The 140395-nt window shown below is 36.5% G+C and overlaps 16 protein-coding genes and 1 long non-coding RNA gene across 27 annotated transcripts in view; 10 read left to right on the top strand and 7 right to left on the bottom strand.

Annotated features, from left to right (window-relative positions):
- Positions 1–1602: 1602 nt before the first annotated feature.
- LOC148578809 (uncharacterized) lies at positions 1603–2201 on the top strand. Its single transcript, XM_088501639.1, has 2 exons — positions 1603–1882; positions 2044–2201. Exons 1-2 carry the CDS (start codon positions 1603–1605, stop codon positions 2199–2201), a joined length of 438 nt encoding a protein of 145 aa, XP_088357765.1.
- An 821-nt stretch (positions 2202–3022) lies between these two features.
- On the bottom strand, positions 3023–4079 carry LOC107610903 (uncharacterized). Its single transcript, XM_088503219.1, has 3 exons — positions 4013–4079; positions 3551–3843; positions 3023–3466 (listed from the first exon to the last, which is right to left on the bottom strand). The coding sequence occupies exons 1-3, from the start codon at positions 4077–4079 to the stop codon at positions 3023–3025; spliced, it is 804 nt and encodes a 267-aa protein (XP_088359345.1).
- Positions 4080–22872: 18793 nt separating this feature from the next.
- On the top strand, positions 22873–24488 carry LOC148578808 (uncharacterized). Its single transcript, XM_088503218.1, has 3 exons — positions 22873–23404; positions 23671–23675; positions 24021–24488. Exons 1-3 carry the CDS (start codon positions 22873–22875, stop codon positions 24486–24488), a joined length of 1005 nt encoding a protein of 334 aa, XP_088359344.1.
- A 4709-nt stretch (positions 24489–29197) lies between these two features.
- LOC107639687 (uncharacterized) lies at positions 29198–32140 on the bottom strand. Its single transcript, XM_016343252.3, has 5 exons — positions 31920–32140; positions 31029–31285; positions 30073–30163; positions 29615–29681; positions 29198–29506 (listed from the first exon to the last, which is right to left on the bottom strand). The coding sequence occupies exons 1-5, from the start codon at positions 31964–31966 to the stop codon at positions 29453–29455; spliced, it is 516 nt and encodes a 171-aa protein (XP_016198738.1). The 5' UTR covers positions 31967–32140; the 3' UTR covers positions 29198–29452.
- A 1074-nt stretch (positions 32141–33214) lies between these two features.
- On the top strand, positions 33215–37849 carry LOC107639668 (uncharacterized). 4 transcript variants are annotated; one of them, XM_016343231.3, is made up of 9 exons: positions 33215–33365; positions 33451–33558; positions 34512–34575; positions 34697–34841; positions 34926–34999; positions 35086–35559; positions 35880–36287; positions 36381–36593; positions 36874–37849. In XM_016343231.3, exons 3-9 carry the CDS (start codon positions 34528–34530, stop codon positions 37441–37443), a joined length of 1932 nt encoding a protein of 643 aa, XP_016198717.1. In that variant the 5' UTR covers positions 33215–33365; positions 33451–33558; positions 34512–34527; the 3' UTR covers positions 37444–37849. The 4 variants fall into 4 exon arrangements, with proteins under 4 accessions (XP_016198717.1, XP_020961189.1, XP_016198708.1 ...); XM_021105530.2 differs by lacking the exon at positions 34512–34575 and having other exon boundaries at positions 33223–33365; XM_016343222.3 differs by having other exon boundaries at positions 33258–33558.
- A 3385-nt stretch (positions 37850–41234) lies between these two features.
- On the bottom strand, positions 41235–46685 carry LOC148578807 (protein MAINTENANCE OF MERISTEMS-like). 2 transcript variants are annotated; one of them, XM_088502108.1, is made up of 6 exons: positions 46279–46685; positions 45749–45863; positions 44240–44358; positions 43070–43813; positions 42875–42987; positions 41235–42800 (listed from the first exon to the last, which is right to left on the bottom strand). In XM_088502108.1, the coding sequence occupies exons 4-6, from the start codon at positions 43264–43266 to the stop codon at positions 42781–42783; spliced, it is 330 nt and encodes a 109-aa protein (XP_088358234.1). In that variant the 5' UTR covers positions 43267–43813; positions 44240–44358; positions 45749–45863; positions 46279–46685; the 3' UTR covers positions 41235–42780. The 2 variants fall into 2 exon arrangements, 1 of the variants encoding a protein (XP_088358234.1); XR_015902584.1 differs by lacking the exons at positions 41235–42800; positions 42875–42987; positions 43070–43813; positions 44240–44358 and adding an exon at positions 45273–45640.
- A 414-nt stretch (positions 46686–47099) lies between these two features.
- DRM3 (S-adenosyl-L-methionine-dependent methyltransferases superfamily protein) lies at positions 47100–52632 on the top strand. Of its 2 annotated transcripts, none has more exons than XM_016343208.3 (10): positions 47100–47361; positions 47587–47708; positions 47798–47894; positions 48037–48083; positions 48546–48644; positions 49012–49111; positions 50098–50228; positions 50494–50602; positions 50828–50907; positions 51027–52632. In XM_016343208.3, exons 2-10 carry the CDS (start codon positions 47592–47594, stop codon positions 52359–52361), a joined length of 2115 nt encoding a protein of 704 aa, XP_016198694.1. In that variant the 5' UTR covers positions 47100–47361; positions 47587–47591; the 3' UTR covers positions 52362–52632. The 2 variants fall into 2 exon arrangements, with proteins under 2 accessions (XP_016198694.1, XP_016198699.1); XM_016343213.3 differs by having other exon boundaries at positions 47127–47361; positions 50503–50602.
- Positions 52633–54837: 2205 nt separating this feature from the next.
- Positions 54838–100128, top strand: LOC107639630 (calcium-dependent lipid-binding family protein). 2 transcript variants are annotated; one of them, XM_088502104.1, is made up of 63 exons: positions 54838–55270; positions 55452–55533; positions 56301–56404; positions 58187–58282; positions 58359–58406; positions 59416–59457; positions 60569–60672; positions 60805–60922; positions 62075–62176; positions 62302–62502; positions 63065–63222; positions 63361–63519; positions 64132–64224; positions 64784–65135; positions 65239–65352; positions 65721–65816; positions 66169–66236; positions 66700–66820; positions 66925–67146; positions 67255–67479; positions 67581–67690; positions 70441–70537; positions 74610–74708; positions 74829–74966; positions 75805–75873; positions 76855–77334; positions 77710–78030; positions 78172–78303; positions 78459–78572; positions 78704–78888; positions 82957–83065; positions 83139–83282; positions 83729–84004; positions 84360–85034; positions 85189–85395; positions 85592–85695; positions 86124–86419; positions 86563–86647; positions 87409–88104; positions 88197–88515; positions 88689–88847; positions 88968–89131; positions 89276–89456; positions 89545–89814; positions 89919–90125; positions 90439–90493; positions 90639–90769; positions 90861–91367; positions 91465–92268; positions 92393–92469; positions 93462–93915; positions 94010–94096; positions 94233–94388; positions 94478–94662; positions 95157–95681; positions 95935–96112; positions 96224–96366; positions 96449–96575; positions 97552–97773; positions 98041–98397; positions 98832–98990; positions 99102–99389; positions 99495–100128. In XM_088502104.1, exons 1-63 carry the CDS (start codon positions 55256–55258, stop codon positions 99636–99638), a joined length of 12756 nt encoding a protein of 4251 aa, XP_088358230.1. In that variant the 5' UTR covers positions 54838–55255; the 3' UTR covers positions 99639–100128. The 2 variants fall into 2 exon arrangements, with proteins under 2 accessions (XP_088358230.1, XP_088358231.1); XM_088502105.1 differs by lacking the exons at positions 95157–95681; positions 95935–96112; positions 96224–96366; ... (4 more) ...; positions 99102–99389; positions 99495–100128 and having other exon boundaries at positions 94460–94598.
- Positions 100129–101192: 1064 nt separating this feature from the next.
- On the bottom strand, positions 101193–103442 carry LOC110263752 (uncharacterized). Its single transcript, XR_002349581.2, has 2 exons — positions 103093–103442; positions 101193–101594 (listed from the first exon to the last, which is right to left on the bottom strand). It is a non-coding gene; the product is annotated as an uncharacterized LOC110263752 (long non-coding RNA).
- On the top strand, positions 102664–107800 carry LOC107639603 (Galactosyltransferase family protein). 3 transcript variants are annotated; one of them, XM_088502102.1, is made up of 9 exons: positions 102751–102953; positions 103115–103132; positions 104244–105066; positions 105393–105625; positions 105717–105992; positions 106086–106214; positions 106314–106490; positions 106595–106702; positions 107401–107800. In XM_088502102.1, the coding sequence occupies exons 1-9, from the start codon at positions 102951–102953 to the stop codon at positions 107605–107607; spliced, it is 1974 nt and encodes a 657-aa protein (XP_088358228.1). In that variant the 5' UTR covers positions 102751–102950; the 3' UTR covers positions 107608–107800. The 3 variants fall into 3 exon arrangements, with proteins under 3 accessions (XP_088358229.1, XP_020961172.1, XP_088358228.1); XM_088502103.1 differs by lacking the exon at positions 103115–103132 and having other exon boundaries at positions 102664–102953; XM_021105513.2 differs by lacking the exons at positions 102751–102953; positions 103115–103132 and adding an exon at positions 102669–102729.
- Positions 107801–110453: 2653 nt separating this feature from the next.
- Positions 110454–112736, top strand: LOC107639594 (Protein phosphatase 2C family protein). The gene is made up of 2 exons (XM_016343143.3): positions 110454–110851; positions 111361–112736. The coding sequence occupies exons 1-2, from the start codon at positions 110696–110698 to the stop codon at positions 112348–112350; spliced, it is 1146 nt and encodes a 381-aa protein (XP_016198629.1). The 5' UTR covers positions 110454–110695; the 3' UTR covers positions 112351–112736.
- A 289-nt stretch (positions 112737–113025) lies between these two features.
- MTLPD2 (lipoamide dehydrogenase 2) lies at positions 113026–115833 on the top strand. 3 transcript variants are annotated; one of them, XM_088502100.1, is made up of 3 exons: positions 113026–113114; positions 113555–113899; positions 114326–115833. In XM_088502100.1, the coding sequence occupies exons 2-3, from the start codon at positions 113621–113623 to the stop codon at positions 115574–115576; spliced, it is 1530 nt and encodes a 509-aa protein (XP_088358226.1). In that variant the 5' UTR covers positions 113026–113114; positions 113555–113620; the 3' UTR covers positions 115577–115833. The 3 variants fall into 3 exon arrangements, with proteins under 3 accessions (XP_088358226.1, XP_088358227.1, XP_016198615.1); XM_088502101.1 differs by having other exon boundaries at positions 113029–113109; XM_016343129.3 differs by lacking the exon at positions 113026–113114 and having other exon boundaries at positions 113181–113899.
- A 215-nt stretch (positions 115834–116048) lies between these two features.
- Positions 116049–118542, bottom strand: LOC107639570 (uncharacterized). Its single transcript, XM_016343112.3, has 5 exons — positions 118366–118542; positions 117670–117741; positions 117412–117536; positions 117112–117297; positions 116049–116852 (listed from the first exon to the last, which is right to left on the bottom strand). The coding sequence occupies exons 1-5, from the start codon at positions 118376–118378 to the stop codon at positions 116484–116486; spliced, it is 765 nt and encodes a 254-aa protein (XP_016198598.1). The 5' UTR covers positions 118379–118542; the 3' UTR covers positions 116049–116483.
- A 1190-nt stretch (positions 118543–119732) lies between these two features.
- On the top strand, positions 119733–121188 carry LOC107639552 (transcription termination factor MTERF15, mitochondrial). Its single transcript, XM_016343090.3, has one exon. It carries the CDS (start codon positions 119859–119861, stop codon positions 120966–120968), a length of 1110 nt encoding a protein of 369 aa, XP_016198576.1. The 5' UTR covers positions 119733–119858; the 3' UTR covers positions 120969–121188.
- A 10542-nt stretch (positions 121189–131730) lies between these two features.
- Positions 131731–132351, bottom strand: LOC107615074 (uncharacterized). The gene has a single exon (XM_016317192.1). The coding sequence runs from the start codon at positions 132349–132351 to the stop codon at positions 131731–131733; it is 621 nt and encodes a 206-aa protein (XP_016172678.1).
- Positions 132352–137104: 4753 nt separating this feature from the next.
- On the top strand, positions 137105–138642 carry LOC107639561 (uncharacterized). The gene has a single exon (XM_016343102.3). The coding sequence runs from the start codon at positions 137246–137248 to the stop codon at positions 138353–138355; it is 1110 nt and encodes a 369-aa protein (XP_016198588.1). The 5' UTR covers positions 137105–137245; the 3' UTR covers positions 138356–138642.
- A 1217-nt stretch (positions 138643–139859) lies between these two features.
- Positions 139860–140395, bottom strand: part of HS1 (heat stable protein 1) — a 1592-nt gene continuing 1056 nt past the window's right edge. The window contains exon 2 of the mRNA XM_016343078.2: positions 139860–140249. Coding sequence (XP_016198564.1) covers positions 140060–140249 — 190 coding nt within the window. The 3' untranslated portion in view covers positions 139860–140059. The remainder of the gene's footprint in view (positions 140250–140395) is intronic.

The raw sequence follows: 140395 nt of genomic DNA, 5'->3' as shown, positions 1-140395 counted from the left end.
TGGCACCCAGAGACACATACGTTTCACCTTCCCATTGGTGAATGTGCTGTGACACTTGAAGATGTAGCTCTGATTCTTGGTCTTCCCACAGATGGTCTTCCAGTCACAGGGATGACAATGAGCAGTTTTGAAGCGTTGGAGGCGGAGTGTTTGATTCAATTTGGAGTTGCACCGCGTAAGTCGGATTGTAGAGGTAGTTGCATAAAACTTACCTGGCTGCGGGAAATAAAAGAAAATTTACAGTTGATTGATGATATCAGTATACAGAGGTATGTGAGGTGCCATATTATGTTGCTGATCGGGACGATCTTATTTGGGAATAAGTCTGGGGCAGGAGTGCATTGGAAATTTCTACCCTTGCTACGTGATTTTATTAGTATTGGTCAGTATAGTTGGGGAGCGGCGTGCCTAGCACATCTATACAGGGCTTTATGCCGGGCATCCCGTTTTAACTGCAAGGAAATAGATGGTCCACTAACACTTCTACTCTGTTGGGCTTGGATCAAGCTGCCATATCTATCGCCGCTGCCTAGGGAACCTCGAAGTTTTCTGCTAGCAAATAGGTAATAATTTGTTACAATGTACCCGTATCTTGATATTTAAGATTCAGTTAATGCTAGTTGAGGTAATTGAATATATCATATTAGGTGGCGGAACTGGGAGCGTGGTGACCGACGATATAGATATCTGAAGTTAGCTCACTTTAGGAAGGCATTTGACGAACTTCAGGAAGGGCGGGTGTGTTTTAATTAAAGTAGTATTAGTTTTCGGTTTAGGGTCCGAGACATAATTATACAGCATTGTTATTGCCATTTGGCATTGTGGACTGTGATCATGAGGTTCCTTTATTTTTTCCAGTTTGTTTGGGTTGCTTATGCTGTAGATCGCGTAGATCCGAACATCATTCCTCCTGAAATCTACATGCACTCGGTTGTTTGGAGCGCTACAGTTCCTTTGGTATCATTCGAATGTATCGAGTGGCATGCTACCGATAGGTTTAGGCGACAGTTTGGTTTCGTTCAAGGACTACCTAGTCAGGAGCGGAATCTAGAGAAGGCGCATGGAGAAACCCTGACTGGTCCTAAGAATCTTAATTGGGTCACGGAACCGAGTCATTCAAAGTGGGTGATGCATTGGTCAAACAGGTATAACTACGTTCTATCTGAACTTCCCATGCCTTCACATCATTTACTAGATAGTTACATGCATTGGTACCGATCAAAATATGGGGACCACTTAAACATGTCAAATCTTGTGGGTCAAGATAATGATGAAGGTGATCAAGATATGAATGAAGGTGATCAGGATTTGGATGAGGATAATCAGGATACCGATGAGGGTAGTCAGGATATGGATGATGATAATGAAGGACAAGAGCCACAGTCGCCACATATATTACCTCCAAACCCGATTCCAGAAGTACATCCTCAGTCCTCAAGCCAGTATGTACCTCAGACACAGTTCCCCCCATCAGTTCCAATAAGTCAACAATATTGGGGAACCTCACAGTTTGAAACAGGAGAATGAGGTTCTTTTAGCCAGTTGCTTGGGTTGATGTCTGCAGATCCTGGACTATCACAATATGGACATCAGCCTGAGTTCATGGCAGGTAGGTATTCATTGGATGCGAGGTATCCGGGCCATACCTCATCGGTTGCTTCTGGTGGGTTTGTGTCGGTTGACTCTAGTAGGAGTGACGGTGGATGCGGAGCTTTTTTTAGTCAGAACCCTAACCGTGTTTCCATGGGACTCATTGAGGAAAATGCTAACCCACTCGAGAAAGAGACCGATGCGTATCTAGTAGATAACCCGGATGACGAGGAGGATCATGAGGATGATGAAATAGAGGAGTTCGATGAGGATGAGGAATCTCGTAATGATGGTATTATGTTTTTGTATTTTACTTTACATCTTCGATTACGTATTTATTTTTTGTTCATAACTAGCATCTCTGTTTGACTCTGAGTAAATGATATGTGGTATATGTCTTGCTTTGATTACCTGATGCACTACATTTAATTATTTTTCAAATATTGTATACAGGTCAGGCACGCACTCCGGATGAAACCTCCAAAGGTTACAATCTGAGGATTGATCCACCACGTCGCAGCGCTAGTCGCTACACTCCATCTGTCTTCAAAAAGGCGGCCAAGAAATGCAAGAATTTTGTGAAGGATGTCAAGTGGGCCATGAGAAAGTAGTTGTGGTGTAAATTACTTATTTCAGTATTAATCACCTGGACTGTGTTTAGACTAATTTGTATGTATTGGACATTTTGAATTACTGAGATGGACTATGGTTAGATTTATATTGTATGTTTAGAATATTTATGCACCACGGACCCTATTCAGGTATTATTGATCTTGAGTACGTATTAAGGTTTCATAAATTCCGATTATATTGCTATAGATATCATGTCAACATAACTCAGTGCGACAATTGAGATCATATTACAACATGCTACATGTATCGTATATGCACTGATGTGAAAATTTGATTGGACCGGCCGGTTCATTCAGAAAAACTTTGAACCGAACATCCCGGTTCATCCCGGAAACCTGTTAAACAGACTGGCCGGTTCAATCAGGATAGCTTTTAACCGAACCGGCCTGTGAAATTGGAAAAGCTGTGGGTTCGGACCGGCCGGTTCAATTAGAAAAAATGTCAACCGGGCCGCCGATTCTTTCATAAAAACTGGTTGAACCGGACCGACCAGTTCAACCAGAAAACCAGATTACAAAACCGGTATGCTCAAACAGGATAACTGTGATGCCGACCTGCCTGTTCAACAAGTACGCAAATTACAATATATTTTGTGATACGTATCCGTATTATTTTTTAACACATGCATCTGGTGTACATTAAAATAAAAACAAATTAAAAAGGTTATAAAATAAAAACAGTTTTAAAATAAAAACAAATTAAAAACGTTATACAATGTTACACATATCAGGTCAAGTTACCTCAAAAGGACAACCCATGCCATACTAGTGATCATCTACACCTACCACATGTGAACCTACTAAGCATCTCCGTCGGCATTTGTACCAGTTGACCGACGGCATCTACTACGACTGTGTCCCTCAGCTCCACATAGCGTACATCGCCTAGGACGACGTAACATTCGCGTGTCCATCTCATTCAAGAAGCGCGTCATCCTGGGGCGCCCTTTCGAGACACGTCTCAGGTACGGATTCGGTACGAAGCGAGGACCGTTGTACGCTGGCAATGTCGTCGGGTTACCCAATGGCCTAAATCTTGCTCGGTACACCCGCCGAACTTGGTCCATTTTATACACATCATGCACATACAGTTTCCAATCCAGTCGCTGGTTGGCGCAACATGCGAAGACATGTCTGCAGGGGATCCGGTCCACCTGGAACTCACCACAGTCACATTGAAGGCCACGTAGATCAACTGCAAACTCCAGTCCGCTTGGCATCTCATGCACCTCGAAGACCTCATTCTGCCGGTCAAAGCAACTGACCTAAATGTTTCCTGATGCAAGTTGGTTTGCATGCAACTTCGAGGTCACGACTTCAGAGAACACATGGCCAGCATTAATCCGCGCTTCTGCTTCCGCTCTTTTTCTGGTGAAAAGCTCGTTTAGCCTGTAGAATGTTGCCTTGACAAGAGTAGTAATGGGAAGATTGCGTGCACCCTTCAACACTGAATTGATGCATTCCACTAGATTCGTTGTCATGTGACCCCATCGGTATCCACCATCAAACGCCAATGCGTACTGTTCGCGGGGAATTCGATTTAACCAGTTAGTATACGCTTCCCCCCGTTCCCGTAATCGCTGGTAACGCACTTCGTACTCCCGCACCGTCCTCGAATATCCTAGAGGATAGGAAAAAAAAAACAAGAATAATTATAGCTGTCGAAACAAATCTTGAAGGTTATTTTTCTTAATAAGTTACTTAAATTTAGTAAATGGTTACCTATGTTGACGACCAATTTTTGGAGGTACGGTGCCTTGAATTTTCGCAGAAAATTCGACTCTATATGCCTGATGCACTACATATGAAAAGCTCTAGGAGGGGACCAAGCTCCGTTACTCCGTTCCACAGCTGCATTGATGGATTCGTGTCGGTCGGATATTAGTCCTACACCATCTCGAGTGACAACATGTTGATGCAAGTTACTAAGGAAAAAGTGTCATGCATCAGAAGTCTCTCCCTCGACAATAGCAAACGCAATTGGGACGATATTGTTGTTGCCATCCTGTGAAACTGCGACTAGTAGACAACCCTTATACTTTCCATACAAGTGAGTCCCGTCCACCTGTACAACTGGCTTACAATGTTTGAATGTCCTGATGCAGGGGTAATAACTCCAAAATACCCTATGCAGTACACGAATATGACCGACCAAGTCATCGCCTTGATATGCAGGCATGGTTTCAAAATGGACAACAGCTGATGGCTCCTTATGACACATGGCCTCAAACCATATAGGCAACGCTTCGTACGATGCCTCCCAACCACCAAATATTTTTTCTACTGCCCTTTGCTTAGCCAACTATGCTTTCCGATAACTAACGGTATAGTTGAACTTCGATTGCACTTCTGCTATGACCGATTTTACCTTTAAGGAGGGGTCAGCTTCAACCAATGGCTTTATTGCCTCTGCAATTGTGATGGAGTCCAGCTTCGAATGATCCTGTGAAATGGTGGCTCTGGTACAAGTGTGACTACCATTATACCGTCTTATAACCCAACAATACTTCCTGCTGATCAGACTAACCCTGATAAGCCAATCACACCCTGACCCATACTGTGTACACTTGGCATAAAATGTCAAAGGCTCAGACTCATACACCCGGTAGTCTACGCTTCGTCGTATGGTATACTCTTTTATCGCCTTAATAACAGCTTCCCGGGAACTAAAATCCATCCCAACAGCAAATTCACCATCTGCGACAATAGGAACTTCTGCCAGGACAACCAGCATGGGAAAATTTTCAATAAATACATATATATTTCAAAACCGAGATAAATCAATATTCACTGCATCAAGTTTGATATAAATCCAACCCTAACATCATGTTACTATGTGACTTTTTTCACAAATACGGACATGAACGTCAGATGTAAAAAACTGGCCCGGACCGACCGGTTCGACTGTCAACCCCGATGAACCAAATACTATCCGGTCCGGTTCCCTAAGTCATATCTACAAACACACGTTAATTTTCTTTTGCATAATGTAGAGAATTTTATTATTATTTTCTAGCCAATACCTATAGTGTATAACATAAATAATAATAAAATATTAACTTCTATGTTCTATATTTGTTTAAAATAACGTTATATTTTTCAAATATTAGTAAACACATATTTTGACTTTTATTTTTTTAACTTTCTTACTATTTTTTTTTTACATAGGATCGGGTCAACCGGTTCAATGTCTAACACATAAATGACATCAACGCATGATAAAATAATGGTTAATAAATACTAATTCATTCATAAATAATTCAATAACTAAATAAAAAAATATTATTTTTTAATAACGAACCTGCAGTCATATATTCCGAAAACTCCGGAACATGCATGGCTTCCAAGTTCAGAACTCGCATGAATGAAGGCTCCCCAAACGGCATATCATTTGCGAGCGCATCTGCCACCTCTGTCACATCTGGATCCATAGTTCCGTCACCATGATCTTCATCTCCATCTGCACCAACACATTCGTAGTTGCTTTCGAACTCTTCTTCACTGTCACTATTATAATCTTCCCCTAGAATGTTTCGGTCAGCCTCAGATTGTTCAAACTCAACATATAACTCGATAAACGAGATCTGGGCCCGGTTTTCAATATACATTGAAAACATCTCCTGCATGCTCGCTTCATCCGTCACATATCTTGTTTGAAATTGGACGAACCCACCAAATACCGGTATGGGATATCTGTATAGAACACAGGATATTTTTTTGCCCTCTCAGAATCAATCTTCTCACAGATCAAACCTTTGAGTTCTTCAAAGAAAATAATAAAGGGAATAACAACATCTAGTGGATTTTCACAAATAAATTTTACTCCTTCAGACATTTGTAATAAAATCTGACCAAAATAATACACCTTTAGTAGTACTCTGTCACTCATTTCTCCTAATCACCAAAAAAAAAGAACATAACATTAACCACTGACTTCTGGGATTTAGAACAAGTTTGAAAGAAACCCAGAAATATGAAACAGATGAAGCGGCGCTGAAGAAGGGGAAGAAGAGGGTATCCTAACACTAACTCGTTGCACACTTTTATATAGACTCTATATTCAACTCGGACCATACGACTAGGTTAATTTCATTCAAAAATATATTTAACAACCAAATCGGACCATGCGTTTTTGTAAACCGATTCTGCCATCCCCAGCCAAAACGGACGGTCCGACTCCATTCATCTTCAACAACATACAACTCGGACCGTTCGAGTTGCCCCTCCACATCAAGGAAATCGGAGGGTCCGATTTGGCTTCAACAAAATTTTTTTCCTCCCCACCCCAAATCGGACCGTTCGTTTTCGAGGAAGGAAATTCACAAACGAAGAACTTGGACGGTCCGAGTTCTTCTCCATAAAGCTGCCAAAATTCTGCCCCACATTCATGTCTAGCCCCCTTGATTCCATATCCATGAAAAGCTCACATACATGCTCCATTTCCATAAAATTCAGCCAAAATTATTTCTCTGATTATTATAATTAACCAATAAAAGTGTACATTGGATTGCGTTTATTTTTAAGAATTGCACAGGACAAGACAATGAGAATAGGATAGGACAAGACACTAATGAATAGAGACACAAAATTTTGTGTTTTTGTATTTTGTTTGGTGATAAATTAGAACAAATTATGAAAATATAATTTATTCTCATTTTTTTATTTAAAAAATTTGAGATAAAAAATATAATAATAAAAAAAATAATTATGAAAAATTAACAAAAATAATAAAAAAAGAATGAAAAATAAGTTGTGTCCCTTGTTAGTGTCTTCGTGCCTTCTCTGTCAGGATAGACACAAAATATACTAATTTAGTGTTTCTAGATACACGCTGTCTCTGTCTATATCTCTTCTGTCAAATATGATTTTGTGTCTCAGTATTCATGTTTTAGTGTCCTGTCTCTATAAATAAATACAACTTTCTAGATATAGTTTTAATGAGATTTTTAAAATCAATAAAATTGAAAATGAGGCCAATGCTGACTCATATATGAATCTTATGGGCTATGAATCATGAAAGAGATGGAAAAGGTAAGGTTTGAAGTGTTTGTATTATTAATATTATGATATGATTCCCTTATTTCAAGATCAATTTGACAAGAGGGGTCTATGATTAATTTCATGAGTGCCAACAACTAACTACTATAACACGTAAATAATAGAAATATCGCAATATGGGGATGGAAAGAAAACACTCTCAAAATGTCCATATCCATTGTCATTGCCTCTCCACTTGCTTTTCTTATCGTTCTCTTCATATCTTTCAAGAAAAAGATTTTTTTTTTCTTTTTTTAATTCTTAAAAAATAAAAAATAAAAAACCTTTTGAAAAATGGTTCACTATGATAGGTTATGTTGGCAACTATATACTATTGTGCTTAGGAGAAAAGTAATAAAGAGTGAAATGTTTTTTAAAAATTAATTTACTATTAAAAACAAAAAAATAAAATATTTTAAATTTTAAATTATAAAGCTAAATCATTGATATAAATTATAATAAAAAAATAAATTTTGTTTAATTAAAATATACAATATTTCTTATTTAATAAGAAGTATTTAAACCTAAATTTATACTCAGGTACATGTAAATTATAGGGTTAAGCATGATTTTAGTCCTTAAGGTAGGGGTTAAAAATTTTTTTCGTCTCCAACCTTTTTTTGTTTACAAAATCGTCCCTAAACTTTAACTTAGTTTTAAAATCATCCTTCAAACTAAAATACCATTTCCCTTCTTCCACCAAATCAACTAGAAACAGAAGCAAAAGCAAAACCAAAAGCAGAAGCAGATGTAAAAGCAGAATCAGAAGCAGAAGCAAATGCAACAACAACAAAAGAACAACAACAACAATGAATAATGAAACTAGAAGAACAACAACAACAAAAGAAACAGAAGCAGAAGCAACCAGAAGCATCAACAAATCCACAAATAAAAAAAATTTAACAATATAATTAACAAAAGAAATAGAAGAATTAGAACTGTTGAGTCTCCAGCGGAATTTTAACTTCTAATAGATAGAAAGTAATATGAAATTGAACATTACTCACAATAATACACTCGCTATATAATTATTAAAGAAAAAAAAAGAAAGAAAATGAATAATTGCTATGGATGTGAATTCCTTTGATTTTAATTGGATTGAATACATTTTGATTTCACTCATTTATATAGTTTCCTAACTTCTATAAATAATAAGAGAGCATACTATAAAATAGTTTCCTATAAAATCTCTTTAACTATCCACCATTTTCTCTCTTCCATCCTTTGTCTGCCTCCCTTTGTTTTCGATCTGCCTTTCTTTTATTCTCACAATTCTCCACCTCGTTCACAATTTGAAATCTACTCAAATTTTGGACGATCAAAGTATAATATTCATATCTGGTTGCGTCAATTTTACAATGACTGTCTACGTACTCTTGTTCAGGATCAAACCAATCGTAGTTCCTCTATTTCTCCATGTAATGCCTAACATGATGCAATATTGAGCAATTCCAAACAGTGTTGGAACTTGTTTCCTGACACTACTTTAGTCAACATATCAGCAGGATTTTCATCTGTGTGTACTTTTATAAGAGAAATGTTACCTTTCTCTATAACATCGCGCACGAAGTGATATCTTACATCAATATGCTTGGTACGAGCATGATGAACCTGATTTTTAGCCAAATGAATTGCACTTTGACTATCACAACTCAGATTCACGCAATTTTGCTTCAACCCCAAATCATCTAGAAGACCCCTTAGCCACAATGCTTCTTTCACCCCTTCTGCTACTGCTATGTACTCAACTTCTGTAGTAGATAGTGCCACTGTAGCTTGTAACATCGATCGCCAATTAACTGGAGCACCTTGTATTTTATATACATAACCAGTCATAGAACGTCTTCTATCTAGATCACCAGCATAATCAGAATCAACAAAGCCGCTGATTTGACATGATTTTCCACTAAAGCATAAACCTGTGTCAATGGTACCCTTCAAGTATCTTAATATCCACTTGACTGCTTCCCAATGTGCCTTACTCGGGTTTGCCATGAACCTGCTAACAACACTGACTGCCTGTGAAATATCTGGGCGTGTACACACCATAGCATACCTTAGGCTACCGACTGCACTAGCATAAGGTACATTTTTCATGTAAGCCTTATCCTCTGCTGTTGTGGGAGATTGTTTACCAGAGAGCCTAAAATGTGGAGCCAACGGCGTTACCACCGATTTAGCATTTTTCATTTCAAACCTTTCAATGACGCGCTCAATGTATCCTCTTTGGCTCAAGAACAATTTTTGGCTTGATCTCTCTCTTTTAATTTCCATGCCTAATATTTTTCGTGCAGCACCCAAGTCTTTTGTTTCAAATTCTTTACCAAGTTGAACCTTTAACATATCTATCTCTACCTTGCTCTTAGTGGCAATAAGCATGTCATCCACATACAATAGAAGATAGATATAATCACCTCCAGGAAGCTTACGAATGTATACACAACAATCATAATTACTTCTGGAAAAACCTTGTTTTAACATAAAGGAGTCAAATCGCTTATACCATTGCCGAGGAGATTGTTTTAATCCATATAGCGATTTCCTCAAGCGACATACCTGACTTTCTTTACCCTCAACCTTGAAACCCTCAGGTTGATACATGTAGATTTCTTCCTCTAAGTCACCGTGCAAGAATGCAGTCTTCACGTCTAGTTGTTCCAACTCAAGATTACCATGAGTGACAAGACTTAAAAGCACTCGTATGGAAGTGTGTTTTATCACAGGAGAAAATATCTCATTGTAATCAACACCTTCTTTCTGTGCAAATCCCTTTGCTACTAACCTAGCTTTGAATCTTGTACCATCTGACTTAGTAGGATCTTCTTTTCTTTTATACACCCACTTACAACTAATTGTAGTTTTTTCCACGGGCAATGGGACCACATCCCATGTCTTGTTCTTATGAAGAGATTGCATCTCTTCCTCCATAGCGACAAACCAACTCTCTCTATCTTTGTCTTTGATAGCATGTTTGAAGGTGACCGGCTCATCATCCTCCAATGAGAGTACATAATCTACCAAGTTTACCTGCCCATAATGTCTCAAAGGCTTGTCTGACCCGAACTTCTGAACAAATTTATAATTCCTCTTTGGCCTAGTAGATGCCAAAGAATCCTACTGCTGCTGTTGTAATGCATGTGCATTTTCTCGCTGAATTTTCTCATGATCAAGTTCATCCTCTGCGTCATCTCGAGTAGCATTAAGATGCTCCACCTGAACATTATTAGAGTCTATTTGTTGGTATTTAGACTCTATCTCTACCATTTGAGTATTTGAAATTTTTCCAACATCACCATCATCTGGCACCATATCTTTAGACAAAGCTACCATAGATCGTTCATCAAAGGTAACATCCCTGCTAATTACAAACTTAGAATCATTTACACTCCAAAGGAGATAACCTTGAACCCCTCTTGGATACCCCCAAAAAGATTGCCTTCTTAGCTCTATCATCAAGCTTATTATCTTTGACATGATAATAGGCTGTGCATCCAAAGACTCTGAGTTTCTCGTAATCTGCATGTTCCCCTGACCATACCTTATAAGGTGTGTCTCCATCTAGAGAAGAATGTGGGGATCGATTCACTATGTAGCAAGCTGTAGCAACCGATTCTGCCCACCATTTTCTGCCTAACCCGGAATTAGAGCGCATACACCTTGCCTTCTCAAGTAGCGTACGATTCATTCGTTCGGCGACTCCATTCTGTTGTGGTGTTTCTCTAACTGTCCAGTGTCTTGCAATGCCTTCTTGGTCACAGAACTCCTTGAAAGCCCCATCTGTGTACTCTGTGCCATTATCAGATCGTAGAGTTTTCAGTTTTCTACCTGTCTGGTTTTCAACCATTGCTCTCCACCGCTTAAAAGTATCGAATATCTCATTCTTATATTTGAGGAAGTAAATCCAAACATACCTGGAATAATCATCAACAAAAGTAACAAAATACCTGGAACCACCCTTAGAAGTAACTTTAGCCGGGCCCCAAACATCAGTATACACGTAGTCTAACAACCCTCTGCTTTTATGCTTGCTTGTAGAAAACTTCACCCTATGTGCCTTTCCATACACACAATGCTCACAAAATTTCATTTGTGGTTTCTTCATATTCTTCAACAAATCTTGTCCACAAAGCAATGATAGACCTTTTTCTGACATATGTCCAAGCCGCATGTGCCATATTCTTGTGCAATTTGTTTGATCTCTACTTCCACCGATTCCAACTGCTTACTCACCTGTGACCGTTGTCCCCAAAAGAGAATAAAGATTATCGTGACTAACTCCCTTCATCACTACCAAAGAACCACGAACAACTTTTAGTACCCCATTTTTTGCAACTATTTTGCAGCCATTTTTCTCCAACAAACCTATGGAGATAAGATTTTTCCGCAAGTCTGGAATATGCCTCACATCCTTTAAGGTTCTTACTCCTCCATCATGCATCTTGATTCTTATAGTACCCAACCCCACAGTTTTACAAGCATGATCATTGCCCATTAAAACTGTGCCACCATTTATGCTTTCATAGGTAGTAAACCACTTCCTATTTGGACACATATGGTGAGAGGCTTCTGAATCAAGAATCCACTTACCGGAGATTTCATAAGATTGTTCTGTTACAGAGTAACAATCCTCCTCATCATTTGAGACGTAGCTTGCTTCTTGCTTTTCTTTTGGGTTGTCGTTGTTCTGTTTCTTGAAAGTTATCTTCTTATTTGGACAATTTGCTTTGAAATGTCCAGTCTCACCACATTTAAAGCATGTTCTCTCCGTGTGAGGTCTAGATTTTGGCCTAGACTTTCTACGCTTATTACCTTTTCCTCTTTCATTAGTCCTTCCTCTAGCCGCGAACAATCCTTGTGCTTGATCATTATACTCTCTTCCATTTGAAGATGACATTACACTTGTAGCAACCTTACGTAGATCATCCGCTAAAAGTGATGCCCTCGTCTCATCCATGGTCAGAGTGTCACCCACCAGCATCAATGTCTGCACCAGATTTTCATAGGACTTCGGTAATAAAAGTAACAATATGAGTGCCTGGTCTTCATCATCAACCTTCACATCTATATCCTTTAAGTTTGATATGATCCTATCAAACTTATTGATATATTCTCGGATTGAGGTGCCTTCCTCCATCTTGCATGTATACAATTTGGATTTTAAGTAGATCCTGTTAGTTAGAGTCTTTGTCATGAAGTTACTCTCTAACTTTAACCAGATGCCTGCGGCAGTTGCTTCTTCGTTCACCAAGAAAGCAACATCCCTCTCAAGGCATAAGATTATTGCAGCCCGTGCCTCAAGATCTAATTCTTCCAAATTCTCATCTTCCATTCCTTCCGGTTTTTTCTCTTTTCCCGCTAGTGCCTTGTGTAACTTTTGTGATATAAGCAGATTTTTCATCTGCATCCTCCAATAGGAAAAATCATTTTTTCCATTGAACTTCTTGATTTTATATTTGCCTACTTTGACATTACTACTAGTAGAAGCCATTATATTCAAAATTGAATTTTACCACTCAAATAATGAATAATATAACGTTGGCTCTTGATACCAATTGTTGAGTCTGCAGCGGAATTTTGACTTCTAATAGATAAAAAGTAATATGAAATTGAACATTACTCACAATAATACACTCGCTATATAATTATTAAAGAGAAAAAAAAGGAAAGAAAATGAATAATTGCTATGGATGTGAATTTCTTTGATTTTAATTGGATTGAATACATTTTGATTTCACTCATTTATATAGTATCTTAACTTCTATAAATAATAAGAGAGCATACTATAAAATAGTTTTCAATAAAAGCTCTTTAACTATCCACAATTTTCTCTCTTCCATCCTTTGTCTGCCTCCCTTTGTTTTCGATCTGCCTTTCTTGTATTCTCACAGGAATCCTAGGAAGCACAGCAGCGAGTGACCAGTGAAGAGGATGAGGAGCAGCAACGACCGGCGACCGAGCGAGGAGGAGGAGCAGAAACGGCGAGCGGTGCGCGACGTCCACCCTCGCGGAGCTGCTAGCGCCGACGTCGAGCGAGGAAGAGGAGCGGCGAGGACCGAACGACGAGCAACAGCGACAGGGGCGAAGAGCAGCTGCGACGGATTCCCTTACCCTTCTCTTCCCCACCTTCCCTTCTCCATCTTCTTCCCTGAACCCCCGCGTGATTCTCTTCCCTTTTTCCCTTTAACCCGATTTCTTTTTTTTTTAATTTTATATTTTTTTAGTTAAGGATAATTTGATAATAAAAATTAAAATTTTGGTAAAAATGACGATTTTAAAATCAAAATCTTAGAGACAATTTTGTAAACAAAAAGAAATTAGAGACGAAAAATTTTTTTGACCCTACTTTAAGGACCAAAAACGTACATGAATAAATAGTTTGAAATTAAAAATTATGTAAATATTTTAAATTGATTTTTGTTACTATACTAATACAATAAATATATATATATATATATATATATGGAATCAAATACTACTACTCAACATACTAAATTTACATTTAAATATCATAAATTGAATCGATTTACATAAAGATGTTTAGGACAAAATGTGTAACAAAAATTAATTTCGATTATTTACGTAATTTTTATCCTCAAATTATTTATTCATGTAAATTATCCTAAATTATAAGTCAAAATGCACTAACTTATTTAAATTAAGTAAATAAAAAATTAAATAAATATCACAAATCAACTTTTTTAAAGAGTTAATAATGTATAGTTGAACACGAAAGCATTCTCCTAGTCAATTGCATGATATGAGATATTTTTGTAGCCCATAGTGTCAATCAGTGAAAAGAGACCTTATCAACGGTATCATCATATATATGCTATTATTTTCAATGAAATTCAGCCCATAGTGTCATGATGCTCTGTTTCCTAATTCCTATAGTTTAATTTTACATGGAATGCACGAAATGAAATGATAGTCCACATACTAGTCACCTATCGCATTCTTGATTGCGCATTATCTAAATTTACAATTAATTGATCATAAGATCTTTTTTATTTTCTTTTTTTCCTTTTCTTTGTAAAACACGCAATTGGAATATCATTATGAATGTTGCATCATCGATGAATTAGAATCGGGTTAGACCATAAACCACGAAAACTAAACCATGCATATTATACACCAATAGGTATGGTCATAATTATTTATTTATTAACACACATAAATGATTAATAATACTATGTGTTTAAGTTGCGGCAATGGCCGGTTGAGAAAGCTAGCTAGCTAGTACAATATAATTTGTATGATATGGTATATGGGACTAGAAACATTGGACCTTCTTTTTTAACCATCTTGTCATGTTCCCACTTGCCTCCACCTATAATTAAGCCCTAGCTAGTAAAACAACTAAAAATAAATTAAAGGACCTAAGGTCCTGAATTTAATATATATAATTAACCTCCTTAGCTTGGAGGGCCTAATAACTACTAGGTCACAGCATCAATTAAATGAAATACATGCATATTATACACTCTACGTATATATCTAATAATAGTAGGGCTGGCAATGAGTAGAGTAGAGTTGAGTTTGGATCCTACCCTAACTCTATCCGCGAGTTAAAAATTTTATTAAAACTCTATCTTATCCTATCTGCGAGTTGAGAATCTCTCAACCCTAACCCTATCCGCACCCTAAAATTATAAACCCTACCCTACTCACAGAAATATCAAAATTTTCAAAGTAAATATAAAATTCAATCATTTCGAATTTTATATATATTAATAACATAAAAAAATAAAAAACTAATACTGTAAATTACTAAATTAACTAATTAATTTTAGTGGTTGTTCATTTATTGTAAGTCATTACATAAGGGTTGTTGTGGGTTCAACTTTCACTTCCTTCACTATATACTTAATTTTTATAAAATATGTGTTATATATGAGGTGCGGGTAGGGTAGGGTAGGATACACCCTAAACTCGTATACTACCCTATCCGCAGACATACCTGGACCGTATCCTACCCTATTCGCAGTGGGTTGAATAGCCTACCTTATTCGAACGGGTTGGACCAGATTGAATACCCGCAGATAGAGTATGAATTGACACAACCAAGTTGGGTTGGTCTAGTGGTTAGCTCACTAGTCCGCTTAAGCAAGTGTCGGGGGTTCGAATCCCGCCTTGTGCATGCAGCAACCCATTGGCCAGCGGCAAACCCTTAAATGGAGCTCAGTACCGCGGCGGATTAGTCCTTGACCTGCCGGGTTGGGGGATACCGTGGGAAACCAAAAAAAAAAAAAAAAGAGTATGAATTGACAACCCTAAATAATAGTATAGGAAAATGAATTAATACTTTGGGTATTTTTGAATGACACATTGACACTAATTAAGTGACAACTTTTGGAATTAAAAAAGGTAGCTGGACATACATGCCAGTCAGTCTCACACTCTCACTTATCTGTACAAGGGTTGTCCACCTTTGCTTGGTCCACAATTTTTGTTGTTGTTTTTTTCTTCTATCCTTTGATTTATTTTTTCCAAACAGGAATTTTAAGTAGTATATTGGATTTAATTCCTCAATTTGGATGACATCTAACTGGCATGTAATATAAGTGATCAACTTGATGTATGTAAGTGTATTATAATAATTGCAAATTTGTAATGGCGGATTAAATTAGATTCTGTGTATGAGACTTTATCATTGCCCTTTATTGGGACAACTTGGCCAATACTTGTCAACTTGCATGAACCATTGCCATGTGCTCATGATCTTAATAATCACTTACATTGAGTGTGTTGTTAACATAATAATATAGAAAACATTTCAAGTGCATCGAGGAGTATTAGTACACCAATTATTTTAACCGTTGATTTCAATTAATATATATTATATATATTTTTTATAATTTAGATTAACGGTTAAAATAATTGGAGCATCGGTACTCTCGGTGCACTTGAAATGTTTCCAATAATATATATAATCAGAATAGAGACAAAGCGATAAACTAAGTTGAGTTAGTCTAGTAGTTAGTTTACTAGTTCACTTAAGTAAGTATTGTGGTTCGAATTTCGTCTTGTGTATACAATAAACTCTTAAATGAAGTTTTGATTTATGAACAAAAATAAGATATTTCAAAAAAAAAAAAAAAAAAGAAAAACCAAGAATAGGGTCAAGTACTTACCGTTAGGTTAAAAGTTATAATTTTTAATGAAAATTGGAAACACATTTAATTTTTTGTTTAATAAACTAATTTCAATTACCATTAGCAAGTATATTATGATTTGATTTGGCTCTAATCACATACATATAATTCTTTCCTAGTTAGGGTGGCCCAAGGACAATACTTCTGAAGAGTGGACGCCTTATGTTTTTTTTTTTTTTTTTTTCCTCCATATTTTCAAAAAGGGATTAAATTCAAGGCTAGGAAAAGGTCTGTGTGTTCATGCCATTAAGAGTTCAGAAGGCAGAAGACCCAATTCATAGTAATGTCTTGATAGCCCCACTTTAATTAGAAAATCAGATAAGTGATTATATTTGAACCAACAATGAACCAAATTTTGGCATTATTGAATAAACAACTACCATATTTATATTTGAGGCAGTTGATATATATAATAATTCAGCTGCATGCATGTATTTGTTCCTTTTATGGGCTTGTGATATGAACTGATTGCACACCTACATTGGAAAATGTATTCTCAACACAAAATACCTTAAAAAATAAACGTATTATTCTATGACTTTTTAGAAAAGTAATTGTAAGATATTATTGAATGTTAATATGAAACTTTGTTAGAGTTATAATGCACAAAAATTAAAATCTAAAATAGAATGAAGGATGTAGTATGTGAGTTTGTAAACAAACTAATTACAATAAGATAAAAAAAATTGAGATTTTACGTAAAATTAAACAAATAATTAAATTAAATATATAAATACAAAATTGTCATGAAATTCAAATTATAAAATTGTTCGATTTAGTGAAAATTTACAAAATTGATTAATTCATTTAAAATTATAATATCAAAAAATTTTAAATAAAATCAAAGTTTTGATTATTATGCTCATAATTAAAAAGTAATTAATATATTTGTATGTTACAATAATATAATTAAATTGAATTAGTCTGCTTTGATTTATTATATATGTATCTTATACTATTAATAAATTAAAATAGTCTAATTCAATCTACATATAAATAACTAAAATTAAATTATCCTAATTCAATTTATATAAATGTATTTAAGATAAGACGTGTAACTAATTTTAATTTAAAATATCTACATATTTTAAACTATATTCATTCTATTAACATGAATCACCCAATTATGAATTATTAATAATAATAATAGTAAGAACAATAATGATAACAATGATATGAATTAGGGCAAATTAGTTGGAATATCCGAAATATATTCAGAATTTTAAGTGGTCAAAGATTCATCAGTTGACACTGATTTCTTCATTTGCGTTCTGAATCTTGGAGATGCACACATATATATGTCTCCACAACCTATTTTGAACTTTGGAAATTGAATATTCAACAAAAATAAGCGATGATATCAACAAATCGCTCCATATGAGAAGCTTCTATAGTTGGTCAGTCATGTTGGCACATCAGATAAGATACGTAGCACGTTCCCCTAGTAGATTATTACAGAGATTAAGAACCAGAAAATCTTGATCTTCACTCCTACGCATAAACCATTTTTTTTAATATTAAAAAAACAAAAAAAAATTTATAATTTATCTTATTTAATATTTATTCTATAATAATTAATAAATATTAAATAAAATAAATTTTAATTATTTTTAGTTTATTTTTTTATTATCAACTATTTTTTATTTTTTTAATACGATGATAATAATAACCACGCACCTTGTTTCGATGAAGGATGCATCTGAGTCATCAATTTAAATTTAGATTGTTCAACATAGTTCCAATTTTGGACTCCTCCTCCTATGACTGCCATAATGATAATAATAATCTTTTGAGGAATAGATAAGTATACTAGGATGATGGGAGTTTTGTTATGCCTCCCCGGCCAAGTTCGATCTTAGCCCTTTAGAATTTTTTTTTATTTTGTCAAATAGATTGGATAATTCTAATTCTAAATATTATCACAAATTTATATTTATTTGCACACATAATTATATGAATTCTTATATTTTATTATAGAATAAATTATTATTTGTATCCATAAATTTTATAACCGTTGACAAAAGTATCTATTAAATAAAGAAATTAACGTTGTATTTCTGAAAGATGAGTTTCGTATGACAAAAATATTAAAATTTTAATTTTTTTATTCATTTTTTAATAAAATTTCTAAATTACCCCGCTCTTTATCTTCTTTCCCAAATTCTAAACTTTCATAACTCTCACCACTACCAACATCTTTCCTAATTATCACTGTCTCTCCTCTCCCTCTCCACTGCCATCACCCACCAGCACCACCATCATCACATCTTACCACCATCATCCCTTTTTTTGGATCAATTAAGCACCCAGAACTAGATCTCAGAGTATTGAAAACCTCAAGATTCTCACAGGTAAGGAACCAGACAAGGGCACAATCATAATAGACAAAAATTGTTATACAAAATAAAACATCTAGTATTCAACTCTAAATTCATGAATATGTGCTTGATGTAAATTGTCTCAGAGGTGATTGTGACAAGATAAGCAAAAAATCAAAGAATAAGCGGTGAGGGTAAAAGCATAATTACCCCGGTGCCGACAAAGATAATGACGAGGGAGAAAAATGTGAGCTTGGAAGGACAAGGCTAGTGGTGGAAGAGCGCTTGGCAGTGTTGATAGTGAAGGGGTAGTGGTAGAGAAACCCTAATTTGTTGAGAAGATAGATGTCGAGAGCGGAAGTGGGGTACTGAAATGCGCTTAAGAGGCCGAGGTAGTTAAATTGGGTGATAACGTACTTGTTGATGATGGCAAAGAGATTGGACCAGAGTGCGTAATCGACCACAAAGAATGGAAATTCTGTGAAGAAGGAGAGGAGAGGCAGTAGTATTCAAGAAGGTATTAGTAGTGGTGAGAGTTGCGAAAGTTTAGAATTTAGAGAAGAAGAAAAAGGGTGGGGTAATTTGAGAATTTTATTAAAAAAATTAGGGTTTAGATACTTTTGTCACACGAAACTCATCTTTCCCGAGTACAACGTTATTTTTTTTTATGAATACTTTTATCAGCGTTCACAAAGTTTATCGGCAGGGACAGAGTTAGACTAACTATTTAGGGGGGCAGTGTTTAATAATTTACTAAAATATTTTATATTACTATTTCTAATGGTAAAATAAAAAAAAAACTAAATATATAATTTCAATTAAAGTAAGACAATAATATATAAAAATTACTACTTACAATTTTGTATCATGAAAAAGCTATTCAACTTTTTTTTTTTATTTTCAAAATCAACTATTATTGAATTTGTGTCAAAAATAGCTGCTAATTCTTTTTCTATATAGATGACCAAATTGTCTGCAAGAAATTCATCAGCCATCTTACTTCGAAGTCTTGTCTTAACAATTTTCATTGCTAAAAAAGCTCTTTCTGTTGTTGCTGTAGACACTGGTAGAGTCAAAACAAGACGTATTAATCTATCAACTATGTGATAAGTTCTTGATTTTTGCGTTTCTTGTAACTTGTTGCACAATTCAAAAAGTGTACCAACTCCTTTCAAATGACCATGCTGATAATGTTGCAACTGAGATTTCAGAATATTTAGCTCATTAGAAGGAAAGCCAATGGGATAAAATTTCGAGATAAGCCTCAATGTAGTCCCTGAAGTTGCACTCGAGCCTCAAAATAGTCCCAAAACTTAAAAATTCCTCAGAGTCATCCCCGAACTTGTACTCCGGGACTCAAAGTTGTCCTTCCGGCAATTTCTGGATAGCTGGCGTAACCGGAAAGCTTAGCTGGCAGCGTCGTTGACACGTGGGACTCACAAAAACGACGCCGTTTTGGCTGTGGCGCCAAAATGACATGAAACGACGTCGTTTCACACTGATTACGTCCCTCCCTCAACGTTTCAATAACGTATTGTCTCCCTCCTCTCTAAACACGAAACAAACACAACACAGAGTGAGGTTTCTTCTTCTCCCTCCCTCAATCTCCAATGGCGCATGTGCTCCTCCATTAACCGCACCGATTTCAGTGGAAGACGTTGGCTCTGGAGCATCGCTGTTTTACTCTCCTTCATACACAAAGTTGGGAAGCCTGGTTTCTCCGATAGAGGTAAGCCAAAAAATGAAACAAAAATGTGGTTCCTCTGTTTTTTGATGTTGTTGTTAATCTAATATTCACAAAAGTTCAGGCCATTTTTTTCGATTGTAATTGGTGGGTATGAACGCCTCTGTTCTGTTCTCTGTGCTAGGGTTTGATCACTACTGGCTTTCGTAGTGGTTTGGCCAAGAAAATTGTAGAGTAGGAGTGTTTCTTGTGTTTTGATGATATGAAAACGTGTTCTTTATGTGTTAGGGTTTACTTCTCTTAGTGGAGGAGTTTCCAAACTGTTAATGTGTTTCAAGACAATGACTCTGATCAATCAATTTGTTAAACAGAGTTTGCATGATCATAGTAGAAGTAAAGATCTTTTGGGAGTTGAAATTTTTTGTAACTCTGATAACGGATTCTGAATTTGACTGATTTACCTAATTGCCTTTCTTTGTGTTGGGTTGGTTTAGTTAAACTGAATGTATTATGTAATGCTGTTTAGTTAAACTGAATGTGTGATCATAATGGATTCTTGCATACATATGTTAGAATAATATAAAGTAAGTTTTGCAATTGCTAATGAAGTTAACTTAGCTATTGGAATAGTCAAGATGTTTGATGAATTTGGTCTGGACTAGTGGATTAGTTGTGGAAAAGGGTATGCAAATTTGAATGGTTTGATCCATGAAGATTGAAGTTAGTGTCTAGAGAACTGCTATCCTTAGTTAAACCAAAATAATGTTCTTGATTTCACACTTTCTCTGCATAGCTGGATGTGATTTCTTGATGTGACATCAGTAATGTTTATTCATTTTTTATTAGTGGACAATAATTGATTATTCTATACTTTCATATTTCCAATCTATTACTAGCAGTGATGTCTGATTTCAAACAATGGGTGTGATTAATGAATTTTTTTTGTAAATATTGGCAGATGGGTGATTCGTTAATTACCATTATATTTCACCATGGAGGGTCGTTTATCACAGAGGCTGATGGGAGTATGTCTTACAACGGTGGAGAGACTTGTGAGTTGCCGGACATTGATACAGACACGCTGGATGTATTCTTCGTCCGAGACTATCACAAGAAAATTGGGTATGACAAGGTTAGCCAAACTTGGTGGCTGGTGCCTAATCGGCCTATGCAAACTGGTTTAAGAGCAATAGCAGATGATAATGAGCTGATGGAAATGTGTTACCTGGCTCAGCAGAACAAGGGGGTTATTCATGTGTACTACGAACATGGAGTATCTGAGCCTGTGTATATTGAGGAAGCAGAACCAGTGATTTCTGGCAAGGAGCTGATGCTGATACCAACCATTATCCCCACCCCAAAACCCACCACCAATGCCACAGCTGAACCAATTTCCAGCACAACACCATGCAATCCAACTTCTGAACCAAAGAATATTACTGAATCCACAAAACCAAAGGAGCCACCTACCTCATTAGCTGCTGGTAACCGAAATAAAGCAGAAAAAAATTTCTCCCAACCCACTGCAAGTCTTGGACCTAAGCCCAATCCACCACCAAAAATAATGGCCCAACCCAGTAAAAGCAAGCCCAAAATTCCACAAAAAAATGCCCCAACCCATTGGAATTCCGAAACCTTGGTCCAAAGAAAAAGAAACCAAGAAGGCTAAAACAAAGAGAGGCTGTAAGTATGTAAAAATAGCAGCAGCAGCATGTGGAAGGAGGCCACTGACAAGAGCTGCTGCAACTGGAAATATTGCAAGAACAACTGGTAAAGGAAAACAGCCCAAGACAGCCTTTGTTGTTTTGTCTAGTTCAGAGGGATCCTCAGACAACCATGACAGTGATGATAGTGCAGAGGATGAAGCATATAGGCCTGGTGGTGATGAAGTGTCCAGTGAAGAAGACTTGCCTCCGGATAGGTCAGCAGCAAAGAGTAATGTGAAATTGAGAAGTGGGCCAGGGAAGAAACTTACAAAAGAAAAGAAGTCTGTTATGGTTGAAGATGATGGTCCTGTTTGTGCAGACTCAGATTCTGAGGATGATAAAATCATTTTTGGACCGATTCCTAAGTTTAGATCATCAGTTGCTCCTTATCATGATGTGCAGGATGATGCTTATAATGATTCTGATGGTGGAGACTCATGGCACTCGGAAGAAATGAAGACTCCTCTAAACTCTGAGAATGAGTTGGAGGAAGTTGATTCAGATGACGTATTCCCTGCATTTAGAGAAGGAGGGGGGTTTGGAGAGCTTAGGCTAGAGGTTGGAATGACTTTCACTACAAAAATGGAGTTCAAAGAGGCTGTACGTGAATATTGCATACAAGAGGGTAGAAGGATTTGGTTTAAGAAGAACGATAACGTGAGGATGAGAGCTGTGTGTAAGGATGCGAGCTGTGGCTGGCTTGTGTATGCCTCTAACAATACCGAGAACAACTGCTGGTAGATCAAGACATTCATGAATGACCACACCTGTGCAAGAGAGACCAAAAACAGACTAGCTAATAGGAAGTGGCTAGCCTGCAAATTGGTGAAGAAGCTAAGAAAATATCCGAATTTGAGACACTCTGAGGCTGCACAATATTTTAAGACTAAATGTGATTTGGAACTAAACAAGTCTTCACTGACCAGGGCCTTAGGAGATGCTAGATCTGTTGTGTACGGTTATGCAGCTGCCCAATATGGCATGGTGAGAGATTATGGGCTGACACTGCTGAAGAGCAATCCAGGACCCACTGTCACAGTTGGGGTTATACCTCAACCCAACCCTGATGATGATCCAATTTTTGAGAAGATGTATGTCTGTTTGGAGGGATGTAAAAAAGATTTTCTGGCTGGTTGTAGACCCCTCATAGGCTTGGATGGGACTTTTCTGAAGACCCGGCATGGTGGTCAGATATTGTCTGCAATTGGCCAAGATGCAAACAACTATATATATATGTTATTGCATATGCAATTGTCCCTATCGAGAACACTGAAAATTGGAGATGGTTCTTGGAATTACTTCATCAAGACCTGGGGGATTATAAAAAGAACAAGCTCTGTTTTATCTCAGATATGCAGAAAGTATGCAATATTTATAGGTTGTCACTTAAAATGATGTTTATACACTGGTTGTGACTTAATAGTTCTTAGTTATAACAAGTCATTGGTTGTTAGTTATTAGTTACCTATTGGGTGTGTTTCAACATGATGATTATACACTGGACTGCTGTCTATAGTTGCTGAATTAATCTATTATGACTTATTTATACAGTGGTTGTGATTTAAGAGTTCTAAGTTATTTAGTGTCAACCTATCTATTGTAGTTACCTATATGATGTTAATACATTGGGCTGTTGTCTATATATGCAGAATTAACCCTGGACTGATTATATGCTGCATAATATTCTGTCAATCTGTTGTTACTCATTTATCCTGTTCTACATGATGTTCTGTAATAGTGCTGTGTAGGGACTAGTTTGATGTCACTTACATAAGTGTAGGGACTAGTTTGATGTCACTTGAACAAGTCTATAGACTATTTTGATGTCACTTATATAAGTGTAGGGACAGATTTGCTGTCCGATAACAACTATCTGACCCCTTCTTTGGTATCTGAAACAGGGCCTTATAAATGCAGTTAAGGAGGTTTTTCTAGATGTCCATCACAGATTCTGTGTTTGGCATCTGTGGAAGAACTTCAACAAGCAATGGAAGGATCTCCAGCTTAGAGGGCTACTTTGGAATTGTGCAAGGTGTACTAGCCAAGATGGATTCCTTGATATCATCAAAAAGATTGAAAGGGTTAATAAGGAAGCCTGGGAGTATTTGAACAAGTGGCCTAGAGACTCTTGGAGCCGGGCATTCTTCAGTAATGCACCTAAAATAGATAACATCTACAACAATGCCTGTGAAGTCTTCAACTACTCCAGGATCAAAGATGCTAGAGCTAAGCCTATTATCACACTCTTGAAAGAAGTCAGAATGTATGCAATGAGGTCGGTAGCTAGGAACAAGGTGAAGCTGAATTCAAACATTGGAGTTCTACCTCCTATACAGCGCAGCAGGTTAGAAAAGATACGGAAGGAATAAAAAAATTGGGTCTCGATGTGGTCTGGTGACGCAGATTATGAGAAGTTCGAAGTACATGGCTGGCCGACCAATATGGTTGTGGACTTGGGAAAGAGGCTCTGCACATGTGGTTTCTGGCAATTGAGTGGTAATGTTTTTTAAATTCATTGTCTTAGTCTTATTATCATTATCAACCTTTGTTGTAGGCTTACTATTGTTGTCTTCGTTGTTATGTGAATGCTGTTTAGGGATGCCATGTGTGCATGCGTGTGCTGTACTGGCAAGAGCTGGTAAGAGACCGGAGGACTATTATCATCAGTGGTTGACCATGGAAGCATATAATAACACATATGCCTTCCATATCAATCCAATTCCAGGTCAAGCACTATGGGAAAAGTCACCATATAACAAATCACAAGCACCAAAATTTAGAAACAAGCCTAGACCACTTAAGAAAAAAAGAAGAAAAGATGCAGATGAGGAGTCAAGTGGGAGTAAGAAGTTGAAGACGAAGATGAAAAGAATATATAAAAAAAGGTCGATGTCGTTGTTGTGGCGAAGCAGAACACACCAGAAGGAACTGTCCAAAGAGAGCTGCTGCCGAAGAGGCTGCTGCAGCTGCAGAAGCTGCTGCTGTAGAGGCTGCCGCTGCACAACCCACTGCTGCTAATGGTGGTGAAGGTCAGGCCAACTCTGCTGCCCCTGTCCCAGAAGCCCCAACCGAAATCAATCTTGACCAAAGTCAACCACCTTTGGAAGCAACTGATGACTCTCAACAGGTTCACGAGCTTATATGATTTTAAATTTATCATACTCACATTCTTACCTAGTTTACTAACTATGTTACATTTTTTGGCTGATAGGTTCTACCCTCACCTGTTAGGCCGCCAAAGCTCCCTCTAAAAAGAAAGTTAGCCAAGGGTTGTGAAAAACCAGCTTCAGGAAGTAGCAATCCACCAGTAACCACCCCACCTGCTGCTACCCCACCAGGAAGTAGTCATACATCAAGGAATCCCTCACCTAACCCTATGCAAGGTGCAACACAGGAAACTGCTACAAGGCTTGCAAATTTCATGAAATTTGTGCCCAACCCTGGATTCAAGGCACCCAGACACAAAAAATGAAGATTAGGATGATTATGTTTAGGGAAAGCAGGCTATTTTTTTGTATCTATTTTGCTGATGTTGTTTACAATGCCTAAAACATTGTCTCAGTATTGGAGATTTTAGTATTTGAATTTTATCAGGTCAATATGTCAACAACTTTGATATACTTGGTGTTTTGGCTCTATAATACCTTTTTTGAATCAAACATTACCAATATGAATTATGAATTATGACTTTATTCAATTGAGTTTTCTCAGCCTTTTGTTTATATATTATCCTCTGTTACAAACTTAAGACTAGTTCAAGTGCTGTCCATTTCTATTTCATTGAAAAGAAGTCCAGGAATAGAAGTATGCATATAATCAAACACTTTAATTTCCATTTCTTTCAAACAAAAGGATAGGAACAAGTACATGAACAAGGAATGCATATAACATGCATGTCATTTATTTTTTGCTAGATCTAGTTGACCCTGCTGTCTATCCAGCTTTAATACAAGAACACCAATTACAATCAGCAGCATGAACACAAACATCAAAATTCTCCCCATTTTTAGAACCCTAATTTCAGCTTATAATTTACCAAATTTCCAAGCCATCTTCATCTTCCATTCTTCATCATCAACTGAATGTCTTGTTCTATCATCACATGGCATGGGATCTTCCAAAACTTTATCAACCCACAAAAACAATCCACACCATTTCTTACCCACTGTCTGCACATCAAAGAAAATTCAATCAGCAAAATTTATATCCATAAATACAGCAATTAACAACAATAATACTTACATTGTAGTTTGGACAACCCAGGAACGGTCTCCCTGGATTAGAATCCGTCCCTGACCACCACAGCACCGGTCTCGACCCGCAGGCACACCATTCTGGCAAACGAGCTTCTCTGTTTCTGTTCATTCTCCTCATGATGCTTCTAAATGATCGTGGGTTGTTCGAGCTCCCAGCTACATTGCTCGTGCTAGACATAACCGACGGGCTTCAGAGAGGGAGAAGAGAAGAACACAGCACCGACGAGAAGAGAGCAGAGTGAACAATGTGGCCTTCAAATTTGGAAATTAGGGTTTTAACTTCACCTGAGGGACCAAATTGAGTCGGAAGAGTTTACTCTGCCACATTAGCTAGCCGTTGTGAGTCCCACGTGTTAACGACGCTGCCAGTTAAGCTTTTCGGTTGCGCCAGCTGTCCAGAAATTGCCGGAAGGACAATTTTGAGTCCCGGAGTGCAAATTCGGGGATGACTCTGAGAAACTTTTAAGTTCAGGGACTACTTTGAGGCTCGAGTGCAACTTCAGGGACTACATTGAGGCTTACCTCATATATGTTAACTTGCTAAATGTTAAATGATTTGAAATTGTCCTTAAGATCCAAAGCACAACTCAAAGTCAAAAGTTCTATTGTTTGCTCATTAAATCTACTATTCAACTCTTGTATTTGAGAGTAAATTGTTGCCAAGAATACATCTATTCGATAATGATGCTCAACTGTCACACTTGGTTGACGAGATCGACCTCTTCCAAAAATATATTGTGCACTCATATTAGGGACTTCAATTTCATGCTTTTCACAAAAATCTTTAACATTTGCAAGAAAATTGCACCATCCACCATCTCTTAATTGTTGAAGAAGTAACTTTGATGTAGAAGCAATATGCATTGCATTAAGAATATCTTGAGATTGGTGTTGCAGTGCTTGGCAAAGAACATTAGTGATTCCCATAATCTCTTTCATCAAGTGCTTGGCCCAACTTTAATATAAACCCGACGGATTTCATCTCTTTGATTTGGAGAAAACTTCTAAATCATTGGTCGCATTCCAGGATCTCTTTCCAAATGGAAAACATCCAGTTGGTTAGGAAGTAGTCGTGGATGCTTTGAGCTATTCAATGGAGAACTTGAAGTAATGAAATTTGATTGAGGGGTAATAGTAGAAGCATCTTCATTCTCTTGATCTTTTCTTTTAAAAAATGTATCAATAGTTTTGAACTTACCAATAATTCAAATGGCCAAATAAATTTCTATAATTAAAAATATATTTAGCAAAAAAGTGTAAATTACAATATAAATCTTTATAAAATATAAAAATTATATTTCAATTTAAAATAAGATATTAAAATTCAGAACAATAATACTAACATTGTAGTATAAATAATATAAAATTATAATTAAATAGTTAACTAATAACAAAAAAAGTAAATATACAAACTAACATATAATAACATAAAATTAATTAACAAATAATAGTAAATTAAGTAAATAACTAAATATATAAAAAACATAAAAAATTAAGCAAGACTAATAGAAAAATAATAAAAAAAATATTAAACAAAAAATTGCAATGCTAGATTATATAATTTATTCTTCTTATCCTTTTATCCTACAACGTAATATTTACTAGTCTTTAAAAAATTGTAATATGAAATACAATTCATTTATTTTATTTTTGTATGACTATTTATCTTTATTGTTAGTTTAATAAATTTTTTGAAATAAAAAAAATAAAAATAGAACTTTTTTTGGAAGAGAGGAGTGAAGAACCACTTGTTGAATTACTATTTTTTTTATCTGCAAAAAAAAAAATAAAAAAGATAGAAGATAAGAAGATTAAAGAGACAAAGAAAGAGAAAAATAGAAAAAGTAGTTATCTACTGCAAAATGAAAGTGAAAAGTTTGAGGGAATGAAGACATTGGAAGAAGAAAAAGAATTTATATATTATTTTTTAAATAAAATAAACTATTAGATTAAACTTAAAACTATTATACTTTGTTAATGTTATACAAAAATAGACTGTTTTTTTTTTATGAATTAAAGGGGCTGGAAAAGTGTACCAAAAAAAAGGAGGAAGGACTGAGAAATAAAAAAGGAGGGCCATGTCTATTATTTTTTTTTTTTAACAAAAATAAAAAATTTGGGGATTGCCCCCCTTTTCAAATGGTAGTTTATTCTTTGCTATACCATGAAACTCATTTTTTATTTTTGGACAGGAGTAAACTTAGTATTTCTGTCAAGCCTTTACAATCTCGAAAAGTATTCCCTTGCAATGTGGGCACCAATTGGCATGGCCCAATACTTAAAACAAGTTTGAAGATTAACATACGGACCAACAAATAAAGGAAAAAGAAGCTTCATAGCACATGCCACCTTTTTTTATTGTTTATTTTTAAAATTATTATTAATTAATTATATATTTGAATTATTTTATTGACTTTATTAAATAATCCTGATGGTTTTCAAATTTGCAATTGAATCATTATAAATTAATACGTAAATTGATATCTATTGAGCCAATTATTTAACATTTGTACAGTTATAATACAACTAATGTTGTTGCAAAAAATGTATAAAAGAAATTGAACATTTAGTAAGACTTACAGTTATGCAAGCAATACGGTGCAAAGCCTTTTACCAAAAAAGATTAAGATGCAGAAGAACATTTACCTTGAGGCGATCAAAGTCGAGTAATCTAACTCAATCTCAAAAAATAGCTCAAAGAAAGAAAGTTGTGAAACACTTACAAAGGCTATCATGATGATCATATCCTCCAATAATGCAATTACTTTAATATAGGCAGCATCTAGATATACGTTCCCAAAAAAGAAAAAAAAATCCAGTTACAGATTACAATAACAACTGCATTAATCACTTTAGATTTTAGTTTGAAAATGACAAGTCATTTACAGGAGGAGCAAAAACAAGACACTTTCGTTGGCATAGCTTTTCAAATCACAACAGAAGATCAGACTTGTGTTTGATCTTTAATTCTTGTCTGCACAACTCAACTATACACTAAAGCCTTTCATGAGTTAAACACATCATCATAAGCATTAAAACGACTATTAGAAAAAGGGCAGCTTCAGTACTTTGACCTCTCAATCATACATCCCTTCATGCTCCCAAACATCCACTAGGAATTTGACCATTTCCTATTTTATAGAAAATAGAAATAGATATTATGAATTAGTAACTTTGAATTCTCATTAAAAAAACCACAACATGGAACAATATATTATACATGTACGCAGCAGACTTACAGACAGAGGTATGCGCTTGGGGAAAGGTTGTCTGGTCCCAAGTAAACTTTCATAAGTCGCATTCCAACTGCAACAAATACATTGACTCATAAGTCATCTGCCGGGGGCAAATCCGGATATATAACAGAAATATGGAACCGAGACTTAGATTTGATAAGCAATATAAATAAACATAACAGATATCAGTTAGATGGTTTGATTTGAACCAAATGAACAGGTTATAGATTACGTGTAAAGTTGAGCAGTGCATTAATTATCAGGAAAAAAAAATGTGGAGTGAATTGGGATATATCTAGAATTTGATTGTACAATGAGGACAGTATCTTTTTCATTAAATTAATGTTGTTCCCCCTCCCCCAATCGAATTTAGTTATATAAGATGATACCCCCATTTGTATATAGACTATGTTAAAGACCACTTTAATAAATTGGTATTGAATGTAACGTTGTAAACACACTTTAATCTGGGTTCACGATCTTGTTGGCTTTGCTTCTTAGACCTGCCACTTCCAATCCACTGAAGCCTGCTTTCATTCCAGAGGAGAACACCTGCAATGAACAACATGCATTTGATAGAAATTAACCATCATTTTTTCCTATAAAGAGAAAGTAAACCTTGCAAATAATACACGGCAACAATGTACGAGTAAAGAGAAATGAAATGGTACAATAATATTTACCCATATTCTCACCAAATTGCATAAAATAACATAATATATCATTCAGCAATGCTCCAGTGAAGCACATGCACCTACCTACCTTGGTTATAGGACTGGACTTGAAGAGATGGGGAATTTGTATCTGAAAACTTTCTCCTTCATCCTAGACCTTAGGGCCTTGTTGTATTACACGTTTACAACAACAATAATGAAACCTTGTCCCACTTCTGGGTTGGCTAGATAGATCTCATGATGCTATCATGTCATAAATTATGCTTGAATTTAAACAACTAGGAATCTGAATCCCCTTTAATAATTGCACCTATGATTTTTCCCGCTGTCTATAGCCATTGTGTATCCTCAATCTATTCACTTTCTTTATTGGGGTTTCTTGAGACCATTCCTCACACCCAAATGCCGAATGCTGGATTTTACCATCCATTTAACATTAAGTGCTCCCCCAGCTTTCTCTCCAATACATTCATCTCTAATTTTGTCTAGTGTGGACTCATCCAATAATTAGTCTTGGTCTTATAGTCCTGTCATAAAAAATCCCTCCATATTTTAATGGTAACTATATTTTATCACAAATAAACATATGACACTCCAAGTATCCATCTTGAATCCTATGGTATTACAGCAGATATTGATTTACTACCCAAAAAATTGTCATATGCTAATACGCTATGCCAAGAGTATAGATGAGCATGTTAATGTCAGTTAATATAAGAAAGACAAACTAAAATCAAACTTGCCTTGGTTTACGAATTCAGGATTGGTGCCTGAGGTAGAGGTTCCACTTGTTTGAAAAAGAATTTGATTTAATGTACTGACAGAGGAGATACTTCTTTGAGATTGAATAGTGCTGTTATCCAGATCACATGTGCTTGAGCTCCAGAAACCATCAGTTATGGTTGGTTTTCTTACAGTCTGTCCCTGAATTCTTAAACCCTTTGCTGGTTCATCCACAGCTATAATTGGTGTGGGCTTTATACAGCATCCAAAACAACCACTGCTCTGCTATAAAGTAAGTTAAATAACAGCAAAAACATAGGCAACTGTAAAAGTCTACCGATACATATTGAGCTTCAACAAAACACATCATTGATTGCAAAGAACAATTATGCTATGTGTACCAAGAATCAGCTACCATATCAATACATTTTGGAATACAAAATACTTATTAAAAATGAGTGAAACACGTATTTATACACAGGCTGATTTAATAGCTGATTTTTTTTTTTTTTTTGTTCACGTAGCATTTTTTTGGAAAGAAAGAACTAAGTGTACTCTTTCCAAGGAGAAAGTGAGAAACACAGACTTCTTGATTGTTATTTTATAATAACAAGAAGCAGCTCTTGGTGATTTCATGGCACAAATAAGAGACCTTTAAACCAAATAGGATTATACAATTTATCCAGATACATTGATGTTTTAATGTGTCAATTTTGTAGAAATAAACATAAATCATTGCAAGGAATCATAGAGCATTATTGCTACAACAGTAACCCCTACTTAATGTTAAAGTAAAGAAGCAACAGGATTTAGGTTTAGGCAATTGGCAATCGGCATAAATGGAAAGAAATTGAAATGGAATCGAATAAAGTACGGAAATTGGGGAAGAGAGAGAGAGAGGAAGAGCTCACCCCATGCAAGCAAATAGGTCAGTGATCCAAGCAGTAATCATCACCATCGGAAATAAGAGGAAAAGAAGAGCAGCCACATAGATAGAATTTTCCCCAAACGAAGAAGAAGAAGAAGAAGAAGAAGAAGAAAGGAAGGTTCGGAGAAAAAGCAGAAGAGAAAGTGAGAGTGTTGTGAGAATTGAAAATGAAAATGAAAATGAAAATGAAAATTGAATGAGTGAGTGTAGTTAGTCTGCTTAGCTTTTAGTTTTATCGTGTCTGCTGCACAACTGTCGCTGTCTTATTTCTTTCTCTTTCTCAATAATGGGAATTATAATTTATAATTCAGACTAATGCTTCAATTAATCAATTTCCTTAGTAACATTATTTTCTAATCTTGTTCTTAGATATTTTAGAATTTGAAAAAATAGCCACATAATTAAAAGATAATCATCGTTTTTATAATAGTATTTTACAAATATAATTAAAAGAAAATTATCATCACTCATAATTATTATTCTTTCTATGGACAACAAATTTGTACATTTTATTCTTCAATTGAATCCAAGGTGATGTTATTTGAACTAGATTGATTTATTTGCTTTTTTAAAAAATAAGATTTTATTATTAAAAATAAAAATATTTTAAATTTATAAATAGATTAATATTTTTTTTATATTTATCAAATATTTATTAAGTAATAATAATACTAAATAAAATAAAAATATATAACAAATTAAATATATTATAAACAAGTCTCTAATTTATTTATTTAAAAGACAAATAAATTTGTTATTAAATTTAATTATTAATAAGTTTCTTATCTTATAAATGAAAAATATATAAGTTCTTTCATATTGAATATAAACTATCATTAAGAAAATTTATATGTTTAAACATTTACAAAGATTAGAGACTGGTATTTTAATTAGAAGAAGAATTTATTTGTTTTGTGATAAAAAGATAAGGATTTATTCCTTTTTTAATATATTATAAATAAAAAATTAAAGTTTACAGTTATACATATTTGGGAGGTATTGAAAATTAAAGTAGTTCAATTTTTTAGTTTAAATTAGCAATAAAAAAAGAAATTAATCACCTATAGCATTTTGTAATTATAATTAAATAAAAAATATTTATTTTTATTAATATAATATTACGTAATTAAATATACATAAAACTATACTATACCAATAATACATTAATATTAAATTCTATATAAACATAAATTACTTTTTTTCAAAAAAAATCATTTAGTAAAATCACTTAAAAAATAATATATATATATATATATTTTTTTTTTTTTAGAAACTCAAAGCCCATCATATCTTATTCGCCTTCAAAGGAAAAAAATATTTTGAATTATTGGATGACAAATTTAGGAATTTATATAGAAATTGAATGACGAAACGCTTCGCATCTTAAAAAGGGTGGAATCTGAAATTCCGACACGCTTTTTTCAAAGGCGTAAGGGCTCTCTGCTCTCTTCTTCTTCCTTTGTTTCGTTGAATATGGTTAGGGTTTCTTAGTCTCAGCCATCGGAATGTTGCAGGAAGCACCTCCTTCGCTGTTTGGCCTCTCCAATTTCAATTCGCGTGGCCACTTCGCATCCGCCATGCCTTGATTTGTTTCCAACTCTTTCCTTCTCCTTTTTATTTAGGTAATTCCTCACGCTTCGGCTTTTTCTTCTCCCTCAGTTTTGGACTATTGTTTTATTTCTTATTTATATTCTTCGATTGAACAAGTTCTTTGCTTGAACTCGAGGTTGACTAGAGAATGCTCCGTGCTTTTATTCAACGGGTTACTTATTCTCTCTACGCGTTTTTTTTCCCTTCTGTTTTCTGGTTACTCGGTTGCGTCTTAAGGACTAGGGTTTCTTGATTCTGCATGGTTAGGGGAAGGGGTTTTTTTTATTCCGTTTCTTAATTGCTAAGTTGTTCAGCTGTCCCCGATTCGGAGGTCAAACAACGTTGGTGTTCATCACTTTTTGCGGGTGTATTTTCGTTTATTATTATTGAAATGAAGTTAGATTGGATAGTTGACCGTCTTTGGTTTTATATATCATAGGTTGCTGAGTAGTGAGATATAGCTGTTCTCCCTTATCTGTTTTGAGTTTATGGTTGCTACTTCTAGTCATGGGTGCCAATTTTGGGGTGTTCAGGCAAGGGAGTTTGACAGTTTAGAAACATTTAAGCTTTGTTTAGAGTTCGGAATAGCTCAAATACCTGACCTAGCAAAGTATAGCTTGGACTCAATTGGTGTATCCTTCAGATTTTTAAACCTAAGCTTGATATTTTGTTTGTAGACTTTTCATTTATTTATTTTTATGTGCATTGCTAACACAGGTTCAAAATTTTTCTCTTGGTTATTTGCTGTCTTTGTAGTTTGTTTGGGTCCAGGGTATTGATTCTTGATATAAGAGTGCTCCATATTCCATACGTGTATACATGAGATTGTATGATCTTTTGTTGATAAATGAAAACAATAGCTTTTTTTTATTGGTATTTTTCTACTTCAAATTTGATTGTGTTGATTTGCTTATCTGACTCCACCTGATGGAACAAGATGTAAATTTTTATGTTTGCTTATACTTCATACTGTGGCTGTCTGCAGTGGTGGCAGTTCTGTTATGGAAATGCATGATGTTTCTGAAAATAGGAGCACAGATGCTTACTTGGTAATATTTTGAGAGTTTTATGTGTGGTGTTTATTAATTATTTGGCATTGTTGTATCTGAGTCTCTCTGTCTTTTCACTTAGTTAGTGTTATAATGATGTTTCTATCTCTTCTAATTTCAGATCGAAGGTACTGGTTTAAACCCACAGTTGACAAGCCCAAATTTTCAACAATTTGAAGCTATGTTTAGTGAAGGAGCCCCTGAGTTTATTGTTGATCAGAACTTGTATTACCCTTCTGCCACCAATTATGGGTATTACTGTACAGGTAAATTTCCAACTATTGTATGTCACTGATTTTTGGGTCAATGTTATATATAAATGATGTTGACTACGTACTTATTGTGGTTAGGATTTGAATCACCTGTGGAATGGGAGGACCACCATAGGATTTTTGGTGTAGATGGTCCCGAGATTCAGTACATGGTGAGTCTAAATTTTGTTTGCATGTGTCTTCTTTGGTTTGATATGTTGGCCCAGTGGCTGATTTTAGTACTTGCTTCTTTTACCAGGGTGCACAAAACGAAAGTTTTCCATATGTATATTATACACCTAGCTATGGATATGCACAGTCTCCATACAATCCATACAACCCTTATATTCCTGGTGCTATGATGGGAGTTGATGGCTCATTCGGGGGAGCACAACATTATTACTCCCTTCCAAGTTATCAAAACCCTGTTTCCTCACCTGGTTATATTCCTTTTGTTGTTCCACCAGACAATTTACCTGATAGTTTTGTTGATCCATTGATTGATACCAGTGCCTCTGTCAGCAAACCTGATGGAAGAGGTTTTAAACATAAGTTCAATTCAGTTTCTGGTGCCTTTACTAAGAACTCTTCAAAACCATTATCAAATCAGGCAAGTTCCTTGGCCAGGGTATTAGAAGGGCCAAGGGCTAATGCTGGGGTAAAGAAAGATTCGAATATTGGAAGTGTTTCTGGCAGTGGTTTTCTCAACATGACTCCATCACCCATCCATGAGGTACGAATCTTTGCATATTTTAGGCTTGACTTTGATTTCAGTATATGTGGTCTTGTGAACATGTTTAGATCAGAATTATCTATTCTATTATTTCTATTATTATTATTATTATTATTATTATTATTAGTAGTAGTAGTAGTAGTAGTAGTAGTAGTAGATGTGTACAATCTTTCTTTTCCATATATGACAGCTTAACCTGGAGACTCAATTCGAACTTTAGATACTACTTCCTATTGAATTTTTATGTCAAATTTTAACTAAGAGTGTAGTTCCTACTAAGTAGTGGATTTTCTGACTTTTGATCTCTTGGTAATGGACAGTCTGCTTCTGCCAAACTTCGTCCAAAGTTTCATGTTGGAAAAGTACCAAGTGACGTAAATAGTAACTCTGATGTATTGGGTGAGCAAAACCGAGGCCCTAGAATTAGTAGATCAAAACACCAGCTTTCTGTCAAAGCCTATACAACCAAGGCAGGAGACGGTAACACACATGGGAACATCATCATTTATACCGATCAATATAACAGAGAGGATTTCCCTCTTGAATATGAAAATGCAAAATTTTTTGTCATAAAATCGTATAGTGAGGATGATGTTCACAAAAGCATTAAATATAATGTTTGGTCTTCAACTCCTCATGGTAACAAGAAGCTGGAGAGTGCCTATGAAGATGCTAAGAGAATAGCTGCGGGAAAATCTGGAGGCTGCCCAATCTTTCTTTTCTTTTCTGTGAGTTTCCAATAGGTTGCTTTACTGATTCTGTTTTCTTCCGGATCTTTATATGTAATATAAACTCTTCTGCTTCCTCTCTTGCAAATGCAGGTTAATGCGAGTGGGCAGTTTTGTGGGGTCGCTGAGATGGTAGGCTCAGTTGACTTCAATAAAGATATGGACTTTTGGCAACAGGATAAATGGAGTGGGAGCTTCCCTGTAAAGTGGCATATTATAAAAGATGTGCCAAATGGAAGTTTTAGGCACATTATACTAGAGAACAATGAAAGCAAGCCAGTAACTAATAGCAGAGACACACAGGAGGTATATTATTTTTCTATTACAAAAGTTCCGCTTTCAGTGTAAAATTGAGAACTGCACCAATAATAATTGAACATTCTTGATGAGTAAGATTTTACCTAATTTTCTATGCTAAATCTTTTTCCAATGTGAATTGATTATTCTATCTTCCTTAATTGATGTAGTTGGAATGTCAATTTTCTTTTTGTATATTTTAATGTGAGGATAAGCTGTATTTTTAAATTGTTGGGTTGTTCTCATGTTAGTTGTGATTTTGACAATCAAACATCTGTTTCTTGTGCAGATAATGTATAAGAAAGGTTTGGAAATGCTGAAAATATTTAAAAGTCATACTTTGAAGACGACTTTGCTTGATGATTTTATGTACTATGAGAACCGTCAGAAGATAATGCAGGAAGAGAAGGCAAAGTTGCTAATTAAAAGTTTTCAAAATCCATTATTGATACCGACAATGGAACCACCCCGGAAATTGAATTTTGTTGTAGACGTTCCGCAAGTCAATGATGAGAAGAATTCAAAGACAGATGATAAGTTTGATAGATTGGTTTCTGGGACTGTTCAAAGTTCTGATGTCACTAGCACCAAGTCCACAAATGAAAAGGCTGAGAAAACTACAGCTGACAAAGAGGATATTTCCTCCATCTTAAAGATTGGTTCAGTCAGTATTACCCCAAAACAAGGTGAGACTAAACCTTCATCCGTTGGCGTCAGTGATAGGGAACCAGTTGATATTGTCACAGTGGGCTCGATGCAAGTCAAAGTTAATGGTTTTTCGGAGTCTTCGAGTGTCTTGAAGGTTGGGAGTATCCCACTGGATCGAAAAGCACTGCAGCTGGACAAAGGAACTGCTTAGTTAAAAGTGGATCTCATTCTCAAGGCACAATTGGGTCTCTCTTGTTTTGTGCAGACTGCGTTGGTATCTGCTTGATTGTTTGATACAGTTGGGAAGTTGGGTTTCTCTTTTTGTTTACTGCTCTTTTCTTTTACATCTGATACTGATTGCTTTGATACAAGGCTTATACAGGATGCAATGGATCTTTTGGGAGGTGTCTATTCAAGAATCTTCACTGAAATAGTGTTAACCGTTTCTTTTGTATTTCGTTTCTCTGGTCACCGGGGGAGGGTGGCGTTGTCTTCTTCCCCCCCTCTTTTTTTTTTCTCTCATTAAATTCCATCTGTTGTGCAACATTCTAAAACATCCTGTAACCTTCCTGTTACTGTTGTTCTGTTGCATTCAAGAAAAGATATTCATTTGATTCTGTTTCTTCTGTATTTTAGTTTGATTTGGTCCAAAATGAAGAAATGTAACGGCAGAATATCTAAGAATTATGGCACCATGTTCTTGGGCTTATTTCCTTTGTTGTGTGCGATTGACGTGGGAGAAGATGCCGCCAAACTTCTGACTTCTGACTTCTGAGTGCACGTTCTTCCGATTGGTGAAAATCTTTTTATTGTCCAAGTGGCGAAGGATATGACCGTATAGGTCATCCAAGATACATGGATGATGTACAAAAGTTAAATTAAAAATGGGAAGTAATGTTACGGTAAAATTAGGGCAAATGACTTGATTAACTCCAATGCATTTCAATATGTCTTGAATGTTCCAAATCAAATAATGCAACGTCAAAGTCTCAAACCAGATTTCTATATAAATTAAATTGAGTGAATTCGATTTAGTGAAACACGTAGTAAATTGAATCAAATCGATTCGAATTAGGTAAAAAACAAAGTTCAATTTAAATCGAATGAATTAAATTCGATTTACACATGCAACCAACGTTAGAGTAAATCGAATTTAAATGTTTCGATTTACAAAGCAATGTGGTATATAAAAATGAGTTGCTATACGAAATTTTGTAGAAGAGTGAGATTCACAATGACTAGTGATGAGAGTTTTGTAGTTCTTGTGCATTATAGAGGGTCCATTAAAAAGAAACCGCGATTAGGAATTAAGTTCACTGACAAGAACCCGCTGAGTTTAAGAATACTATACTCCAGAGACTAGGACTGCATGGCGTGAAACATGTGGAGAAGTTGTTCTATCAAATTCCGATTTCTGTGTTACGCGATGATGTAAAGTATGATTCATTCGTTATTAGTAGTGACGAAGATATGCATGTGCTGTTTCATTGCCGCCGTCAGTTTTCTGAGGTGAGAACTCTGAAGTTGTTGGTGAAACTTGTGGATGTGGCATCTAGTTCTGGAGGCTCGAACAGGAATATGCACTCCACAGGACATCTAGCCAGCTCTAGTGCATTGCCTGTTGGATCCTCGTCAACAGTGCCGGTGATTGCACCCGAGCCAGATTTAGTGGCTTCACCATCCTTTGCTGTCAATCTGAATTGCAATTGTAATGCATTAGCTGGCGAGGCTGGACCGTTGGGAGACGGTGCTTTCGTGGCACCCAGTTCTCCTCCGTGTGTTCTGGTATTCAGAGAGGTTGGAGCACCCGATGGGGTTGAGGATGCATTGCAGAATGATGATGATGATGATGTGGAGCCTGCAACGATTGCTGCTGATGATAGCAAGGAGGAGACACCACGGACGACTCCACTTGTGGGTGGGGGAGCATCTAGTTCAGGTACTAATCAGTACCCCCCGCACTTCTCTACTCTGGACTTGGATGCCATGGCACCTCAGGAGGATCCCTCTGTACCTGTTGGCTTCGGGGCAAGAGACTCGCAAAATGCAGGAGGTGTAGCTGAATTTCAGGTCGGTCAACAGTTTTAGGATAAAGAGTAAGTCGTGCTTAGCGCGAAGACCTATAGCATTCGCTGCGGGGTTGAGTACAAGGTATTGGAGTCGGATCACCGCAAGTACTATGGCAAGTGCAAGGAGTTCGGGAGCGGTTGCGTATGGCTAATCCGGGTCAGTCTCCGCTAGCGCAAAGAGATTTAGGAGGTAAAACGGTACAATGGTCCTCATACTTGTCTAGTCACATCAATCTCTAGTGACCACAGAAAACTTGATTATCATGTCATATTGGCCTTCATTATGCCCCTGATCAGAGCTGATGCTGCCACGTCGATTAAGGTACTGCAGAATGCCACGGAAGCACACTTCGGGTTCAGACCGACATATAGGAGGGTTTGGATGGCCAAACAGAAGGCCGTGGCACAAATTTACAGAGACTGGGAAGATTCGTATAATGAGTTGCCACGATAGGTATTGGACTTGCAGATCACTATGCTGGGTAGTGTGGCTGTGTTGAGGACGAGTCCTGTTCGAGTAGGTTGGCAATTGGATGACTCTACAGCTTATTTCCATCGCTTGTTTTGGATATTCCCACCATGTGTTGAGGCATTTCGATATTGCAAGTCGTTGCTTAGTGTGGATGGGACCCACCTGTACGGCAAATACGGCGGTACACTGCTTATCGCGATTGCACAGGATGGCAACTCCAATATCATCCTTATTGCTTTTGCACTTGTGGAAGGTGAAAATGCAGAGTCGTGGTCATTCTTTCTATCCCACATTCGGGCTCATGTGACGCCTCAACCGGGTATACTTGTCATATCAGATAGGCACAACGGGATAAAGGCTGTGTTGGAGGCTCCTGATGGGGGATGGTTTCGGCCTACTGCATATAGGGCGTTCTGCATCCGTCACGTGGCGGCTAATTTTGCCCTGACTTTCAAGGGGAAGGATGCAATGAGGCTGTTAGTGAATGCTGCATATGCAAAGACGGAGGTCGAGTTTCAATACTGGTTTGACATCCTACGAATGTTTGATCCTGCGATGTGCGACTGGGCTAATCGAATTGAGTATGCACATTGGACTCCGCATTGGGATGAAGGCCGCAGATTTGGTCACATGACTACGAATATATCTGAGTGTGTGAACTCGATCCTAAAGGGTGTTAGGAACCTTTCGGTGTGTGCATTGGTGAAAGCCACGTATGGGCGGTTGGCCGAGCTATTCGTTCGGAAGGGAAAAGAGGCCGAGGCACAGTTAGGCACTGGGCAGCAGTTCAGTCAGCATCTGCTTAAGGCGATCGAGGCCAACCTGAAGGTCTCAAGGTGCTTCACCGTGACTTTGTACGACAGGGACAACTCAGAATTTACGGTGGCTGAGACCACTCCGACAGGGAGCTTTTCACTTGGCTCATACAGAGTATCCCTCAAGGACCAGACATGTGATTGTGGCTATTTCCAGGCACTTCATTATCCATGCCGGCATGTATTGTCATGCTGTGCATATGCACGCCTGACGTGGTCCACCTATGTGCACGAGATGTATCGACTTAGATCCGTGTATGATGTTTATCGGATGGGATTCATTCCTTCGATTCCGGAGGGATTCTGGCCGCCATATGATGGTTCGACCGTCGTACCGGACCCGACTAAGAGATGGGCGACTGAGGGATGCCCTAGGACCACAAGGATCTGGACTTCGATGGACGAGGTTGACCCGAACCAGCCCAAGAAATGTGGACTATGCTGACAATCCGACCACACACATAGCAGTTGTCCCCAGAGAGGAGTGACAGTTGGATCTGCAACTGCTAGTAATGTGTGATGTCTATGCTTTTTGTTATGTCATGTTGTATTTCAGTTACCATTTTATTTCCGTTGTATGGTTTATTGTTAGCAATAGCTATCTACTATTGATGTTAATTTAAATTTATCATGCATTATGTTTTTATAAATTGGGTACACGTGCTTACTAGTGATTCCTTATTTTAATAAAGTTTATCAGCGATTTCTTTTTCATAATACAATATAACATAAGGTAACAACGTTTTGCATGAAAAATAAACTACACCACATACATAAAACATGACACATAAATAAGTTTCCATACATAACTAATACAGGAATACATAAAACATGTAACGAATCCACTATGTCCTCATAAGAGATGTGATCCGGTGAAGCAGCGCCAAGGTCATCTAACCCGTCGGCCTCTCTGTGCTAGGGGGACCTCATCACCACTCCCGTCATCGTCACCATCCGAGTCACCATCCCCTCCCTGGGGATCTACATCCGATGTGACAGCATGCGATGTAGACGGATCGGCCTGTGATGATCTGGTCCCTGCAAAAGCAGAGGGAGGTGTCCCACCCAGCACAAACGTGTGTGTCGTCCATCGATCCAGAAGGAGGCTCGTTCAGGTCCACATCTACCCGAGCCTGGGATCTAGGAAGCGGAGACCTGCGCCTGGCCAGCTCATCCTCCTGCATGATCATGCTGATCTCATCTAGAAAGTGTGACCCTCCAAACTCTGCATCGAGGCCCTCACTATCGAGCAAGTCCGACAACATCTGACCAAGGCTAATATACGGCTGATGCTCCTGCAAACTATCATCACACGCTGGAACCCCAGCGAAATAGTCTCCAAATCCGCAACCAGGAATATCAGCACCCCCTAAACCCCTATTCCCCCATCCACGCTGCCTCCGTCACCACCACCTCTATGACCACCTGAGCCCCCTGCGTGCCCGACCCGACCTCCACGGCCTTGACCATCATCGGGTCCCCCGTCATCCCCGTCACTACCTCCCCCAGGACCCTTGTCCCCCCCACGACCGTCACCATCCCCTCCTCCACCGCCACGTCGGATACGGCCTCGTCCACGACCTCTGACTCCATGGAAGCCACAACCCCTCCCACCTCGCCTCCCACGTCCCCTCTCCTCCATCACATCAATGGCCTCCGCCAGCCAAATCCACTCACGCTGGCTAGACCGAGTCCTAACACGCTACCTCCTAGCAACCCTACGGTTGTCCGAAACATCAGGCAGCTAGTCCATGTCCAGGACTCGTCTGGAGCCTCGCTCAATCGCCTGAGCTGGTATCGCAGCTGCCTTAGGGTCACCTAGGATGAGCTCAGGTGATAAAAACCTCCTGCCGTGCTGATACCACCAATCAAGGTACTCATGAGAAGGCCCTGGACCAGGTACGATATCAAACTGTAGCACGTGCTGTGCCCTGTCGGCCCAATGAATGTGCGAACTCTGTAGTGTCAACGGAAACTAACGATCTCCACCCCTCCCATCCTTTGACATCAGAAAATCTATGCTCAGGGCAGCACGTGGCCGACCCTGAACCCCACCAAACTGAGGACGCACCCGATCTACCGGATGCCATTCAATGACAGCAAAATAGATCAACGTTGTCGTAGCCCTCCACAGAGTCATATGGCGTGGCTCCAAGATCTCGGGGTGTACCACCTGCACGACCTCCGCCAGGCTATATGGCATCCACAGAAACTGCGCATACAAGTTCAAATTGTTAGTCAGCATAAACTAATAAAGATGCAAATTCAACATGAAGGTGAAAATACTCATATCCCCCGGCTGGAGCAAATCAATCCTCAGTCCCCAATTTGCGACACGAGGTCCCCAATTTGCGACACGAGGCCCCTTGTCGCTCAAGCTCGGCTGATAACCTCCCCATCTGATAACCACAACATTTAGTTAACAATGATTTTAAATGCTAAAAAAATGGAAAATAGTTTGCATGGCTAAATGGAGACTACCTCGACGCCAACGGCCAATGAAAAACATCATATCCGTCCGGCCGGAATCCAGGAAACCTCCAAAAGATCCACGACTGTAGAAGCTGTAGTGGACCAGCCAACTTGACGACATTTCTGTTCGCTACACGGCACAAGCACCTATATAGCCATGACAATGCAGCAGAACCCCAACTGTACTGATCCATGTCCTCCAACATGGCGACGTACGACAGCCATCAGATGTGGAGGCGGGTACCTGACTTGTCCTCAAATAGCTGCGTCGATAGGAGCATCGTCATGTACGCACGGGCATACCTCCTAATCGTTTCCTCATCTGTCCCCCTGTGGAAGCTCACTAAACGTCTCCTCAAACCATGTGCACTTTACTGTGAACTTGTCAATGCAGTTCGCAGGAGGCAACACCCCGAGCAGCTCCTCAAACCACACCCATGGTGGTCGGCCACCCTCTATATATCGTGAAAAGTTTGTCAAGCATCCGCTAACATACTGACCGTTGATCGGGAGACCACGGTGGTACGCTACATCCTGTAGGGTTATCGTGCACTCCCCAAAAGGCATGTGGAATGTATGTGTCTCAGGGCGCCATCTCTCTACGAAGGCGCTGACCAACAGCTCGTCCAACCGAAACCAGCTCTCGTTCAATCTTGCAAGATGGTAAAGACCAGCCATCTGCAAGTAAGGAACGATCCTGTCATCCAACATCATCCCGTGCTGCGGTCTCATACTGCTGATGCATCGATGGGGCTGCATAAGAACAAAAGATGACTTCTCACATTCGTCACAAAAAAACTGCTCGATGCATCAAAATTTCTAGTTGCCACAGACATTGCATGCTATCACTTTGCAAACATTTTTACAATAAATCCCTACCAATCTTTTAAAGATAAAAACGCTAACCACTACATTACTCACGATTCAATTCTTCGTATTAACAAAAACATTAATAACATGAGATAAAAAAATGTTCTTTTTATTAACACACATAGAAACCTGTACTTAACCATGTTCATGACTCTACAACTAATCCTGTTCTATAGTTAATGACTCACTAAGTCTGACATGAACTAAATTCAAATATCTGTTTTTCGATTTGTTTTAAAAATCTCACACTAACAGTTCTATCTAACTACTAATTTATTTAAAAAAAATTAAATATTTAAAAACACTAACCTCCAGGTGGACGGCACCGGCAATATGCGCGACTCCATCTAGTTGATACAGACGATTCGGATCGTCCTCCATGCATGCAGATTCGGTTGTCTCCGGGTTGCTTTCAAAGAATCTCAGAACTGGGTGGTGGGGTTGGGGTGGGGTATGAGGTTTCTATGGTTCGAATCAATTGATTTCGATTTGTTTATATAGCGAAAATAAAAAAAATCGAATCAATTTGATTCGAATTATGCACGATGAGAAGTGCATGTAAATCGAAACAAGTACATTCGATTTACAAAACCATCAAATCGAATCAAATGGTTTCGATTTACGTTGGGCATGAAATCCGTTGGCTAAATCGAATTTTCTCAATTCGATTTATTCACTTTTCAACCATTCACATAATTCGAATTAATTAGTTTCAATTTTTATTCTAGAAATCGAATCACGCACGCTAAATCAAATTCATTCAATTCGATTTATATAGAAAGGTGGCTTGGAACTTTGACGTTGCATCTTTTAGTTTGAGATATTCAGGACATATTAAAATACATTGGGTTTATTAAGGTCATTTGCCCATAAAATTAAGAGTAAATTAGGTCCAACACATGATAGATTGTTCTCTAAAATAATAAAATTAACTCTGATTACAAAAATTCAGTCAAATTTTGGAAGGTATTATTTTTTATCAGTAAGCAAAAGTGTAAGGCCTGATTGGACTTAAGATAGCCAGGAATTGGTCCTAAATTCCTAATATAGCCTAATAATTTTTAACTTTATGAGCTACAAACTCTCAGGCGGAATTCTGTGGAAAAAAATTTAACCCAACAATATGTGTTTTTAGCAAGGTTGCGAGAACCGGACCGGTCAATAAACCGGTGAGGTCACTGGTTCAATGGTTCACTGGTTCGACCGAGGTTGAACCGGGGTTCAACCGGTTTAATTAAATATTAAATAAAATTATTAAACTTAATAAAATTCAATAATTTATAACTTAATAAAATTTAATATTTTACATAATAAATTATCCATTACTTAAGATTAGAGGTTCACAAACAACTTCAAACATCAAAGTTTATAACTAAACAAAAAATAAAACGTACATAATGACAAACCCATAGTGTTCTACATTCAAAAGATACAATTACTAGCAAATTTTCAACTAATCAAAGGTGCAACTCATCAAAAATCATAATTATCATTAACAGGATCAAAGACAAGGAAAACCACCTGATGAGACAATATGATTAACCTCTTAATACATTAACAGGATCAAATAACATAAGGATATGATTAGGCTTACCAATCTAGAGTACTTGGATTATGAATCATCGGCGAGTGTAGATTTATTACCGTACGTAGATTTATTTGAGTTATAAGCACAATTATGACACAATTTATGTTTGATAAAGCTCCCTTCTGCCATTGATTAATATTTAGACAGTAATGGTTAACAAAGCACCAGGTGCATGTGCATTAGCTGAGATAAGTTTTACTCTTTACAATTAGAAAGTTAGACATTCGTACCTGTTTTAGTGCCAATGCAATTCAGCACTCTGAGGTAACTAAATAGTTTTCCTCAACATCTGCAGTATGGCTTCTGAGTCTCTTATTTCCTGGCTTTCTTGTGATTCATCAAGCCCTTGAAAGAAATCAGCATTAGTGTAAGTTCTAATTCCAGGACCATGTCCTCCACTATTAACCAAACCACTGATCTAATTTCAAGTACAAACTCTTTCAAACCCACCTAGCAGGCTAGCACCTACTACATAAGCAAATCACCAAGGTGGTGATCAACCAAATACCATGAATAAACAGAGTACACCACTTTGTGCATACAGAAATAAACCATGAACAGAATCAAAACATGAACAGAGTAAACAGAATTCACAGGAACATGAACAGAATCAGAATCAGAATCAGAACATGATCAACCAAATACCATGAATAAACAGAATACACCAACGAACATGAACAGAGAGCAACATGTTTTCTGTGATAGAGAAGAACAGGAACAAGAACAGAACCATGAACGGAGGTGGAAGGAAGAGTATTACCGGCGAGCTGGGCGAGGTGGAGAGTTGGGCGATGACGGTGGAGGTGGGGAGCTGGGCGACGGTGATGGAGGAGAGCTCGGCGACGACAGTGGAGGTGGAGAGCTGGGCGACGACGGTGGAGGTGGGAAGCTGGGCGACGGCGATGGAGGAGAGGTGCGACGGTGGAGGTGGCGAGCTGGGGGACTACGATGGAGGACCGGAGCTCTGCGACGGCGATGGAAGAGAGGTGCGACGGCGATGAGTGGCTGTGGCCTGTCGGAGGGTGAGAGGGTGAGAGAAACTGAGTGGCTGAAGAGGGTGAGACGGTGATGAAGAGGCTGAAGAGGGTGAGAGGCTGTGGCTGTGGGTGGCTATGGACACTGTGGGGAAAGGGAACTGGGGAAGAAAGGGGAAAGAAAGGGGGGGTATCAGATTAGGGTTAGTCGCGAGCGTTTTTCTTTTTTTTTTTTTTTAAAAAAATGCCAAAACGACGTCGTTTGGCTTATGAATTCGCAAACCATTGAACCGCAAAAAAACCGGACGGTTCTTCCGGTTCGCCGGTTAACCGCCGGTTCGACCGGTTTTTGGCCGGTTTTTTGCCAGGCGGTTATTAGTGTTACCCGGACCGGTTAGGTGACCGGTTCCTGGTTTTTCCGGTTGAACCGGCCGGTCCGGTCCGGTTTTCAGAACCATGGTTTTTAGTATTACACTCTTACCCTTTCTACGACCCACGTGTAATCCCATGTTAACATGTCGAATGGGGCCCAGGAATCCAGCTTCACAGAATCCGCCATCTAGACTCTGCAGATTGCAATATGTGTTAAGTTTAGTTTTACACTTTTACCCTTTCTACGACCCACCTGTAACTCTGAGAAGTGTGAAATTGTGCGAGTTCGTGTCACGTGTTTGCGCACTACTAACGTGGGCAACATCCCTTCCTCCTTCACTTTCACAGTTTCACTTCACTTTGTTTGGGTTCTTTTCTCTTAACCAGTGTGCAGCGAGTGCGATCACGCGCCTTCACCCCTTCATCCTGTGCGCGTTGGAAAACCCACACTCAACTCAACCGAGCACAGCTCTGTCGCCGGTTCTAGCTCCGCTCAGGTATTCCCCTTTTTCACACTTGCACCCACTCAATTCAATTCCCTTTTAAACAATCACTCAAATTCACGAATCTCTCTCTCCCCGAATTAATTACCTTAGTAAAATTCATCAAAAAATTAACGGGATTATAAGAACAAGAATTTTTATGTCAGTTTATTAGGTTTTTCTAATAATGTTAATTCGATACCTAATTGTAATGTAACTATATTTACATGCATTGGGCAGTTGCAATGGCAGGGAGTTCAAATAGAAGAGAGGGCAAAAACGCTATGGTTCCAAAACCTGAATTGCTGGATTTTGATGTTGAGCTGCAGCCACCTTTTGCTACATTCTCTGAGAATGTTGGGGTATGCTACTCACACATATGAATATGGCCCATTCATACTATTAATTGTTCCAATTATAGAATAAATTTACATCAATATACGATTGGCAGGATAATGTTGCAAGTTCATCTGGAAGCCAACTGCGTTCATTTTTTGTTGGAATGGGATTCCAGCCATCCCTTGTTGATAAAGCCATTGAGGAGAATGGTACACTACTTTATGTGCTAGCATGAATTTTTTTGGTTGAGTCTTGAGGCTTGACCTAATTGCATATCATATTTCATGCTATTCCAGTATTATGATTTTCTGCAATTCCTCATTAATGATTATTATATATGTGTATAATTAGGTGAGCAAAATTCGGACAGGCTATTAGAGGTCCTCTTGAGCTATTCGGTGAGTAGACCATAATTTATCTTACGTGCACCTTCAATGTTCGTGTTCTAGGGTTGCGGATGGAGAAGTTTTTATTTGATTATAGTAGATTATAACTGATAATTGGGAAGTGAAACTTTATGATTTCGTTATACTTGCAGATAGATATGCATCAGAGATTCAATTTAACATTTCGTTGAGCATGTACATTAAATTCCATGATACTTCTAGAAAGTAGAAAATGGTGAAAAAGAAAAAAGAACCTAATTTAATAATAATAATTTTGTTTATTGGACTGTAATTTCAATGAGTCAGGAACTGCATAAAATAATTCCTTTGCTGTTTCTGTTTATCCACTTTTATTTCTTTTGTATATGTAATTAAAGGTTAACTTACAATATATTTTCACTTTTCCAAGTATTATTCTTTCTACATGGTTGATGTAAAATTTTTACAGCTGCAACTTGTTTTGCAACTATATAGGCACTTCAAAAATCAAATTCAGAGTCTTCAGATTCTCTAGAGAGCTTATTTGATGATAAGGATTCTCCTGAAATTTCCACAGTCAATCAACCAAAAGAGGTACTTCCTTCTTACTCCTTTGGAAACATCAGTTTATTTTGCTTCTTCTCATCAACCTTTAATACCCATACAAAATTTATTTTTGAGTTGTTGTCAACTTTGTTACATATATCACGTGCATCAGTTATGGCTGCGGTCAATAGTTTGTCACATATGCTGACAATTGAACGTTTGCCTTTTCTATATATGGTGACAATTAGCTTTGCATTCTACGTTTCTCCTTCCTCTTGGCATTGATGGCATTCAATCCTTTTCCTTTTTGTGCTTGGCATTCATTTTTTTTTCTAGTTTAATCAGTCTTCATGATATAGCGTTATGTTTTATCTAATCTGAGTTTTGTTCTTGTTTGGCATAATATCTCTTGCAGGAGTTAGATGAATTTGGTGAATTTATTGATGACAAAAGAAGTTCCTTACTGATGATGAATTTCTCTGCAGAGGAGGTAGACTTTGCAATCAGTAAGCTTGGTATGTGAAAGTATATGTAATCTGAATGTACATCCTTATTTCTGGAGCTGCTTCTGAGTGATCAATATGTACTTTCCTATGCTACATGCACAAAGTAATTTTTTTATTGGAAAAGAAAATGTGTAATGCCTACGTATGCTCAGATCAAAGTGCATTTTATTGTTATGGTCATTTTACAAATCGGATGCACCGATTTGTTTTTGAAAAGTTACAAATTTTGTAATGTTGAAATCGGACCATCTGATTTTACTTTTCTAAAAATTAAAAAAAAATTAAAATATTGAAATCGGACCCTCCGATTTCTATTTTAGAAAGTTTAAAAATTAAAATCGGATCTACCGATTTGTGTGGTGTCCAGAAAAAAATTTGCATGCACTGAAATCAGAGATTTCATATTTCTTTTTGCCACTCAACAAATCTGACCGTCCGATTTGTTTAATAACAATTTAAAAAAAATTAATACCATATTAAGAAAAAATAATGATTTCAATAACAATGCATACCACACCATTTTCATCCATATTAAAAAAAATTAGCCATGCTACATGGGGCGGCATTTATTCTTTTATTTGTCTTTTCTGGTGATAACTGACCTGGAAAATATGTTTTATGCTTCTTTTGACTATCTGATGAAGTGTTGCATGACTTTGATCGAATATCTATGTTTTCTTGGATTATTAGTTCCAATCTGCACTTTTGGACATGCTAGTAGTATTTGGTTAAAGTATGTAAAGTGTAAACAAAAACATGAAGTCCACCATAAATTGAATTGATGTGCATTTAGACATTTGGGGTAATATTTTATAGGATAAGTGCTAGGATGAAAAAACTTTTATGTTGGTGTAGCAGCCAACATTTCTCTTGAAGATATGTGAATATATATAACTTCTAACAACAACAAGGTCTTTTGACCTAGGTGGCAAAAACAACAGTAACTTCATGCATTACTGCTTCAAATAGAGATTTGATTGTGTGTTTCGAAACAGGTGATGGAGCTTCAGTTCCTGAGCTGGTGGACTTCATCTTTGCTGCACAGATAGCTAAGAAGTTAAACAGAGAAACAGTTCATATAAAAAGGGAAACAATTGATATCACCTGCGATGACACAGGTGGTGAGGTATTGAGATTTAATCCATTTTTGTGAGATGTTTCAGGAGATGATGCTATGCTTATGTGATTCTGATACTCTGATTTCTTAAGTTAAAACTCAACTGTATCCATATACAAAACGTTATCTACCATGTTCCTATATGTTATGAACTTTATTTCTTTGTGTTCTTTTATAGGTATGATCTTATCAAGTTTGCCCCTGTATTATGTTAACTTATGTAAATTATAATTATTATTATCTCTTTAATATGCATCTAAAATTTGTGATTTAGGGATTTCAGATTAGCAATGAACGACTATTTGGGATTATGGAAAAAACACTTCAATTGCTTGAAATGGGTTTCTCTGAGAATGAAGTATCCTCAGCAGTTGATAGATTAGGTCAGTAATTGAGACGGCTGATCTATTTTAACTGATAAGCTATGTGACTATTTTTTTACATTTTTCTTTGAAAAGCAATTATCTTTAGTTTGCGCAATGATGTTATTGGTTGTTTTTTTCAAATTTGGAAAATTCTATATATTTCCTTACCATTTATTTCCTTTACAAAGTCTTACGGTTGCTTTTGTCTCTGCAACTTTGGCTTCTAATATGGTGTTTTATCAGGGACGGAGGTTCCAATTTCAGAGCTTGCAAACTATATTTTTGCAGAGCAAAGTGGGATCGAATATGTAATGGAATATAAGGTTAAACTAATATCATACTGTCCCTAGTAATTTTTTATTAATAATGTTTTTGAATAGATTTTTTTTAAGAATAGTTATCGTCGGTGCTTTACTGAATCTCAAATTTCTTTTTCATTCAGTATCCCTTTACTTCAATGTATTCTATGGGGATCAAAGAAGAGCAACAATGGGATGGTACAGCTGAAGTAAAAACTGAGAGTTTTGGCTATGAAGCTCCACAGTCAGGGCCGATCAACTTTGGGGGAACTTTTAGTGACAGGGGTAAACGAGTGAAGGAAGAGGGTATTGATGAATTTGCAAATGGTGCTTCTGACATGGGATACTCTGATTTCATGGAGAATGATAGAAGTAAAAGGCCCAAGAATGAATATGAGGAGGATGAGTCGAGCTCTTTTCTTGATATTTATTGGATGGAAGAAAGGGTTGATGCTCAGGTTGCTAGAATGACAGAACTTCACAGATCAAATCCAGCCAGGAATCTTTGCGATCTGGCTGCGAAATCTCCGTTTTTCTTATTTGGAAACGTCTCTAACATTTCTTACGAGTCTTGGACAAAAATGTCTCAGTTTTTATATGTTGAACCTGAATTTGTTAATACTCGGTTCTTTTCAGCCTTAAATAGAATTGAAGGATACGTACACAATCTCCCATTTGAAGGCCGGACACACATCCTTCCGAAGCCACCTTTGACTATAGAAGAAACAATGCCACGGACAAGGAAGTGGTGGCCATCTTGGGATTCAAGAAAGCAGTTGAGCAGCATCTGTTGTGAAACCAATGGAATATCTCGCCATTGTGATTGGATAGGAAAGATTCTAGCTGATTCTGGTGGAGTTCCCACACCTGAACAGCAAGAAGACATTGTTCGAAGCTGTCGCATATTAAATCTTGTGTGGACTGGTCAATACAAACTAAGCCCTGTAGAGCCTGACAAGTTGGAGTTTATCTTGGGCTACCCTTTGGATCACACTTCTGCCGTGTGTAACTTGGCTGAAAGACTAGAATTACTTAAATACTGCTTTCAAACAGACACATTGGGGTATCATCTCTCAGTGTTGAAGCCACTGTTTCCTAATGGTTTGACAGTGTTATCAATTTTCAGTGGCATTGGTGGTGCTGAAATCGCACTTCACCGCCTCGGTATCAAGATGAAAGCGGTCGTCTCCGTTGAGACTTCTGAGGCAAAGAGAAAGATTCTTGAGAGATGGTGGCGAGTTTCGGGACAAAAAGGTCATCTGGTGCAGATGGAAGAAGTTCAAAAGCTGACTAGTAAAATACTTCAGGGTTTAATCAATAAATTTGGTGTGTTTGACCTGGTAATTTATCAGCACCCTAACTCTTATGCAAGTTCCAGGATTGATCCCACAGGGAGACACCCAGCTTTTGATTTTTCTTTGTTTATTGAATCTGTTCGCCTTTTGCAACGTGTGAGAGGCTCGTGTAAAAGGAGTTAGGTTTAGTGACTCGTCTGTTTCTTGTAGTAAATTATGTCAGTCTATGTATATATAAAATATATCCATGCTTCCATTTATTACTAGATGTTTAGGTTCAATGCTATCCAACCTGAGAATGGTGGTTGAACTTTATGTATGACTTTTTGTAGATCCATATGGATACATGTCTAGACTGGTTGTGTGGATATTTATTTTCGTTTTGTTGCGTTGTATCCATAGAAATTAATTTGGATATTTTCGATATTAATCAGAATTTATTTGTGGTGTTCAAGGTTCGCTTGTTCGTTTTCTACGTTCTACAGCACAATTATCTAATCATTAAATCAAATTATCAATGAATACGAATGGCCGGCAACGGTGACAAACAAGCAGGATAATGTTATAGAATGGGCAAAGATTATTTATTTATATTTTTGACAAAGTTTTCAACTAATATTCTAATAGTCTAACATATTAGACGGACACAATAAGATTACAAAATACTTGACCTTTTCTATTGTCTGGTGCTAATTAGATGTACATGCGTCAGCCGTATGTTAAAGGCAGCACATATATTTTGCGTACACTTTTATTTTTTTTAGTTTATAAATATTAGATTTAAGGATAAATCACACAAATAAAATAATTTTAACTCAAAATTACACAAATATTCTAAATCAGAATTAATTACACGCAACAAACACCTCTATATAAATCGAATTAAATTGACTCGATTTACGCTATTTATATGTAAAATATAAATCGAATCAATTTCATTTGATTTTATATATAAATAGAGTAAATTAAATCAATTTGATTCTATTTATATAGAAGTGTTCATAACATAATTTGTAACTAATTCTAATTTAGAACACCATCTGGAATTATTTTTTAGTGTGATTTATTCTTAATTTAACTATTTTGTATTTTAAAGACAAATTTTAAGATACAATAATAAATTTTTTAAATTTTAATTATATTTACTGCATTGAAAATGTAAAAAAAATATTTTAATAAAATGTTTTTTATAACATTTTTAAAATATACTCTTAAAATATATATTGGCAACCCATAAATATTATTAGCTTCAGGAAATATAGGCATTCATCATTTGTAATAAATAAAGTCCGACAAGCTTGATATATTCATTCAATCCTTCGTGTTCGCAATAAATAGAGAGTTCAAAAATAGGTTTTAAGGGACAAAATGTGGGAAAATTTTCAAGGACACTGTTGTCCTCGGAAAAGACTAACTTGATTTTGACCCATAATAATTATAATGAGTGGATTATTCGGTTTGCTAAGGATGAGTTTGTCCTGTAGTCTGTACTTTTGATAATATGCCGGATTTATTACTTGAAAAATCAAAACAGAAAATTACTATTTTAAATTATGATCATGATTACTATTTCATATTTACATGTCAATTTAGGCATCTATACTTGTCCAGCTATGTGAGAACTATGCACCACAAGTTTCACACAAAATACCAGAAAAGTTTCTGCGACAAAACAGACAAATAAAACAGAAATTAATTACCGGAATTAGATTAGATTAAATTATATATAATGAAAATATTATAAGAATTAATGACTAATTTTTTATCATGTATAATTTATAATTTTTTATTATTTTTATATATATTCAATAAATAAATAAAAAAGTGAATTAATAAAAACGTCAATGGCTATTTATATAGAGAAATTCTAGAAATTATAATTTTTAGTAATTTTAGCCATCATTTAACTATTATAAACACTAAATTATCTTTAAAAAATAAATTTTACTAATTTATGTATGTAAATTCTAAAAAAATGTGAATGAAAATTGTATTGATTCGTAAAATTCTGGTAAATATAAGTGTAAATTATATAATTTTTATGTGCAAAATTCTAAAAATATGAATATCAATTATTATTGGTTAAATATTGCGCTTTTTATTTTTGTTATTTGGCTTCCAATGGTCTTTTCAAATAATGTGGACAGTTTATGTGTTTTTTTTTTCATGTAGAGAGCACAAATTTGAGGGTTAAATTTGTGACTTCCAATTTTTTTTTTAAATACCTAAATTTGAGAGTTAGATTTAGGTTTTTTATTTTAATTTTTTTAAATATACAAATCTGACTTTTAGATTTATATTTTAATATTAAAAAAATTTTAAAAGTTCAATTCGAATCCTTCAATTTATTTTACAATAAAAAAAAATTATTTTAACATAAATTGAACCATCTGATTTATGTACTATAAAATCTGACCTTTAAATTTTTTTACTTCTCCAAATCTAAGAATCCAATTTATTACTTAAAATAAAAAAAAAATTAAACTCATAAAAAAAACCCCAATTATTTATTATAATAAATTACACACAATCTTCTTCCATATCCAAACAAAATTAACCCAAATATCGGTAAAAAATAATAATGTTTGTTCACGTAGTATTGCTCATTTATATATACTATCAATATCAATAAAAGGAAAAAATAAAAAAAATGAAGGTTAGAGCGGTAGAGGGTGGGGCGTGTCAGAAGCAGAAGCAAGTTTTAGAAGCAAGGTTATGTTAATTGCCTGATATGTTACGGCCTTAGGGGTTGTCCCCACTTATAAACGTGTAAGTGCAAGTGACCACTGACCGCGACCTATATAGCTTCTTTCATTTATTTCACACATATTAACAAACATCGCATTCCGTTTCTTCTTTCTTCCAATTCGCTCTTCCATTTCACGCCATTTCTTCCGCATCTAACCGCCACCACCGTTTCCATCATCCTCATCATCACCGAACCCTAACTTACTCTCTCTCTGATGGATTTCGATTTCGATTTCGATTTCGATTCCGATTCCGATTCTCCTCCTCCTCATTCCGCCGATTGATCGTAACGCCGAGTTTCTTCGGATCGTTCCTGCTAATCCTTCACCATGTTCGAAGCTCACGTAAGTCTCCTTACACAATTTTTCCTCCGAACTTAAATTCTTTGTTTCCAGAATTTGTAACTGCATATAGTGATCGTATTTTCAATCGTCGCTGTTCCTTTTGATGTTTCGGATGATCGTGTGAGCTGAGGCAAATGAGGTAGTTGATAATGTTGCATTCTGTTGTTGCTATTGTTGACAGGTACTGCATTTGCTTCGAAGATATTTGGGCGAATATGTCCATGGACTCTCTCAGGAGACCTTGAGAATTAGCGTCTGGAACGGTTCGTATTCTCCCTGATATCTCCTATTTCCCGTTTTCTAGCATTTTACGCTCTTTATCACTCATGTCCCTGCTCATTCTCATTCTTACCTCAAAATGCATTTAAACGTACTCGAGTTGAAGATTAAACTGAACATTGAGCTGAGGACTGCGTTTTTTTAATTTTTAATTTTTTCAAGTCCACAAAGCTGGCAAAGGTTGAGAGGTAGTTTGCTAGTTATGGAGCATGTAAACATTGGATATTTCCTGGTTTCACAGTCCCTTTTACTATTTGCTGTCAATTTTGTAATCATCTTTAAAGGCTGTGAGTGTACATAGGAGGATAAGAGTAGAATTCTACTCTTTTTAGTCTTTTTAGATGAAATGCTTATGGTGCGTTTGGTTGGAGCTTAACTATAGAGCCTCCGGTTAGATATTTTTTCTTTGACATATCTTGTGAGTAAAGGCTTGCCTGTTTCTCACACCGTTGATATAAATTGTTACTGTTTGTTTTCAGTCTTACTAGAGCTGAAATTGCGTATGTAGCAGAATATCTATTATTATTATTATTATTAGGAGGTGTTGTGAAGTACCTTCTGTTGTTTTATAAAATTATGATATTTTTTATAATTTAAATTTATTGAGGTGACCTTTGTCGCATACATCTAATTATGTGATTACATTGGGTTGAAATTGTGTCGCATCATTCATTCAAGTTTTCACATTAATCTTAAATAGTTGAGAGATAGTTTGCACATTGTTATTCTAACCCAAGTATGATCACTTCAGGTGATGTGGTCCTCAAAGATTTGAGGCTGAAGGCAGAGGCACTGAATTCGCTAAAACTCCCTGTTACTGTCAAAGCTGGCTTTGTTGGTTCCATTACATTGAAGGTAACGATACGTTTAGCATTTTGAATTGTTGACCTTTGGTTTACATCTAAAATCACATGGATATATATACATTTTTAGATACTTACTTGTATGCTTAAGTCTGTTTCTAAAATCCAAGGAGGGAAGTATCTGGTTTTTAGCAAATGGATGTTATTTTGACATAGATTCGTGTGGTGGTTTTCCAATGGGGGTGTACCTTCTAAAGTCTTTTTGATGATGAAGGGAAATCTAAATGAAAGGTGATATACTATTTAAGAGAAACAATAAAATAGTAAGAGGAAGAGGGAGAAAAAGGAGAGAAGGGGGGGGGGGGGGAGCGATGTTGCTAATTATCTCATAATAATCATGAATTTCATGCTGAGATCTACATATAGTAGATGGATCAGGGAGGATTTGGATCAGAACTGTAGGCAGGAAAGTTGAGTTTCCTACCTAACCATACGACTCTCAATAACTAACAGATAGAAGGTCCTAACTACCACTACGTGTATGAAGAAATGCTTCAGTTCTCTATTAAAAAAAATAAAAATCTAGCATGCCACTTAGTTCAGCTTGTTATTGACTGGGGAATGATTTGCTGCCGTCTACTAACCCTAGTTTGTTCTAAGCCATGAGAGCATGTTTTGAATTCTTTGTTACAGTGTCAGAAGTTTGTTCATCTGAGGAAATATGAGCTATGTGTGAGTTGTGCACAATTCTTTATAGAACATGGAATAAATTTACCTCCATATGTTTGTTTCTTGAGTGTAGAATTGGATTGTGTGCAAGCGCATTAGTACTCCAGTAGCCAGCGTAAGCAAACAATTTTGGCAATAGTGTTAGCTAAGCCTCTGTGCTCTGCCCTTGTGCTAGATCTAGCAATGATAGGTTGCATCTTTTATGGCCATCATACGAGTTTAAGTTCAATCCGGAGAATATACAAGCACCTGAGGTTGGTCTTCTATCATCTATGTTAGTTGCCCAATCAGCATCACAAGACCCTATATTACAAGTTACCCAAGTTCTTTGATTAGTTACATCTGTACGCAATTGACATCACAAAACCCTCTTAAGCCCAAGAGAATGAGTGGATTTTACCACATGCAGGCCATGCTGAACTGCTCTTGCCAATGTCCGAAGTGATGCCTTCCACTGAACCTCTAAAGGTTCCGACATAATCCCTGTTTACATTAAAGTATATAACCTTGTAATTGTTGTATACCAAGGAGTGTTGACAATTGAACAATATAACGGCATTTTTATCACGGAGACGGAGGAAAGCTTTGTATGGCTGAGTAAACGATTGGCTGACGGGCATAAGATGTTCTTTCTGGACCTAGTATGCATTAGGTGAAAGCTTTGGCATGAGGAATGGAAGGAGTCAGGGGTGGTGGTGAGGATAGCTTTTGGGCCTCAAAGCAAAAATCTTCAAGTTCGGGCTAAGATCAGTCTATTGTTACTTACGGGTAAAGAAAGGTCCTTCGAACTTCACTATAACACAGCCATAAAGGAAGAGAGAGATAGTCAGTTGCCTTATACTTTTATTCCTCTCTCGCTCTCTCTACACACACACACACTCTCTCTCTCTTCCTATATTATGGGAGAAATTATGAGAAGTGAGTTTATAACAAGCATTCTTTTAAGGTTTCATAATTTCAATGCACTCCATTATATTGCTTTTGTCAATGCTTTCTGGTTTACTCTGTTCATCTTTTGTTGCTTTTATTTTCTAGATTACCATTCCATTTGGATTTCTAATTTGACTATTTATTTGATTTTTCCACCCTTTGTAATGGAATATAGGTTCCGTGGAAAAGGTTGGGCAAAGAACCTGTAATCGTTTTGATTGATCGTGTGTTTGTTCTTGCTCAACCTGTACCTGATCGTCGGACTATGAAGGTACAACAGTGTTCTGTATCTACTGGTGTAAGTGATATATTTGTATCTCTTCCAAACTGACTTTGTTTCCTTGTAGGAGGAGGATAGGGAAAAGCTTTTCCAAGCCAAACTCCAGCAAATTGAGGTAAGATTCCAAGCAACTTCTGTGTATGAAGGCTTGTTTACTATTGCTTAGTTGCTTGTGTTATTTTTCCGTTAAAAAACAGCTACAGGACAATGCTAAAACATGTGAATTTGATTCTAGATTAGCCCCAACCATGAAGCAAACATTATGGGAATAGCCTTACATGGCCTTTGAACCTGTAACATGTAACTAGTATTAATTCTGTTAAGCATAACTCTCCATATATATGTGCAAGATTATCACTGCGTTTATTTTAGACCAATGGTGCATCGTATATTGTCATCCAATATTCTTTTAATTGTCTATAATCTAAAATGAAAATGATGTTTTTTGTTCAATTATCTATATTTTTCCTTAAAAAAGAAAAACCATAGAAGCACTTTTTGTCAAAATTAAGCAGATGCATTCTAAATGATATAAATATCTGCACCTGACAGTCATAGGTAGTAACTGTCCCCAAAACTTTCTTCAAACAAATAGCTAATGGTATCCCCTCAACTCCCTGACAAACAAAAATCCTGTACACATGTATTTTTTGGGTTACATGCCCTTGAAATGTCTTCCACATCTGAGCTCTTGTCTAAATATGAAACTAGGGGATTAAGTGATTTTTAAAAAAAATGAATCTGTTGAGTTCATAGCGTATAATTATGGAGTTATCTTGGGTGTTCTCTGGCCTGTCTGCAGACAAGCTTTTTTTTTTGGTGTCTAGAAGGGTACATTAAAGAATGACAAACACAGAAAAAAAGATAACTAAGAAGGATTATAAAGAGATCCCTTCTAAGAGAATTACACAAAGTCTTTCCCAAGGCCCTAGCCATTCTCAAAGAAAGAAAGACAAGCATTTTTAACTATAATGTTTGACATCTTGATTGAAGTAAACAATCTTATTTTTATATGCCAGAGGTAACTTTAAAAGCTTAAGTGTTGGTGAAGTTTATTTTTGTCACTAAACTCACCTTATTGTGATATTTTGACCTAAATTCTTTTGTTTTCTGTCCTTATGCAGGAACTAGAGTCAGCTACACTTGATGCAATATCCAAGTCAAAAGTAGGGAGCATATGACTTTTGTATAATCTGGCTTTTAGTTTTCAAATTCATTTGTTTCTATGTTCCTAATACCCATTTCATTTTCTAGTTATATTAACATTTGCTTTAAATGAATACATTTGCCATGTTTACTAAAAGAGATCTATATAAATGGTTGAAACATAGATATTATCTATGATAGGGAGTACTAATGTATCATGTTGTCCTTTGATGCATGCAACTGACTCCACCTAGGATATAGAGCTTAGTTGTTGTTGAATGGGTGTGTTGTGCAAGGTCAGATGTTAAGATTCGGGTCCATTTTGGTGATGATTTAAATTGAAATAAATCCAGATGATTGTATTAGAGTCATTTTGTGATGCCTTACTTTCATATGAAGTTACCTCTGCAATATATATTGGTTCAATCATGTGTAAAAGGGTATATGAAGCTGCGTTTAATAGGTGGATCAGCATAGAAAATAGAGAGGGAAGATATAGAAACTAGGCAAAACATTTGCGGTTTTACCGCTGTTCTACTGTCCCTGTTTTTTAGGTGGAGATTTCTGTCTGACACAGTGTCTTGTAATACCTGTCTCCAGCTCCAAATACAATCTTGTTTTTTTATCCATGTATTTTGGCCTGTCTCAGTCACCAAGCTCAGCTTAAGAGTATGTAGCTCATTGTTTGAGGTTGAAAGGATCTTAGACAGACACTGAAAATTTGATTCCTTTTTTTGGTTTCTTATGAATTATTCTCTCTTCTTCTGTATATACCAGTTACAGTAGTTTCAGCAGTTGTGTCTGTTATGTAGTTGCTGGCCATAGAGGAGTGATCCTCTACATTACACCTATACTAATCTCTTACTCTGTCACGATGCACTATCTGTTTTGAAGTGTTTGAAATGAGTTGTGCGAGAAAGAGATTATAGATCAGGTTAGAATTGGTCCAATTTGGAAAAATTTAATATTCCATAATTAATTCATTTTGTTTGATGTTAGATAGAGCGAGATGGAATGAATGTTGACTTATGTATAATCACATTGTAAAACTGCCGATAGTATTGTAGTTAAGAAATTAAATGATTTGTGTTTTTCTAATTATAGCATGACTGACAGCTAATTGTCTTACAGTCAACTTCTGGAAATTCGTGGCTGAGTTCCCTTATTTCTACAGTTATTGGAAATCTCAAGATATCCATCAGCAATGTGCATATCAGATATGAAGATTCAGTCAGGTTGGTTAACATTAATAAATACCACTTGAGTTCACTTCCTTCATACCATACAACTGTGCATCCATATTGCCATTTAACTCAATTCCCTTGGCTTATTTTCCATATGCTTATGCAAAGAAGTGTTGTGTGCAGTAATCCGGGCCATCCATTTTCTTCAGGTGTGACTTTGGCGAAGCTTGCTGCTGTTACAATGGATGAGCAGGGAAATGAAACTTTTGATACAAGTGGTGCTTTGGATAGATTGAGGAAGGTGAGCAGTTCCGCTTCATTAAGTTAACTATGAACAGTTCGTTGAAGGTTAATTCTTATTTAAGAAATCTAATTGAAACATCTCGAGGTTAGCTTTGACATAAAAGAAGAATTTGGCTAAAGTGCAATAAATAAGTTTCATGTAATTATATGATATGGTATTAGTACACGGAATTAGTTGAAGATTGAAGAAAAGAAAGCAAGATGAAGGAAAACCATTCATGCCTGTGGAAATTAGATCAACGGTGTTTGGCAAGATTGGTGAAACAAATCAAGTTTTGGCTGGCATTGCATTAAGAATTACTTTTGTGAAGCAGCAAAAACTCTGATTTGGCCACCATAAATTTCAATATCAACTTTTTAGAATGTATGTTTTGGTGATTAAGATATGTCTGCTTTGGTTCTATTTATTTAGTTTTGAGGTTTCTTGTTAGATTATCTCTAATTTTTTTTCTTTAATAAACACATATTATTTTTTTTAGGATAGAGCTATAATTCCTTTCTCATCATAAGTTTGAGTGTTTTAACTATAAAAAACAGTTGTAGTATTCAAAAACATGGGAAGAAAAGTAAGTTTGATAAGCCCTTATGAAAAGCTGAATTGGAATGTTACAATAGAGGATGGTGCAAATGAACCAATATTAACAATTGAAAATGGAGAAAAAAGTGAAAATTTCTGATATGGTTATCTTAATTAGCTCGGTAGAGCATCCAGTTAGGAAGCTAGATGAGATGGAAGGTAGATAGGGGGAGGAAGGTAGAGGAAGGCCAAAAAAACCATACATGAAGTAGATCTATTTGTAAATAGTCTCGCTGTAGATATGATACCTGATAGGGATCAGTAGCATCGTTTGATGCATGTAGGTGACCCCACATAGTGGATAAATCTTTGTTATTGTTGTTGTTGTTGTTGTTGTTTATCTTAATTAGCTCCCCTTTGCATAGAGGCTTAGAACTTTTTTTGTTCTATATAATTGTGGAAGAAATTGAAAATATTAAAAACCTTAGTAATATGTCATAATCATTAATCCTAAAATTAAATTGTATTGTGTAAACAATGAAAGATATAAAAATGCTGATTTACGTGAGCGTTTTGCTTAATTTAAAACAAGTTTAATTATTTTGGCTTGAGATTGTTGTTTTTTCATTACAGTCGGTGCAGCTTGAGAGGTTGGCTCTTTATCATGATTCAGACAGGCTTCCTTGGGAGATTCACAAGAGTTGGGAGGATATCAATCCAAATGAATGGATCGAGGTTTAACCCAATTTATTGATATGTCTTCTCAGTCTATGTTATATATGCATGACTATATAACTGTAACTGGCATTATGATATTGGTCTGTGCCATTTCATCTGTTTTTTATTTTGTTCTGTGCTAGATATTTGAAGATGGCATTAATGAACCTAATGATGAAAAAAAAGTGGCTTCTACGTGGGGCATGAATCGTACATACTTGGTTTATCCTATCAATGCAGTCCTTCAGTATCATCGTCTTGGAAACCAAGAAAGAGTTAATCCAGAAATTCCATTTGAGAAAGTTTCGCTTGTCCTCTCGGATGTCTCTCTTACTCTATCAGAGGTATTGTAGTTCTTAATACTTGATTTTTTTATTTTTCTGTTTTCTAGACTCGCACCTTGCATTTATTTCTCAAGAAGAATCTAATTAAGAGAAATCTAGAAGCCTGAATGCATCAAACCCCAACCATGTTTGTTATGTCACACATCATATTCATCATATAGTATGGGTACTTTCGGCTTTGATTTTAAATTTTAAATTTTCAATTTTGAATTTTGGGCCAAAATAGGTGGTATATATCATAAGAAAGTCTAATATTGTGTCTAAAATAATTTTCTTCACTTTCTCCCTTAATTGTGACATGACCTGACCCTCTTTTTCTTCTTTTATGATATGTAATGGTTATGTTATTTTCTATATATATATATGTGATGTCATGTATTACTGTAATCATATCCTAATTTTCTAGGATATTCTGCATGCTGTATCTTGAACATCTTTGCATGTCTGTTCTTGTATGTGCACATCACAGAAGTGTTATCCTTCAGAAGAGCCTTAGATTTCCAAATAACTTTAACCAATGGACATATTTAATATTTTGATGCCTTTTCCTTCTTCAATCCAGGCTCAGTATCATGATTGGATTAAACTTTTGGAATCCGTTTCACGGTACAAGACATATATGGAAGTTTCTCATTTACGACCAGCTGTTCCCATTTCAGAGGCTCCTTATTTATGGTGGCAGTTTGCTGCACAAGCTGCACTCCAGCAGCAGAAGAAGTGGTAACTTAATTGTTGTTTTGTTGAAATAAGCTCCTACCTTTTAATGGGATAGGTATATCAGAGTATGAGGGTGCTCTATAACAGGGTTTATGTCATTCTAGAAGTTGATGCTGACTTAATATTCTTGCATTAAATCAGTTTTCGCTTGTCATGGGATCAAATTCGGCAACTTTGTCAGCGTCGGCGTCGATACATTCAGTTGTATGTGGCTTCACTTAAACAATCATCTAATGTTGATCACGCTGAAATGAGAGAAATAGAAAAGGATCTTGATTCAAAAGTGATTCTTCTATGGAGGTATATGTATTGCTTCTGTTGTACATTGCATCATGATGATAAATGCTATTTATGTTTGTTCTGAAGAATGGGATGCTTTATGTTATACCTAATACCATTTTACATCCCTCATCCTATTTCAAGAATAGCCAAAAGAGTTGTTTCTAGTTTTCTCTTTGGTTTTGCTTATGGTTGAGTCTAATTGGTTATTTTGCTTTTGCACACCATTAATTGGGAGGTGGGGAGGCTTTTGAGCTAGAGGGAAAATATGTAGAGGAAAGTAAAATAGGTCAAGTTTTTCAAATACCTATGTGAAACCTTAAACTAAGGTCAATGCAGACAACTTATGTCCAATCAGGGGTTGCCTCGAGGAGAGCCATATTCGTAAAAAATGTGAAGACAAGAAACTTCACGAAAGTTATTTTCTCATAGTAATTCTGGTCAAACTTGTCCTTGACTGATGTTTGAGAAGAGAAAAGACTAATGCATATGTTTTTTGCCCCCTGGATTATTTATTTATTTATTTATTTATTTTCGTTATGATAAATTTTATGTTCTTTTAGGAGGGGTCTTACTATTTTTGTCTTCTTCCACCAACATTTTTGTATGTCACCTTTTGCTTGGTATGTATAGATTACAAGCTCGTGCCAAGGTTGAGTCTGTGAAGTCAAAGGTAGCAGCTGATGAAAGGAAATTCCGGAAGAAGGGCTGGTTTTCATTTAAATGGTATGTGTATGTCAATTATTATGATTTTCTTGTCTCTTCTTTTCCTCCGGTGTTTGGATAAATGGAAAAGGTCACCGAGACAACGGAAAAAAAAAAAAAAAAAAAAGAGATGGGAGGGTGAGATCCTCCTTAAATGAGCAAAAAATGAAAATAGTTACCTTGAAGCATAACTTTCCAATCTTTCAATATGTCTATGTTGGAAGTCTTCAAAATTTGAGCTTTACACCAACGTGAGTCAAATGTCTAATCTATTATCTATGTCATAATAACGGCTTGTCTGAAGATCCATCATTATTGGTGCAAGAATTAAAGAACCTAAAACTCCAATGGCATATGCCACACATTTGCACAAAGATCTTCCTCCTTCCACTACCAAACTAGCAAGTCGAGGGACAAAGTATTCTGTTATTTCAATCTGTTCTTATCACTCAGAATTATTTTGCTTCCTCTTTTCACTTCTGATGGATTTACTTCAGTAACATTCCCTGCTTTTTCTAAATTATGTTTTTCGACAGATTTTCTGTGTATGAAGATTTACTGTAGTTGCATTTCTATGTAGGCGTGGTGATTCAGAAGAATCCTCTTTGGATGATGCGTCTGAGGGATCAGAGGGTACGGAAGAAACGTTAACCAAAGAAGAATTGCAGGCAATCAATAATTTACTGAGTTATCAGCCTGATGAGGAATCGACGAAGCACTCTTCAAAAGATATGCAAAATATGATCCAACATATGGTAACTGTATCTGTTGGTCAGGCTGCTGCCAGGATTATCAATGTGAATGAGACGGAAATTGTTTGTGGTCGATTTGAACAACTTCATGTGTCAACAAAGTTTAGGCATCGCAGTGTTTACTGTGACTTGTTGCTAAAATTTTATGGTTTGTCTGCTCCTGAAGGTCCACTTACGGAGGTTTGCTTCTGTTTGATGTTTGGTGCAAAATAATTAGCATCTGTTAACATTTATTGTTGTCTAATTTGAAGTTGCTAAAACAAATATTGAACTGGACGTGCAGAGTGTCCATAGTGAGCAGAAGGTAAATGCTTTAGCCGCCAGTTTTGTACACCTACCGATTGGGGAGAATATTGACTGGAGATTGTCGGCTACAATTGCTCCCTGCCATGTTACGGTGATTTCACAATCTTTGGAATGCATTATAAGCCGTGTTACTATATTTTTTGCTTTTATGCACAAACCTTTCTTCTGTTAAAATCGTCTTACCTACTAATAAATCATCAAACCCAAGTAGAGAAATCTTGAGATGATTAACTCTTTTATATAAAAAAACAAAAAGATTTTGAAGGATTCTTAAACAAGTGTTCTCATCAAATCTTTTAAAGAAACAAATTCTTGTAAAGAGAAAGGGTATGGACTTCCATTTTTAACAAATAAAATAAAACTTGAACTGCGAAACGCTAGATCGAAAGAAATCAAACTTTCCAAAGGAGAAGATTATTGTTTTCATTGTTTTATCTTTGGAATTTTTATTACTCGCAGGTTTTGACAGAAAGTATTGATCGTGTCTTAGAGTTTGTTAAACGAAGTAAGGCAGTCAGCCCCACTGTTGCATTGGAGACAGCTACTGCCTTGCAGGTATGTGTGTTTTGTCTCTTTCTTCTAATCATAATAGAAATTTGAGTTAAAAGAAGACCATAATATTGTGTTTGTTCCTGATTTTGCATATATTTGTTTTGTCTTTCAATTACACTTAATAAAAATGAAGAAATTTTAAAATTTATTGGCTTGGAAGGCCTAAAAATGTTTATTTTTTCAAAATGGGAGTCTTTAACTTTATATTAAGCATTAGATAAAAGCATTTAGGGTTTCATATCACTCTCAGGAACTCCTAATGTGAAATATTTCCCCTAGCTTTGATTGAGTGGGATCTTGTTAGAGTGTTTTTTTCCTTTGTGTTAACAAGTCTTATTGGTGATTGCAAGGGCAGATGAAGATTGAGAAAGTGACTCGTAGAGCACAGGAGCAATTTCAGATGGTTTTAGAGGAGAAAAGCAGGTTATCTCTCTTTGTTTTTATCTTTATTTTCTTATTATTTATGTTTTATTTTCTGTCTTTAATCTTTTTGTTACTTTGAATATATTGGGTACTGGATTAGAGTAGCCATAAATAAGAAGAAAATAACATGAAGATAGGATAAAAGATAAGATGCACAATAATTTCTGTACGTGTGTGTTATTCCCAAACATAATATGAAAATTGCACGGAGTATTAGAGACATATTCTCCTGTGTCCCGATCCAATTCTTTATTGCCTCTAACAAGAATTTCCAAGGTAGGGATCTTCTTGAACCACATTTCATGAGATGTGTAGTTTAATGCAGTTATTGTGCCCCAAGGGGAAATTTTCCACCGTTTTTAAGCAGATGAACAAACTTCGAATAACTTATTAAATTTTTCGGTTAACTTAGAAAGGCATAGAAGGCTCATTTACAGATTCCTGGTTCTTGTTGATTTTTCAGATTTGCATTCGATGTTGATCTTGATGCTCCAAAAGTTAGAATTCCTCTCAGATCTCGTGGTTCAGCCAGATGTGATAGTCATTTTCTTTTGGACTTTGGTCATTTTACACTACACACTGCGGTATGCTGCTTGAGCTGTGGGGAATTGAGTTGCACTTTTGTTGTTTGGCCTTTCTATTGACAACGTTGTTTGGCCTTCTCTTGTATGATTTGGTGTTTTTACAGGAAAGCCAGTCTGATGAGCAGAGGCATAATCTTTATTCTCGATTTTACATATCAGGACGTGATTTTGCTGCCTTTTTTACGGACTGTGGCTCTGATTTTGGGAGTTGCAGTTTGGTTAAACCAACTCATGATAGTCAAATAATAAGCTCACCACGGGTCAAAGAAGCTGATAATGTGTATTCTGTCATTGATAGGTGTGGAATGGCAGTACTTGTTAATCAGGTTTGTCTGTCGTGTACTTATCAAAACTGTACTACAGTAATGATCTGCATCGCATTTTTGTTGAGCATAATTTGTTCTTTTCCTGTTTGTGCCTCTGGTTTTCTGAAGATTAAAGTGCCTCATCCAAGTTACCCATCGACATGTATATCCATTCAAGTGCCAAATCTTTGCATTCACTTTTCACCAGAGAGATTTCGTAGAATCATGGAACTGCTGAGCATATTGCGCAAGACTATGGAAACATGTAATCAGCCTACACCTGATAGTTTACACTCCAAACTTGCTCCTTGGAGTCGTGATCTAGTTGTTGATGGTAGAATCCTAGTTTGGAAGGTACTTCTGCAAACCTTTTTAAAATTTTTCCGTTAGTGATTATATTTGAGGTAATAACTTTTTTCGTTAAATCAGAAACCTAAATAGCCCTCATCTTACAGGGAATTGGGAATTCAGTTGCTACGTGGCAAACATGTTTTCTGGTGCTTTCGGGGTCATATCTTTATGTATTTGAAACTGCAGAGTCTCAGAGTTACCAGCGATACCTAAGGTTTTAAATTCAACCCTCCTCCTCCTTTCCTGTTTTAGAATTTTGATATTATTTCCTATTTTAAATTGAAGAGAAGAGAATAAGGAAACATTTATATGGAGAGTGAAATATAAAAATATACTCCAAAGTAGGATGGCCAGTCCATTTACATGTCCGAAATGGGAACTACGTTAAAAGTTAAAACAATCATGATGCAGTAATGTAAAGAGGACAGTTACTGATGAGAGAGGCATCCTGGTTTATATTGACATTTTTTTCTCTTTGAAAATGCATCAAGTGGGTTATTTTAAACTGCATTGTCATAAACTTGACATTCTTTTCTGTTCACCTTATCCTTGATATATTTATTTATTTATTTTTGAAAAAATAAGAATTTCATTAGGAAGAGAGTAGGATAATACAAATTGGGGATAAGGGTTCCCCCATACAAAAACAAAGCAAACAAAAGATTTATCTATGAAGCATAGGTTTCCAATATCTGAACATGTTGGAGAGGGAAAGCCCCCTGTAAAGATTCCGAGATCATCCAAATAATGGTGAAAGCAAAAAATTGCTTCTTTTCTACTGCCAAACCCAAGAAACCTATTAAAAATAAGCTGATCTAGGGTCGCATGGCACACCCAACATTCATGAAAGATACTAACCAAATTGTTCCATTAAAAAAAAACACCCATTGTGCAATGCAAAAAGCAGTTGTGAATTTGGCTGAGTTTGCCGCACCCATAACACACGTCATGGGAGATAGCCTTACGTGGCCTTCAAACCTGCAACATCATTGGTATTAATTCTGTTAGCCCTATTGTTGATGAATGCAACAACTAAGGGTGCATTTGGTTTCCGTTTTCATTTTCAGTGTTTTCTGTTTTCTAGATTTTGTGAAAGAAAAAGTGAAAACAGGAGGTGAAAACAGAAAACAGGATTTTATTGTTTTCACTGTTTTCACTTTTTCCTTCACAAAATCCAGAAAACAGAAAACACGGAAAATAAAAACAGAAAATGAAAACGCAAACCAAACGCACCCTAAGCCTTGTCTTTCCAGGTAGGTTGGCTATAGATAAGATGACACTACAATGCACTATCATAAATTGCTTATGTTGTTAAACCAATTATGATCAAATCTCTTTTAGTAATTTCCTTTAAATTTTTCTTGGCTCTCCAACTACCATTGGATTCCTAACTATCCCCCATTAGGTGCACTATTTTTCCTATAGGACAATCTCCAAAACTTTCCACAGAATCTCCCTTGGTACCCTATTATGCTTAGACTTTATGAATGATAAAGGGAAAGCAGATAACTGCTCCAAATCAAAATGGCAAACCAATTCCCTTTGATTTTCAACAAATGACTTTCTTATTATCGAAGAAAATGTAGACTGTTGAGATTGATCTGCGTATCATATATGTTGGGATGGGGAGTATTGTATGGCTCATGAATTACAAAGAGTGGTATAAGAGATGAGTTTGAAAGTGTAGTTCAAGGCATATGATATTGAAAGTTATTGTATTTAAGAATTCTATTGAGTACTTCTGTCCAAACAAAAATTTTATCCTAGGAAGACCTTTGGGCTCAATTATGGGTTTGTCAAGCAAGAATATAATGGCTTAGGGGAGTCACGTCTCACATGCTGAAGTATTTGTCATAGCACAGCAGAAATATGAAGACCTGTTTTTGTTTTCAGTTTTATTAACAATACCACCACCTTATTTTTATTTTGTTTCCTGTTTCAGGGTTTTATTAAGTAGATATTGAAAACAAGATAGTTGTTTCACTTTTCCCTTTATCCTAAAAATGTGAAACAATGGAAATAAGGTTAGATTTTTGTAATTAAGTTTGTGAATAGAAAATGATAACAGAAAACATTTTAAACACTAAACACGCCCTAGAATCCCTTCTGTGGAGGTAAATAAGCCAGTAGAAGTCTAGAAACTCATTGTAGTTGCTCTAAGACTCCCATTTAATTGTGTATGGAACTGAATGTCTCAAATAAATTTTTACAACCATGAATTTAAGAAGAAATTCGCAATGGGCAAATTATGGACAATAGGGTGCTTATAATGGATGTGAAGATCCTTTAAGCAGTGGGTACTCATAAGCCAAATGTCTTCCTAGAATTTTGTGAGCATCATCACCCATGTGAAAGAAGTTAGAGCTCCTTGAGAATTATAAGTTTTTGGGGGCAGGTGTGAGTACTCACTGGGTTAGCTCAGTCATTCCATTCTAAAGCATACTTCGAATTTCTTTGTGCCATAATCCGGACTCAACCATTTCCCTATTAGGTTTTGATCAGACCTGCTAATTGAGAGATGATATCTCCACTGGTTGGCCACACTTCAGTAAGGGAATCTCTTGATTTTCTCTGTCCTTAGGCATCCCATTCCCACAAGAAGCGGAAATGTGAAGGATTTGTGTGAAAAACCTCATAAATGATAGTACCAAGTTTACCTAGTCCCCACACCTCCCCGTCTGAAGAAAAAAGGATCCAATCCTTGAGTGTTTGATGTATAGGTAATCAATATGGGGATAAAGTCCCCATGTAGTTTATGAAAGAATGCTGTTATCAAATAGGTTTCCATAACAAACAATGATAAACGCACCTAATATGAAATAAAATTATAGAAAAGTAAAGGAAGGATCTGTGGTTGTTTATTGATTATAGCTTTTGGTTAGATTTATTCTATTTTATTTTTATTTATTCATTTATTGTTGCAACTTGAACTTTTTTTGTTTAATATATTCTTGGACTTTGCAGCATGGCTGGCAAGCAAGTCCTTGAGGTTCCCCCAACAAATGTTGGTGGTTCGCCATTTTGTATTGCTATAAGCTCCAGGGGGATGGACTTCCAAAAGGTAATATGATGTCTTCTATTCATCCCAACAAAGTTATTTTATACAAATTTTTGGAGCAACTTTTTGCTCAAAACTGTCATTGGCACCCAATGTTGTTTGGTTTTCCCCCTTAGGATTTACTTTCTTTTTGTTTCTTGAGGTGCTATTGGTCATGTCATGTGACATGTGGTCAGATGCACCTGAATCAATGATCCATGGTGCATTCAAATTTGAGGTTCAGTTAAGAGAAGTAGGAACACTAAAATTATTTGTTCGAGTCAAAGAACCAGTAGGAGTACTAACCACACAACTAGACTTTAACAGCCTTATGAGCTGCTCAACCTGTTCCTTAAAGATGATTTTGCGGCCTCATAAGCGGTTGGAATAGAACATGTTTTGGGGCCAGGTTTGCTGCCTTTAAGGTGTCTGGCTTTCCATGAATCTTCCAGCATGTTTCTCGGGTGTGGCAAGCTTTATTGCAGTGGTCACACAAAAGGTTAGAGGGGTTCTATAATTTGGTGAGTTTTTGAGTGCAGCAGGTTCCACTAAGAGTGCATTGGATTCCAAATTTTGTTCAGTCATGCCCTTCCCATCATGACAGCTCTATGGATTTCCTCTCTTCTAACTTCTGCAAATACTTTCCGAATTGAGGGTGGGATTGCTCTTCCAATAATTCTGCCATGAACTTCATCTTGTTCTACATTGAGGCCTGTAAGAAATTGAATATTCTCCCTTTTCCCGCTGTTTGTTGGTGTTGTTTAGCATCAACAGCTGTATTCCACTTGTAGGCAGCATTTGGTTGCTGTCCATGTCTCTCTAAGACATGGACACGGCCAAACATGTCTCTCGTTTGGTTTAGTGAAACACATTTTTTTTATGGACACAAGAGGACACGGATCGACATGGAGACACTAAATTTGTGTACCTCCAAATAGTTGAGACACTGAGACATAACTTAGTGAGACATTGATTTTTTACACTTATACCCCTATTTAATTTTCAGAATCCCAAATTCACCCTCTTAAACTTGTGTCCCTCCTGTTCCTCTCTCATGCATCTTCCACCTCCCTCTCTGCAACTCCTTAATTTATTCTCAGTAGTTCACCATCCTCCACTCTCCCTCTTCCTTTTTCATGGTGCCCATCGCCTCTCTCCCTCTTCCTCTTCGCAGCACCCGCCACCACCTCTCTCCCACTCTTCGTCTTCGGCCACTGTGCCTTCTCTCTCCGCCTCACCCTCTTCCTCAAATAGTTAGACCTGGGTTCATCTTCTCCGTCGATCGCCACTTCTCCTCCGTGTTTGCTCATCGTTCTTCTCTCTCGAAGGGCTTAGGCTTTGGGTTGTCGTCTAGATCCGCCGGTGGCTTTGGGCTTTGACGGCGTCTCCCTCCATCCACTCTCTGGCGATGCCGTACCCTATGCAAGGAGAACGTCTCCTCCGATCTTCTCACCTTTCCTCCTCTATTCTCCCTTCATTGAATTGTTTTCTATTAAAAAATTGAATGTGTATCTTATTTTGTTTGGGATGCATCAAATTGGATTTTTGTTGTTAATTTTATACATATTAAATTTAATTTGGATTAGGATACTATTGTTTTTGTATTTGTTTGAAGATCGTGGTGCCATTGATGACTGACGATCTAAGAGAGGGAGAAGGACAAAAATTGTGGTGGGGGAATGGTGAGGGTAAAATTGATATTTTGGTGAAATTTTGAGTTGTGTGTTGTGTTGTGTCTAAGTTACCAAAGAAGATAAAACATTAAATGTCTTCTTGTGCCTATGTACTTCTATGTAATTGTGTCTATGTCTTCATTATTTGAGACATCAACCAAACACAACCATAGGTATTGAAGTGGTCAATGTCCTGCTACGCCCGCTTCATTGTGTAGAAATATTTGGTGACATTGTCACGTCCTTGTCGAATTTCTCTAGCTTGGAGAGTGAGTTCATAAATCTGGGATTTATTCCCAAGATCATAATACATCTCCTTGACATTATCCCACAATTCCTTTGCAGTGGTATAGTACATATAGTTACTGCTGATATCCTCTTCCATTGACTTTACCACCCATGTCATCACCATGGAATTTTCGGTATCCCACACATTATATTGTGGGTCGGTGACATCAGGCTGGCCTTGCTCACGGGTGAGGTATCCAATCTTCCTGCTTCCACGAGCGTACATCTGAACTGATTGGGACCACCTAAGGTAGTTCAACCCATTGAGTCGAAATGTGATCTGAACTGAATGGGAGTCACCACCAACCAATACCCGTTGCTCAGATTTTGAATATGAGGGAGTGGGAGTGGCAGTCTCCTGTACATAATTAGTGGCTGAGAAACTGTCAGCCATGGCTGTAAATCAGAGGCATAGTGCTGAGATCCTGCCCTAATACCAACTTGGAGTGTTATATTAAATGTACTGAAAAGCATCAACTTTATCAAGGGATTACAGAAATAGGAATAATTAGAAAACAGGAAAATACTTGCTTAAAATAAAGGAAAGCTTCCAAATAATAAAACTTTCTAAAAATAAGCTAAACTAACAAGGAAAGAATATTATAACTAATCCTATTTACAGAAAAGGTTCATGAAAGAAATCAGGGAATCTTTTCAGATTTGATGTGCTTCTTGACATCTAGTCAATAGGTGCCCTTGGGAATATTTACCCCAACTAAATTCACACACTTGTTGCTTTTGCCAATAATCTTTGCCATTTGTATACTACAAAGACCTAAAGGCATCCCAATGTAGAGGCATTTTGCGTTATACAGGGTTTGGAAAAGGGGCACACCCAAAGGATGTTCTGTAGGCAGCCTATCATGATGCAAATGTTAATAGTTGATTCCACGGTTTGAACCTGTGACCTTGAGGTCACATGAAGACAACTAAGCCCTCTACTACAACTACAAGGACATAAATAGACATTACTTATTGTTCCCTCAATAAGTTAATGAAATTCTTTCTTTTGTTATAGAAAAAAGCGCGCGCACAGATGTTGTAGAAAAAAGCGCACACACACACACACACACACACACACAAAAGGTGGAAAGATGTTGTATTAAACGAGTGAGTTGGGAATTGAAAATAAGATTTCTGACTAAACATACTAGATGAATCTAGGGTAACCTCTTATCTAGGTTATATTATCAAGGAGACCTAACAACATGGGTATTTGCGGCATACAGATATTTGGGGAAAAGTAACGAGAGGTTGCAGTTTTTCACTAATGGATCATTTTTCTTGTGTATCCCTTTTAAGAATAACAATTCAAACAAAAGCTTTGGTTTTTGTGGGAGCTTAAGCTCCAAGAGGGTCCTCTCTATATTGAGAGAGGAGGTGAAGAACTGAAAGTAAGTTTTACTACCAAATTCTTTCCTGCCCTTTGTTGGTCCATGTGGCTTAACACTTGTTTGTTTAAGCATAGTATCACAACTATGTAAACAAAGGTTCAAATTTAGAGGGTTTTGTGGATTTACATATTGCTTATAATAAAATATGAGTTTAAATAAAATGAAGAAAGATTTGAAAAGAAGCACTCCTAAAGAGAGTCTTTAGTCCACAATTTGATGTCTTATTTGGCAGCAAATAGAGTGGGATAAGGTAAAACAAAACAGGACTTTGGCTAGATGATTTCCTTTTTGTTCAACTCTTCAAATTTGGAAACTCCAAGCGTCCGAGTTTAAAGGAACTGAGTGTTGAGATGAAACCAAGGTTCTAAGCTGCCACTCTGTTCTATACATCGAGAACAAATTAAGTTGTTCTGAGTTTGTTTTTATGTTTCCTTTCCTTCAGGCATAACCTTGTGAAGATAAATCTATATGTGGGAGGATACATAGATCTAGAATATTTCTGGTTTCCTTAAAAAATTGTTTACTTGAAAGTGGCGAACAAAAAGGTGTCTGTTTATTATCTTTAATGAATATATTTCTTCCTTCAGTTTTTGTATAGCTAATTATAAATACTGGACCATTCAGCAACATTCTGTTAAGCTTTTAGTTTTTGTTGGTCTATTCATTGAGAATGTGTACTCCTTTTTCTCCCCTTGTTAAACTACTTCCCATTTCTATTTGAAAATATGCATTACTTTACAGGCTCTGGAATCTTCTAGCACCTGGATTTTGGATTTTCGAGAAGAGAAGGAGAAGGCTAGGTGGTTTAAAAGGCTTATACAAGCCACTTATGAAGCATCTGTATGGCATTTTTAATGTGCCCTCTTTTCTATTCCCCTTTTCATTTCCTTAGTTTTATAAGTTATTATTTTCGTGATATTCGTTATTGACTTCTTTAATGTATACATGCTGCTTATGTAGGCTCCCCTATCTGTTGATGTTCTAGATGATTCAAACAGTGATGCTGCTTGCGACAATGTTCTTAATACAAGTAAAAAATCAGCTGACATTGTCATAAATGGAGCATTGGTAGAAACCAAGCTACTTATATATGGAAAGGTTAACGTGTTTCTTTTACGCCTTTCTTTGGAACACATAGGGAGTAAGCACCATATAATATATAGATTCAAATATATTTTCTTGATACATATTTTCTAAGGCATATTTTGTTTCTTCTTGTCACCTTTCTCAAATTTTGACAGGAGAGAAATATCTGAGGTATTCTTAATCAGCATGTTCCATGTTGCATATATTCCCACCAAATGTGTAATCTTAATATACCCTGCTTCATGCCATGTACTAGGATAGATAATGAAATTTTAAGACCAAATTGTGTAGGGTCTTTCTGATTTCCTATTTTCATTTTCTTTATTTTCTTATTTCAATTTCTTATGAACAAAACCGTGAAAACAGAGAATGGAAATGGTTAATAAGATTTTATTGTTTTCACTTTTTTTTACAAAATGTAAAGGAAAAAAAAAAGGATATAGGAAATGAGAACAGATCACAAAGACAAAATTATACTTGTCTAATATATAGGGTTGAATAGTTGCTTGACATTAGGTCTATCCTAGTCTCCAATTCAAAGTTAGGATTGAGAACAACCTAATTTAGCTCAAAAAGCTAGCTCAAGGTGGAAAGAACTAACATTTCCAAAATGTTAAACTGTAAGTTGAACCCGTGTTAATGACTTCTATTGTATCTATGTTAAACAATGTTTGGCTAGTATTTGATGGCTCAGACTCTTGTTCAAATCATGTGTTTTTTGGCACTTTGAATTAGTGGATATTTTTTTTTCCTAACCTTCCTACCACGTAGTTGCACTAGATCCAAAGGTTAATGTCATTTTGTATTCTCGCAAAATTGATTGAAGCATACCTGTTTAACGTTTGTGCAGGCAGGGGACACCTTAGATGGGAAATATGGCGAGTCTCTAATGCTTGAGGTTATTGCAGATGGGGGAAAAGTATGTGCAAATAAGCTTCTACACTTGTACTTTGATAGATAAAATCTCAGAATTGCCCTGGATTGGTGAATTTTTTTAAGTATTATGTTATACACATTTATCTTTATCTATTTGAACAAAAACACAGAAGAAAAAAAGGTGGTGGCTATTGTTCTGCATTTTGGTAGTTGAAAAAACCTGAGCTTTTTTTTCCTTGGAGTTCATTTGGCATGCTTTTTTGTTTTCAAAATTATTTTAGTAGGGATCCTCAATAATACATGTTACATAATATTTTTTACACACGGTGTCTTAGCATTTCCTGTTGTTAGAATATTTAAATAGAATAGATTTAGAATCTCAAACTTCGTATTAAGGAAAATAGTGTTGTTGAGAAAATTGGGTTTAAATAGGGAAGGAGAAAGAAGAGAAGAAATACTGAAATGATATGAAATGCCTTGATTTGATTATATTGTAGTATGTTACATGAGGAACATCCATGCCCGTTTATAACAACAGGAAATTGCTTATCATTTCAAATAAGGAAACAATCCTAGGAGACCAAAATAATTATGACCCAGCAATTAAGGCTGAAGATAGTGCAATATTGACTAGGTTTGCTGGTTTTTTTGTAGCAGAAAGAGACAAGATCTTTTGCAATGTGTAGTAGATTCCACTGTTTGGAGTGTTTGTTTGCAGTGCAATTATCATACCTCCAATGTTAGATTATAGGAAAATGAATTTTACGGGATAGGAATAGACGTTTTGCTTTTGTTTTGTGTAAAGCTCATGATTTATTTAGAGGACTTTCTCTCTCAAATTTGTTGAGAGACAGGGAAGCTACGCTTCATATATATCTTTTTTCTTTTGGTTTTTGCTCTTGTATGGCGGATCCCTTATCCTCCTTTTTCTTGTACTTTTCTTCTTTCGGTCTTGATGACATTCCTTTTTCAAATAATAGTAGTTCAACAACAATGATATTGTGGCTTATGCTTTCTTACATAGATGCATCTGGCTCTTGCAAATGCTGACCTGACAATGAAGATGAAGTTGCATTCGTTGAAAGTTAAAGATGAACTTCAGGCTCGTCTGTCAGTGACCCCACAATATCTGGCTGTTTCTGTCTTGAAGGAGAGTGTATCTTCTTCACCCTCTGCTTTATTTGATTCACATGGGAAGGATGCATCTCTTGGATTTCCTGATGATGATGATAGCTTTAGTGATGCTCTATCTGATTTCATTTCTCACGTAGAAGGGGGAAACCATTTACATAATATGGATTTGGATATGCAAGGGGGGATGGGGATTGCTTCTGATTTTGAGACTCTTGAAAGCTTAATACATGAAAAAGAAATTGAGAAGGGAAAGAACACTCCTCGGGAGGTATATTATGAGGCTGAGGGAACTGATAACTTACATTTTGTGTCTGTCACCTTTGCAACAAGAAGTTCAAGCTCACCTGATTATGATGGTATCGACACACAGGTATTTATGGATTCTTAATGATTAATTGTTGTTTCTTGTATACTCTATTCTTTTATGATATATGACATGAACTATCTCTCCTAAAAGTTTTAGTTGTTAGGTAAAGGACACACAAATAGTTATATATCTAATACGTCTCTTCATACAAGAGCTTCCTTTATCCATAGATCTAGAAGAATGGAGGTAACAAGGACCAATTTAGACCTTTTGGTTATAGAAGCTTTGATACCTTACACGATCTATCCCTCATAAGAGTTTAAGTTATTAGATAGAGGCACATGAATATATATATATATATATATATATATATATATATATATATATATATATGTAATGGACAATGTTATGTTTACATTTCTGATTGATAATTTTCAGATGTGTGTTCGAATGTCCAAACTGGAATTTTTCTGCAACCGACCAACTATTCTTGCTTTGATAAGCTTTGGCTTGGATATAAGCTCTGGAAATAAAGGGAAAAGCGATACAAGCACTATAGCCACTTCTCCTGAGCAAACTTCCATGAAGAAGGATAAGACTGATGAAAAAGAACGTGTTAAAGGATTGCTAGGTTTTGGTAAAGAGCGTGTAGTATTTCATTTAAACATGAATGTGGATAGTGTAACTATTTTTCTTAACACGGAGGATGGTTCTCAACTTGCTACCTTAGTACAAGAAAATTTCCTAGTGGATCTTAAGGTAATGGTATAACTTTTATTAGTTGATCTAGAATCCCCTTTTCCTTTGTGATTTTCTACATGGAATTCTTTTCATATTTACCTTAGAGGTGTTCTTTTTTTTCTGTCACCCATCTAAAAACTGAGATATCTTCTTGTCTAGGTTCATCCAAGTTCTCTTTCTATTTGTGGAACATTGGGAAATTTCAGACTTCGTGATACATGCCTTGGAGCAGAACAATGTTGGGATTGGCTTTGTGACATACGCAATCCTGGTGTTGAATCACTTATAAAGGTTTCTCTCTGCTCTCCCCCCCCCCCCCCCCTTTTTTTTTTTCTTTAAACAGAAAAAAACCCCTCAAGTCAATGAACTGTTTGGAGATCCTCTATCTGTTCTCTTTTTATTCATTCCAAATTTTTAAGCTTTACTGTTGTACTTTTTCTTTTCAGTTCAAATTCAATTCGTATAGTGCTGGAGATGATGATTATGAAGGATATGCCTACAAACTGCAAGGTCAACTCTCAGCTGTTCGCATCGTTTTCCTTAATAGATTTGTGCAAGAGGTATGCTAAAAATCATTGAATTTCTTTAAAGCTGTTTGCATCATCTCTTGGTTCAGATTCCATTTGACATGAACCATCTGTTTGCAATACCTGACTTTATTTATTGAAGTAATATTATGATACCTATGCAGATAATGGTGTACTTTATGGAACTTGCCACCCCTCGTACAGAAGAAGCAATCAAACTTGTTGATAAAGTTGGAGGGTTTGAATGGTTGATTAAGAAACATGAAATAGATGGAGCTACCGCACTCAAGCTGGATCTTTTACTTGACACTCCAATTATCATTTTTCCAAGGGATTCACTGAGTAAAAAGTAAGTACAAGTTTTAACTTTCTTTATTATTATTATTATTATTATTATTATTATTAGGTGTCAAGCCTCAGTATAAACATGAAAATTTAGTAGGGTGTAAATTGCATTTCTAGGTGATGCATTATAAATCTGAACTTAGGATAACTGGGACTCTGGTGTTTAGCTGAACTGATATACACATTTGTGGGTATATTGCTAGTTTGCTACCATTGAATGATGTATATTTGGAAAAATGAATTCTCTTCTTTCATTGCATTTCAAAAGGAGAAAATAAAGTTTGAGTGAAAACAGAAGGCAAATGGAATCGAATTTATATCATATGTTATAGAGTCTAATATATGGTTAGTGGATTAGGTGAAGGTTAGCGTACAAGGTGAATGATTAGTGGAGATTAGTGGAGTTGTTAAGTGATTAAAATAGTTGTAATTATGACTATATATATGTGTATCAATTCTGGTATGATATCAAGGGAATACACACACATTTTCTTGAATCTCTGTTTGTAACATGGTATCAGAACCATGGTATCTGCCTTGAAGAACGGTGAAACTACTGTGTTTGGCCTTCTCTTCCGTGCATTTCTCCTTCCTATTTTGTCGCTGTTTGGATGCTTTCTCACCTCACCATTAGCTCACCCTCTCTCTCTCTTCTTTTCGAGTTTAATTAGCGAAAAACCACCCTCACCCGCCGCCAGCAGCTCATTGTCCATCTCCAAAAGCCATGCTTCTTTGAGTCACTTTTTGAGCCAGTTTCCGACGTTTTCACCCATCACCGAGCATACCATCGTTTTCTTGTGTCATTCCGAGTTGAACGAGCCCAACTACACCCTTTGCCATTGATGGGCGCGCCTACACGCTCCACCTGAAGGGGCTGCCTCGATCAAGCATAAGCTCCATCTCTTTCGTTCAATCTGTGTCGTCTTTCTTCACATTTTCGGTCATCTTACTGGCATTTTCTTCCACCACTGATCCCATCGTTCGACTCGTCTCGTTGTTCTAAGCCCAATGGACCCAAGATCGTCGCCGTCGGAGCTGTAACGCGCCTCCATGCGCCTCTCAAACTCTCCATGCGCCTCTCAAACTTTGCTGCCACCATCACTTCATCTTAGATTCCCAGATTGCACTGCAGCCGTTCGATCAGCATACGAATCAACGGCTCTGATTTCGAAGATTCTCCATCGTTTGATCCATGTGCAAATCAACGTCACAGATTCCACTTTCACCATGTCCGTCCCGGCTCGTTACCAGTGATCCGCCTGACCCTTTTGCGTGTTTGCCTGTGTCAACCCTACCGGGTCCGTGACCCGCATCCGCATTCAAACCGTGCCGCTGATGTCAGCATAATGCCGAGTCAGCGCGCTAACGTGGTTCTCTCTCCAATCAGGCTTTGCTATGTGTCTCCTTTCAGCTGACATGGCAGATCTAGCTGACTGCTGATGTGGCATCTTCGTGTGAATCCCTCCTAAGGTTTTTTGGTGTCCGCTTTTCTATTTTTCACTGTTTTTGCGATTTCCGCTCCGATCTTGCTGTTTTCACATTTTACAAGTATATTTACAATTCTCATGGAGAACCAGTTGCCTTTCAACCATTCCATTTGCACCATGTCATCGTCAGCTTTCATACAGTTTGCCATCTTTTTGGCAGTATTTTGGCAGTTCCCTGGCAATTCCGTCTGCATTTCTTTCTGGCAATTCCGTCTGCGCTCATTCCTGTTAATTTCTGCAATTTTCCTTATTCCGTTATTTTGAATAAGTTTTAAACTCAAGTTTCCACTCGAGTTTTAAGGGAATATTAGAGTATAATATGTGGTTAGTGGATTAGGTGAAGGTTAGTGCAGTAGGGGAATGATTAGTGTTGTTGTTAAGTGATTAAAATAGTTGTAATTATGAGTATATATATGTGTGTATCAATTGTGGAATGATATCAAGGGAATACACAAACACATTTTCATCAATCTCTGTTTGTAGCATCTTATATCATCCTCTTCCGTGTATGATATGCTCTTGGTTTACATTTTTCTCTCTTTTCTTACTCTCTCTTTTATTTAAACAGTTGTTTTATCAATGTAAAACATCGACTCTCCTAAGGTTATGTTTATGAGTTGGGATTTGGAGGGGAAGGATGGAAATGGAAGGGAACGGCCTAAAGAATAGAATGAACTTAACTTTACTCTTCATTACATGAGTAAAGTGTAAGATCCGGGTACCAATATAGCTACACTTGACAAATAATACAGAGAATAGAGTAGAATATAGTGTGTGGTAGAAGATACAGCAGAAGAATAAAGTAGAGAATAGAAGAAGATGGAATAGAAGCAGAGGAGCTGAATCATATTAGTTAGGTATCATTCTTGCGTCTGAAAATGTTAAGGAATGTAAGAAATGTGCAGAAAAGGAAGATACATGTAGCATTTGAGAGGCTACTACTTTCCTATGGGTTCTGTCCGGCCTAATCTCCAACCAAAGTCATGCTAAGTCTCTTCCCTCTTATAGATGCTCATTTTTCTCTCTCCTCTGATAAAATGGCCCCACTTGACTACTCTGCCAAATTGATAAGAGTTATTTACAAGAATTTTCCTCCGAAATACCCTCAATTTCTATTTCTTTCCCCTAAACCATAAGATTATGCTAGTTGAATGATAAAGGCCATGCATGATTTCGATATCTGCATATCTTTTGGGATCATGTTGATATTCAATGTTGCGAACTTGCGATGGGTGTAGGTTAACTTGAAATCAAAAGAGCCTTAAAGGAAGATTAAAGTTTTGGAATCTGGAAGCTTTTTAGGAGAAAGTTGAATTATAAAGGTCATGCATGGTTTCGATATCTGCATATCTTTTGGGATAATGTTGGTATTCAATGTTATGAGCCTGCAACAGGTCTAGGTTAACGTGAAAGCAAACGAGCTTTAAAGGAAGATTAAAGTTTTGGAATCTGGAAGCTTTTTAGGAGAAATACTTCATGATATCTTCCATTATAGCCTAACCACTCTTAACAGTAGAGTGACAACTGTCATATTCTCTAACTAACTTTCTCTAACTTGGCTAATATCCCAACATGCCCCCTCAAACTGAGGGGTGTAGCTTCTGTCCTCCGTTTGGTTCTGAATTTTAGAAAGGCACTGGCCGAGAGAGGTTTAGTCATGGTATCTGCCATTTGATCAAGTGAAGGAATGTGCTGCTGATGAACTTCCTTCTATGAGATATAATCTCGATCAAATGTACCACGGCTTATTTTCTACTTGACCAGGATAGGAGATTAGGACCTACGAAGATGCAGAATCCACTTGTGGAATTTCAATCATCAATGTCATTGCCCCAATCTGAGCCTGTTAAGCCATAGATTCTGTTCTCACTTTCCTTTGCTTTCTGAAATTGCAACCTGTAGTGTATACTTCCTGCCGAGTACCTCAATATCCTCTTTACTGCCTTCCAGTGACTCTCAAGTAGCTTATGCATAAATTGTGATACTTTATTCACTGCAAATGTGATGTCAGGTCTAGTGACCGTAGCGTACTTCAGGCCTCCTACCACTGACCTATACAAAGAGGCATCCTGAAATTCTATATCCCCATATGCAGAGCGCTTTAATCCCGAGGTCATTGGTGTTGGCATGGGTTTGGCTTCACTCATTTTGGCTTTTGCTAGGAAGTCTCCTATGTACTTTTTTTGTGAGAGCTGGATTGTTCCATTCAGCTGTTTTTCTGTTTCAATTCCTTGAAAATAGTTTAGTTCTGAAATTTAGAAAGGCATTGGCTGAGAGAGGTTTAGTCAAGGTGTCTGCCATTTGATCAAGTGAAGGAATGTGTCGCACATGAACTTTTTTAACTTGGCTAATATCCCTAACCAGTCCTGTTATATTTTCTACTCAATATCATTCTCAACCAATCATTTGGTGAGAAATATCTTTTTTCTCATCATTTAACTTTCCCTTTTTTTTCCCTTTTGTGTTTCCCCTACATCCAAACAAGGCATAAACCTTAAGCTAATTATGCTATAGAATATAGAGCATGGTTGGTTTTTATATCCGACAATTTGAGAATTGTAATCTCATTTCTTCTTGACTTGCAGCTTTATACAACTTGATCTGGGTATGCTACAGATTAAAAATGAATTCAGATGGCATGGATCTCGAGAAGAAGATCCTTCAGCTGTGCATATTGATATACTTCATGCTCAGGTATGCATCTGTTGCCATCTGTGCTATTGCTATTATATTTCTTTATATCTTTCTTACTCCAAGTTAACTGCAGATTCTAGGAATTAACATGTCTGTTGGAATTGATGGTTGTCTTGGAAAACCAATGATACGGGAAGGTCAGGGATTTGATATATTTGTCCGTCGAAGCTTGAGGGATGTGTTCAGGAAAGTCCCAAATTTTTCACTTGAAGTGAAGGTATGCTAGTGATTAATGTTTTCTTTCAGTTAAGCTTTCTTCAATGTGTCTAAATGAACCAGCAATCATGATGAATTATCAATTTTTGGCTCACATTACCTCTAAATGGAAAGAAGCCCTAATGTTTAATATCACCTTGTGCAATAAACTTTGTCTGCTTTGGTTTTATTGGATCACTTCTGTGTCAAATTGCTGGTCATAAGAAAAGCAAGTTAAAAAACGTATTTTGTAGCTTAAGAGTTGGTTAAATGGCCAGTGGGAAATTTATCTATTTCATTCCATAGTAATTAAGAATTATATTATACTTGTTTGATGTTGCTATGTGGAAGACAATGAAACTACCAATAAAAAAAAGTTGATAAGCAGAGAGTGCCAATAAAACATGCTGAAATTCTAATCTGACATTGTAACTAAATTTTCATTTGTTTTTATTACCTCTTATGCAGGTTGATTTATTGCATGTTATAATGTCTGATAAAGAATATAAGGTGATTTTGGATTGCACTTGCTGGAATTTAAGAGAACCACCACGGCTTCCTGCAAGCTTTCGTGGTGGAAGTTCTGATTCAAAGGATACCATTAAGCTTCTGGTGGATAAGGTTAATACGAATAGTCAACAACTGTTGTCACAAACCGTTACAATTATGGCGGTTGTGGTGAACCATGCCTTACTGGAGCTCTGTAATGGCACTGGTGGGGAATCACCTTTGGCTCATGTTGCTGTGAGTATTGATTATTACACACCTGAATTTATTTTTGTTTTAGTATTTGGCAATAGTCTTACACCAAACATGTCTAGTCCACAGAAGACTGCATTTTAACACTGGACCTATCCGAATCATAATGTATCCATTGTCAGATTTCATCAAATACTTTTCTTTGATATCAGTTTGAGTGTGCTTTACTATTTAGTTTTCTCACGTTCCTTCATTTTATACTACAATTAATCCTTTTGTATGGCATTTCTGATGTGTGTGTGTGTGTATATATATATATATCAGCTTGGTATGTCTGAATTAGATGTTCCTTTTGTTCTTATATATTTATTCTTATATATTTATTGCATATTTTTTGCAGATTGAAGGTCTTTGGGTTAACTATCGCATGACTTCTTTGTCAGAAACAGACCTCTTTGTGACAATTCCAAAATTCTCCATACTAGATGTCCGCCCTGATACAAAACCTGAAATGCGTTTAATGCTTGGATCATCTACTGATGCTTCCAAACAATCCGTTACCGGAAAAGTTCCCTTTGCATTAAACACGGGCAGCTTTCGAAGGACAATAAGTGATGCTGGAGTTGATGTTGATATGCCCATTTCAACAATGTTTCTGATGGATTGCAGATGGCGGATATCATCCCAATCGTTTGTGATTCGTGTGCAGCAGCCCCGGGTCCTTGTTGTGCCAGATTTTCTTCTTGCAGTGGCCGAGTTTTTTGTTCCTGCTCTTGGAGCACTAACTGGAAGAGAGGAAACAATGGATCCAAAAAATGATCCTATCAGCAGAAACAACAGCATTGTACTGATGGAATCAATTTACAAGCAGAAAGAAGATGTGGTGTACCTCTCCCCCTCTAAACAGTTAGTAGTCGATCATGTAGGTGTTGATGAATATGTATATGATGGTTGTGGAAAGGTTATTTGTTTATCTGTTGAAACAGACACAAAGGAAGCCCGCAACATAAGGTTTAGGCCAATTATAGTTATCGGGCATGGCAAGAAGTTACGATTCATTAATGTGAAAATTGAGGTAATATGCTTTCTGTTTATATTTGAAAGCACTCGAATATCATTCTCAAAGCTTTTTTCCGAACCCAAAACTTCCACAATATAATTAGTACTTGTGATATTTTACCCCAGTTGGTTCCTTATGGGATTCTTATACCTTTGTTATTTCTTTATAGAATGGTTCTCTTCTAAGGAAGTATACCTACCTGAGTAACGACAGCAGCTATTCAGTCTCTATTGATGATGGCGTTGACATTGTGGCTCCAGACATTTTGTCATCCGGTGATGAGAAAAGCCTTGACAACATGAATCAAATGTCAAGCACTTATACAGATAGTCAAAGTGAATCAGAAATGACTCGAAGTTTTACCTTTGAAACACAGGTAATATTCACACAAATTGTATGGATAGTGTGCATTAGTTGAAACGATTAAAGAAAAAAAGACCTTGAAAATTTTCTTGCTTTAATCACCCCCCCTACTCCCCTCTCCAACAAAAATGAAATAAAATAAAATAAAATAAAAAGCTACTGCTTCCTGTTGTTTGGTTGCCCTCTTGATGCTGTATTTTTGGTGTTAGGTTGTTTCTTCGGAGTTGACCTTCTATGACGGTACTAAGTCATTTCTGGATGATTCATCTTATGGCGAAAAGCTTATCCGTGCAAAGTTGGACATGAGCTTCATGTGAGATATCTTGGTGGACAGCCTTTAGTTTTATTTTGGGGGAATGATATGGTTTAGGTTTCTCATCCTAATTGAATTCTTATTTTATCAATAAAAAAGAAAGAATTCTCCATTTGGGAACAATTAAACCAATAGCTACTCTTTTGACATTCAGAGCTTTTTTTTTATTTAATTGTTCCCCAATCTGAACTGCTTTTACCAAGAATTTTCAAATTGTAATATCCCAATTTTTTCTTTTGAAGCCATCATTAGAGTGCCTTCTATATCTCCCAATTTTCTAACTGATTCAATTTTCCCCTCTTGGGTTGTTTTTTTTGTTTTGGGGGGGGGGGGGGGGGATATGTACCTTCTATTTTGGTTTCTGGAAGAATTGAAAAGATTTTCACCGACAAACATATGGCTTGTAACATTCTGTCCATTTGGAATAGGTATGCCTCTAAGGGAAAAGACTCTTGGATTAGGACCCTGGTGAAGGATTTTACTCTTGAGGCTGGCTCTGGACTTGTCATTCTAGATCCAGTTGACATATCTGGGGGATACACTTCTGTGAAGGATAAAACAAATATTTCTCTGCTGTCAACGGACATTTGTGTTCATCTTTCACTCAGTGCTGCTACTCTTATACTCAATCTGCAAAGTCAGGCATCCGCTGCATTAAGTTTTGGAAATGCAACTCCCCTTGTTCAATGTTCCAACTATGACCGAATTTGGGTGTCTGAAAAAGGTATTTTCCTAATTGAACAAAATACTTTGATCACATTCTTTCTCATACTAATCCTTCTCTAATCTTAGTTATGTACTTTAATGTTATATAGTGTACTCTATATCTGAGAGACAATGGACTAATTGGTATTCTTCACTCTGCAGAGACTGGGCCCAACAAAAATATTACCTTTTGGAGGGCTAGAGCACCTTCAAACTATGTTGTATTAGGAGATTGTGTGACATCAAGGTATATTCTATTTACTTGTTCCCAGATCTACCTTGTCTTCCACGTTAATATTCTTGATCATGCCCAAACAAAGTTCAGCAGCACTCAATTAGTCATTGATGAAGTTCTTGAAAGAAAAGTTTGCTATGAGATATCATTTAAGATGACAACTTATGTTCTTATTTCCCCTGTTGTCCAATTCTTCCTTTATACACTAAGTAAACAAAAAAAGGTCAGCATAGCAGAGAGACTCCCTGCACCTTTTTCATCACTTCGCAACTCTGTCAGTTGTAGCATCCCAAGATACTGAGTATTTACAAGTCATCTGGTGTTCAGAAGAAACTTGCAACCTTAATTGCGGAGGAAAGAGTAGTGAGAGCAGAAGAGTGGGGTTCTGAATTTCAGCATTTTATGATAATTAGCTCATTAACAAGTCTAATGTTTATTATTGAAATCAATTTTAGAATAGAATAAATAAAGAATGGTTTAAGAGCACTATAAAAGGAATTGTTTTCCTAAAAGTTATTAAAAAGATAACCTTTTTATATTTCTAATGCATTGAGTATATCAAAAACTTCAAATGTTTCTATTATTATACTATTACAATGTACCCTTAGGGCACAAGATAGCTAAATCCATGAAGAATATTGTTGTTCCATTTGTCACAGTTAATTTTGATGAGATAACTTTTTTTTTTGTAATGAAGATTGTCTTTATGTTTTCTTCTTCTGGTATATTTTAAATTCCTAGCAACGTTAATATATTTCTTGATGTCATGTCAGGCCGATTCCTCCTTCACAAGCTGTAATGGCAGTAAGTAACACATATGGCCGTGTAAGGAAGCCAGTCGACTTCTATCTTATTGGATCATTGCTGAAAATTTTAGGGCATGATGGTCCTGATGGCCACTCTATTTCTGGCAGTGATTGTTCTCTTTGGATGCCCATTCCGCCTCCAGGTTATGTAGCTCTCGGCTGTGTGGCCCATACTGGGAACCAACCGCCACCAAAACATGTTGTTCACTGCTTACGTTCTGATCTTGTAACATCAGCAGAATATTCAGATTGTTTGCATAATATCCCATCAAATGAACAATTTACATCTGTATTTAGTATATGGCGCCTTGATAATGCTGTTGGCTCTTTTTTCGCACATTTTTCAACTGGTCGCCCCCTAAAAGACAGCTGCTATGACCTAAATCATCTGCTTCTCTGGAATTCAAATCGAGCTCCTTTGATGGACCCCTTCTCAAGTTTTAATTCTGATAACGAAGATATTGAGGATACAAGAAAAAGTGTAACCACATCTGGTTGGGATATTGTCAAGTCCATATCAAAAGCAGCTAACTCCTATATATCTACACCAAACTTTGAAAGGATTTGGTGGGACAAAGGCGGTGACCTCCGCCATCCAGTCTCTATTTGGCGACCTATTGCACGTCATGGCTATGCTGTTGTGGGTGATTGCATCACTGAAGGGTTAGTCCTTGTTATTTTTAAAGTCCTTCCTGTTCATTCCTATTATCTATCTTTTATTTCACCTAATGACTTCCTCTTACCCTGCCTTTCAGCCTAGAACCTCCTGCACTTGGAATAGTCTTCAAGAGTGACAATCCTGATCTCTCTTCAAAACCTGTTCAGTTTACCAAAGTTTCCCACATTCTAGGGAAAGGGATTGAAGAAGTTTTCTTCTGGTATCCTATACCTCCACCAGGTTATGTTTCTTTGGGATGTGTTGTCTCCAGAACAAATGAACCACCAAGTGCAGATTTGTTTTGCTGCCCAAGAATGGATCTAGTCAGCCAAGCAAACATTCATGAGGTGCCCCTTTCAAGATCTTCAAGTTCAAGGGCTCCTCAATGCTGGAGCATATGGAAAGTAGAAAACCAGGTTAATTTTAACTTGCTTCAAATACTTAATTCTAGATAATTTTGGCTTAATGACTTTCTAAAGTTTATATATATAATATGTATATGCTAGGAAAATCTTCTGGCAATGCTATTTTTGCATCTCTTAAACCTATGAAAGAATAAAACACTTATTATCATCCTATATACTTGCAGGCGTGCACTTTCCTAGCTCGTTCTGACCTTAAAAAGCCATCAAGTCGTTTGGCTTACATAATTGGTGATTCTGTGAAACCAAAGACTCGAGAAAACATAAATGCTGAGCTGAAGCTAAGATACTTTTCTCTGACAATTTTGGACAGCTTATACGGAATGGTGTATTTTCTACACCTGTTAAAAATATTATTTCATTCTTTCAGAATTATTTACTAATAATTATAAGTCCTTCTCATTTTTCCCTCATAATAAGAATGTTCATTTTCAACCGCCTTTCAGATGAGGCCTCTATTTGACACTACAATTACCAATATTAAGCTTGCAACACATGGTGGACTGGAGGGGATGAATGCAGTTCTGATTTCTTCAATTGTTGCTTCAGCCTTTAATGCTAAATTAGAGGCATGGGAACCTTTTGTGGAGCCATTTGATGGAATATTCAAGTAATAGATTGTTATAAGCTATTTTTTATTCAATTTCTTAACTGCAAATGTATACTGAGTTCAGTTTCTTCTCTTAATTTTAATCTTGACCTATTCCTGGCTAGAATATGCTTTAGGTAGATGATACCTTTTCAATTTGTTTAGGTTTGAAAGTTATGATACGAACGTACAATCAGAATTTGGAGTTGGTAAGAGAATTCGAATGTCTGCTACCAGTATCTTGAATGTCAATATCAGTGCAGCAAGTCTTGATACCTTTGTGGGGAGCATTCTTTCATGGAGAAGACAGATGGAACTTGAAGAGAAAGCATCAAAGTTAAATATGGTCAAATTCTGAATCCTTTGTTCATTTAGCTTATTAGCTTTTAAACTTTATCCTTTCTAGAAGCCTAACTAACTGTTTGGCTATCCAGGAAGCTGGTGATCAACAAAGCAAAGGAGAGGATACAGCTTTTTCTGCACTAGATGAGGATGACTTGCAGACTGTGGTTGTAGAAAATAATCTTGGGTGTGATATTTTTGTTAAAAAAGTTGAGCACAATGTAAATACAGTTGACAAACTGAACCATGGCGATTGTGCTTCTGTGTGGATCCCACCTCCAAGGTTTTCAAATAGATTAAATGTTGCAGATGAATCTAGAGAAGCACGTTATTATGTTGCTGTACACATTCTGGAGGCCAAGGTTGTAATATGCTGGAATGGTTTCTACAAAATTTTAATCACATTCCTTGTTCCCCTCCCCACCATGATTGCAAAATTGAAATCGAATCTTCCAAATTTTTGCAGGGTTTATCTCTCATAGATGATGGTAATAGCCATAACTTCTTCTGTGCTTTGCGTCTCGTTGTAGACAGTCAGGCGTCAGAGCAGCAAAAGCTTTTTCCCCAGAGTGCAAGAACAAAGTGTGTGAAGCCTGTAGTATCACAAATTAGTGATCAGGATGAAGGCACAGTGAAGTGGAATGAACTTTTCATATTTGAAGTTCCTCGAAAGGTATTGTGTGATTAATATTGTTTTACTCGTTGTTCACTTAAGTATTATTGTGTGCTTATCTTCTGAAGATATTGGCTTTGTCAAAAGGTCGTTTTCACTAAAGCATCACTCATGTCTATTATTATCGTCGTTATTTTAAATTCAATTGCTGGCTATATTGCCTGTCGAACTGCCTCCATTTTTTGTCCTTAAAGGTTTTTAAATAGCAAATTTCCATCCCCACTCCTCCAATATATACCTTTATACTTTATCAGTTTCACTTTTTTTCTTGTGTATGTTATACTTATTATCATCATTGATAAATTTGTTACAGGCACCTGCTAAGTTGGAAGTGGAGGTTACCAATCTTGCTGCCAAAGCTGGAAAAGGTATGTCTTGAATGTGCACAGGTTTAGTTTATTTGATTAACAGTTAAACTTTGCATATGCTAGTCTTTAATTCGATAGTGGGGTGTGTTTTCTTCCAACTGTGATTATTTTCCTTTTTCTTTGGCACTTGTGCATTATCATACAGGGGATGTGGTGGGTGCATTGTCTTTTCCTGTTGGACATGGGGCAAATATTCTAAGGAAGGTTGCTTCCACAAGAATGTTTCATCAGTCTTATGATGTTCAGAGTATTCGATCATATCCACTTAGTAAAATGGTTAGTTGCTATTACTTTAATTGTTATGCAGGTGTCTTTTCAATAGTTAATTTTCTATAATTTTATTGCTTCTTTCCTGTTCACTTTGCAGGTCCAACAAAGCAATGCTGAAGCAATAAACGAGGGATTCCTCTTTGTTTCAACTTCTTATTTTGAAAGAAACACAATTGCTAAGCATCAAAAAGACATGGAAAGTTTGAATGATGTTGACAGGGAAATAGGTTTTTGGGTAGGGCTTGGCCAAGAGGGTGAGTGGGAGAGCATTCGCTCATTGCTTCCACTTTCAGTGGTTCCAAAATCATTAGAGAATGAATACGTTGCTATGGAAGTTCTCATGAAAAATGGAAAGAAACATGTCATTTTTAGGGGTCTTGTTACAGTTGTGAATGATTCAGATGTTACATTGAATATTTTGACCTCACGTTCATCTCATGGTATTGACCCCTCACCTGGAGCGTACAGTTCTAATACTGTAGTGGAAGAGGTCTTTCAAAATCAGTACTATCAGCCATCATATGGTTGGAGTAACAATTGGCCATTGACAGAACATGATGCTCCTGGTCACTGGAGCACAAGGGACTTCTCGTACTCATCTAAGGTTTGTGTGTGTGTGTGTGTGTGATTTTTCTGCTAAGAGTTACTAACTTATTCTACCATCATTGTGCTTAAATCCTTTTATTTTTATCATTTTGCAGGACTTCTTTGAACCTCCACTTCCACCTGGGTGGAAATGGACATCAGGCTGGTCCATAGATAAGTTTCAGTATGTTGACAAGGAGGGGTGGGCATATGGGCCTGACCTTAAAAACTTACAATGGCCTCCTACTTCTTCAACATTTTCGACAAAATCATCTTCTGATGTTGTTCGTCGGAGACGTTGGATTCGTACTAGACAAAACTTTTCGGATCAAGGTAAAGAATACATACAAAGTGGTGCGAGTACCTTACACCCTGGTGCTTCTACTGTTTTACCTTTGAGAAGTACATCCAAGAACTCTAACCACTATTTGCAAGTTCAACCGAACTCCAACAGTTCTATGCCATCATACTCATGGGGATGTGCTGTAGCTGTTGGTTCAACTTACATGTATAGCAAAGACCAACCAGTGGATCAAAGTTCCAGACGTAATTCTGCAACATCCAATTGTTCAATGAATCTAAATGAGCTTGAGAAGAAGGATATACTTTTGTGCTGTAATCCCAGCAGCGGAAGCAAACAATTATGGCTTAGTGTGGGTATAGATGCGACAGTTCTTAATACTGAACTAAACGCTCCTGTTTATGATTGGAGAGTATCTGTCAACTCCCCTATTAAATTGGAGAATCGGCTTCCTTGCCCTGCTGAGTTTTCAATCTCTGAGAAAACAAAGGAAGGACACTGTGTAGAGCAGCATCAAGGTGTCGTATCTTCTCGGCAGAGTGTACATATCTATTCAGCTGATATTCGGAAACCTTTATACCTTACTCTGTTTGTGAAAGGAGGCTGGGTAATGGATAAGGTAATAGTTAACTTAGCTCTGCATATTCTTAAGATTATGATTAAGAATTCTGTTATCTGAAAGGGTTTTATTTTTCAATCATAATTGTTCTACCTTCATTTTCATTGTTGATACCTTCGTTCAGGATGCTATTCTTGTACTGGATCCTTCTTTCGCCAATCATATCTCATCTTTTTGGATGGTTCATCCAAAGAGTAGAAGGTATGTAATCAGATTTTTATATGTGACTTATTCTACTTGCACTATATTAACTACCTTCTGATAATCAAATAGTTTATTTATATTTTGTTAATTTTTTTGGTAGAGGTGAAATAATCGACCTTTGTCCTTTCAACATCCTTTTCATTATTATGAGATGTGGCTGTTAAATTGTTATACTTAATTTGTGTATGGAACTGGAAACGAAGGACACAACTAAGTAGTAATTGACTATTCTTGAAACTATGCATGCTTTATTTGCTAATGGACTATGTATGATTTTGACTTTGTTGTGTAACCTGAGAACTGAAGCAATTCTGCCACGCTTGTTTGTCTCATGCATCTCTTATTTATACAAGTTAAATATGGTACTGAATTCTATCATACTCCAAGATCCGATCCGTTCATTAACATTCTGCTGCCAGGTTCATGCAAAAATCAGAACTCTATATCAACGTACAATGCCAATCCCTAGAACAATACCGAGTCAAGCCATCAAAATCCTATTGCCCTTATATTGGTTGCACTGCTTCATTGATATGAATTAACATTCTTTATACTATATTTTTTGTAGAATTAGATAATTTAATGTGTAAAATTATGAGATTATGCTGGGATGTTATTCTCTATGGTAGTATCAATGTAGTTCTAAGATGGATGCTTTTTTCTATGTTGTTGCAATGGATGACATGACAATTCTATATGAAACTTAAAAACTTATAATGTCATTCATTCACTATAACACTATTTTTGGTGCTCTTTTTATATATTATAATAGATTGGAATTAATTTCTGGAGCTTGATGATCTCCGAGCAAACTTAAGTAGCTCTCATATTTTATGTTCCATTGGGTGTGTGTGTGTGTTCACGTGCTAATTTCAACTCTAATTATAAGCTGTACTTTACACATTGTTCAACAGAATTGTTGTTTACTCGAATCTTTTCAGGATCCATTTTTATTTTAGCATCTGTCTTCTCTGATATCATATATGCAGGAGATTGCGCTTGAGCATTGAACTTGATATGGGTGAAACAAGTACCGCACCAAAAACCTTAAGACTTTTTGTTCCTTATTGGATTGTCAACGATTCTTCTTTACTGTTGGCATATCGTGTGGTGGATGTCGAAACTCTTGAAAATACAGAGGCAGACTCTGTCGTACTCTCTAGAGCAGCTAAGTCTGCCAGAACTGCCTTGAGAAATCCCATAAGCTCATTGGATAGGAGGCACTCTAATTCAAGGGGGAATCTACAAGTTCTTGAAGTAATTGAAGACAGCAGTCCATTCCCTAGCATGCTTTCTCCACAAGATTATGCTGGTCACAGTGGAGCTGCAATGTTTCAGTCTCAAAAGGATGCATACTTGTCACCGAGGGTGGGCCTTTCTGTTTCTCTCCGCCATTCTGAAATTTACAGTTCTGGGATTTCTCTGCTTGAACTGGAAAACAAGGTGATATTAATTAATGAAAAAATCAGGTGCTCCATCATTGTTTCAATGCGTTAATAACCCCTCAAGTTTAAAATTTTCATTAAAACTCTTGCAGGAAAGGATTGACGTAAAGGCTTTCAATTCTGATGGATCTTACTACAAACTTTCTGCATTGTTGAACATGACTTCAGACAGGACAAAGGTTAGATTGTCCGTACTGTTACTTTACTTTATCTTGTTATTATCATTGTTGGCTGCTATTGCATGTTAGGTGGTCAGTTTTCTGCCACACAGTATACTATTTGTATACGCAACTTACGTCGCTATTTGATGTTCAGGTGGTTCATTTCCAACCACACACAATCTTCATTAACAGGGTTGGGTGTAGTGTTTGCCTGCAACAATGTGACACACAGTCAGCTCTATGGATTCATCCCGATGATCCTCCAAAACCGTTTGGGTGGCAAACATCAGCCAAAGTTGAACTTTTGAAGGTATGTGTTTAACTTATTTTCAATTGGTCAGTCTGAATGACCTGCATTGCTTGTTTTTATATCTTACGTAGGATCCCCCTTTACTTTAGTTGCGTGTTGATGGCTACAAATGGAGTGCCCCATTTAGTGTTAGCTATGAAGGTGTAATGCGCATTAGCTTAAATAAAGAAGCTGGAGGCGATCCAATGCAACTAAGAGTAGCTGTCAGAACTGGTGCCAAGAAGTCACGCTTTGAAGTTATTTTTCGTGCAAATTCATTGAGAAGTCCATACAGGTTTTTATTCTCACTCTCCCTCTCCCTCCCTCCCTCCCTATGAATAATCATTTTTATGCAATTTTAAACATTGAAAGGAAAAAAATAATAAACACATGGGTGTGACTTGTTCTCTAATTTCATATTTAGTTACGTATTAAAATTGAGTAGACCTTACTTAACCACAAAGGATAGTTTATCAGGGATGGGTTGCCCAAGGTTTTAGGAAGGCTGTAGACATCTTTTTTCTAGGCTATGTACAATATGCACACCATACGTTCAGGACTGGATATTTGAAGCATGCAGTCTGCGATACTGGAAATCTTGGGTTGCCCAGTAGCATATTAGAATTTAGTGGCCTTGCTCAATCCTAGACACAAGCTCAAGGGGGTGAGCGTAGCCTACCATTATAAAGGCTATCACGGCCATATCCCAAGTCAAGTAGGACTTCTAATACAGCCTTCTCATTCCTAGTGTTGGACATTTGACCATTCTTGTTTTGTGACTGTTGACAGAATTGAAAATCGCTCCATGTTCTTGCCCATTCGCTTTCGTCAAGTTGATGGGACAGCTGATTCTTGGCAGCTGCTGCTTCCCAATTCAGCTGCTTCATTTCTGTGGGAAGATCTTGGTAGGAGACGTTTATTGGAACTCTTTGAAGATGGCACTGACCCAATGAAATCACTAAAGTATGATATTGATGAAGTTGCTGATCACCAGCCGACCCAAACAGGAGATGGACCAACTAAAGCCATGCGTGTTACTATTTTAAAGGAAGAGAAAATCAACGTTGTTAAGATAAGTGATTGGATGCCCGAAACTGAACCTGCAGGAGTTCTTGGCAAAAGGCATTTATCAGCAATGAGTGAATCTCAAAAGCAACAACTAACGTCTATTTCCAATTCTGAATTCCACATCAATTTTGATCTTGCTGAGCTTGGGATATCAATTATTGATCATACTCCTGAGGAAATTTTGTACCTTTCTGTCCAGAATCTTGTTCTGGCATATTCTACTGGTTTAGGATCTGGAATTAGCAGGTAAATTTTTTCGTTTCAGTTGTTTCTTACATTTTGGTTAGTCTTTGGGAATTGGTTATTTGTCTTCAATTTTTTAGTTTCTCAGGTTTTGTGGTGAAAATATAGTTTAAATCCACTATCCAGTCAACCAATACAACGTGCTAACCAGGATTTAAATCAACTATACAAGGCTTTTTTTAATTATTTTTTGGGATTGGTTTTCCATTATCTAGTCATTTAAATTTTTGTAAATACAATTTATGTCTTGTTCCAGATTCAAACTCAGAATGGGTGGGTTACAAGTTGACAACCAATTGCCATTAACTCCAATGCCAGTTCTCTTCAGACCACAGAGACTTGTGGCAGAAATTGATTATATCCTGAAATTTTCAGTGACGATGCAATCAGATGGATCATTGGATCTGTGTGTATATCCTTACATTGGTCTTCATGTGAGCATTGCCATGTTATAATTATTATTCAGCAAACTGTATGCCGAATTCCATTTTATTATTAATTATGAGACTCTAATTTTTTTTTTTTTACTGATTTCTTTTAAACAGGGGCCAGAAGGTTCTGCCTTTTTAATAAACATTCATGAACCAATTATTTGGCGCCTACATGAAATGATTCAAGTGGTGAAGCTTGGTAGGCTGACTGATTCTCAAACTACTGCTGCATCAGTTGATCCAATCATTCAAATTGGGTATGCAGGAATCTCTTTTCAAATTGTATTTTTTATGTGTTGTGTTTCTGGGAAATGAATATGATATTGCCTTCAATTACAGTGTCCTTAATATTTCGGAAATTCGATTCAAAGTGTCAATGACTATGTCACCAAGTCAAAGGCCAAGAGGTGTGCTTGGTTTCTGGGCATCCTTGATGACTGCATTGGGTAACATGGAAAATATGCCAGTAAGCATTAACAGTTTTTTCTCTAGTTTCTAGTCAGCCTTAGAGTAAAATTGTCCTAGTTATAAATGTGTACTCCTCTTCTATCAAAATAATCTATTATCTATTATCTATTACATATATTATGAGGATTCTCCTTTCTTGGTGTCAAATATGTATTTTTTTAAAAAAAAATCCCCACTCTTCATATTTAATTATTCCTCTCCTTATAAAATATTTTTTTCAATGGACTCAAGTCCAAAACCATAGGTTTGCGTTTTCATTTTCTGTTTTCATTTCCAGTGTTTTCTGTATTTTGGATTTTGGGAAGGAAAAAGTGAAAACAGTAAAAACAATAAAATCCTGTTTTCTGTTTTCACCTCCTGTTTTCACTTTTTCCTTCACAAAATCCAGAAAACAGAAAAACACTGAAAATGAAAACGCAAATCAAACGCATCCTAATGTATTTAGCTTCTTGACCAATCCTATATTAGTTATTAGGGTTAAGTACGATTTTGGTTCCTAAAGTATATGCCGAAAATTTTTTTCGTCCCCAATCTTTTTTTGTATACAAAATCGTCCCTAAGGTTTAAAACCAAGTGTTAAAATCGTCTTTTTTACTTAAATCTTAAAATTTTGGATTAAATTACCCATAACAAAAAAAAATTATAAAATAAAAAAAAAGGGAAAAATAAGAAGAGTGCTTATGCTCCTGTGAAGGAAAAAGGGAAGAAGAAGAAAAAGCTATCCACGATCCACCTCTGCCTCCGCTTCCACCGCCAAAAATTGAAAACCAAGTTAAACCATAAGGACGATTTTAAAACCAAGTTAAACTTTAGGGACCATTTTGTATACAAAAAAAGGTTGGGGCCGAAAAAGAATTTTTTACCTATACCTTAAAGACCAAAATTATACTTAACCCTAGTTATTATTACAGACATTATTTTTAATATATATTGATAATCCGCTAATAATAATAATAATAATACTCCTCAACCAGGTGAAGATAAACCAGAAGTTTCATGAGAATGTGTGCATGAGGCAGAGTTCAATGATTAGTATGGCTGTATCAAATATCAGGAAGGATCTTCTAGGCCAACCACTTCAGCTTCTCTCAGGTGTTGATATATTGGGCAATGCAAGTAGTGCACTTGGACACATGAGTAAAGGAGTTGCTGCATTGTCTATGGATAAGAAGTTCATTCAAAGTCGGATGAGACAGGTTCAATTTACACTTGATTATTGTATGTTTAATCTGATAGGTTGTAACTTCACTAGAAAATTAATCTTTTACAATAGAAAACATGTTGACTACTTCACTGCAATATTTTTCCTGTTTCTTCTTTTATATTTAGGAGGATTCCCCATCATCCGTATCTTATGAAATTTCTTTCTGTTTCTTTCAATAAGATTCCTTTTCTATATGTCATGGCATGTGCACTGGTTTGTTATGATGCTGATGCCTATGGTTAATGTAAATGTGTGGCAGGAAAGCAAAGGTGTGGAGGATTTTGGGGATGTTTTAAGAGAGGGAGGCGGGGCATTAGCTAAAGGTTTGTTCAGAGGGGTAACTGGTATTTTGACAAAGCCTCTTGAAGGTGCAAAATCTTCTGGCGTTGAGGGTTTTGTTCAGGGTGTTGGGAAGGGGATTATAGGGGCAGCAGCACAACCAGTTAGTGGAGTTCTAGATCTTCTGTCAAAAACGACAGAAGGTGCCAATGCTATGAGAATGAAAATTGCATCCGCTATAACATCTGAAGAACAACTTCTCCGGAGGAGACTGCCACGCGTTATAGGTGGGGATAATTTGCTTAGACTATATGATGAGTACAAAGCTCAAGGACAGGTATGATAGGTTTTACTTGCTAAGGATCACAACTAAATCAATCAGTTCACTACATTCATGTACACCTAAGTTTTGTTTTTTTTTTGTTTTTTTTTTTTTTGCTCCCTTACCTATTTGGCGCTACAATAACTTCATGTTCAAATGGTTTGTTTAATTGGGTTATTGAGAATTTAGTAAGAGTTCATTTTTCCTTTTTCTTCTTATATCTCGCCTATTACCAAGGCATAAGCCTTGTCTCCAACATTTAGGAAAGCTTCAATTTTGTCCCAAATGTTTTCTTATTTTCTTTTATGCTTTTGTCCTTATGCTTTCATTTTCCCCGTCCCATAAGCAAAATCTAACTTATAAACAAAGCTTATCCCTCCTTCCCCCCAATATTAACCTTCCTCTGGGTGCCCAGTTTGTGAACGATTGCCATATGCTGTATTGTGTAGGTCATATTGCAGTTGGCAGAATCAGGCTCATTTTTCAGCCAGGTTGATCTTTTTAAAGTTCGAGGAAAGTTCGCCTTAACTGATGCTTATGAAGATCACTTCATGCTTCGAAAAGGGAAGATTCTCATGATCACTCATCGACGATTGATACTATTGCAAGTACGTATCCATGATCGACAAGAGTGAATAAAAACCCACCATATTCTTGAATGATTCCCACTTATGTTACTACCTTCACTTATTTCTTACCATTTTCATTGTCATTTTCAGCAACCATCCAATGTTATCGGTCAGAGGAAGTTCATCCCAGCAAGGGATCCGTGTTCAATACAGTGGGATATACGGTGGGACGACCTTGCTACGATGGAACTTACTCATGGTAAAAAGGACAACCCCAAATCCCCTCCAACCCGTCTCATTTTGTATTTGAAGTCTAGAACATTAGATACCAAAGAAAACGTTCGCATTGTAAAATGCATCCCTGAATCCCATCAAGCTCTTGAAGTTTACTCTTCAATAGATCGTGCATTTCACACTTATGGTCCAGGGGCATCAAAGGTAACATGAATTTCATCTCTGGATTCTTGTCATTGTTCCAATGTTTACGCACAGCACAATATTACTCGGTTTTGTGATTTGATTCTTTTGCACCGATATTCTCAGGTAACACTGGCAAAGAATGCGAAAAAGCCTTATTCTCCGCATGTTGAGGGCTCTAAATTTGATTTAACACTGAAAGAGGTGACGCCTGGATCAACTCCAGTCTCTTCAATCTTTGGAAGCAGCAGTTCCCGTCGCTATAGCTGAGTTTTTGCTCTACATTCAGCATAATCGATCAAAAACCCTTCTCTCAAACTGCATCCCCCAAACCCTCTATTCACAAAGTTATTCGTATCACAGTCGTCCTCCTCATTCTTACATTCATTCAATACAAGAGAGAGATATATATGAGCCCAGTTCCCCTTCAGCTTAAGAGGTGGATCATCTCAGAAGTTGACTTGGTGAGGACCTGTTTGCTGAAGGAATGAGTTCTTCCGACTGGTGAGGTATTTGAGGTGGCAGCTTTTTTCCCTCGGATCTCACTGCTCTGCCATAGCATAATGTCCAGCAATTATTGTATTTTATTATAGATCGAAATAGTTTACGCTGTACATATATACATATATATATATATATAATCATAGCTCTGATAGTAATAGGAGATACCGATAGCTTATTGAGAAACAAAATTATTTCTTGCTGCATAGAATTAATCATTCATAGCAAATACATAAAAGCTTATTACCCCAAAATAAAATATGATAGCCAAGTATAGAATCATACATGCTGCAATTAGATTAGCGAGGGGGAAACTACTGGCAAATAAAATTTGTTTATCAATGATGCTGATAATCTTTGTGTGTTTGGAAAATGAATTCGTCCGAGTATGTTCGATGATACAAATTGACTACGTGCGGGATATTTATCTGTTTTCTCTTGTGATAGCAAAAGATGCACTAAACTATTTTGGGTGGTGGAAGAAGAAGAAACTTCTCTACATACCCAGGATATTAAAGTTTTATTATGAGTAAAATTTATTTACACCAACTGTCTATGAAAATTAAATTCTATTACAAAATAGAAGTAAATACTAAATTGGCATTCGAAAGATTTTGGTGTGGACAAAATGAACCTGATTTTTGTTATTGACAATAATTTATGAAAGATTTTAAAATTTGACAAAATCACCCAATCATGAAAGGGTGATGTCACAGCGAATGGAAAACGCTGATGTGGCTGTTGAAAGAGGGCTCCCGATGATGGTAGAGAGCTCCGGTGGTGTTTCCAGCGACCTTCTTCATGTTCGTTGCTACGTCTCCTTCTGCCATGGCAGCTAAAGAAGACCGCCATGACACGTCGCTGCACCTCGCCGTGTTCTTCGTGTTCGATGCTTCTTCAGCACGCCGTTGCGTCCCCTTCCACCATGGTAGTATCTCATCATATTCTCGTGTTTGCCACTTCTTTTTCACGGTGCGTCTCTTCCGCGTTCCCTCCGTCATGGTAGCACCTAGTCATTGCGTCCCCTTCCGCCATAGCAAAGAAGTTTAGGAGCTATTTTGTCAATAGCAAAAGTCAGGTACTATTTTGTCAGCGCCAAAATCTTTCGAGTACCAATTTAGTATTTGCCTCTACAAAGTATATACACCGTTAAAGTTGCAAATTATTAACAAACCATTTTCTAGTTATCTTTGCTGGTTACCTCTTAAATACGATGTTAACAGTGTTATTCCTTCTTAAACGTGGATTGAATCACTGCGGGTTTTAAATTATTTTTTTTTTAGTTATTTGATAACAAAATATCCATAACTCTACAAATAATCATGGGAAAAAAAGAAAAATACTAAAGTGTTAATTGATTGTGAAAAGAATATGCTAGAATGAATTTTAGGGTTATAACCAGAATATATTTTTGTAAGATATATAACCCATAATCATATCAATTAGACAATAAAGCTAGGCACTCAAGTTTTTTTAAACCAGGTACTCAACCAAGTCACAATGCACTTCTTTGGACATATGTATATAGGCATGCTTCTTCTTCTTCTTCTTTTTCTTCCTACTTCTTCTCTTTCTTCTCTTTCATTATCGTCGTCATCATCTTCTTCTTTTTTTGTTCTTCTTCAACGTCGTCTTCTTTTTCTTTTGTTTGATTTATTCCCCTCCTTTTTCCTTCTCATCCTCCTTCATTATTATCGTCGTCGTCGTCTTCATCTTCTTCTTCTCCTATATTTTCAGAAAATTAGAGTACAGAAATTTTGATTCACAGAGTAAAATATTTTAATGCACAACACATAAATATTTAAATGGTCATATGTTAATATATTGACACACAACTAACAAAATACATACAACGCAGAAATTTTGGTACACAACACAATTTTAAAAGACTACATATTCAAAACATTAACACCCAACCAACAATATACATACAACACAAATTTTTTACGCATAACACATAAAATTTTGATGCATAACAAAAAAAGTTGATGAACCACATGTTCAGAATATTGACTCATCCAGCCAATAAATTATATTTGTAACAAAAATTTATGTGTATGTGCAAAAATTTATGTGCTATGTGTACAAATTTCTATGTTATATTAATAAAGTTTTTGCTGTATGTAAAAATTTTTGTGTTATGTATTAATTTTTTATGAGAAAAGTCATTAAGTTTGTGTACTTTTTAACGAAAACTTTTTTGTTGAAGAAGTGCTAAAAAAGAAAAAGCGATAATGAATACTTGTGTTTCTTTTGTTAAATTTGTGCTAACTTGATTGGATTTGGCTAAAAAAAATCTTATACTCTTTTATGTATTAGATAAACTAATTGAAGTCTCACCAAATATAAAATAAAAAGCATTCAGATAACTAACTATGATTAGATGATTAATCATATATGGCATTGATTTTTTTTTTAGAATTTATGTTTTATTAATTTTTTTAAATATATTTTTTAAATTTAAATTTTGTAAAACCAACTAAATAGACTTATAGATAAAAAACGCTATAAATATTTCGAAGAAGATAGATTCATAAAAAAAAGTTGTATTTGTTAAAAATTTAAATCAATTGAAAGAATTTGAAAATTTTTGATATAATAGCTCTATGGAAGAGATTAATAATTTAAATAATATATCTATTTTTTTTATTAAAAAAAATTTTTATTACTCCAATTAACAAAATAAATAATACTAATATAAAGTTATAAACAGAGAAAAAAACATAATATTGATAGATTTAGGAGGATAAAAAGGAGAAGGCTTATAAATACAAAACACCACCACCAAACACTTGTACAAGTCGATCGTGTAGGAATATACAAAATGTTTATGTTAATCTTCTCAGATCAGATATTGCAGGTTTAATTTTTGTTTTTTCATGTAATCAAACATTAATTAGTTTTTAGTTCCATACTCATACCGGTCTCAACTGTCACTCAGACGACCAAAAATAGTGTGGGGAAAAACTGTCCCTATTCACCAAATAATTATTACCTACCTAATTGCGTTGTGTTTTGTTACCGACAACGACCGCGCACCGCACATCCCTTGCCGGCGTTAGCTTAGATTCCGACCAAATCATGGTACTACTTTAGCTTAGTTTTAGTCTTTTACTATATTCAAGTACATGCTACAGAAAATAATGAGAAATAAATAAGGGCTTTTGAAAAATTGCAACTGATGTTTTTCACCTTCACTCTCATTCTCATACCTCATACTCACCTTCTCTGACGCAACTTCGCAGCTTCAACTCAATTCAATGGTGAGTCACCACTGAGTTTCTGGGTGAATTCTTCTTCAACTTCAAATCTTTTATTCTTCCTTCCTTTCGATTCTGCTTATGCTCCTTCTCTCTGTCTCTCTCTCGTCCAAGATGCGATTTTTCTTCTTTCCTTTTTCTTTCTGGTGCCGAAAGATAGTCTTGATATTTTTTTTTTTTTTTTTTACCAAAGATAGGAGACTCGAACCCGCAACCTCTTAATTTAAGAGTATGGAGAGACTATGCCGTTTGAGCTATAACTTATTGGCTGTCTTGATATTTGAAATGTGTAGATTTGTAGTTGACATACTATAACCGTATTGCGGGTTTTGCGCTTTTACTAACTTTACTAAGAAAAAAATCCGATATTCAATTATTCATGCCCCAAAAAAGTTAATTTGAATTGGGTCTGTACACATAGGAACTCAAATATTGGTAGCCTTTACTTTACTTCCATTTAACATTTTGCAACATGAATATGTATGTGTAGGTTAACTTACATGTAGCCCTACATTGGACAAAAAGAAACTGAAGTGTCAAACTGGGTCAATTAAGATTCAAAACATTCAATAATCTGAATTCTGTCCACTGTTGCCTAGGAAATTAGTTACTATTAGTGTAAGTTGTGTTTATACTTTAGAATACATTTTCAGCATTTGAATAGGTTTCTTTATAACTATTTATATGCCTCTTTCTATTAGTTTAAGCTTTTTTGATAAGTGGTTTTATGACATGATATAAAGTTTATATGACCAAAAGCTCAGGAATTCAATCCTTGTTGACCCCCTAAAAGAAAATTTCAACATAAGGCAAACGAAAGAGAAGGAAAGTCTAGAGTTCAGGGAGAGTGGTTTCATGACACTCTCATGTGCATAAGCTCATGTACCATGCCTTATTATGGTATTTGAATCTTTGAGATGAGGTGTGAATATTGAAATTGTTGACATGACATCTTTTCCATTACTGTCATGCAAAGGGCATGTAATGAGGGCTAGTCAGAGTTCAGCCTGATCACTGGTTCTTTGCTATGCATGTGACTTGAACTCTATAAATTAGTTGGTGTGACTCTTTTAATAATCTTGTAGTCAAAGTTATTTGATTTATGTGTCTACAGAAACGGCTACATTTAATTCAAGGTTTGCTGAAAATGAAGAAGTGGTATGGAGGCTTGTTGATCATGACTCTAGTTATGATGTTGGTTTTCCTGTACGGGTATAAAGGATTTCAGCCACAGAAACAGTCAGCAAAACAATCAGCATATAATTTCTTTCATAACCAACAGGTAGTAGATGATTATGTTAACGGTGGTAGCAGTGCTCCTCCTGTTAACTCATCTAAGGTGGAACAGAAAAGAGTACCGCTGGTACCAAGAGAAAGGCCACATTTGATTCATGTCGACGGGCTTGATGATCTGTATGGCATGAAAAATTTAACTGAAAGAGAGATGAATACTGTGATTGTATGGTCTTACTTGCATTCCTTGCTTTCGAGGTCGGATGCGCTGCCTGAAACTGCTCAAGGAGTTAAAGAAGCTTCTGTAACATGGAAAAAACTGCTGTCTATGGTTGAAGAAGACAAAGTTTCTAGGATTAATAATACAGAAAGCCCAGAAAATCAAAACTGCCCATTCTCTGTGACCACATTTGGTAAGACAATATCAGGCAGTGGAATCACTCTCGAGCTCCCTTGCGGTTTGGTTGAAGATTCTTCTATTACAATTATTGGCATCCCTAATGGGAATAGCAGCTTTCAAATTGACCTTATTGGACAAGAGCTTGAAGAGAAGCCAAATCCTCCAATCATCTTATATTACAACATAAGAGTTCCTCAAGATAACATGACTGAGGAACCATATATAGTTCAAAATACATGGACTAGTAATTTTGGGTGGGGAAAAGAGGAAAGGTGTCCTGCTCGCGGTTCTGCTAACCAGAAAGGTACATTTCGTAAGATGTTTTTTTATTATCAAGAAGTTTTCACCATTAAATAATGATCCATTATAGACCTTTAATTGTTAAATAATTATGTTCACCTTGGAAATATAGTAAATAAGAAGCATTTTTAACTACCTGGACAGTATAATGTTCATAGATGACTTTTCCATCCATCAGTAGGCTACAGCTCCAGTTGCAATTCTTACACACGAAGTTTGTAACACTCCAATCATATAAAACCAGTGTCTTTTTAATTTCCTTTGCTATTATGCAATATCTTAAGTTTGAGGCTTGCAGAAAATTCTAAATCATATTACTGTATCTTGTAGTTGATGGATTTGCTCTCTGCAATGTACAAGTCGGAAGTAACAACGAAGACAATGTAAATGTGGGTCAACCTACTAGTGATATAACTGCTAATGTTTCCTCAGAAAGTGCACATAGAACTGGTAATTTCCCCTTTGCTGAGGGGAATCCTTTCACTGCCACATTGTGGGTTGGTTCAGAGGGATTTCATATGACTGTTAATGGAAGGCATGAAACTTCTTTTGCGTACAGGGAGGTAAGGTATGGGAGGAGTGATGCTACTGAAAAAACATTTTCTTTTTTAAGAGAAGAATTATTATTCCAACCTTAGACTTTTTGTGATGCAGAAGCTTGAACCATGGCTAGTCAACAATGTTAAAGTAGCAGGCAGCCTAAATCTCTTATCTGTCCTGGCAAAAGGCTTACCCGTTATGGAAGATAGCGATTTAGTTGATGTTGATAAATTGAAGGCTCCTTCTATCACCAGGAAAAAGCTTGTTTTGTTGATTGGAGTGTTCTCTACTGGAAATAACTTTGAGCGCCGAATGGCGCTGAGGAGGTCTTGGATGCAATATGAGGCTGTACGTTCTGGAGAAGTTGCTGTCCGATTTTTCATTGGGCTTGTAAGTGATGCATTTATTTAACACTTGCCAAAGTAAATCTATACATTTTGATAAAAATCTCCTAGGTAACATTCATTATCTATCTGAATGCAGCACAAAAACAATAGAGTTAACTTTGAGTTGTGGAGTGAATCTCAAGCATATGGGGATATTCAATTAATGCCATTTGTTGATTATTATAGTTTGATTACTTTGAAGACAATTGCAATTTGCATTATGGGGGTAAGTAGAGCTACTTGATATATCCATCTTGCTCTATCTTCTTTTGGTCTTTACTTTCTATAAGCTACTTGATATATGTTTTTGGTATTAAACATGCAGACTAAAGTCATGCCATCTAAATACATCATGAAAACAGATGATGATGCTTTTGTTAGGATAGATGAAGTGCTTTCTAGCCTCAAAGGAAAGCCATCAAATGGTCTTTTGTTCGGCCTCATCTCTTCTAAATCGTCACCTGAGAGGGATAAAGAAAGCAAATGGTACATCAGTGAGAAGGTATTGACCTCTGCATGTTGCTACTAATAAATTACATTAGCAGTTTCCCCTCCAAGTTTTTTTTGGGTTTATTTATCTATTTGTTTTTGTTACTATTGTTTCAGGAATGGCCATATGATACATACCCACCATGGGCTCATGGTCCTGGCTATGTAATCTCCCGAGACATAGCGAAATTCATTGTCAATGGCCACCAGGAAAGAAAACTCCAGGTTAGAAGTTCTGTTTACCATGATGGAATGGAAACTTAAAAGCTTATATGCTCATTGAGTTACTGTAGAATCTTTCATTCTTTTGCATAGTAAAAGGATATGCTTCTTAAGGTTTTTTTTTTCCATGGACGTGTTAAATGGTTGCCATCTTCTTAAATTTAAGGATTAAGTAAAAACTTAAGCATACATCACCAAGGACTTACTTCTCTAAAATCAAATGGAGCTTAAAATTGATTTAAACTCTAAACTAGATTCAGGTTGTTAGCATTCATGATAGTAACTCAAAAATAAAAATGAGATTCAGATTTCAGATGTTATTGTTTCTGTGAATGTACTATGGAAAATGTCTATTTATAGGCCAATAATACAATCTGATCCTAATGATGAAATTAACCTAATATCAAACTAAATAAATAAAAAATTAATAGGAGATATACCTAAATTCTATATAAATTTATAATATCCTAAATATATTCTAGCACAGGTGAATTTGTGAAAATCGTCATCATTGTATATTTGTATTGTTTTAAGTTGTGTACTTGTGTTCAAGAGGTTATTCTTCTATTACATCACTCAATATATTCTTATCAAATACAAAATAAATTTGTATAATTTCTTCTTCCAAACACTTTATTTAATGTAAGAGTGTCTTCATTTAACTAACTGCCCAAAGTTTTTTTATATATGTTTATTCTTAGCTCTTTAAATTAGAAGATGTTGCCATGGGAATATGGATTGAACAATTCAAGAATGGTGGCAAAGAAGTTCATTATGAAAATGATGAGAGGTTTTACAATGTTGGATGTGAATCAAATTATGTACTTGCCCATTATCAAAGCCCACGGTTGGTGCTGTGCCTTTGGGATAAACTGCAAACAGAACATCAACCAAGATGCTGTGAGTAGAATATAGTACATAGTTACCAATCTTTCTTTTGGTTACTCATGAATCTGAGGTTTGAGCTTATTTAAATTTTTAAGATATATGAGTGTTTGTCAGTGTTACCTTTAATCATATTAGATGTATTTTGTATCATATAATTCATTGATTTATTCATTGGAAACACTCATTTTTTCCTAAAAGAGAAGTAGATTTTTGACTTGAAATTAATTTTCTTTTGATGTGTTGTGGCATTCTTGTATTGGATATTGTTGGATATTTATATCACAAGTGTATCCATTAAAGGGCAAGAAAAAGATAGAGTTTATCAAATCAATGATTTTAACTAAGAATTTTCATATTTTAATTACGTGTATGAGTAAACTTGTTTTGTTTGTATATGGAATGCTTTAAACTTGTGTGAACATGATAGAAGTTTCCAAAACAGATGTGATACATAGGATTAGAAACAAGATTAATACAACCGATTAGGGTATGAAAATAAAATTGTTAATCCAATCTAATTTAAATTAAAAATTGATCAAAATAATATTAATTTAGATTAGATTAAATTTTAGGAAAAGTCTAGGAGACCAGCAATTTTTGTGTTTTGTGGCCAGTATTTAACCATCAAAAGAAAAGTGAGTGATCTCCCACCATTAGATGTAATCTCACACCATTAAAAGGATTATTGATGGTCAATTGATGGTTACAAAATACAAAAATTGCTAGCCTTCTAGCACTCCTCTAAATTTTATATTTTTTAACTCGAATAAATCGATCAAATTCAAAATTAATAGTTTAGATCAAATTAAATTAAATTTAAAAATAAAATCAAACCAACTCGGTCTAAATTATAACAAATTATATATTTTATATCGAATATTTATTTTTTAAGTCGATTTAAATCGCATCACAAATACCCCTACAAACATCAAAATTAATAGTGGTGCTTTTATTTTCCTTATTCAAACCTCATGAATGATGAATGGCTTCCATTTCCATTTTAGTATTCAAAATATTTTAAATTATAAAGCTATACCACACTGATTGATATTGATTACTATCCTGTGGGACAAAAATCCAAACCAAAAGTAAATAGACTACTTATGTTTTCACTTTTGCGTATCTTATTTAAGTATTGGTAACAATTATTCAAACATTGAAAGCTGCTAAAATAGATTTTTGGCTTCAAATTATTGGTAACCATCTCTTAATTAAAATAGTTGGTAGTCATAACATTTAGAAAATTTGGAATTTTCTTCTAATAAGGTCTCTTTACGCAACCTGGTTTTAAATAAAAGTGCCACGCGTACCACCAAAGGAAAGGTACTTTGATGAATAAAGCTATAGCTTTTAGCCATAATAAATAATAACATTGAAATTGAAGCAGAAATATATGAATAGAATTGCATTGAATTGAATTGAACCCAATGCTCCCTCCACTTCTATAGTGCAGGAATATTGGGAAGCAATTTCTTTTTCTGTTCACCTTTCTTGGGCATCTTATCCATTATGGTTACACGTTAGTTTCATTTATTTAGATAACATACTAAAATAAGTTCCAAGATATTTATCATTTAACCTTTATTGTGTGGATTACATCATTATTTCTTTAGGCATGGGCAAATGGCTAATTATTGATATTATTTTACTTAATTTAATTTCAATTATGAAAAATAATTGAATTTACCTATACTGCTATATATACGAGATAGATAGACACTGTAAAACGTGTTTAAGGTTAAAAAGATGTGTTTATATTATATTATTGTGTTTCTTTCAAGAATGCATCCATGACCATGATATATTAATATTATTGGCCATTGCTTAGTTATATATTTATTTAATATTACGTGAATGATATGGTATCCAACACAAGTACGCAGTGGAATTCCAACGCTAATGTACAACCATAGCTTTTTTATCTTATAGGGAAAATATTCTATATCATAAAAACCATTCATGTTATTTAATTAGCCGTATTTGAGAAATTTCCTTAAATTTATTAAAAGGTATTTCCACCTTTAAGTTCAATACGCTAGGAATATCCCTTCAATAATTTTTGGATTTATATCACATTAAAGGGTAATAATAATGTTATTTTTATTTTTAATAACATGATTTTATATATAATTTTTTTATATTATATTTTTAGATGAATTATAATAATAAAAAGAAATGATATTATTAAATAAAAATAATGGAAAAACATAAAAAGAACATGATAGCCAATTATTAAAACATTTTATTTAATATTCAATGCTACAATTATGTTTGTTCCTATGAATTTGTGGTCTAGTTATTTATTTATAATTTATTAAGTAATTTAGATTGATAGAAAAAAAGGTTGCTTCACTGATGAGTCATGAGTTAAATGATATCCATTTTTTTTTCTATCAACAATTATATAAATATTCAAATGATTTAAGGGAACCAACTCATACATTATTTATAAATTTTATATGCTTAGAAAGGTAATAATTCATGCTAATAAGAATTACTTATACGCAACATCCACAAAAGCTACCAAAGACACGAAATGCTAGGAGCTTAGCCGCAAAGTTAAACATAAAAAAAATTAATCTGTGGGTTAATTAACTTAACTTTGTTCAGAAGCATATGCAGGGATATTCTCGTAATTTCCGTTTTAAAAAAAAATAAAGAAATAGACTACTGAATCGAATCTACTTGGCCCATGAGAAGAAGCGTGGCGAATCTACGTACCGTTCCACGTTTGACAAATCTACCCTTCACTCGAACCCCGAAATTCCATAAAAAGTAGATTTTCGGGGTTATCCGTAGGGGTATAACGGAAATTTCACCTTGCGCCCACTGACTTGTATATAAACCGCGTCGTAGTTAAGCTCCCTGGAAGTACTTACGCAGAATTCGTTGCAATTTGCAAAGCAAGGAAAAATAAGAGAGAGAGAGAGAGAGAGAGAGAGAGAGAGAAAGTTAGAGAGAGAAACAAACCCTAATTTTGTTACTGTTGCTGTTGTTGTTCTTCTTCTTCTGCAAAGGAATCCCAATTCAGACCCAATTTGAAGGCTTTAGGATTCAATTAGGGAAATTTGAGAACCCTAAATTCGTTCCCGAAAACGGCGTTTGAAGATGATTGTGAGCCAGAACATGGTAGCGGAAGCGGAGATTATCTGTAAGCAGAGTATTCCGATGCTGGACATGAAGTATCATCTGTGCGTGACGCAAGAACAAAACGTTAAGATTGAGGTCTCACCAACCTCTCCTTCTGTCCCCATATTTGGTCAAGTACGCTTTTTTTTGTTCCCTTCTCAATTCCATTCTACACATACTTATCCCTTTAAATCCCTCAGAATAAAAATTAGGTTTTTTGTTTCAATTGGGATACGTGCTTTGGTTAAGGAATCTGGTGTTTCCTTTTATTTGTTGCGCCTCTTAATTTTCTGGGATGTTTGTTTCGTTGATTATTCTGTATTAAGTATTCTGGAGTTAGCTGTGAATTTGCGTTAGTTAATAGTTAATTATCAAATCTGAAATCGGTATTATGAATATGATGATGTTTTTATCTTATTTCAATTGGTGGATGTGGTGAAGTTCAGTGTTTTGCAGAGATTTGTGAACCCGAATTTTGGGATATAGTGTTTTACTAAATACTAATCGAGCCCCAAAATAAAATGGCTGAAAATTTTAATCACTTTATGCTGGTAGGCTCTATGAGCTTTAGTGATCAGGCTTATGTTCTGTTTGTTTCACCGTTTTTGTGTTGATGTTCTAACTGAGTATTGTATTTGTGTTAGGGTGCATGCTCTGAGGTTCAAGATTCCATTTTGGAGACTCCTGTGATTGAGTTTGTTCCAAATGTGCGTTCTGGTAGCTTTGCAGAGATTGGACCACGCATATCTATGGATGATGAACACATTAGGATAGATGATCTAGCTGGCCACCTTGGATTTGTGTTCAAGTGTCCAATACCGAGTGCATTTTATGCAGTTTTTGATGGGCATGGAGGGCCTGAAGCAGCTGCTTTTGTTAAGAGGAATGCTATGAGGTTATTTTTTGAAGATGCTCATATGCTTCAATCATATGACACCGATTCACTTTTTCTGAAGAAATTGGAAGACACTCATCGGAGAGCTTTTATACGGGCAGACCTCGCCTTGGCTGATGAACAGAGTGTTAGTAGTTCATGTGGGACTACAGCATTGACTGCCCTTATACTTGGAAATCATTTGCTGGTTGCCAATGCTGGAGACTGTCGAGCAGTTCTTTGCAGGAGAGGTACAGCTGTAGAGATGTCTCAAGATCATAGGCCAAGTTATTTGCCGGAAAGGAGGAGAGTGGAGGAATTGGGGGCCTTCATTGATGATGGATATCTTAATGGCTATCTTTCGGTAACTCGTGCCCTGGGTGATTGGGACTTCAAGTTTCCACTTGGTATTGCATCCCCTCTTATAGCAGAGCCAGATGTTCAACTGGTTACTTTGACCGAAGAGGATGAGTTCTTAATCATTGGGTGTGACGGGATCTGGGATGTTATGTCCAGCCAAGTTGCCGTTAGCCTTGTTCGTCGCGGATTAAGAAGGCATGACGACCCACAGCAAAGTGCCCGGGAACTGGTGAAGGAAGCATTGCGCCTAAATACATCAGACAATCTCACTGTGATTGTCATATGCTTGTCCCCTGTACAAAGCATTGTTGAGTCATGTTCTTCGCCCTGGAGAAGAAGATTCAAGGCTTGTAACCTGTCTGAAGAGACCCGAAATAGATTGAAAAGCTTGTCAGATTAAAAAGTGGGATTGTAAATTGCAATTCTAATGATTCAGAAATGTTCCTTTCATTTGAAGATTAATCTGTTTTTTAGGCTTTCAGAGTTAAAAAAAAAGAAAAGAAAAAAAAGAAAAAGGCAACCAGCAGTTTTGTAGGGATAGAAAGGGATATTTGGTGGAGTTAGGGGGGAGACCTATTTAATTGGGAGTTGTTCTGATTTTCCAGTTTATGTTGGTACATGAAGAGACAAGTGTAACTAATTTTGGCGGAGTAGGAAGGGTCCCTCGTCATCGTTGTTTTGATTTTTTAGCCCCTTGCCTTGTTAATGCTTTTTGGTGTAAATAAGATATGAGCTAGACTTATCATCATTCAGCAATGCTTTGCTCTTTGTAGTTTTGCATGAAAACCCCATTCTTACATTCTTACATTCTTACATTATTATCTAGCATATCACCTTGAATGGCGATTTATTTGACACGTGTTATAGTTTCGAATCTTGGTTGTGTTATTATTTGAACCTTTTATTGCTGTATGTATGTATGTATGTTTAATGGTGGGGCTAACCTAGCATGGAGGAAATATCATCCTTTGGCACTCTATGATGATAATATGATTAACCAATCCCTCATCCTATCTTTTCTGAGGATATTTTCTTGGTCATGTGTATAAAATATAATCAAAAGGATCATGTGTGTAGCAAATGCAACCAATTGTGATTCATATGTTGTCCGTTTGTATTGTAAGGAAGGTGTGGGTAGCACTGCATAACCTTTGCTAAGGTAAGGTAAGGTGTATAAGGCCGTTATTTCCTTATTATCCATTTATTATAGTAGCCCCTCTCTACACTTCTAAATCCAAATGAATGGTTTAGCTTTATTAACAACACAACTAAATTTTCACTTACCTAATTACCTTACCTTAGTCAGTAGTATTAACTTTGTAATTCGCCTGCTACAACTTCTAATTCTCATTTTATTCCTTTTATTATAATCTATATAAGAGTGGCGTATTGTAATTTGTGAGTCCAAGCTTTGCCTTTAAAAAAGCACAGCCACCAAACAGAATATTTCAAAGGAAACATTATCATTATCATCAACGGTCCAAAATAGCTGCCACCAAATAATACATAATAAATAATCAGAAAACCCCGAAAATGAAGGGCCGAGATCGAATCAAACACTAATTTCTTTTGTTTTGTGTTTCACTGTGTTGTGTTTGTGTTAGGTTAATAGGTTCAGAGAAAGAGGAGGAGAGAAAGTGCGGTGAGTCGAAAAAGAGAAGAGAAGAAAAATGGCTATGGCGAACTTGGCGAGGAGAAAGGGTTACCTGCTTGCGACGAAGAGCGTGTCATCGGAGACGCTTAGATACTCTCTCTCGCTCTCTTCGTTCATTAGGTCGAGAGGATTCGCCTCTGGATCTGACGAAAACGACGTCGTCGTCATCGGAGGTGGCCCCGGCGGCTACGTCGCTGCCATCAAGGCGGCTCAGCTCGGTCTCAAGACCACTTGCATCGAGAAGCGCGGCGCCCTCGGTGGCACCTGCCTCAACGTTGGATGCATCCCTTCCAAGGTCCTTCCTTTCCATTTCGATTCCTCTTCTTCCTTCGCAATCAATGAACTTTCGATTGCTTCCCCAATTCTATTATAATTTTCATTGCTTTCTCGGAATTGATTGCAAGTGTGCTCATTAGTCACATTCTATTTTACTTCTGCTCTGCTTTAGATTTGTATGTTGCGTTATTTTTACACCTGCTTGTGTGAACGAGTTAATTTGATTCATTAAGATCATAGTTAAGGTGTAAGCATTCATAGGAACTGGATTATCAACCTTACAAAATCAGTTTCGTAGATAGCTTAAGGCGAACTAGAAAGGTTGTAATACTTTGTTGAGGTTTTAATTTGCTTCCATGTGTAGTTCAAGAATACTTGTGGTTATGGATGTGGTATAATTTCTAACCAATCTACTCGTTTATGGTTCCTTCATATCTTGGTGTAGGCGCTCTTGCATTCTTCCCACATGTACCATGAGGCCCAACATGCATTTGCCAACCATGGGATCAAGTTCTCCTCTGTTGAGGTTGATTTGGCAGCCATGATGGCTCAAAAAGATAAAGCTGTTTCTAATCTTACCCGGGGTATTGAAGGTTTGTTCAAGAAAAACAAGGTGAGCTATGTCAAAGGATATGGTAAATTTGTTTCGCCCTCTGAAGTATCAGTGGAAACCCTTGATGGAGGGAATACTGTCGTGAAGGGCAAGCATATCATAATTGCCACCGGTTCGGACGTGAAATCTCTGCCTGGTGTTACGATTGATGAAAAGAAAATTGTATCATCTACAGGAGCTCTTGCTTTAACTGAAATCCCCAAGAAACTTGTGGTCATTGGGGCTGGCTATATTGGCCTAGAGATGGGATCGGTATGGGGCCGAATTGGATCCGAGGTGACTGTTGTGGAGTTTGCACCGGATATTGTTCCATCCATGGATGGGGAAGTTCGCAAGCAGTTTCAACGTTCTCTTGAGAAGCAAGGCATGAAGTTCATGCTGAAAACTAAGGTGGTTGGAGTTGATACTTCTGGGGATGGCGTGAAGCTGACCCTTGAACCAGCTGCCGGTGGTGAACAGACCACGCTTGAAGCAGATGTTGTTCTTGTATCTGCTGGCAGGACTCCATTCACTGCTGGACTTGCGTTAGACAAGATAGGAGTGGAAACAGACAAGATAGGGCGTATTTTGGTAAACGAAAGATTTGCCACAAATGTTTCAGGTGTGTATGCAATTGGAGATGTAATTCCAGGCCCCATGTTGGCACATAAGGCAGAAGAAGATGGAGTTGCTTGTGTTGAGTACATAGCTGGTAAGGTTGGCCATGTGGACTATGACAAGGTCCCTGGTGTTGTCTATACAAACCCAGAGGTCGCATCTGTTGGGAAGACAGAGGAACAGGTAAAGGAACTCGGTGTTGAGTACCGTGTTGGGAAGTTCCCTTTCATGGCTAACAGCAGGGCTAAGGCAATCGATAATGCTGAAGGATTGGTAAAAATATTGGCCGAAAAGGAGACAGACAAGATATTAGGAGTGCATATTATGGCACCCAATGCAGGAGAGCTCATCCACGAAGCAGCAATAGCATTGCAGTATGATGCATCGAGTGAGGACATCGCACGTGTTTGCCATGCACATCCAACAATGAGTGAGGCTGTGAAAGAAGCCGCCATGGCCACCTATGACAAGCCAATTCACATTTGAAAAGCCATTAGCTTCAAAATTCATGTTTTTATTTTTTTTTCCCAAGAATTTTACAATGACTTGGAGATGATACCGTCTTGTTTGTTAAAATCAGATTCAGGTGTTCAAAATACGAATTAGCTCTCTTTACTTCCATGCATAATAAGAGGAATGGTTGTGCTGTTTTATCCTTGAGTAATACATCTATACTCTTCTGCTTGGAGCAGTAATGTAATTTCTATTTTTAATTCAACAACATCACTGACCTTTTTCTCTTTTATAAGATATTTTCATCTACCCGTCCGTTCCTTCTTCCGATTTGCTTCTGTTGTCAGTGAATCCAGACTCTCAGAAGAGTGCATAAAATGTCTTGTCATAAAAGTGGCCGAAAATTGAACCATTTAACAACTAAATTCCATGGTGGTTTTATTTATCAAAGGAATTCAAACAAGCAGAGGTAAAAACTGGCAAAATTTTGTATGGGTTTCGGCTATTTTGTTGCTATGAAGAGATGGCCAATGGAGAAACCAACCATCAAGAACTATTGTATGAAGTTAACATTAAACTCTTACAGGATTCAAATTGAATGTACATGTTTTCATCCGAGAATAAGTGCATTGCAGAAACATTGGGATTGGGGGTTGGTTACTTGGCTCTACACACAATATTTAAAGAAGATACTTAAAAGTTAAGGCTATAAATGAATTTACTAGTCTTTTAATAAAAACAAGAGATTCGTTAAGTGCATGTCTTGCATCAGTTGGAAGAGTCTGATCCTTGTTAAATAAAATGGCCATGCCCCAATTAATGATCATAGATCTTACTCTTTGGAGATCAAGACTTTCCCAGTTCCCAGGAACAATAGCCCCTGGAAAAACAACTCCCAATTGAACCATACTTCAAAGATAGGAATTCTATACTAATTCCATCATTCATATAGCTCCTCTCGCATATCTGGCCGCTTCCTGGCTTGCAAAGCCAGTCTTGCATCTCTCTCCCTCTCAAACTCACGGTAATCTGTTCGCTGCAAGAAGGAGACCTTATCTAGATACTGGTCTGAACTCCTCTTGTAAGCATCAAGCTCCCCTTCCAGTTTATTTTCTTCCTTAAACTCTCCCCAGTCCATTTTGGTCTTATCAAGTACACTGAGCTTTTGCTTCTTCTTGATTTGTTCAAGGACAGCATCCACTGCAGAAGGTGCAGCAATTTTGGCTCTTTCCATTGCCTCCTTTGAGTCAAAATCTAAGAGTTTCTTTACTTCAATGTCTTGACCAGCAAAGTCCCGAACCTCAGTAATCTGTGAAAGGAAACAGATGAACAAACAGTAACGGGTCATGCAATTGGCACTGGTAAAATAAATAATTTTGGAACTACATATAAGACATACAATTAAAGCCAGAATTATTTCAAAGGCTTCATGCTATAATTCAGGGATGTTAATATATAAATCCTTAAAACTTTCGAAATTTAGAACATGAGGAAATAAATCAATGCACAATCCCTTAAGTCTTCTATGTGTTTCCCCCTACTTTTGGGCCAAATGAGAATGTGCTTACCACAAGTTTTCCCCTGCCAGAGGAAGAAGCAGCGGCATCATCTTTCACTGCTGCAAGAGCAGTAGCAGCAAGCTTCTTGGCTTCATCACTTGTATTGCGCTGCTCCACTACAGTCCCATTACAGGAAGCAGCTTGCCCAACAGATTCAGTTGCCTTTGGTGCTAACCCCAGATATGACAAACAATTCTGTGTTCGAAGTTATTAAATTTGGACGTTATTAAACTCACGCTAACAACAGCTAAAAGAGCTTTATCTAGAAATCCCATGGTTCATAGAGAGAAAGCAACAGTAAGGTCTTACAAAAGCTCCCTTCTTTGCAGTTCTTTTTGGAGTGGAATTAGACTTGCTTGTAAAACTTCTGAGGATATCATTGGATACTCCTTTCTTCATTTGTCCCCACATGGCATCAACTTGAGCTTTTATTTCTATCAAGACAAGGACGACATTAGGGAATTTGTCATTACAATCATCAAATCTCTAAAATCATCGAGACAGCCATCCCGAGGAAAACATAGGTTTTAAACACGCAGATGAAAACATAAATGCCGAAATCCATACTTGTATCATCCTGCTGTGTTTCCAGGCTTGTCCCTGGAACAGATTCTTTGACAAACTCAGCAGAATTTGGATCTGAAACACGAAAAATTAAGCTGTTATCCAAAGGTAAATCCATCTTATATCCACAGATACAGACTACAACTCTACAAGGCATGCTCCTTGAGCCACAAAACTACAGATTTTCACTCGTAAAATTTGATGAGCTGCTTACATTAACACAATTCGAATTTTCCGGAACAAGGACTTATAAAAACGTGTATATCCATCCAATCACAAAGTACTTACCTTCACCTTTCCCCAAAAGTGTAAGCAATCAATGCAAATAAAAACGAGCCTACAGCTAGAATTCAAACCATGGCAGCATCCACCAAGAGCAAACCAAAACTACAATGGCCATATCAAAAAGAAAAAAAAGGTAAAATTTGTTTATAAATAGGGGTTTTACACCTGCATTAGCACCTTACATACTTAGTTCGAGTCTCACCCCTACCACAACACCCCCCTAAAAAAACTTTTTAAATATATAAAAAAACTAATCAATAATCACATATTGAGTGTGTAATGAAATCAGCCAAATGAATAAATAATGTGTTAGAATCCGATTGAGGCATAGATTCTAAATCCATATTTCAAAGTTTATCCTTTATGAAAAGCAGAAGAGAAAGCATACACGCACGCTGCGAGAGAGGGTTTTACCATCGGAGCTCATCGCTGCTGCGAATTGAAATCGAGGAAGCTAAGGATTTGGCTGTGTTGAGACTTCAACGAAAAAAGCACTGCCTCAAATCTTTTTGCCCTTGCTAATTGTATTTTGTTTTTTCAACGTTCAATCTTTATGTTAATAAAAGAAAGAAAGAAATACACTAATTACATTGGTTTTTTTAAATGGTTATTTATATGGATTTTTTATTTTAATAAATAAATTAATTATAATAATTATGAAAATAAATATTTTTTTATTTTATTTATAGTGTAAACGAGATAATTTTGGGATTTGGATCCTCTAAAGTTTGAAGTTCACTTTAGAGAATAAAGTATGATCTTCTATCCTTAAATAGTTTCTCTTTCATATTTATTCTTGGTCCTACCTATGAAATCAATGGTGAGAGATCACACTTTACTCTCTAAAGTGAAATTCAAACTTTAGAAGATCCAAATCCATAATTTTGTATGTTTCTCGTTTACAGTATAAATAAGATATAAATATATATTATTAATATTTTTTATTATTTTTAAAAATTATATTTAATTATTTATAAATACATATATCTCATTTATAGTATAAACGAGATATATGTTATCTCATTTACACTGTAAACGCGATAAAAGAGGAGTATTTATTTCAATAAATATTTTTTAAATTATTTATTTCGATAATTATTATATTTATTTAATTTATAAAAATAAAAAATCCCTATATATAGGGTTAACGTAAAATATGATTATTTTTGCTTTTTACTGATGTAACGTTATATAGTTAAATATACGTGTAAAATTTTTACTGATATTGTATCAAAATTAAATTCATATATAAAGTCACCTTAGTATTTGCCTATTTGCCACACACTAATTTGTTTTTTATATTAGGGTGGTAATTGTGTTTTTCTAAAATGTGAAATTATTTAATTAGAGAAATAGAAATTATTTTTTTAAATAATAACTATCTTGAACAACATGAACAACTACCAATCAAATAAAAATACATTATACTCTAATTTAATATTACTAATTAAATTTACTTTTTTAATCCTATTAATTCACATTGTTTACATATTGTTCAAAAATATTGTTAGTTACATATACTTTTTTTTTTTAAAAAAGATCAAAAATTACAATATTATGTATGAGAAAGTATAGGGAGTCAATGATCTAAGGGTACAATGTGTACAATGAAGGTTTAGAAAGTATTAAAGATATGATTATTAGTGTTATATTGTCCTGTCAAGTTACGTTTTTGGGATGAGTGGTTTCAGGACATGGTATTAGAGAAAGTTCAGGAGTTCGAACTTTGGTGAATCCAAAATTATGTATATCACTACTTCTGCCTTTTGTATCCCAAGAAAAAAAACCCCGAAATTTGTTCAAATGATTTATCCAGCGTTTGCCGTTGGGTTTGGAGGGTTAGGGTTTTTTAATCGCAATTTCTGGTTTTGAAACTCCTCCGAATTGATTGAATCCTAATTATCTTTATGATGTTCATATCTCGATTAGGAAGAGCTACTGTATACCCATTTGCATCTGCAACCCAAAAATGCCACCTTTTTCTTTTCCTACGCTCACACTTGATCTCAACCACTTCCCAACCAGTATCGTGCCTCACAGATAAGTGTGAATTCTCCCAAGAATCTCCTCTCAAATTATTCAGCAAGGTTCGTTTCAATTCCATCAGACCCAGCAAGGCCGATTCAACCATCGCATTTTTCAGAACCCACGGTTTCTCAGATGCCCAAATCACCAAAATAACAACTAGGGTACCGGCTTTCCTACGCTGTAACCCTAACAAAAGGATTTTACCAAAGTTACAATTTTTAGCCTCCAAAGGTGCTTCTAACTCTGACATTCTCCGAATTGTAACTGGCTACCCTGAATTACTACTTCTTGGCCTCAAGAACGGTATAGTTCCTGCTTTTGATTTGATTAATAGGTTCTTATCCTCTGATGAAAAAACCATGAATTGTGTAATTTCATCCCCTGCATCCATGGGTCACTTCTATGTAAGCAAGAATGTGAAATTGCTTCTTGATGAGGGCTTAACTCATTCCCAAATTAAGCGCTTGTTTCAATGCAGGCCTTCTGTATTAGCCTCTTCTACTTTGTGGAAAACTGTGGCAGAAGTGAAGAAATTAGGGGTTGATCCTTCTTTGATGAATTTCAGTGTGGCATTGATGGCTAAGAAGGCTGTGGCGAAATCCGGGTGGGATGCCAAAGTTGAAGCCTGTAAGACTTGGGGCTGGTCGGAGGAACAATTTTCCGATGTGTTTAGGAAGCATCCGCAGATTATGCTTCGGTCCGAGAAGAAAATCATAGCAGTCATGAGCTTTTGGGTTGGTAAGCTTGGTTGGGATCCTTCGTTGCTGTGCGTGGCGCCGGTAATCTTTGGATTGAGCTTGGAAGAAAGGATTATTCCAAGGGCTTTGGTTGTGCAGTATCTTCTCTCCAAAGGTTTGATGAAGAAGGATGCTAGCTTAGCTACACCATTTTTTGTGACTCACAAGAAGTTCCTGGAAAGATATGTGACACGTTTTGAGAAGCATCATTCATCTCAGCTATTAAAGCTATTACATAGCAAAACATGTTAGCATTTGATTGAACTGTGTCATTTGTTCGGTTAGAATCTTTGTAGACCTTGGCACAGTTGTAGACTCTTGATAATGGTGATGTAAGAGTTGCAGATTTGCAGTGATTCATTGTTTTAAAATTTTTATGTGAAATGAAGTGATTAGTGCCTTTGTAATGAATTTGGAGAAAGGTTAGCCTTGTTACATAACAAAGCCCCATCATATGTCTTTCTACCCTGTATATAAACACTCTCTGTTTTTCTTACCAATGCTGGAATTATCTTTCGCATCTTCTGAACCAAGATCTTTAATATAACTTTATAAACACAACTCACCGTATTAATCGGCTTAAGGTTCTTGATTTTTTTTAGCTCTGATAAATTTTGGTGCCAAAACCACTTAAGTAATATTTGCTTCCCTACGTAAAACAGCTAATTGAAAGAATCCTATTATGACTGCATTGTACTCCCACCAACATTCTTCCAATACTTCTTAATGAAATTCATATTATATCCATTATTGCCTGGTATTTTAGTTGATTCACAATCCCAAACTGCATCCTTAATTTTCTCATTAGACGTCATCCATTCCAACTCTGCTGCCTCCTTCTCATTTATCCGGTTAACCAGCCCATCACGGAATCTTATCACCGACAAGGTCTCCTAATGATATAAATTCTTATAAAAGTCTGTGATAGCAACCTTAATCCTTATTTGATTTCTCACTATCCTCCCATAAATCAGTAAGGACTCAACCCGATTGTTTCTCCTTCGAGCTGAGGATAGATTGTGAAAATAGCGGGTGTTTCTATCCATCTCCTTGGCATGCCTGGATCGCGACATCTGCTTTCAATGTAACTCTTTTCTGATATACCATTTTTTACAAGAGCTCACCAGTGCCCTCCTTCTTACTTCCACAGTTCCATCAACAACCTCATTGCTAATCATATAATCTACTTTCTTTATTTCTTCTTCAAACTTCATCATTTTCATATTCATGTCCCAAAAATTCTCTTTATGCCATTTACCCAACGGAATCGTCAAAACCTTCTGCTTGTTAATGAACTGTACGTCACCCAAATTCCTCCACTCCTCCTTCACCATCTTCAAGATACCCTCATGAGTAAACCAAGCATCTAGACTCCGAAAAAGTTTTGATCCCCCTCCCAATCTTGTGATATCCACAATCAATGGTCAGTGGTCTGATAAACCTCTCGGACCTCCTCTAAGCCTTGTTTTGAGAAACTCTTCCAACCACTTCAAACTAACCAGAACTCTATCAATGCAGCTACACGATTGACCCCTAAACTATGTGAACATACGATCAGCAAGTGCAAGGTCCAAAAGTTCCATATCCTGAATCCAAGATTTAAACTCAGTTGCAGTCACCGTTAAAGTGGTAGCTCCTTTCCTTTCTTCCACTTGAACAACCTCGTTAAAGTACCCCAAATAATAAAAAGGTACTTGACAAAGTCTAGATAAAAAGCTCAACTCTTCCCACACGACAAGCTTCTCTTCTCTTTGGTGCACACCATACACTAAACAGAAAGCACACTTAAAATTATTTTTTAGCACCACGTCATCTACACACAACCATCTCTCCCCTTTATAACAGTTGCTCCTCGGAAAAATCGTTTCATCCCACATCAACAACAGCCTATCGGAAGCACCTTCCGACCCCACGTACTCCCATCCTACCACATTATTTTTCTACAGTTGCACTACATCATATTTGGTTATTACCTCTTTCTTTGTCTCTATTAAATCTAGCATATTCGACTGAAATTTTCACCTAAAACTCTTTACCATACTCAATTTTCCAACTCCCCCAAACCCTTAACATTCCAAGAACTAAAAATAATTTTAAACCAATTGTACACACCTTTTTGCGATTTTTCGACCGACTTCTTCTTGCCTTTTCCTTCTGTTTAGTTTGTTTTCTCTTTTGCGCAATTGCGTCATTCTATGCTTGGAGTATAGCCATAATATCATCTTTCTCATTATAATAAACTGCTCCAGATTTTACTGCCAACTCTCATGGCTTCCTGTTTTCTTGCATTTCATCATCTCATTTGGTTTCAGAAGATTCAGTCTCAGCTTCGCTACCTTCAAATATTCTTGCATCTTCCAAGTTCTCTGCAACCCCCTCCCCCCCCCCCCCCCGTCTCACCAATCCCTCCCTCCACCATATCAAGTCGTCCTTGTGTTACATCTACCTCTTGCCAATCATCTTTTATCTCATTAGCCAATTCAACATTTTCTAAACAACCTAGACAACTTTCCTTTTGAATGTTCATCCTCATTATTCCTTACCCGAACTCCTGCACGATACCCTTCTCCCATATGCCTTCAATAGCATCATAAGCATCGTACTCAGCTGCAAAACCCACTCCCAATCTGTCTTCTACCGAAGTTCCGGTTGCCCGCAGAGAATTAGCGTCAATAGCACCGCGTCCGCCCCTCCTACTATTGCTATTAATTTCCACCTCAGCCACCATCGCAGTCCTACCATAATCCCAGGATTCAGGTCTATCCGAATTAGCATTCTCATTACTTACTGCAAAACCCGATTGATCAGACCTCAGCACACCATAATTGATTGACCTAACTGTTGTTCTTGCTGCTTTCAAATTTAAAAAATCGTTTCTCCACTCATTCAATTTCTTATGTTGAATTACAATTTTACCCTATCGTTGATCCTCCTCCTTAACCGTCGTTGCCATTAAATATGCTGCTGCATCCCATTCCAACAGCTGTGTATTACTGCTATTACCACCCTCGTGATTTTCAGGATCTCCGATAACACATTTTCCTCCCATAGAGAACCTGTTAGTGCCTCCCAACGCATCCTTCATCACACAAGGCAGTAAGCCATCGACTTCAGTTCCCGCTTCCTTTACGAACACATCGAATCCAACTGTGCCTACAGTAATGTGTACCCATTTATGAATGACCTCGAACATGCATGTGTCAATCTGCACTCGTCTAACACTAAATGACTGACATGATTTTATTGCATCGTCACAATTTACCACCTCACTCCATTGTTCACCGATTATACAGAACGTAGCTTCTGACCAAGCATGTAACGGTACTCCAAAGCACTCGAGCCACACCCTTCTAGTTTCGCATCGTTCATTCTCCTCCCACCTCCATACCCTATGAAAAAACTTCAACAGGCCGTTCCCGTTAAGTACGAGCGACGCTTCCATACTGCAAATGCTATCAAAGGTAAGTAAGGTTTTGTATGCCCCATCTCACAAATCTTAACCATATGAGGCCACTTCTTACGAGCTGTCGCGTTCAACAAACCAAAGTCTATAGCTGTCATCATGGTACCGATAACACTTTTCTGTAACCAGCTCAAAAAAAATATTTTTTTTATTTTTAACAAAGAAAGAAAATAAACAACCTTTTTTTAAATATACAAAAAATTTAATTTTGATGTACTGGTAGTGTAAAATATTTTACACACTTGTACAATTAGATTCATTCTTTTGAACGACTATTCATATAGTCAAGGTAAAATATGGTTATTTTTTATTTTTTACTTATGTGACGTTATATAATTAGATACACGTGTAAAATTTTTATTGATACTGCATCAAAATTAAATTCATATACAAATCCACTTTAGCATTTGCCTATTTGGCTCACATAAATTTGTTTTTTGATATTGGAATGGTAATGGTATTTTTTTTTAAATATGGACGGTTGAAGTATTATTCTTAAATGTAAAATCGATTAATTAGATAAGTAAAAAATTAGACCATTTGATTTGTAGAGATACAGAAATCGAACCGTCCAATTTCTGAGAGGTACACCTTCCACAATTTTAAAAAACTAGAATGAGATCCGCGCGATGCGCAGGGCGGTAAATTAATGATAGTATATAATAAATATTAAAAATTGTTATGTTTTGTAGAATTAAATTAGATATGTGTAAATTGAAGTTAAATTTGAAAGATGTTTTATTTAAAATAATTTGTAGTACAAAATATTTGAATGTTGGATCTCCACAACATGGCTTTCAACACGATGTTTCCTAAAATTATTATTATTTTGTTAATAACTATATATGTAAATGAAAAATTAATTGTTTGTATACTTTTTTACTCTTTAAGTATCAAAATTTCATTCTTCGTATTTTTGTGGGTTTTTCTTTAACATCTACTTGTTTTTCTTTTCCTAGTGCATGCAGTTTTTCAATGACATTTACAATAAAAAGAACAAAAATATGTAGAATTTTTTTTTGAATAAGTTGTTTTTAATAAGAATAATTGAAATAGTATAAAGTGAAATTACCTGTTAATATTTTTCTTTGACACACTCTGTCAGACAATGTCTCAAGTGATGCAAATTCAAAATAGTGTTGAAGAATGTTCAAAACTAGATCTTTAATTTCTTTCACAACAGTTATGAGTAAAAAGTTTGCTTTTATTGTACCTTTAATTGGTATATACAAATCATTTGCATACTCTATTTTCAAATTTTTTATAGTATAGATTTTTCCTTCTTGTAACAAATGTTTGAATTTGTTTATCATATTTTTCTTCACAATTACATTAAGAGATATAAATCATAGTTAATAATTAGTTAAAAAAATTGATTACATTTATTTTTTTTGAAGTTATTAGAAAAGGAACAATGAATAGCATATTAAAAAAAAATAGTTTTAACGATATTAAAATATAATTATATATAAAGTATTAGAAAATAATATAAAAATATAAAAAGCAAAAATAATTAAAGTATTTTTTCGTAAATTCAATTTAAAAATACAATAAATATGTTTATTTTGTACCTTTTCATCTAATATAATCATTTCTTAGTAAAGAGGCTCCTCTTCATTTGTGTGTGTTAATGTTTTTCATAGACGAACTACGCGAATTTTGATAAACTAATTGTCTGTTTATTTAGTGATATTGTCTAAAGAATGATATTCTGTTGAGTAAGTTTGAGATGTTGTGTAGTTCGAAAATAAATTTCTTGTGCTAAATTTGACGTTATTTGAAGGAATAATGATAAGAGACTTATATAAGTAGTTCAAATAATATGAAATTTGAATATTTGTAACGTAAAATTTATTATGCTTAATAATTTTATTATGACGTTTGTAATATGAATATTTATTATATTTAATGAGTTATTTATAAAAATTAATAAATTAATTATTGGGGTTATAAATTTATTGTATTATTTATAACGGTAAGATATAATAAAGGTTTAATTACTCTGCAGGTCCCTATAGTTTCACCGAATTTTCAATTAGGTCCTTATACTTTTTTTCTTTTCAATTAGGTCCCTGTACGTTTTTTTTTCAATTAAGTCACTGTTAACGTTAAACGTTAAAAAAATGTTAGTGAATTGTGAAATTACTTGTATACCCTTAGGGACCCAATTGAAAAGAAAAAAAATATAGGGACCTAATTGAAAATTTGGTGAAACTATAAATATTCAATGAAAGATATTCCTATAATCTCTATTTAATGATTTTACGACATGAAAGATATTCTTATAGTCCTTTTTATTTTGTCACTGTCATTCTTTTGCTTATTTATATACAAATTGTACCAAAAAATACCTTTTTCTTTTTTTTTACTTTCAAAATACCTTATCTTAAGAACATACAACAAAAAAGAAGGGATAAAATGAAACAGAAATAGTAGTAATCAGTATATGTAAAATTCAGTTTCCATCATTCAAGTATTCATTATGATCATGTAATATTTTACATTTGTGTGGATTTATGAAATATTGTAACACCCTAAGTTTTATACTATCGGGGGGGGGTCTTTAAAATAAGGTGCCACACTTGATTAAGCAAAGAAATGACTAAATCGTTACGCAAGGAAAGAGTAAATGCGCGTAGAGCGGAAAATGGGTAGCACTAAAACGTTGGAATTTTAATAGAAATGAGATAGTATCTTAACCGTGAGTATGAAATACTTATAGTAAACTAAAACAAGAAGGGAAACTAATACGTCCTAAACTAATCTCGTCGAAGAGGCTCCCATACTTGCATCCTATCCCATCCTTGATCATGACTCTTCAGTTATTTATGAATCGAGGTACCAGGGGTCTCCTTCCAACACCCTTTCGCGCAGTGAAGACCCGGTTCCGTTGCGTGGGATGAACCAAAACTCGACGGGGTGCCGAAATGGGGGAGTAGGGCACGTATTCCACCTTTGGGCTTCCACAAGGGTTCAACTTCTCCTCTGGGTCATCCTCCATGGTGTCTTCCTTCTGGCCAGGGTTGTCGGATTTCTCTCCTTCGGTCTCGGGGTCGGACTCAAGGTGTACCACCTTGGATGACCGCTCCCTAGATGTTGAAACGTCCCTATCTAGGAAGGTTATGACGGGCAGCTGGGGTTCTTCTTCCACGAGTTCTCGACCTAAGTAGATAGTTTGGAGCACGGTAGTAGTGGTCGCAACTACCCACGCGTGCTTCGAGGTGTCATACTCAGAAGTTACCCTCGAGGAGGCACTGCATCGTCTCTATCCGCTGTGCCATGTTCCTCTGGAGATAGTATGGGAAAAGAAAGGGAGTGAGAACCTAACGTCCCAGTAGGAGTGCTATGTAACACCTCCATATCCATCTCCAGCCCACGTGCGGGATTTTAAAAATAAGCGTATAACATGGCATGTAATATGCATCTTCTTTTTTATAAAACATGTGTGTAAAAGAAAGGGAAAACATATAGGAAAATAGAAGGATAACATCAACATAATCATAATTAAATCTAAGGAAAACATAGAACTCAAGCTTTCATTCGTGCCTTTTTTCTTTCTTAATTTATAACTTATATGGAGGGTATTGAGCTCAAACCGGTATAAGTGGGAGTCCCCTTCCCTTACCGAAGGTTCTTATCCCAAACGTTTTGGCGATCACCTTCCCTTACCGAAGGATCATCTCGATCGATCACCTTCCCTTACCGAAGGATCATATCGATATCTTGTCTTTGGGGGTCACCTTCCCTTACCGAAGGATCATTCCCTCAGTTTAATTTACAATCAAGGTTATTTAGACATACACAAGAAGAGAGTTATATAAAAGATATATTATTATATAAAATTGATGGGATAGTCCCCTTCCCTTACCGAAGGTTCTTATCCCAAACGTTTTTCGATCACCTTCCCTTGCCGAAGGATCATCTCGATCGATCACCTTCCCTTACCGAAGGATCATATCGATATCTTGTCTTTGGGGGCCACCTTCCCTTACCGAAGGGTCATTCCCTCAGTTTAATTTAGGTTGTTTTAAACGTACACAAGAGAAAAATCATATAAGTGCACATTATAAGAATATTAAATATTTTGAAGAAAAACATGTACTCTTGACTTTAAAGGAATAATGATAGAAGAGATCACATAGATGCACATAGGATTAAATTTTTAAATAAAATATTTGAGAAAGCATGTACTCTTGACTTTAAGGGAATGATGATAACATAATGGTATAATAGGTTACATGGATGCACATGACGGAATAGGGTAATTTAAATAATTGAATTAACATCATACGGAGACATATAATAACGATTCAAGAAGACGTGAATGGCATGGTGGAGAGACATGATCATCATGAATGAAAGGTGAGTGAGAGAAAATTAATGTCATGATAACATGGAAGAAAATAATAATAAAGAATGGAACATAACACATGCCAAGCGTTTAAAAAAACATAATTCCCTACCTTCTTTTCTAACGCTTCTTTGAGCTTGCCTCTTGTGTTTGCCCACAGAATGTTATTTCTTTGTAGAGAGAGAAGGGAGAAGATAAGTGTTTGAGAGAAGTGATTTTCTACCTATGGGTGCTCCCCTATTTATATACATTTGGGGATGGGGTGGTTGGGATATTTTAAATTTCAAACTGAGGGTGGTTACCGGGTTCCTATCCAAAATTTCAAAATTCTAAACTTATCTCCTAACTGATTTTCAAACTTCAAATTTAAATTTTGTTTCTAGAAGGGGCGGTTGTTACATTATCACCCCCATAAGAAAAGAATTTGTCCCCAAATTCCATGTCTGAACTTGGTCGATAAGGGTCGTTTAAATAACTTAGGGGTCCTACTGAAATTTTCTTACTGTTGGGGAGAAAAGGAGATCCTCACCACGATTGTTACCTGTAAATAAGTCCGGGAGCTTCTGTCTCATGTCTGCCTCTTTTTCCTATGTGTAGTCTCTGGAATTGCCGCTACCCCATGCCACCTTTACCAGTCGTATCGTCTTGCTCTTTAGTTGCTTCGTGCTTCTGTCTACAATCTCTATGGCTGGTAGTTCAAAAGTCAGGTCGTCTTTGAGTGTTACATCCTCTTGCTGCAACACATGGCTTGGATCGTGCTGGTATTTTCGGAGTTGGGACACATGGAACACGTCATGTAGTCTTGATAGATTTGGTGGTAGGGCGAGATGGTATGCCGACTTTCCTATACGCCGGAGGATTTGAAATGGACCCAGGTACCGGGGGCTTAGTTTTTGTACCTTAAGAGCCCTCCCTACCCCGGTGGTGGGGGTGATTTTTAGGAATACGTGATCGCCTTCCTGAAATTCGAGGGGTTTCCTTCGTTGATCTGCATAACTCTTTTGTCGACTTTGGGCGGTGCGCATTCTTTCTCTTATCCTCTTGATATCTTCCATGGTCTGTCTTACTAACTCCGGTCCTAAGTAGCCTTTCTCTTCTGGCCCGTACCAGCATAAAGGAGATTGGCATCTTTGCCCGTACAGTGCCTCATATGGTGCCATCCCGATGCTACCATGGTAACTGTTGTTATAAGCAAACTCGATCAGTGGTAGGTGACTCTCCCACTTTCCTGGTCTGTCTAGGACACAAGCTCGTAACATGTCTTCCAACGTCTGGATGGTCCTCTCCGTTTGTCCATCTGTTTGCGGGTGGTATGACGTGCTTAGGCACAATTTCGTCCCGAATGCCTTCTGCAATGCGTTCCAAAACCTCGAGGTGAATCTTGGGTCTCTATCCGAGACTATGGTCGTTGGTACCCCATGTAACCTCACGATCTCTCTGATATATAGCGTGGCTAGTCTTTCCAATGAGTCGGTCGCCTTAACTGGTAGAAAATGGGCAGTCTTTGTAAGCCGGTCCACGATGACTCATATAGCGTCACGCCCTGCTTGAGTACGGGGTAGTCCCATGACGAAATCCATCGATATGTCTTCCCATTTCCACTTCGGGATGCCAAGGGGTTGCAATACCCCTGATGGTTTCTAATGTTCGATTTTTACCTTCTGACAAACCAGGCATTTATTCACGATCGTGGCTAAATCCTTTTTCATCCCTGGCCACCAGAACATCTTCTTCAAATCATGGTACATCTTCGTCATGCCAGGATGAATGGTAAAATCTCCTCTGTGGGCTTCTTCCGCAATCTTGCTTTGAAGGTCTCCTTCCCTTGGGACACAGATTCGACCTTGGTATCTCCATACCTTGTCCTCTCCTTCGGTGAAGCCCTTCAATCTTCCTTCTTTGACAAGGCGCAGGGTTTCTTGAAAGTTGGGGTCGGAACTCTGTGCCTTAGTTATTTGTTCTTTGAATTGACTTGCCACTGTTAAGTGGTTCAGACGTATGCTTTTTGGAGCGAGGGTGACTTGTAAGTTCATGTCTCTGAAATTCCTTATCAACTCTGCCTCTTTTATCATCAGCCATGATGCCTTGAGTACCTTCCGACTCAGAGCGTCAGCCACCAAGTTAGCCTTTCCTGAGTGGTAATTTAAAACAAAGTCATAATCTTTAAGAAACTCCATCCACCTCCTTTGTCGCATGTTGAGTTCCTTCTGGTCGAACAGGTACTTTAAGCTCTTATGATTGGAGAATACTTGAAACCCTAACTCCGTACAAATGATGCCTCCATGTCTTCAGCGCAAATACTATTGCGGCTAGTTCGAGGTCGTGAGTTGGATAGTTGGCTTCGTGGGTCTTCAGTTGTCTTGACGCATACGCCACTACCTTTTTGCATTGCATTAGTACGCAACCCAATCCTTGTCCTGAGGCATCGCAGTAAACTTCGAAGGCCATGTCGGGGTTAGGTAAGGCTAGTTCTGGGGCGGATGTCAAGCGACACTTTAACTCTTGGAAGCTTCTTTCGCAGTCTGGCGTCCAAGCAAACGGGGTATCCTTCCTGGTTAAACGGGTTAACGGCAGGGCTAGTTGAGAAAACCCTCTTATGAACCTTCTATAGTAGCCCGCCAATCCTAAAAAAAACTCCTTATTTCTGTGACTGACGTCGGCCTTTCCCAGTTTAGTACCGAGTCTATCTTACTGGGATCCACTGATATTCCGTCACTGGAAACCATGTGTCCAAGAAATTGTACCTCCTTCATCCAAAACTTACACTTGGATAGTTTTGCGTACCACTTTTTTCTCTCGAAGGGTTCCCAGTATTACACGCAAGTGCTCCCTGTGTTCTTCTTCTGTCTTGGAGAAAATCAAAATATCATCTATGAATACCACCACGAAACTGTCGAGGTAAGGTCGAAAAATTCTATTCATGTAGTCCATAAAGACGGCGGGGGCATTGGTCAACCCAAAAGACATTACTGTGAACTCGTAGTGTCCGTATTTCGTTCGAAATGCTGTCTTTGGAATGTCTTCCTCTCTTACCCTTATTTGATGATACTCTGATCTCAGGTCGATTTTTGAGAACACTGTTGCACCTTGTAGTTGGTCCATTAAGCCATCTATTCTTGGGAGGGGATACTTGTTCTTCACCGTGATTTTGTTGAGTTACCTATAGTCCACGCAGAGACGCATGCTGCCGTCCTTTTTCTTCACAAACAATTACTGGAGCTCCCCAGGGAGAGACGCTTGGTCTGATGCATCCTTTTTGCAGCAGCTCCTCTTAGTTGGTTCTTCAGTTCAGTGAGCTCCACTGGAGCCATCCGGTAAGGGGCTCTGGAGATTGGCCCTGTCCCAGGTATCAATTCTATGGAGAACTTAACCTCTCGTGTTGGGGGAAACGAGGGTATATCTTCGGGAAAGACATCTGAAAAGTCGTGTACTACTGGTATCTCACAGAACTCCTGATGGGAGTCTTCTTTTACCGAATTTAGCAAGGCATATTCTTGCCTCGTACTGGTGTCTTCGGAGGATCTTGGAAGGTCACGTGTGTCTCGTATGGATTGAGAAGGGAAGATGGCTTTTCTCTCAAAACAATCTAACAAGACTCGGTTTTCGTTGAGCCAGTCCATTCCTAGGATGATGTCTAATCCTACTAAAGGGAGGCACACTAGGTTGGCAAGGTATGATCTACCTGAAATGAGGATGCACACCCTCTGACAGACCTGCTGAGGGCAAAGACTCGTCCTTGACGTTGGGGTGCATCGGTAGAGGGTGGGGGAACTGCTGGACATTCCCTTTGGATAACCATAGGAAGAGGCTTCATTAGTCATATCTCCTAAGATCGACTTTGCTCTGATACCAATAATGTAACACCCTAAGTTTTATACTATCGTGGGGGGGGGGTCTTTAAAATAAGGTGCCACACTTGATTAAGCAAAGAAATGACTAAATCGTTACGCAAGGAAGGAGTAAATGCGCGTAGAGCGGAAAATGGGTAGCACTAAAACGTTGGAATTTTAATAGAAATGAGATAGTATCTTAACCGTGAGTATGAAATACTTATAGTAAACTAAAACAAGAAGGGAAACTAATACGTCCTAAACTAATCTCGTCGAAGAGGCTCCCATACTTGCATCCTATCCCATCCTTGATCAGGACTCTTCAGTTATTTATGAATCGAGGTACCAGGGGTCTCCTTCCAACACCCTTTCGCGCAGTGAAGACCCGGTTCCGTTGCGTGGGATGAACCAAAACTCGACGGGGTGCCGAAATGGGGGAGTAGGGCACGTATTCCACCTTTGGGCTTCCACAAGGGTTCAACTTCTCCTCTGGGTCCTCCTCCATGGTGTCTTCCTTCTGGCCAGGGTTGTCGGATTTCTCTCCTTCGGTCTCGGGGTCGGACTCAAGGTGTACCACCTTGGATGACCGCTCCCTAGATGTTGAAACGTCCCTATCTAGGAAGGTTATGACGGGCAGCTGGGGTTCTTCTTCCACGAGTTCTCGACCTAAGTAGATAGTTTGGAGCACGGTAGTAGTGGTCGCAACTACCCACGCGTGCTTCGAGGGGTCATACTCAGAAGTTACCCTCGAGGAGGCACTGCATCGTCTCTATCCGCTGTGCCATGTTCCTCTGGAGATAGTATGGGAAAAGAAAGGGAGTGAGAACCTAACGTCTCAGTAGGAGTGCTATGTAACACCTCCATATCCATCTCCAGCCCACGTGCGGGATTTTAAAAATAAGCGTATAACATGGCATGTAATATGCATCTTCTTTTTTATAAAACATGTGTGTAAAAGAAAGGGAAAACATATAGGAAAACAGAAGGATAACATCAACATAATCATAATTAAATCTAAGGAAAACATAGAACTCAAGCTTTCATTCGTGCCTTTTTTCTTTCTTAATTTATAACTTATATGGAGGGTATTGAGCTCAAACCGGTATAAGTGGGAGTCCCCTTCCCTTACCGAAGGTTCTTATCCCAAACGTTTTGGCGATCACCTTCCCTTACCGAAGGATCATCTCGATCGATCACCTTCCCTTACCGAAGGATCATATCGATATCTTGTCTTTGGGGGTCACCTTCCCTTACCGAAGGATCATTCCCTCAGTTTAATTTACAATCAAGGTTATTTAGACATACACAAGAAGAGAGTTATATAAAAGATATATTATTATATAAAATTGATGGGATAGTCCCCTTCCCTTACCGAAGGTTCTTATCCCAAACGTTTTTCGATCACCTTCCCTTGCCGAAGGATCATCTCGATCGATCACCTTCCCTTACCGAAGGATCATATCGATATCTTGTCTTTGGGGGCCACCTTCCCTTACCGAAGGGTCATTCCCTCAGTTTAATTTAGGTTGTTTTAAACGTACACAAGAGAAAAATCATATAAGTGCACATTATAAGAATATTAAATATTTTGAAGAAAAACATGTACTCTTGACTTTAAAGGAATAATGATAGAAGAGATCACATAGATGCACATAGGATTAAATTTTTAAATAAAATATTTGAGAAAGCATGTACTCTTGACTTTAAGGGAATGATGATAACATAATGGTATAATAGGTTACATGGATGCACATGACGGAATAGGGTAATTTAAATAATTGAATTAACATCATACGGAGACATATAATAACGATTCAAGAAGACGTGAATGGCATGGTGGAGAGACATGATCATCATGAATGAAAGGTGAGTGAGAGAAAATTAATGTCATGATAACATGGAAGAAAATAATAATAAAGAATGGAACATAACACATGCCAAGCGTTTAAAAAAACATAATTCCCTACCTTCTTTTCTAACGCTTCTTTGAGCTTGCCTCTTGTGTTTGCCCACAGAATGTTATTTCTTTGTAGAGAGAGAAGGGAGAAGATAAGTGTTTGAGAGAAGTGATTTTCTACCTATGGGTGCTCCCCTATTTATATACATTTGGGGATGGGGTGGTTGGGATATTTTAAATTTCAAACTGAGGGTGGTTACCGGGTTCCTATCCAAAATTTCAAAATTCTAAACTTATCTCCTAACTGATTTTCAAACTTCAAATTTAAATTTTGTTTCTAGAAGGGGCGGTTGTTACAAATATAGTTTGTGTCTTTATCATATCATGGTACACCATAGAAAATCACAAGACTATGTAATTTGTATTATTGAAATTTGAAATCAAAAATCGAAAACCATAGAAAACATAGTTTTCAGTGCAATACAGATAATATAGAAATCAGTTCTTGTGTTGCAGCCTCCACACTCTGAACTAGTATAACTGTATAAGATTAATAATAACATTGATAAGGGCCAATTTTCAAGCCGAGAAAGATTCTGAAAAAGCATACTTGAGTTCATCAGGTGTCCCAACAAGATAGTCCTTTTCACAAAAAACTTCAATCAAAGCATGGTATCCTACTTTTGAAACAAAAGAAGTCAAAGTAAAACCATCTTTGTGAGATCCATTCATCTCTTTGGGGTTCTTCGGGCACTTCCATATACACCTCCATATACCCATCACTAAAAATAAGAAATGCATAACTATATTTAACACATTTCTATTCGCAGCTTTTACATGCAACACCTATATAACATATAATCTCACATATACAGCATTTCAATCAACCATAGATGTATTGAAACCATTATGATAAAAAATAATGAATAATCTTACCTCAATGGAGTTAACAATAGCATTCAAGTTAGATCCCAGAGCTGACAGCGCTTCTAAAACCATTACATTGTACCTGGGAGAAGATAAACAAAAGCAACCAAGTCTCGGAATAATTCAAAAGTAACAAAATATATTTTTTATCTTATTGAGGCATACAACAGTTTTAACCACAACTAAAATTCTAATCCACATCATTTAATTACAATAATCCATATAGAATTAGTGACATTAATTCGTATACCCAGGAGGATTCTTGGCATCTTCATCATTTTGAGAGGAATCACCAACAGCAACAGAAAAATCAGGTTGATGAATCATAGTGGTGACAAGAGTAACATCTTCCCCAAAACAACAATGGCATTACCAGCAGCAGCTAGGTAGCACCAGCAGGAGAATTACCACAAAAGAACAAAAATTAAAAATCATAAACACTTGATTCAGTTTTTTCACGCTCAAATTTCACCATTTATCCACAAAACGAAATACACGAAGGAGAATTAGGCACATTGCAGTGAAATTTAAAACCCTAAAGATGCGAAATTGAAAATGTTACTTAAGAGAATTTTGTAACGTGAAGTGAGAAAGGGTGTGAATTGGGGATCTTTGAGAATGTTCTTCCACTTTCTTTCCCCCAAATATTCTAGCCCATGCCCTATATCATGAAACTTGCGACCATGATATATGTCTATGGTAAAATCCGAATCTCCATCACTACATTAAAAAAAAGAGAAACAGAATCCTAATAAAACAGCATCATCACAGCAACAACAATCAACAATAAAAAATAAACCAAATTCATCATCAGCAAAATTAATTTATATGTCAATTCACCAATTAACAAAATTCCTGTACATAAATATCCATATTGTAAACCCTGAAAAAACCATTATATCAAAACAATCCAAAAATCAATTCAACAAATAGATACTCAATCAATGCCATATTTTTGAAAAAAATAAAATTAGCATAAACATCAAGTTTTAAAGCTGAAAAAAGAGGCTTTTTTTGTCACCTGCTTACAAACAGTTCAAGTACAGAGAGATCGAGCAGAAGCACAATGCGGGGACGGGAGGCCAGGTGCTACGAGGCTCGGCTCCATGCGGCGCAGCGACGTCAGGCGAGGCAAAGCACCGCGAGGGACGGCAATGGCTTGGACGGGCAAATGGCGCAGAAGACCTCCGAACAGAACAAAGCAGAGCAGACCAGTGCAGAGAATGAGGCGACGGACAGCAGACCACCAAGCGTCCGTTGCAGATGACGCCAGAGACGGATGATGACGACGGACCGACGCAGGAGACGGCAGTGGACGCGATCTCTAGAGAGCAACTTAGGTTTTTTTTTTTTTCTTTTGGGATAAAATGTAAGGGGTGCTTTTGGTATTTTGGAAAAATTAATGTTTGTTCAGCTAGCTACTCCAACCAAATGACAAAAATATTCGTTTTTTACCAAGAATATTGTATTATCTTAAACATTATTCTCACGGCAGGACTTAATTGAAAAAAAAAATAACATATAGGGACCCAATTGAAAAGAAAAAAAGTATAAGACCTAATTGAAAATTTGGTGAAATTATAAGGACCTGCAAAGTAATTAAACCTATAATAAATATAGGGATATAGATTTCATGTCTTTGTAGGTTACAAATTTAATTAGACATTATTAATTTTTAATTATTATCATTGTTAATTTATACCTTAATTTACATATATTTCTATTATTTGTATATATATATTTTATTGATTTAAAAATAATAATTAATTTAACAAAAAATTGAATAATTAATTCTAAAATTTGGCCAAATAAACGATGTTAATATTTTAAAAATAATGTAAATAAACTTAATCATTTATTTTTATATATTAAAAATAGATAAATACCAAAAATTATCTTATTAGGGTTACTTCCATACCAAAAAATAACCCCCTGAATTTGTTCAAATGATTTATCCAGCGTTTGCCGTTGGGTTTGGACTTTGAAGGGTTAGGGTTTTTTAATCGCAATCGCTGGTTCTGAAACTCCTCCGAATTGATTGAATCCACTTTCATTATCTTTATGATGTTCATATCTCGATTAGGAAGAGCTACTGTGTACCCATTTGCATCTGCAACCCAAAAATGCCACCTTTTTCTTTTCCAACACTCACACTTGATCTCAACCACTTCCCAATCAGTATCGTGCCTCACAGATAAGTGTGGATTCTCCCAAGAATCTGCTCTCAAATTATTCAGCAAGGTTCATTTCAATTCCATCAGACCCAGCAAGGCCGATTCAATCATCGCATTTTTCAGAACCCACGGTTTCTCAGATGCCCAAATCACCAAAATAACAACTAGGGTACCGGCTCTCCTACGCTGTAACCCTAACAAAAGGATTTTACCAAAGCTACAATTTTTAGCCTCCAAAGGTGCTTCTAACTCTGACATTCTCCGAATTGTAACTGGCTACCCTGAATTACTGCTTCTTGGCCTCAAGAACCGTATAGTTCCTGCTTTTGATTTGATTAGGAGGTTCTTACCCTCTGATAAAAAAACCATGAATTGTGTAATTTCATCCCCTGCATGCATTAGTCACTTCTATGTAAGCAAGAATGTGAAATTGCTTCTTGATGAGGGCTTAACTCATTCCCACATTAAGCGCTTGCTTCAATGCAGGCCTTCAATATTATCCACTTCTACTTTGTGGAAAACTGTGGCAGAAGTGAAGAAATTAGGGATTGATCCTTCTTTGATGAATTTCAGTGTGGCATTGATGGCCAAGAAGGCTGTGGCGAAATCCGGGTGGGATGCCAAAGTTGAAGCCTGTAAGACTTGGGGCTGGTCGGAGGAACAATTTTCCGATGTGTTTAGGAAGCATGCGCAGTTTATGCTTCGGTCCGAGAAGAAAATCATAGCAGTCATGAGCTTTTGGGTTGGTAAGCTTGGTTGGGATCCTTCGGTGCTGTGCGTGGCGCCGGTAATCTTTGGATTGAGCTTGGAAGAAAGGATTATCCCAAGGGCATTGGTTGTGCAGTATCTTCTCTCCAAAGGTTTGATGAAGAAGGATGCTAGCTTAGCCACACCATTTTATCTGACTGACAAGAAGTTCCTGGAAAGATATGTGACACGTTTTGAGAAGCATCATTCATCTCAGCTATTAAAGATATTACATAGCAAAACATGTTAGCATTTGATTGAACTGTCATTTCTTCATTAGAATCTTTGTAGACCTTGACACAGTTGTAGACTCTTGATAATAGTGATGTAAGAGTTGCAGTGATTAATTGTTTTAAAATTTTTATGTGAAATGAAGTGATTAGTGCTTTTGTAATAAATTTGGAGAAAGGTTAGCCTTGTTACTGGCTGACTTGTATGAGAGGAAGAAGGGGATAATGTGGATTCTATTGTTACCATGATATTCACACTTGCTGGAAGAAGAGTTAATCAACAAAGATCTTTGAGATGTTTTCTGTAGTGATTAGAGCAGATTTGGCAAAAGAATTTCGGCTAAGACTCCTATTAAGTTGATCTATGCATACTAATTTCTAACTTAAAAATCAGCACAATAGAATAATCAAACCTATCATATTAGCATAATTAAGCCTCAAAATAGGAGAATAATCAAATTTATTTACAGTAGTATAATAAAAAAGATTGATATGCTAAATATGTATTTCTATAGATAACGGTATGGCTAAGGCCAACTGATTTAATTTCTTGGGTTGTCTTTTGAAGATTTTAAATTAGTTACATTAATCTTTTCATCACTTGTTAGAGTTTGCTGATATGACATATTAAGTGACGTTACAACACACACTTAACTGTTCTAATTGAGTGTTAACATAATAAATTTATGAAATTAGATCAAATTAACTTTAAATTGAAGGATTTCAATGCCTCAACGACTCAAAGTTCCCTTTAATTTGGGATTGATTAATCTAATTGCATAAACTTATCCATGTGGTGTTACTTATTGTGTCACATTAGTAAATTTTGACGTCGTCAGTAATAAAAGTGATAGAATAACTCATAAGACTAATTTAAAATCTTTGAAAAACAAATTTAATTAAAATAATCTTTTGGAACCAATTTGGATAACAAGAACGAATTTGATCGATTACTCATTGTTTGTAACACCTTAGTGATGGGAGTGAATTGAGAAGGTAGTATTGAACAAGGCACATGTTGCTCTTGGGTTTATATTCTGAAAGACAACACTTTCTAAATGTTTATATTTACATTTATGATATCATATACAAACACAATACCACAATGTTTCAGTTGAGTGCGAAGCCTGGTTTACACCCTTGAAGCCTGGTTTACACCCTTTCATTGTGGGGGTGGCTGTGTTCCTATTCTCTTCATTTGTGTCACCATTGGAGAAATCAATGGAGACTGGACATCAATGGTGTAGCCCGCCTAAACATTTGTTCTTGTTAGAAAAAGCTACTGACACTTTGAATTTAGTTGCGACGGATTTCAAGACTACTATACTTCATGGAACATTAGTTGCTCTTTTTCTATATGAATAATGTTAGTTACTTGGTTCAGTTGGTTATGACTTATGAGTACTCTATTCAATTCATCCTTTTTTTTTTGAGGTATTTGGTAGGTAGCTTGCAATTCTTAAAACTTTTAAATAGTAAAAAATTTATTCAATCACAAGCATGTGGACTAAAAGCAGGACTTACTTTGAGGCATTCATTGTTCATTTATTCTTTATCAAAATCAACACAATAATAACTCCATTGTCACAGAGAAAAAAACTGACATATATATATAACAGAGGTACACAAATGCTGCCCAGAGGAAACCATATTTATTTGTTTGTAAGTTCTACCACAACAATGGTGGCATAACACACACTCACATAGTTGTAGTAGCATTGGAATCAAACGTGAAGTGTGGTAGGCTTATAATCAATGACTATGACTTTGTCCAAACAGGGAAGAAGCAAGTTTGCATATTCAACATGTGCAGGGTGAGCTACATACTCTGCAACGCCTTCAGTACTCTCAAAAGTTGACTCAAACACGTGTGTAAAACCTTGATGCATGTTCTCAGCACTTACATCCTTTCCCCTATAATAATGGAATCATAATTCCACATTAAATAAAATGAATACACATGCATGTTTAGACTTTAGAAAGTAAGATGCTATAGTAAAATGACATTTTCCAAAGATCTAGATAACTTCAATCTTGTTTATCGCGTGACAGCACATAAT

This window comes from Arachis ipaensis, chromosome B1 (assembly GCF_059453495.1).
Source record: "Arachis ipaensis isolate K30076 ecotype BB chromosome B1, ASM5945349v1, whole genome shotgun sequence".
In the NCBI taxonomy this organism is placed as follows: Eukaryota; Viridiplantae; Streptophyta; class Magnoliopsida; order Fabales; family Fabaceae; genus Arachis; species Arachis ipaensis.
The sequence above is the reverse complement of the archived record's forward strand: the minus strand, read 5'-3'. Positions and strand labels throughout refer to the sequence as shown.

Excerpts from the sequence above, each read along its gene's own strand:
- LOC148578809 (XM_088501639.1), top strand. The coding sequence starts at position 1,603 with ATGGCAGGTAGGTATTCATTGGATGCGAGGTATCCGGGCCATACCTCA. Across the intron at positions 1,883-2,043 it reads TGAGGAATCTCGTAATGATG|GTCAGGCACGCACTCCGGAT; the intron begins GTATTATGTTTT and ends TATTGTATACAG.
- LOC107610903 (XM_088503219.1), bottom strand. The coding sequence starts at position 4,079 with ATGCAGCTGTGGAACGGAGTAACGGAGCTTGGTCCCCTCCTAGAGCTT. Across the intron at positions 3,844-4,012 it reads TTTCATATGTAGTGCATCAG|GATATTCGAGGACGGTGCGG; the intron begins GCATATAGAGTC and ends CCTATCCTCTAG. Across the intron at positions 3,467-3,550 it reads CGCGGATTAATGCTGGCCAT|AATGAGGTCTTCGAGGTGCA; the intron begins GTGTTCTCTGAA and ends TTTGACCGGCAG.
- LOC148578808 (XM_088503218.1), top strand. The coding sequence starts at position 22,873 with ATGAATGACCACACCTGTGCAAGAGAGACCAAAAACAGACTAGCTAAT.
- LOC107639687 (XM_016343252.3), bottom strand. The coding sequence starts at position 31,966 with ATGGTGATGATTACTGCTTGGATCACTGACCTATTTGCTTGCATGGG. Across the intron at positions 30,164-31,028 it reads TCCTGAATTCGTAAACCAAG|GTGTTCTCCTCTGGAATGAA; the intron begins GCAAGTTTGATT and ends TGTTCATTGCAG. Across the intron at positions 29,682-30,072 it reads GATCGTGAACCCAGATTAAA|TTGGAATGCGACTTATGAAA; the intron begins GTGTGTTTACAA and ends TATTTGTTGCAG.
- LOC107639668 (XM_016343231.3), top strand. The coding sequence starts at position 34,528 with ATGGAAATGCATGATGTTTCTGAAAATAGGAGCACAGATGCTTACTTG. Across the intron at positions 34,842-34,925 it reads TTATGGGTATTACTGTACAG|GATTTGAATCACCTGTGGAA; the intron begins GTAAATTTCCAA and ends TATTGTGGTTAG. Across the intron at positions 35,000-35,085 it reads GTCCCGAGATTCAGTACATG|GGTGCACAAAACGAAAGTTT; the intron begins GTGAGTCTAAAT and ends TTCTTTTACCAG.
- LOC148578807 (XM_088502108.1), bottom strand. The coding sequence starts at position 43,266 with ATGTTGGAGGACATGGATCAGTACAGTTGGGGTTCTGCTGCATTGTCA. Across the intron at positions 42,988-43,069 it reads CATTGGCCGTTGGCGTCGAG|ATGGGGAGGTTATCAGCCGA; the intron begins GTAGTCTCCATT and ends TGTGGTTATCAG. Across the intron at positions 42,801-42,874 it reads GCTCCAGCCGGGGGATATGA|TTTCTGTGGATGCCATATAG; the intron begins GTATTTTCACCT and ends TTGTATGCGCAG.
- DRM3 (XM_016343208.3), top strand. The coding sequence starts at position 47,592 with ATGGCAGGGAGTTCAAATAGAAGAGAGGGCAAAAACGCTATGGTTCCA. Across the intron at positions 47,709-47,797 it reads CATTCTCTGAGAATGTTGGG|GATAATGTTGCAAGTTCATC; the intron begins GTATGCTACTCA and ends TACGATTGGCAG. Across the intron at positions 50,229-50,493 it reads GCGATGACACAGGTGGTGAG|GGATTTCAGATTAGCAATGA; the intron begins GTATTGAGATTT and ends TTTGTGATTTAG.
- LOC107639630 (XM_088502104.1), top strand. Across the intron at positions 75,874-76,854 it reads TTATTGCAGATGGGGGAAAA|ATGCATCTGGCTCTTGCAAA; the intron begins GTATGTGCAAAT and ends TTTCTTACATAG. Across the intron at positions 94,389-94,477 it reads CCAAAGTTGAACTTTTGAAG|TTGCGTGTTGATGGCTACAA; the intron begins GTATGTGTTTAA and ends CCTTTACTTTAG.
- LOC107639603 (XM_021105513.2), top strand. The coding sequence starts at position 102,694 with ATGTTTATGTTAATCTTCTCAGATCAGATATTGCAG. Across the intron at positions 105,993-106,085 it reads TCCGATTTTTCATTGGGCTT|CACAAAAACAATAGAGTTAA; the intron begins GTAAGTGATGCA and ends ATCTGAATGCAG. Across the intron at positions 106,215-106,313 it reads TTGCAATTTGCATTATGGGG|ACTAAAGTCATGCCATCTAA; the intron begins GTAAGTAGAGCT and ends TTAAACATGCAG.
- LOC107639594 (XM_016343143.3), top strand. The coding sequence starts at position 110,696 with ATGATTGTGAGCCAGAACATGGTAGCGGAAGCGGAGATTATCTGTAAG. Across the intron at positions 110,852-111,360 it reads CTGTCCCCATATTTGGTCAA|GGTGCATGCTCTGAGGTTCA; the intron begins GTACGCTTTTTT and ends TATTTGTGTTAG.
- MTLPD2 (XM_088502100.1), top strand. The coding sequence starts at position 113,621 with ATGGCTATGGCGAACTTGGCGAGGAGAAAGGGTTACCTGCTTGCGACG. Across the intron at positions 113,900-114,325 it reads TTGGATGCATCCCTTCCAAG|GCGCTCTTGCATTCTTCCCA; the intron begins GTCCTTCCTTTC and ends ATCTTGGTGTAG.
- LOC107639570 (XM_016343112.3), bottom strand. Across the intron at positions 117,537-117,669 it reads AACACAGCAGGATGATACAA|AAATAAAAGCTCAAGTTGAT; the intron begins GTATGGATTTCG and ends TTGTCTTGATAG. Across the intron at positions 116,853-117,111 it reads CTGGCAGGGGAAAACTTGTG|ATTACTGAGGTTCGGGACTT; the intron begins GTAAGCACATTC and ends TTCCTTTCACAG.
- LOC107639552 (XM_016343090.3), top strand. The coding sequence starts at position 119,859 with ATGATGTTCATATCTCGATTAGGAAGAGCTACTGTATACCCATTTGCA.
- LOC107615074 (XM_016317192.1), bottom strand. The coding sequence starts at position 132,351 with ATGACTAATGAAGCCTCTTCCTATGGTTATCCAAAGGGAATGTCCAGC.
- LOC107639561 (XM_016343102.3), top strand. The coding sequence starts at position 137,246 with ATGATGTTCATATCTCGATTAGGAAGAGCTACTGTGTACCCATTTGCA.